General features: G+C 43.2%; 3 protein-coding genes, 2 long non-coding RNA genes, 1 other non-coding gene and 1 pseudogene across 15 annotated transcripts; 4 read left to right on the forward strand and 3 right to left on the reverse strand.

Annotated features, from left to right (window-relative positions):
- The first annotated feature begins 18,579 nt into the window (after positions 1-18,579).
- LOC147998820 (disks large homolog 5-like) lies at positions 18,580-34,485 on the forward strand. Of its 6 annotated transcripts, none has more exons than XM_087595492.1 (8): positions 18,583-18,759; positions 19,986-20,052; positions 27,564-27,623; positions 29,738-29,843; positions 30,909-31,068; positions 32,327-32,470; positions 33,102-33,264; positions 33,981-34,485. In XM_087595492.1, exons 3-8 carry the CDS (start codon positions 27,612-27,614, stop codon positions 34,008-34,010), a joined length of 615 nt encoding a protein of 204 aa, XP_087451618.1. In that variant the 5' UTR covers positions 18,583-18,759; positions 19,986-20,052; positions 27,564-27,611; the 3' UTR covers positions 34,011-34,485. The 6 variants fall into 6 exon arrangements, with proteins under 6 accessions (XP_087451623.1, XP_087451618.1, XP_087451619.1 ...); XM_087595493.1 differs by lacking the exon at positions 27,564-27,623 and adding an exon at positions 19,264-19,331 and having other exon boundaries at positions 18,589-18,759; XM_087595496.1 differs by lacking the exon at positions 27,564-27,623 and adding an exon at positions 19,264-19,331 and having other exon boundaries at positions 18,589-18,759; positions 30,912-31,068.
- Positions 34,486-43,468: 8,983 nt separating this feature from the next.
- LOC134483700 (U6 spliceosomal RNA) lies at positions 43,469-43,575 on the forward strand. The gene has a single exon (XR_015644501.1). It is a non-coding gene; the product is annotated as a U6 spliceosomal RNA (small nuclear RNA).
- Positions 43,576-53,602: 10,027 nt separating this feature from the next.
- LOC147998821 (disks large homolog 5-like) lies at positions 53,603-84,806 on the reverse strand. Of its 4 annotated transcripts, XM_087595464.1 has the most exons (7): positions 84,688-84,806; positions 81,329-81,429; positions 56,947-57,106; positions 55,620-55,763; positions 54,819-54,985; positions 53,997-54,102; positions 53,603-53,873 (listed from the first exon to the last, which is right to left on the reverse strand). In XM_087595464.1, the coding sequence occupies exons 3-6, from the start codon at positions 56,955-56,957 to the stop codon at positions 54,038-54,040; spliced, it is 387 nt and encodes a 128-aa protein (XP_087451590.1). In that variant the 5' UTR covers positions 56,958-57,106; positions 81,329-81,429; positions 84,688-84,806; the 3' UTR covers positions 53,603-53,873; positions 53,997-54,037. The 4 variants fall into 4 exon arrangements, with proteins under 4 accessions (XP_087451590.1, XP_087451591.1, XP_087451588.1 ...); XM_087595465.1 differs by lacking the exons at positions 81,329-81,429; positions 84,688-84,806 and adding an exon at positions 80,511-81,055; XM_087595462.1 differs by lacking the exons at positions 81,329-81,429; positions 84,688-84,806 and adding an exon at positions 58,140-58,317.
- On the forward strand, positions 64,440-92,667 carry LOC147998822 (uncharacterized). 2 transcript variants are annotated; one of them, XR_015643777.1, is made up of 5 exons: positions 64,440-65,068; positions 83,148-83,314; positions 86,100-86,294; positions 88,440-88,553; positions 89,726-90,757. It is a non-coding gene; the product is annotated as an uncharacterized LOC147998822 (long non-coding RNA). The 2 variants fall into 2 exon arrangements; XR_015643778.1 differs by lacking the exon at positions 89,726-90,757 and adding an exon at positions 92,037-92,667 and having other exon boundaries at positions 64,461-65,068; positions 86,127-86,294.
- Positions 80,793-82,079, forward strand: LOC147998823 (zinc finger CCCH-type antiviral protein 1 pseudogene; annotated as a pseudogene).
- LOC134483397 (uncharacterized) lies at positions 89,616-92,296 on the reverse strand. Its single transcript, XM_087595505.1, has 2 exons — positions 92,130-92,296; positions 89,616-91,098 (listed from the first exon to the last, which is right to left on the reverse strand). Exons 1-2 carry the CDS (start codon positions 92,254-92,256, stop codon positions 90,869-90,871), a joined length of 357 nt encoding a protein of 118 aa, XP_087451631.1. The 5' UTR covers positions 92,257-92,296; the 3' UTR covers positions 89,616-90,868.
- A 29,590-nt stretch (positions 92,668-122,257) lies between the features above and the next one.
- Positions 122,258-122,705, reverse strand: LOC147998824 (uncharacterized). The gene is made up of 2 exons (XR_015643772.1): positions 122,649-122,705; positions 122,258-122,528 (listed from the first exon to the last, which is right to left on the reverse strand). It is a non-coding gene; the product is annotated as an uncharacterized LOC147998824 (long non-coding RNA).
- Between the last annotated feature and the right edge of the window lie 21,474 nt (positions 122,706-144,179).

The following is a 144,179-nucleotide window of genomic DNA, read 5'->3' on the forward strand; positions in this document are numbered from 1 at the left end:
GGTGTCAGGACTCTGTCAGACCTATGACTATCAGGCAGGCTCTGAGCGCAAGTGAGAGTCACGGGACAGGCCCTGTGTACAGCCTGGTTTGGGGACATTTCCAGGTGCCCCATGGACTGCAAAATAAAGGCAAAGGACACAGGGAAGCCAGCAGTTCCCATGCACAGGACATAAATACTTGTAGACCTTTCTAGAATTTCCATAGACCATCTGTCACTAGTCCTCACTATAGAAGGCACCAGCATTCTGCCCTCTACTTCAATTGGTGAGACAGCTAGTCTAACTCCAGCAGTAAGGCCTCAGGGAAGACAGTAAGAACTCACAGGTGACCTCTTTTACTATTGAAACAGGCTCTTCCTATGGAGCCCAGAGTGACTGTAGGGTCCTAATTCTCCTGCCTCACAGTGACTGTAAATTCAAATCTACCTTCAAGAGCAATTGATTAATAGCACAGGGGGGAAGATCAGATTAAGGCTATCTAAAGGCCCCAGGGTGGTAGGATTACCAGGGTCCTAGTAAGTTTCTCCAGCCTTAATTACAACCTGAGTCAGTCCTGCTGTATGGGATATCACCTGCTGCCCAGTGATATCACAACTTGGAATTCTTTGTCAAATATAAGCTGTTATGGGAATGAAGTAGCCACACAATAAACACTGGTCTGGATACTCCTAGGTCAAGAATCCCCTGTTGGAAATGCCTTGGACCGCACCATTTTACATTCTGGATCCTTCTGGCTTTTTAGCAGATTTATAAATACAAAAAAGAAAAATGGGCATAGTAATTTAAGCCTGTGAGCCCAGTCATGGGAAACTGAGTCAGGGTGATGGAAGACTGTAAGTTCCAGGGCAACCTGTGTTTCTAGAAAAAAAAAAGGCATGGTGAAGATTCCACTCAAGTAGAAACCAAAAGGCTTTCACATGGGGCCTGCATTCCACTGGTCAGCACTCCCATCGTCACAGCCACAGGGAGACACTGGGGAATTTTTCCCACTGTCTCGCTTTGGGATGCAGTCCACCCCATGATTCTATGTGAGGAATGCCCCAAAGGTTGCATCATGTGAGGGACCTAGATAGTTCCAGGATTGGGAGAATTCAGGAGTTTATTATTAGGGATGATCTACAGCTTTGGCAAAGCTTTTCCCTCCACATGGCAGCCCCAGGTTTGGCCCCAACAGTAAAAATAAAATCCCCCCCAAAATAATGCCAACAAAATATCACGAAGCCTAAATGTCTGACCAGTCTCCTCAAAAGTGCACAGGAACCTGACTCCACATTTAGGACCCACTATGGCCTCTGTGACCTGTGAGAAGGGATCTAATATGGGAATTAGTACAGTATGACTTATCCTTATGGATATCTTTGGTGACAATCACCACCTGACCCCTGAAAACCCATCTACCTGGGAGGCTCAGCACTCATGTCACCAAAAAAGCCCAGATCCTAGGGCCAGCATGGGCAGGAGGTGAAGAAAGTTTGTCCCTCGTGAACATCAGTTGCTGCTCCTGGCCTGACTCTATCCTCAGGAGACAATGTTGCCCCAGAAAGTGTGGGTGTCAATGGCTATTCCCAGGCCAAGGCTGGGATACTGCTGGTCATCCCCGCAGTGACACCTCACCCTTGCATTGTGTGGTCATCCCCGCAGTGACACCTCACCCCTGCAGTGTGTGGTCATCCCCGCAGTGACACCTCACCCCTGCAGTGTGTGGTCATCCCTGCAGTGACACCTCACCACTGCAGTGTGTGGTCATCCCTGCAGTGACATCTCACCCCTGCAGTGTGTGGTCATCCCCACAGTGACATCTCACCCCTGCAGTGTGTGGTCATCCCTGCAGTGATACCTCACCCCTGCAGTGTGTGGTCATCCCTGCAGTGACACCTCACCCCTGCAGTGTGTGGTCATCCCCGCAGTGACACCTCACCCCTGCATTGTGTGGTCATCCCCGCAGTGACACCTCACCCCTGCAGTGTGTGGTCATCCCCGCAGTGACACCTCACCCCTGCAGTGTGTGGTCATCCCTGCAGTGACACCTCACCACTGCATTGTGTGGTCATCCCCGCAGTGACACCTCACCCCTGCAGTGTGTGGTCATCCCCGCAGTGACACCTCACCCCTGCAGTGTGTGGTCATCCCTGCAGTGACACCTCACCCCTGCAGTGTGTGGTCATCCCTGCAGTGACATCTCACCCCTGCAGTGTGTGGTCATCCCCACAGTGACATCTCACCCCTGCAGTGTGTGGTCATCCCTGCAGTGATACCTCACCCCTGCAGTGTGTGGTCATCCCTGCAGTGACACCTCACCCCTGCAGTGTGTGGTCATCCCCGCAGTGACACCTCACCCCTGCACTGTGTGGTCATCCCTGCAGTGACTCCTCACCCCTGCAGTGTGTGGTCATCCCTGCAGTGACTCCTCACCCCTGCACTGTGTGGTCATCCCTGCAGTGATGCCTCACCCCTACAGTGCAGACCTTTGGGCCTGTGGCCTTCAGGATCCGGATTATCTGTTAAACTCAGTTCGTAATCAGAATGTTTTGTGTTCAGCCTCTGCCTGGACTGTACTCCAAGAAGAGTTCAAGGTTTTCTGTGGCAACATCTAGCGATCAAGCCTGAGCAAAAGGATTCTCACATCACCCTGCAGGCAGATTCCCATAGTCATTTCTAGTCCATTTAAGCTGCTGCTGAAGATGCCTTGAAGGCATAGCCACAGCGACCCTGTGTGTTCAGAGGTGATGTTTTCCTTCAGGAACCTGATGCTGAGTCTTCTAACCCAGCAGGCGGTCCCTGCATCAGGCTGGAGTCTTGAGTTTCTGTGTTGTCCTGATACCACCTGCTGTGTTCTCCTGGGGCAGAATGGATCTCAGAAGGTCTGGGCCAGTCTCACTGGTTGAGGATTCTTGCAAGGCCTCATCTCCAATTCCTGAGGGAAGGTGTAGGGTAGGAGAATGCCTGGATTTGAAATTCAATGTTTTCAGATTTCAGGATTGGATGAGGGGTACTCAGCATGTGCATGTGTCCATGTCTCTGTATGCATGCACATGCAGGCCAGGGATGGACACCAGCAAACTTCCTCAGTCACCCTACCCCTCTCACACAAAGGAGCTCTCACACAGAAGCTGTGGCTCACAGATGAGGTTGCTCAGGGTTAGAGTCCCAGAGATTCTTCTGCTGTGCTTCAAAACTTTGAGAGAGAGAGAGAGAGAGAGAGAGAGAGAGAGAGAGAGAGAGAGAGAGAGAGATTCTACCAGCTTGTACAACCATGCATGCACATATGGATGCCAGAGGGAAATATCCGGTGTCTTCCTTTTCGAACAGGGTCCTAATCAACTATCAGGTCTCTATATCTTAATATCTAGAAGGGGTCCCAGCATGAGCATAGCCAGGGCATACACATGCTTGGCTGTCAGTCAGGCAAGAGGCAGAGATCTTGTTCTATTTTTCATGGTTAATGCTCTTAGCACCCTTGAGGGCCTGGCGGAAAGCTGCCTGGAGACTGCTGGATCTGATGCTGGCCTAGACAGCCAGGGCTATTGATGATGGATGTCCAAAGTGGCCCTCATTCTTGGCAAACTTCTCTTTTCTAGTCTAAATGTGCTTGGGTGTTTAATGCAAGGACTGGGTTGTAGTTTTCCTGTTCTATCCTGCTGCCCCCTTGTTTTCTTCAGCGGGTCACCTGCCCTAGTGAGGAAAGAGAAGTGTGTGAGCCACAGCACCACCCTCCCATGCTTCTGCTTGCTGATCTGTGGTATCTGTTGATGTAGAACCGTTCCTGTGGCAGTCCTGTTGATGTTTGTGAGTTTTGAGGATTTACGCCAGTGTAGTAATGTGCATAGTCACCCTGGAAAACCCCACAGGAAGTTGGTCCCCAGGTTTCAGCACACAGAAGCACAGGCCATAAGAGATGCCCAGGTGTTGAAGGAGGTCCAGTAGATGTGCTGTTAGTTTCCTGTGTCTGATGCATGATTGTCCCTTGCTTAATAAAATGTATACACAAAACTCTTTAAGTGTCCCACTGACCTCTGAGAAAGAACATCAGTGGGAAGATGGCTTTGAACTCTTAACTCCCTGTTCCTTTCCTCATAACAGGTTTCTGTAGCAACCAAAGGAGAGAAGCCACCTGAGGGAAGGAAGTCCAAGACAGTGCCTAGGAGCAGAAGTAGGGTCTGGCTGTAGAGGGGACAAGTGGCTGGGTATAGGGACTCTAGGATCAGAAAAGAGGTTGCCTGGCATCTCCCACAGCAACGAAGACAGTCACGCATAGTCATGCTCAAAGGCCAGTCTGATCCAGACTGTCCCTCATTTCCCAGGCGATTATAGATGGTGTCAGGTAGCAGTTGAAAACTGGCCATCAGGGCATGATTCAAGTGTTTATTAAGGTATCATGGCATCAAGGGTATATGAGGGAATAGCCATATGTACACAGAACGACTTGCAGATCCAGAGAGCAGGGAGGGAATAGTCAGGAGCTCCTGCTTGCTGCTGCCTTAGGGGTTCTACAGAAATCCCAGTGGCACTTGGGAAGTGGAGGCAATATCAATTAGGGATTGTGGCCACATGGGGAGATTGAGACCAGCCATGTGCTGTGGCATCAGAACACTGACCAGCGATGACAAAATGAAACATAAAACACTGGTTGCTCAGCTTTGATACTGCTGACTGCTGACGTGGCCAGGGGCCATCCGGTTCACCAAAGGCTCAGCCAACAGTTGTCTCTCCACTCAATAAAAGTCAAAGAGTGGCCCAGCTCCAAAACCAAATGTGTGCCCACATTGCAATGGCTCCGGTACTGTTTCACCTCAGCTGCGGAGATCTCAGGATCCATGAGTGTCCAGCACGCACACACCCAAAAGAGACAGTCTTAGGGGTCTTAGGCAGCACTGAGGGTGGTGAGCCTCGGCCTCACGGCTCAACGGCCCTGACCTTGGCATTGTTTGGGCAGAAGAGAGCAAAGTGCTGGGGACAGACAACCTGCAGTCTACCATGCTGGAAGGGCATGACTAACACTGATTGATCACATCCATGTGACTACTGAAGCTTTTCCTGCTCTCTGTAGTGGTGACCTTACAGAAACCATGCACACCCGGTTTAGACTGTATTAAAGTAGCCACCATTTCAGGGTTCCCTGCAAGGTGCCATGGGACAGTAGTAGCATGAGTCTGCATGTATCTCGACAGTTTTCACTAGGGACTACACACACACACACACACACACACACACACACACAAACACACACATACACACACACTTACTGACATGGTGCACATTCTTTGCACACAGAAGAAAGTGAGTAGTAGTGAAAACACACCAATCATGGAATTGATGGAGGGAGTTGTGGGCAGAAGCTGGGGTTTAGAGTTACTTAAAGGCCCTATGCAGGCTCTCCTTTTGTTGGATGAGAAACTTCAACTGCAATGTGGTTCTTTATTTTCTTTCTCTAAAGCACAGAGGGCTAGGGTGGATCTCAGGGCTTTGAGCATGTTCGGCAAGTGCAGTCACACTGAATTAAATCCTAGGGCTGGAACCCTATTAATCTTCTACAGAATTATAGAGCAGCCTGGATGAAGACTCTTAGCTGAAAATGTGGACAACTCAAGACAGGTACTGGACAATGGCTGTCAGACTTGACTGAAGACTGGAAATGTTTTGCTATCTCACAGGAAAAGAAGGCCCCTCCCACTACACTGTACTCTAAGGACATTTTATTCAGGATAGGATGACATGAACTATTGTCTCATGTCACAGATGTCAGCACAAAGTATCCAAGGTATTGTATGCCAATGGTAGCATCAACAGAACAAAGCACACAGTGTCATGAAGACATAAATTATGAGTTTGTGTAGCAAGACCCAGGCCTCTTCCAGGTTCTTAGATAGTAACTGAGAACTTCAAATACGGTAGTGATGTGATAGTGTGGTGTAAATCTAGTTACAACTAGTTTTGACACAGATGACACTTTTTGTGTCATGGTCAGCTTATAGTGAATGACTAGACCTAAGCATGAGAATAACCAAATACTACATTGCTTCTCTAGCTGCTGAGCTTCTAAAAGCCCTGGGGTGACAGCAAGCTTTTGTGGACATACTGGATTGGTTCTTCTGTACTTTAACTCTCTGAGTCACCTGCACTCTCAGCAAGTTAGATGAATTCCACAAATTGGAAATCAGTCACCTGGAAAAAATACATTCTCAATACGATCCCAGATTGGCCATGGAAAAAGGGTAGCTTGAACTGTCCCACCTAGGTTGGGCTTACACAGGCCTGCTCTCCAAAAGAAATCTGTGTTCACAGCTGCAGGCTACATTCACTATGGATGCTCTTGAGGTTCCTTCCTAAACTGCTTAGATTACAATAATTTTCTTGCTAACAATCAAAAAACTGATTATGCCAAGCTGGCCTACAAGAAGCTAGTTTCTATTCTGTATTTTATCAGATGTGCAGAATACATATGGTCATCATTGATAACAGGTGAATGATCTGCTCTAATATGGACACTAAGTGATGCTGGAGGACGATCCTGACCCACAATGAGCAGTGGGGACACCAGAGCCCTGTAGGGATGCCTGGCAACCTAACACGTTGAGCACGCACAGCTCAGTAAGTTCCCTGTGAACACACATCTCCTGAGATCTCTCTATTTAATCATAGGTGATCCTGTCCACCTAATACAGCACCTCATGTGGAATAACAAAAGCCACCTGCAGGAGATGTGGTGATGACTCACAGGGTAGAGCACCTGCTGCTCTCTCAGAAGAACCACATGGACCCTAACAATTGGGTAAAGTGTGTCAGTGATTACATCATAAAGTGTGTGTCCGAGGAACAGCCACATTCTCCACACAAAAGACACTGTCACACTGAGTACCCCTTGGTGACTTTGAATTCACTTATTAGCCCAGGATCCATGGAACATGCAGAGATCCATGTGTAGCTGTCAGTTCTAAGTCCACAGGAGGGGACAGAACCCTTGAGTAAGAATGATGGTCTTAAGAGTCAAGAGATAGAATTCAATTTTTATTCATAACAAATACATTTTTACAACAAAACAGGATTAAAATGAATAAAAATATTTAAAAATATTTGAAAGTAAAAATAGTAACAAGAACATATAAATATGAAACAACAAAAAGAAAACTTCAATTAAAATCATAACAAAAATATTTCTAAAAGCATATTCTTAAGGAACATTTAGAAGCACAGATGTATTGCTGTTTCTCCTCTAGCCCACATAATGAAAGGCGGTCCCCCAAGTTGTCTCTCAAGTGCTGTTTTCTGAGAAGAAAGTAAGACTTCAATCAGTCAGGCTGGCTTAGTGGTATATAAATTTAGCGTCTCTAAGAAATGACAAATTAACTCAGAGGATGAATACTCATCCAAAAAATGTTGTTACCATTCAGGATGTTGGTCATCAGGGACTCCTGAGAAAGCAACTTATTCTTCAGGAAGCTCTCTTACTGCTGTGTGTCCAATTCCAGCTCTCTTGCACTTTCTGAGACCTGGGAGAGGAAGGCAGTTTTTCAGACACTGATTTGGTGGGGAAATGCAAGCCAGCTGTCAGAATGCTGCCTTCTACCACCTCAGTTCTATTGGACAGTCGACATGGACATTTTAAGTGATATCATTGTTGCTAACTCTGTGGGCAGGGCAAAATCTCCAGAGAGCCTCACAGTAATGTGGGCTGACAATATGGGACCCAGACTTATACCAGTGCAAAACAAGAACAGGGCAATGGCAAGAGACCTCATCAGGTTGCAGGAAGAAAGGAGATGTCCATATGTCACCAAGGATAAAGCCAATGACAAGTACTAATTTGACATTTGCACTTGGTTCTTATCCCAAAGGTGCTTCCTATACAAGAGATCACATGACCACAGAGTGTCATTTGTCAAAGAACCAAGAAACTGTTCAAAACTCTACATAGGATCCAATGTATCACATGGATATGCAATAATATGATATGTTATTCATCTGTCACCATTTCTAGACTGCAGCTTCAAAACGAGCAGCAAAATATGCTTGCACAATAATTCAGTTTCTGAAAAGTGGTTAACTTCCCAGAATACTTGTGCATAGGCAGAGCAATGAACAATTCCATTACATGAGGTGGTTGGCTGGTTGTGAGTGTAAATTAGAAAGGTGGTAAGAGAAGCAAAGATGTATCAAATTGGCAAATTTTATCAGATATTGTTAAGCTAACAGGTCCCTACCTGATAATGCTGGTTCTGTCCGTTGATGGTCTTTATCGTTCTTGTTAAAGTCAACCAAATATTTCTGGTTCAGTGCACAATGAAGATGTACCTCCTTGCTCTCCTGCTTCAGTGGGACCAACTTCTTCCTACATGTGTTCTCCATCAGGAGCTGGCTGAGCAGGTTTCTGGAAATACAGTCTGCATAGTAAGATCATGCTGGCCCTTTCTCCCATTCCTACTCCCAAGTCCCACTAACTCTACCAGGTCCCAGATACCCATGAAGACTTAATAAAATGCATCTTGATACATATAAGGCTACTGCACAGAACATAAAGAGTTAATTCGGGGAAGAATAAATTGTTTGCTTGGCCTGACACCAATTAGTGTCCACACCTCTGAGAAAGAACATGGATCCACAACTATCCATGAAAGCCCAATGCATGGGGGCAACATGAATTAGTACTGGGCCAACACCCTCAAAAGAGGTCAGTAGAACCAAGAGAAGGTCATGCTAACCATGTGGTCCACGCACTGAGTGTTGTAAAACCTGGTGTGACACCATAGGTCCAGGTCAGCCTAATAAACTTCTGCTGACTTCAATCAGTGCTGTTCTCTCTAGAGCCTTTTGAAGATGCCTCGACAATCCTGGGATGAGGAACAGTCTTTTATGGAACTGAAAACTGAGTCCTAATGACCCTGGCACACTGATGGGTAAATAGCACAAGAGATAGAACCAGAGCTGAAGACCGTCCAATCCAGAACAAAGAAAGTCAGAAATGGCCATTCCACAAGTGATAGCCTTTCTGACCAGGACTTACCTAGAGAAGGTAATCTCCTTCTTCAGCTTATGGTTGTTCTCATGGACCTCAGTGTTCTCCATCTCTAAGTTGTGCAGAATTGACATGACCGCCTCCTCCATTCTCTCCAGGTCTTCATAATATGGATTTGGCCTGAAGTGTGACCTGGCCCCAAATGATAGAATACAATGAACATCGGCATTTAGAAATATATGAACTCAGGGTGGGTCCTAAATTACCCCAGGCTGCTGCCTGGATCTTCCAGCACTCAGTCACCTGCCTAGCAAGTACAGAGACTCACCATAAACTCACTGCAATTACAATCTTGCAAAGCCACCAGCTGTCAAGGGCTTTGCAAATGCACACTGGGAACTCACTCTCCCTGACTTTATCCCTGAATTCTTCATTCAGACCACAAGTTCTGCTTTAAAATAAATGGAAGCAGATGAGTCCATTTTCAATCTCACTCCTCAGGAAGGGTCAGGTTCTGAATCTCCACTATATGGGAGGTGAGGTTTAGCACAGGGTGGTTAGGGAGGCACAGCTTTCTAGAACCCAAAACCTTAATAGGATAAGAAGGTGACCTTGCAGACCCAGGAATGAAACAAGAGCATTTGGAACGATTCATACCTGTTCTTCATGGATCTCTCTGTCAGAAACCTCAGGCGATCTCTCAGGTCATTTCTCTCCTCGGTAATGAGCTGCAGCTCTTTAATCAGCCTCTCCTTTTCCTTCTTGGCCTGATTCTCGCTTAGTTCAGTGCCAGGGGATGATGTTTCTCTCCCAGCGTCTGTAGGTAGAAGAACACAAGTGAACCTGCATGGGGAGAATGTATAGAGTGTTCATAGACCTCAGTGAGGCCTAAACAGGAGAATAAGCCAGGAACCCAGTGTCACTGCTAGGCGATTGGTCTATGCTTAAGAGGCCTCCTCAGTGGATCTCAGTTCTCCCACTACTCTATAGATACCAAGAGACATAAGCAGCCAGGTGTTCCCTATGCCGGACATCACGTGCTTACATGTACCACGGAGATGGCTTCTCCGGGATTATCATCAGCTGAACAGGGTACAGCTTGGTTTCAGGACCCTCACTCCTGTGGCTTCAGAACTCAGATGATAAATTCACCATCCAGAAAACTTGAGTGATTGGAGACACTCAGATGCCCTACCCTGATACTCTAAGCCAACAACTTTGGATTTAAAACGCATTTCCGGGGAGGATATGTTCAACAGACTTATCAGTGTCCCTATGTGAAATACCAAATGCCCCAGAAGTGCGAATAGGTTACAGGCTGAATCTTGGTCTACACGATCCAAATAGTTTTGGTATTTTAGAAACATGTTTGTAACACACACTCTAATATATAAAGCTAACGATGACCCTGCCAGTTAGAAGAAATCAGAGAAGGTCTAAGAACATAAGGTTATTGCCTGGAGCACAATCTCTCCCTGTTACTACTGTCAGATACCCACTGTATTTAAAGAAGCAATGATAGTGAAATACATTGCTGCCCTGTCTAAACTCAGAAAAGGTGGACCCTCCATGACTACTGATGAGGTTATTATATCAATGTAACATAACAAATGAACTGAAAAGTAAAGACCAGAAGTCCACAGTATAATAGCATTGGCCTTACCATATCCTCCCAGTGGGGATGGGGAAACTAAAGTTCTGAAATCCTGACTTTCAGGAATTGTGATATTCATGGAAATTCAATTCCTTTTCAGATGCTCCAGTTGTTGTGGCCCATTGCTAGAAAGGTCAGCGTAAGCCTGCAGCCACCCTGGCAGGAAGCTCAAAATACACTGCCCAGAACTTACTCCACATTCCCCAGAAGTGCTGTCTTTGTCCATCATTACTTTGAGACGAAAGGCCAGACTCCTTCACTGTAGTCTCTCCAGAATCGACGTTCCCCCTCCCAAAACGCTTGCGAAGACGGGAAAACATGTCTTAGCTTGTAACTGCCAGACTCAGACTGAGAGAAACTAGGGCACTGGTCGTCACTACAACACTGGTGACATCACAGAGGATTCCAGAACTCTCTAGGAGACAATAGAATGTCCAAGAAGGGACAGCTGATGTCATGGGGAGCAGACTTTGCCTCCCTGCTAATGTTCTCCCTGTACTGAGCATAAGCAGAGGTGCCCTTTCCAGGAGACTTTCCTGGGGCAGAGCCACTGAGCATCTCCTGCTTCCAAAGCCAAATTTTCCTCAAGGCTTGATTATAAAAACCTTAGTAATTCCTATGCATCTAAATGAATGTTTCCTTTCAAATCTTTCCCAAAAAATGTCTCATCCTAACTCAAATTGTCCTCATTTACCAATGTTAGCCATTAAACTTCATGAGATTTCACACCAGCTTGAATATGCAGTCAAAAGTTCTCCTGTCTCATTATGTACGGGTGCTTTATATCACATCAAGAAATAGTCTGCATGGTAGGTTACAACATGCGTGTGTATTAGGGGAACACTCATGAAGTCATGTGCTTAGCAATCGACAATTGCTAGAAAATTCCTTAGGAGAAAGAGTTGAAGTCTTTAAGGTGCTAGGAAAAGTGTGGAGACCAGTTGGCAGAGGAAAATGCAATATTGGAGACACCAGTGAAGGGAACCTCATGCTGCTTGTGGGGTTCTGCTCTCTGCACCAATGTCGCTAAAGGAGCACTGATCACAGGCCTGAGTAAGATGTACCATGAGCTTCTATCAGAAAAATAAAATAAACAAGAGATATAGAGGGTGCACAGAAATGTCTAAAATGAGGCTATAAACATCATTAAGTGGATAGAGCAAGGTCCCAGCACCTGTACACTGGGAAATGGCCACCACACCAAACACAAAAGTAGTAACACATTTATCATAGTAAAACACATTTATAATAGTAAAAAATGAATACTTTATAGAATGCACCCACTAACACTGATTGATCACATCCGTAGTTCAAATTTTGGGGGCAAATTCATGGCCTTAACTACCTTTGTCTCAACTTATATAGCAAAAAATAAGAAAGAACGAGAAAAGACAAAGTCAAAACTAAAAGCTCAAGCTTCTCATATGAGGATTGCAGGAAGTGTTATATGGGAGTCAGTTCTGATTAGGCCATTTTAGATAGAACAGTGCATAGTGACCCTTAATGTGATGGGCCCTATATAAAGCTTTTTGCAATATTGGAATTTTAACAAACCTCATCCAGTATGTACGGAAGAGGCAAAGATGTGATCACCATGTCCTTACTCTGTATCAGGTTATTTTTCTGCATCCTTGATTGTCAGGCATAGAACAGCAACAATCTGAAATAGCTGGTAGACATGGAAAAACATGGCTAAAACTATAGTTGTGGGTTACACACCTCAACTGTGAAAGGCTAATGCTGTGTGCACAGTCCTTGGAGGCCACTCTTTTAAGCCTAATTATTTCAAACTGAAAGGAGGTTTATCTGAGCTCAAGGTGATCCTGGCCAGCCAGGTAGAGGGCAACATGTGATACTTGAGACCCTGTTTTAAACGATCACAGAAATCCACACTTCATTCAAAGCATCATCTACGAATTCTCGATTATTTACCATTCTCTCCCTACCAGTCGTTCTGTTTGGAATGGTAGAAAACAACTGGAACTGATCTTTCTATTTTAAGGACCTTGATCTCTCTTTTTTTAGGTCCACATTAAGAGTGCATACAAATGGACATCACCATCTGAACATCTTAGTATTATCTACTCTGTATATATAGCATAATACTGTGCCTATGAAAATCTTAAGCTTCCTTGAGTGTAGTTGCCCCATCAAGAAGTGTGAAGTTCTGAGTTCAAACCCCAGTGATGCTTTAAAGGTACTAGAAGAAAGCGATCAGAGATACTCCACTTCTTTGTCCTTAGATTAAATCAAGTTGACACAATGTGAACCTGGTGGGCTATTTAACCATGCATCTTTCTCCCAACCCCACTTCCACGAGTTCAGTCCATGGCAGAATTCATCCCCCACCATCCTAGATATTTCTTTGTATATTTCTACAAGAGCCAGGTTTCTTTTTTTTTAATAGAATTAGTTGTAGTCAATCAAGTGCTGCCCTATGTGAGAAATGATTAGTATCTATTGCAACTTACCACACTGTATTTGTGTATACAAGTACATTATTGGAAATCCAGCATTACTGAGGGATTGGAAACCAGTGCTGTGGCCTTGCCTTTCTGTGCCTCTTCCTGGCTCACAGGCAGCTGGGGGCAGACCTTGAGTTCCTCTTCAGGGACAGAGTGATGTTGAATGGGCACTGAGCAGGCAGAGAAACACAGCTGAGGCAGCTCCTTTCAGTTATTAAACACATCATCTCCTTCCGATCTTAAGGGCTATTGCTGAGGTCTTGCCCCCATACCTACCTTAATAGCAGTGAATTTGTTACACAGCAGCCAGCTCTTTCCTATTGCTCTGTAATACGCCTCCACATCATGGATGCCAAGAAAAACACTAACAAAGAACAAAAAACTCTGACGTTGAACTGTGTGGTGCTGGTCACATACCCTGTTATGTTCTGTATGTTATGAGGTTTGTTAATCTTAACAAGTTCCCCAAGTGTATTCTTCACATAGGACCCAATAGATTCAAGGAAAATAGGAACAATTATGTGTAAAATGGCCTGAGTCAGGGCCCACAGACCGAAGCATTTCCAACACTTGTGCACCAGCCCATGTGGATTTTGCAATGAGCGGGGCCTAGCAATGTCCAGTACACAGTTGTGAGCTGTTGCTCTGGTTGAACTGTATTGGTGTGTGCATTAATAAACTACACCTATTTAAATGAATTCAGTGTCCTGTGGTTTGAATCCAGACCCCTTGACACCAGGTCTTCCCTTCTGCAGCACTGGGGAAAAAGGCTAAGTTTAGGAAAGGTGACCTCTTGTCATAAGTTATGTGACAAGAGGGATGGTGAATGATCCCTTGTGATAAGAATCAAGGTTTCCTCTGTGGTATTTAGGTCTATACTGGCCCTGTGCAACAGCTTCAAGAACCCATTTCTGATTTTCCTTGGGATTCCCGTGATGATGCACTCAGACAGGATTGGAAACAACCAAAACGGTGGTCAGACTTGATTTATAAAATGTAGGTAACATTGCAAACTTATGTTGTAGGATATTTGATCATATTGTCATCCCCAATATTGTGTTATTTACTTAGAAAAATACCTTCTGGCTGTGTAGTTCAATACTAGCACCAATATTTAACCCTAGAGCTATTTTTGTTTGTTTGTTTGTTTTTTGTTTTTGTTTTTGGATGAACAAGTACTTTCCTATTTTGTGGCCCAGCCCTATCTCTTACTTCTTTGCACAGTCATAGAGAGACCTCAAACATATACTCAGACAAAGCCAGGGGAGTGTATAAAAGGGCCTAAGGCAATACCACATAATGACATTGAAAGTGGGCTCTCTTCTTCATGCACGCCTCCAGCTCTCCTGACATCTACATGAATTATAACTCCTAATGCAGTGTAAATGATGTCTGCGCTATTGCTGAAGGAATCATGAGAATAACAACTGTAAACATTCCACCATGGATAGAATTTGTGGAAAGAGGCAACTGGCAGCCAATGAGAGGGCTCTACAGTTAAAGGGGCTTGCTGTCAAGTCTGATGAGCTTGACTCAATCCCCAGGACCCACGTGGTAAAAAGGAGAGAACCAAGGGCCAAGCTGTCCTCTGGCTTCCACTCATGTGCTTACATGTATGTGAGTATATATGTATATGTCTGTATGTACGTGTGGATATGAATGTGTGTATGCATGTATGTGTATACGTGTATATGTATATGTGTGTATATGTCTGTCTATATGTGTGTATAGGTGTATTTGTATGTGTGTATATGTATTGTATGTGTGTGTATGTGTGTATGTATATGTGTATGTGTGTATGCATGTATGTGTGTATGTGTGTATGTGTGTGTATGTATGTGTGTATGCATGTAGGTGTGTATATATCTGTGCATGAGCATGAATGTGTATAGTCATGTATATGCATGTGTTTTCAGGTACGTGTATTCGTGTTTATGTACGAATGTATGTGTGTATATGTATGTATGGACACACAAACACACACAATGTTAAAACATAAAAAGCTCCTTGGAGTATTCACCATGCCTGGATAAGTGGTGACCATGTGGGGGAAACACATGTCCATGTAAGCACACCTGTTCACGTGCACTGAGCAATGCCCAGCCTGGTCTAGAGCTCACTACCTGCCCAACGATGAGTTTCTGCCCACCTGGTCTTCTCAGAGCCAGGCGACGATTGTTCCTGCCATTCCAGTTCTGTTCCAGTTTCTCATGCCACAAACCTTCTAGCTTGAATCGCACCTACTGACGCAGGAACCTAACAGCCTCCAACCCAGTGAAGTAAGTAAACTTCTTCCTGACATCCTCAGGCTTGGTGTCCCCCATGAGTCACAGGGAGGAAGGATGGCATGCACCAAGGAGAAGAGCCATGGGCAAGGAAGACAGGATCATAAGTCAGTCATCCCTGACACCAGCAAAGTGTGTGCTTCAGAGCTGGCTCTGCTCACTCTTGTCCCAGTGGCAGGACTTAAGAGTGGTGCATACCTGTCACCCAGCGCTCAGAGACGTCTGAGGCATGAGAACCAGGAGTTCATGGCCATCGTAACTAATGGTGAGATCAAAGCCAGCCTGGGCTGCATGAGACTCAGTCTCAAAGCAGGCAAGGAGGAACTTGCTATATTTGAGCAAGGAAGCTGGAATCCTCCTGGGTTCTAAACATTCACTGCAATACAGAAAGATGCTAGGGCTAGTGTGGCAGAAAGTAGGAGACAGAGAAGCCAGGTTAACCCTCACTAATCTTCTCATGCTGTGTGAGCTATGAGTAGATGGTGCCCTATACACTGTGGACAGGATGGTCTCTCAGACAGTTCAGAAAGCCATGGAGGACTCCAGCAATTCTCCACTTGGGTGTCACTTGAGTCTTATATGTGTGTGTTTACAAGCCAAAACATAAAATCCATAGGTGACTGTGTGAATTCAACATGGCCCAGCCATGTGCTGGAATATTATTCAGCCTTACATAGGATTCAGATTCTGATCCTTGAACAGGAATGAGAATGGTAGCCATTCTCCTAAGTCAGACCTCCAGGCAGTGCAAAGACAAACTAACACTGTATGACACCACTGAGGGCTGCAGTGTCACCAGTTATATAAAGACAGAAAGCAAGAAGGTTTACAGAGCCCCAGGGGTGACATGGAGGGGGGAGGTTGGAGGGTAGGTGTGTAAGTGGGACTGAGGCTCAGAGGAATCAGACATGGCTGCAGAATATGCATGTGGTTGCCTCCCATACCTGTGGGTGCTGCCTCCTCAGAAAGGCAAATACAGCAAAAGAAAGGACCAGAGGGGACAGGCTCTGACCTCCTGTAGACACACACAAATGACGTGACAGAATGTGCACACTGCTGCCTTGCTGCAGGAGCAGTTGAGCTTCCAGAAGGGTTGAAAGAGGCTGGAAGGGCTGAGCATGGCACTGAGTTCAAGGACATAGCTTTAGGTCCTGGGGAACCTACGGTGCCCAGGCCCCATCCTGCTGATACTGAGGGACACAGCTGACATTCAGGGTGATGGCTGGGCTGGGCTGGGGAATAGGTGTCCACTCTCACCTGCTCCAGCTTGAAGATGTGCTGGGTGAAGTAGGACTGCAACTACTTGTTGGATTCATTGATGCAAATCTGCTGGAAGCAATTCTGTTCAAAGTCCTCAAATCTGAAAATGGCCAAGACACCAATGGGCAAGCACTGGGAGACAAGGTTTTGATATAGCCGGGGCCTCCTGGGAAGACTAGCCCTCCTGAGAGGAGTTGCAGCAGAGGGGTGTGTTTTCCTGACCTGTTTGGTACCCAGTGTTTTTTTGCCAAGGGTTCCTTTATTGCTTCTTGATGGAACCAGGCCTTCACATATCCAGGAAGCATTGGGGTGTAACCTAGGCTTGGTGCCCACATGCTGGCATCGCTGAGGGTGAAGCCTAGCCTATCACACTTCCAGACACCGAGTGCAGATGCCTGGGTTCCTATAGAATGGCAGTTCTTACCCTTCCTAACACTGTGACTCTTTATTTCAGTTCCTCATGTCGTTGTCATCCCAACATAAACTTATTGGAGAGCTACTTCATAAGTGTCACTTTGTTACTGTGAGGAACTGTAATGTAAATGTCTGGTGTGCAGGAGCGCTGATGTAGAACCCACAGATTGAGAGCAGCTGCTGTAGAGGATCAGAGTCCCCTGCCAGCCCTGGTGTTTGCAGAGATCCCGTGGGTTCCTAGTCTCCATGGCTTTCCCAAGGACAGGGTTTATTCTTGGCCGTCTCAGGGCCTGGGACCTCACAGAAACAGCCTCTCCCATGTCCTTCCTGTTGAGAGTGTGGTTGGTCCTCAGCACAGTCCAGTCAAACAAGGCGCGGTATAGACACTTGGCCAGGGGTCTCCTGCAGTTATGGCCTCTGGACAGAGGGGTTTCTTACCTGGGGTGGGGCAACCGTGCCAGGTACAGGCAGTGATGCTCAGAGTCAAGACCTAGTTTTGTCTTATTTTCATAGACAAAGTTGCCCAGGCTGGCCTCAAACTTGCCGTGTAGCCAAGGATAATTAAACAACTGATCCTACTGCCTCTACCCCCCATGGCCTGGCATTGCAGATGAGTGTCACCAGAGCTGGCTTGTCACAGCTGCTATACGGCTCTAAGTCAGGGGCCTCATGTGCAGGAGTTTTATGACTGTGCCATCCCAACCCCGCAACCAGGGTTTTCACCTTTCTCCTGCTGAAGTCTGCTTAATCCTACCCTGGACCCAGGACACAGCAGCTGTGGGAGACTCAAAGTCTGGGGCTTCAGCACAGCATGGGTACACAGCATGGCATGCAGCCTACAGGGCTGTGAAAAAGCCAAGGAAGTGCTTCTCAGCTCACCCCCTGTAGGAGTGTCTAGCCCATCCTTCTCTCCATGGACGCAGACATCTGCTTCCAACTGCCTGACATGTCCCTCTGGTTTTGACTTTCCTGGATGCCATGTCAATGCCACCACACAGAGTGCTGCCTCTACTGGGGACACTCACACAACCTCTCTGGGGGACATCTGAGCCAAGCAGGGATTGGGTGCACTGCAGAGAGGTCAAGTCATGTCGTGAAGTACCTTGTCCCACAAAGGCTCACTGTTCAGGGAGTTGACTGGAAAAGTAAGCTTATGCCCCTGGGCAGGGTCCCCATAGGGAGTGTCCTACACCCTGCCATCAGGTCTATTCCTGGTGCCATGCAAATTCAATTTGCAAGACCCAATGCTCTGGAAATGTCAAGAGCTAATGGAAATGTACCAGGAAGTGCACACCATAGCAAAGGGAGAGGATGGCACAGAGACCTATGCTATGGGTTAAAGGGCACGGAAAGGCCACCTTGAGCACAGGGGTCAGACACCTCTTTCACAAACAAGGCAAAGGTCAAGGCTCTCAGCTCTGGGAGCCTAAAGGGCTCTGTGGCTCCTAAGCCCTGCAGCTGCAGCCAGAAGCAGCACTGAACAGGATGTAAATGCTGAGTATGGCGATGTCAATAAAACTTTATTTACAAAACCAAATTGGTGGTAGTGGTGGTGGTGGTGGTGGTGGTGGTGGTGGTGGTGGTGGTGGTGTCGGCGGACTGGTTCATTTCAAAGCATGCTGGAGTGGCATGGCCACTGAGCATCGGGAAACACAGAAAGGAATGCGACCGGACGCAGGGCTCCCAACACCCTAGACGTCGACCTATGGCACTGGAACAGGGTCCCTGAAGGTAAGTCTGGACAGTCAGATAAGGTAAGTACAATTTATTACAAGGAAATGGGACAAGATAAATCTTCTCTTCATCTCGCTATGCTTAAGCATCTTTAAGAGTGCAGGGAATTCATGTCTATCAGTCTGGTTTAGAAAAGTGTTTAGAGACAGCAAGAGTACACTCCATGGTTCCCTTACGAGGGTTCCAGGGATTCTGATATCTGGGTCGAAGTGAAAGTTAAGGAGAAAAAGGCTGTCGGGCAGGGCAAAAAGTTTCCAATTTCTGGTCTCTTTGGGCTGTAATTTTTACTGTGTTCAAGGCCATGAATGCAGACAGGGTAATAACGAATACAGAACAAGAAGCTAGAGCTTCATTAAGACAAAACGAAAGTAAAAGTTTTGCCCTCTGCACCACTGCCTGAAGCAGGTTTTTCTAAGTCATTTCCCGAGGATGGCATGTTGACCATTAGATTCACAAGATGATAATGACGAATTCACCTGCTTTTTCTTTTCCTATAATTAGGCCAGCATCGATTCAAGGTGTGGCCCAACCGACTTATTATAAAGGATGATACTGGTTGGTTGAAAAAGGTAGTAGCTTTCTATGAACCATATATTAAGTTTTTATGTATATTAAAATTAACATTGGAAAGAACAATGGTAGGAGAGGTAGCTGGAGGACAACTGCTGCAAATGCTTGCTTTTGAAAATGCTAATGAAGAGTACAGGAGAGCATTATTACCTATAAAGGAGGCTGGGGATATTAATGCTTATATGAAGGCATGCAAGGGTATCTTTTCTGAAAATGGAAAGATGCATATTTGGCACGTATTGATCCAGATAGAGTTATTAAATTATATGTTTAAATACTCTTGAATATCCTACAGGCACTTTCGCTCAGGATGAGTTGCCTTTAGAATGGGTTTATATTAAATAAAACTTTAACCAAACATTAACAATTAATGAGGAACAAATTTCTTTAATTATTCAGCAAGGCATACAAAGACCTGTTACTCTGTGGGGATATGATTGTGCTGCTATTGTTTTCCCATTAAGCAAAGATAAAGGGGAATATTTAATGCAGATGTCTGAGGTTTTTCAATTAGCCATGATTTCTTACACTGGAAATGTTGAATTTCATCCTCTCCATAGTAAATTGTGGGATTGCTTTAAAAAACAAAAAAAATTTGATAAATACACTAATTTCTGTTGATCCATTACCATCAGCCCTTACTGTGTTTACAGATGGCTCTAAGACCAAGATGGCTTATTGGACCAAAGATTAATTTTGGGGACAAGAATCTTCTTTTGGGTCAGTACAACAAAATGAATTATTAGCGGTAATTAATGTATTCCAGGATTTTACTCATGATGTAAAAATATTATAGCTGAGTCCGCTTATGTTGTAGGAGTAGTACAGAATATTGCGACTGCTGTTGTTTCTACATCTAAGCCTATATTAAATGTTATTCTCACATATTAAAGGACTATTGTTATTATGAAACTCTAGAATATTCATTACACATACTAGATCACATTCAAAATTTCCAGAATCTTTAACACTTGGCAATCATATGGTAGATCAATTAGTGGCATTTGCTACCCCAGAAGAACACAGTCATAATCATGCCAATACAGGATATTTACATATTAAATATAAGATTCCCTATTCTCAAGCCAAACAAATTATTGCTAATTGCCTATGTGTCAGTCTTCACGTATAAAATGTATTCCATCTCAAATTAATCCCAGAAGGATGCAACTTCATACATCGTGTCAGATCGATATAACCCATATTTCTGAGTTTGGTCGCCTTTCACATATAGATGTAAGCATAGAAAATTTTCCAAATTTGTGTGGGCTACACCATTGCCAGGAGTACGCACTGCTCATGTTATACAGCATCTATTGGAAACTTTTGCTGTTATGGGACTGCCTTCTAAAATTAAAATTGATAATGGACAAACATATATTTCTTATCAATATAAACAATTTTGTCAACGATATCATATTGTACATATTACTGGTACAGAACACAATACACAAGGACAAGCTTTTGTGGAAAGAATTCACCATACCCTGAAATGACAAATTATAAAATTAAAAAGGGGGAAAAGAGATGGCCTTATGCAACCTGAATGGAGTTTGCAGACCAGTCCCAGGGCTATATTGGCACAAGCATTATACGTTATTAATTTTCTTAATTTACCACAAGGTGAAGTTATATCAAGAGCCAATAGACACTTTGTTGAACTTCCCCCAAGAAGGCATGGAAAAGACAGTATGGATAAAAATTGCCTGGGATGCTGAATGGCAGGAAAGGACATCATTGTATATAGGGGAGAGGGTTTTGTCTCATTACAGGATGGGAGACTATTCTGGTTACCCGGGAGATGGATCCAAGCACAGAATAATAAGAACTGCTCCCTACCCTCAAAGGAATCCAGTTAAACCAGCTACATTTTCTCCTGATGGATGTTCTCAGGAGATGAGGAGGTGTCCTCCATTACTGAGGCCCTGGCTTCTCTTAGTGTCCACAAACAACAATGGATAAGGATCCGTGTAGTGACAACCCTATTACCTATGTGGGGTCAGGTGAAGCGATTAAGCACTGAAAGGAATAATTTTGTCTCCTTCAGGAAAGTCCTTTACGGCTGAGCACTTATTCTTAGCAATGTGTGTTTTACTCATGGTTTCTTCTGCTGCGGACAATGCCAGTTATCGGGCTTATATTGCTTATCATGATGAAATCCTACTACTTTTCTGTTAGTAAATATATGGATAATGACACAGAACATGATTGGAAGTTAATTCAAGCCTATTTAGAGGGTAATGAAAGTGCTTCAAAAGTAATTAATGCCTTGAAATATGATGTTCGAATGTCTTTTGGTAAACAGCTAGAAGATATGGAAAAGCGAAATTATTGGCTGATCAATTGACAGGATTAGATCCCAAGGCTTGGCTTCAAAGGATTTTCCATAGCATGGGAGGAGCTAGTTTTGCCATAATCTTATGTACATTATGTATTATGTTGCTTTATTTTTACATGACTAAACCCCTACAAGGACCTTTAGCTATGTTATGTAAAGTGTTACTTTAAAACAAAAGAAAAAAGAAGGAATTGTTAAGACATAGAGATGCAGCTCCCAGGCAGGGTCAAGAAAGGCCTGGTGCCAGATTCAAGTAGGGGCTGGAATGCCGCCCTGGAGAAGAAAATGTTTTTCTCACTTGGTCTTAAATTATGTTCTGCTGTGTCCCGTTTTGTGGAAGTGGTTCTAACGCTCTCTTGGTAATGGTGAGTATATTTTGATTATAATAAGAGAGGTTATTTGTTATATGAATATTTTTAGAAGAAGCTTTCGTTTATTCGTCTTTCTTTGTTTAATCTTCCCTCATTGTTCCTGGTATCCTGGGAATAATGATCTTATGGTATCTTGACACAATGAAAATTGTAGTAATGCATATTCTTAGCTTAATAAGGATTAATAAAGCTTACAACTGCGTGCAGTTTCTTATGCCTTTGCTCTGCACCCCCTGTGTCCTGGGGGTATGCGACCATACCCAGGGCCCCAACTCACTACACATTGACAATGGGTCACCGCACAAAACACAGAAGCATCTACCTTAGTCAAAAATGGACATTTTATTGAATGCACACACTAACACTGATTGATCACATCCATAGCTAAGATACTAGGGGCAGATCCGTGGCCCAAAATACATTCTTCTAAACCTATGAAGCGAAAGAAAGAAAGAAAGAAAGAAAGAAAGAAAGAAAGAAAGAAAGAAAGAAAGAAAGAAAGAAAGAAAGAAAAAAAGAAAGAAAGGAAGGAAGGAAGGAAGGAAGGAAGGAAGAAGAAAAAACACAAAAAACTTAAGCTTCTCATAGGAACTTCGCAGGAAGTGTTGTCTGGCGGTCAGTTCTGATTAGGCCATTTTAGATGAAACAGTGCATAGTGACCCTTAATGTGATGGGCCCTATATAAAGCTTTTTGCAATATTGGAATTTTAACAAACCTCATCCAGAACATACAGCAGAGGCAAGGATGTGATCACCATGTCCTTGCTCTCTATCAGGTTATTTTTCTGTTTCCTTGATTGTCAGGCATAGAACAGCAACAATCTGAAATAGCTGGTAGACATGGAACAAAGTGGCTAAAACTATAGTTGTGGGTTACACACCTCAACTGTCAATGGCTAATGCTGTCCTCAGAGACCTCGGAGGCCCCTCTTGTAAGACTATCTATTGGAAAGTGGAAGCAGGTTTATCTGAGTTCAAAGTGAACCGGGCCAGCCAGGAAGAGGGCAACATGGGATGCTTGAGACCCTGTCTAAAACCAGCACAAAAACCAACCCTTCATTCAAAGCATCATCTATTAATTCTTTATTATTTACCACTTTCTCCCTACCAGCCTTTCAGCCTGGAATGGTAGAAAAGGACTGGGAATGTTCCTTCTATTCTAAGGACCTTGATCTCTCTTTCCTTAGGTCCACATTAAGAACACATGCAAATGGGTATCACCATCTGAACAACTTAGTATCATCTACTCAGTATATCTAGCCTAATACTGTGCTGTGACAATCTCAAGCTTCCTTGAGTTTCGCTGAACTAGCAAGAAGTATGAAGTACTGAGGCCACACCCCAGTGATCCTTTCAAGGGGTTAGAAGAAAGCCATGAGAGATGCTCCACTTCTTTGTCCTTAGATTAAATCACATTGACACAATGTGGGTGGACTATTTAACCAGACATGTTTCTCCCAACCCCACCTTTCTGAGTTCTGACCATGGCAGAATTCATGCCCCACCACCCTAGATATTGAGTTTTGTGATATGTAATTATTATTTAAACCTATGTATTAAATTTTGTCATTTTGTTAATTTTTGTGGTTTTCCCAGTCTTCTTTGATTAACTTTCCTAGTTTTATTAATTTATCCCCTGTGTTCTCTGGTATTTTGTCCTTCCCTTCAAACTAAAGTATTCCTTTTAGGATCCTCTACAGAGCTGTCTTACTGGTTACTCATATTTTGTTAAATTTATTTTTAGTATGCATTCGTCAGCACAGTAGCTGGGCAGCTGCCTGCCCTCCATGGTATCAGATCTACTTTCCAAACAATAACGCTCAACTCTTACAGGCTGTGTAGCATCTTGACTGTTTTTGTTCCACTTGGACAGCCCTCAGGACCAGGCTCTCCTCTCCCTTAACCATGGCTGCTGTCCTCTTCCTCTCTCCTCTCCTTCACACACGTTCTTCCTTTATTCTCTGGCAGCTTCTTCTTCCTTCTTCCCTCCTCATGATCCTCTTTAGCAAAGCCCTCAAAGCTCCCCTCCCCCATCTCTCTGCTGTGCAGCTGTTGGCTGTTGGCTTCTTTATAATCACAGTTAACTGGGAACACGGTCAGTTATTTGGGGTTAACCAGTCCTGAGTTCCACAAATTAGCATTAAAATACAATCAGAATTAGGCCAATCCACTACAGGGATTTTTGTTTGTTTGTTTGGTTGGTTTGGTTTAATTTTCATTTACCTTTTTACTTGTTATTTTATTTTTGGCTATTTTTTATTAATCGGTTATTTTATTTATTTACATTTCAACTGTTGTCCTGCTTTCCAGACTCCCCTCATCAAACCTTACATTCCATTTCTGCTCAGCTTTGCCTATGTGACAGTGCTCCTGCACCCACACATATCCATCCCCACCTCACACCTCTAGGATCTGCCTTTGGTGGGGCTACAGGCCTCACCTTGAACCATAGAGCATCCTTGCATACAGTTTGGCTGGCAGTTTGGCCCCTGGGAGCTTGGGGATTAGGGAAAGAAGATCTGTTCAGATATTAAAGCCAATGATTGCTGCATTCTCTTCTTTTTCTGGTTATAGGTGAAATTATGTTTGTGTGCTTCTCTTTTTTTAAATTATTGAGAGAAGATTAATTTCTTGGTTTTTCTTGGGTATAGTTTAGTTCATTGTCTTGGAGTTTTCCTCCTATTAGCCTCTGTTGTGCTTTCTTACAGAAAAGAATTCTTTAAATTTGGTTTTGTCATGAAATATCCTGGTTCCTCCTTTTATGGTGATTGATGATTATGCTGGATATAGGAGCCTGTGTCTGTATTACATCTGCCCAAGATTTTCTGACTTTTAGAATCTCTGTTGAGAAGTCTGGTGTAATTCAGATACGTCTCAATCTATTTGTTACTAGATATTTATACCTTACCCCTTTTAATGTTCTTTCTTGATCTGTGCATTTAGTGTTTTAATTATTATGTGAATGGAGGAATTTTTCTGGTACAAGTAGTTTGATGTTCTGTAGGCTTGTTGTACCTTTATTGCCTTTTCTTTCTTTACCTTATGAAAGTTTGCTGCTATGATTTGTTGAAGGTGTTTACTGGATCTATGAACTAGAAATCTTAATTCTCTTCTCTATCTATTATCCTTAGGTTTCAACATTTAATTGTGTCCTGAAATTCATGGATGTTTTGGATTCAATAAACCATACATGTTTATCTGAGATGGGTGTTTTGTGCTTTGTGGGATGACCTCCTTGACCCCAGGCTGCATGAAGAATCTCAGCTGACAATGGGGACATAAATCATGAGTTTGTGTAGCAAGACCCAGGCCTCTTCCAGGTTCTTAGATATTAACTGAGAACCTCAAATACAGTAGTAATGTGATAGTGTGGTGTGAATCTAGTTACTCTTCTCTATTTTGATATAGATGACTCTTTTTGTGTCATGGTCAGCTTATAATGACTAGAAGACCTAAGCTTGAGAATAACCAAAGACTACATTGCTTCTCTAGCAGCTGAGCTTTTAAAAGCCCTGGTGTGACAGCAACTTTTGGTGGACATTCTGGAATATTCCTTCTGTACTTTAACTCTCTGTGTCACTTCCACCATCAGTAAGTTAGTTCAATTCCATAAATTGAAAATCCATCACCTGGAAGAAATACTCTTTTTTTTTAAAGATTTATTTATTTATTTATCATATACAAGTACACCGTGACTGTCTTCAGACACACAAGAAGAGGGCATCAGATCTCATTACAGATGGTTGTGAGCCACCATGTGGTTGCTGGGATTTGAACTCAGGACCTCTGGAAGAGCTGTCAGTGCTCTTAACCACTAAGCCATCTCTTTAGTCCAAGAAATACTTTCTGAATATGATCTGATATTGGCCATGGAAAAGGGTAGCTTGAACTGTCCCACATAGGTTCTGGGCCTGCACAGGCCTGCTCTCCAAAAGAAACCTGTGTTCACAGCTGTTGGCTGGCTAAGAAAGATTTCACGAGACGTGATACACAGCCCTCGGACTTCTGCTTCAGTCATCTGCACAATTTTTCCCGGACGATATCCTCATACCTCCAGCAGGCGGGTGATGAAGCTGTCCACTCTCAGCTCCCCTTCAGCCATCTTGTGGGCACCAGACTCTCCTCCCTGCAGCAGGAACAAGGGCTTCTCCATGGTGGCTGCAGCAGCAGTGGTGGTTTGGCATTCTCACCTAGGAGGCCCTATGCCTTTCTACCCCAGTTCCAACTCACCTCAGGTCCGGGCCTTCCCCCCATCCACTTCCCACGGAGCAGGGAGAGCAGCACCCACTAGAAATAAAAGGGAAGCCCTTGGTCCTGCCAAGACTGAACCCCCAGTGAAGGGGCTTGTTGGGGGGAGGGTGGTAATGGTGGGAGGATGGGGAGGGGAACACCCATAGAGAAGGGGAGGGGGAGGGGTTAGGGGGATGTTTGCCTGGAAACCCAGAAAGGTAATAACAATTGAAATGTAAATAAGATATACCCAATTTAATAAAGATGGAGAAAAAAATAGAAAGAAAAGGCACACATTTAAAACAGAAGAATATGGACCCTAATTTTAAACCACAGCTCTGTCAATTAACTATACCTTAAGGAAGCTCAGAAAAGCAGGCCAAACAATTAATATTTTCTCGGTTTAAGTAAATAATAATGTCCGTTTCTTGCTATTGTGGAGGGAATTAAATAGATAATATGTAATCATGGAAGTTTTGAAGTACCATCCATTTTTCTGTTCATTAAATTAATCTTACTCATTTCATTGATCAAATATGTATGTTTTCCGTTTCACAGTTATATGTATAATAAAACCAGTATAAAAACCTTCAGAATATTCAGTTATTATAGATATTTGTCATTTCTTACAGAGGGCAACTATGATTGACTACACCCAATTCTATAAAAAACAAAACTCAGGAAACCTGGCCCTTGGCAGCATGAATCAAAAATATCTCGGATGGTGGGGCATGAATTCTGCCAAGCAATGAACTCAGATAGGTGGGGTTGTGAGGAAGATGTATGGTTGAATAGCACACTAGATTCACGTTGTATCATCTTGATTTAATCTAAGGACAAAGAAGTGCAGTATCTCTGATGGCTTTCTTCTAACCCCTTGAAAGGTTCACTGGGGATTGACCTCAGTTCTTCATTCTGCTTGCTGGGGCAGCAACACTCAGGGAAGCTTGAGATTGCCATAGGCACAGTATTAGGCTAGAAATGCTGAGTAGGTAATATTAAGTTATTCAGATGGTGATACCCATTTCATTTGTTCTTAACGTGGACCTAAGGAAAGACAGATCGAGGTCCTTAGAATACAAAGATCATTTCCAGTTCTTTTCTACCTTTCCTGAATGAAAGACTGGTTGGCAGAGAATGGTAAAAATTCAAGAATTGGTAGATGATGCTTTGAATGGAGGGTGGGTTTCAGTGCTGGTTTTAGACAGGGTCTCAATTACCCCATCTTGTTCTCTACGTTGCTCGTCAGGTTCACTTTGAGCTCAAATAAAGCTGCTTCTACTTTCCAACAGGTAGTCTTACAAAGGGGCCTCCAAGGACTGTGAGGACAGCATTAGCCAATGAGAATTGAGGTGTGTAACCCACAACTATAGCTTTATCTGAAAGACCCTCAGACAGAGGAGACTCTCGCTCCAGTCCTGAGGACAATCACCACCCCATGAACACACAGGACTCAGTCTTGATGTAAAAACAAGAGGTTTACTTTGGGATACCAATGCACTGGGGCTCGACACGGTCCTCACGCAGGAGGGATGTGAGGAGCCTCAAACAACAGAAATATACAGCTTAAATAGTCAGTTAAGATTACACAGTTTCCTTAGCTCAGCTATTTCGTGCCAAGGATAACTAGGTAGATGTTTCTTGTCCTGGAATTCCTGGGATAAGGCCGTAACCACATCAATGCAGCTATTTCAGTACGAAGGACATCTGACTTGATATATGTTTTCTTATCCTGGGGTTCCCAGGACAAGGACCAAGGATATCTGTCTTGTCAGGTGTTTCTCTTCTGGAGTTCCCAGGACAAGGCTATAGCGATGTCAGCCTATAGCACAGCTGCATTCAGTACCAAGGACATCTCACTTCTATAGTGGTCAGTCAGCTTCCCAGAGATGTTTCCTGTCTTCTAATTGCCCTGCAGTAAATATGTTCTGTACCCTCTGTTCTTATGGTCCAGCAGCTTCCTAGAGAGTGGGTGGGAATGTGCTTTCTGTACTTTCTGTTCTATTGTCTAATGTGTAGGGGCTAAGCGAGGGCCACCTTAAAAGATTCTCATTCGTAAGAAATGGCTGTACTGATATCAAACGGGCATCTTTCATATCTACTTTCTTCCAAGTCTACCAGCCATCTCAGATTGTTGCTGTAATATGCCTGACAATCAAGGACATAGAAAAATAACTTGATACACGGCAAGGACATTGTGATCATATCCTGTGTTGTTATGTATGTTCTGGATGAGGTTGGTTAAAATGACAATATTGCACAAAGCTTTATATAGGACCCATCAAATTAAGGGTCACTATACACTGTCATAGCTAAAATGGCCTGGTCAGAAGTGACCACTGGATCACTCTTCTGTAACTTCACATGAAAGGCTTGTGCTTTTTGTGTTTTTTTATTTTTCTGTTTTTTCTTATTTATTTATTTATTTATTTATTTATTTATTTATTTATTTATTGTTTTATATGTTGTCAGGAAGATAGTTCAAGTCATGGATCTGCCACCAAAATATGAGCTTTGCTACCAATACTGTAAACAGTATTAGTGTATGCATTCAATAAAATAACTTGGTTTTTTTTTTTTAAGTAGGATAGATGCTTTTGTGTTTTGTGGGGTGATCCATGAAACAGGAGTGAAGATGCTTGTTTCTTACTCTGTCCACTGAGTTATGTCTCTAGGCTTGTCCTACTCCTTTGGCTGTATCCCACCCAACATCTGCTGACTATTTTATTTTTCAGATGAAATCACACGTTATAGCTTAGAGAGGCCTGTAAGCAATCCTACTTTGGTAACTTAAGTGCAAAGAGGAGAGCCCCACACTCAGCCTGAGGGTGCATTCACTGGTGGATCCAATATTTCAGTTTCCTCTGCTAACAGATCACCACATTGTTGCCAGGACCATAATGAATGCAATTCTTTCTCCTAAGGAATCTGGTGGCAACTGTCAAATGTTAAGCACAAAGCTTCAGGTTGTACCTATAACACACACCCACATCGCAACCTACCCTACAGGCTATTTCTGGGTGTGATTTCATGCACCTGCACATGATGAGACAGGAGACCTCTTTGGCTACTTATAGGAACTGGTGTGATTCCTCAGTAATCTTTAATGGGTAATATTGCTGACTGAGGAGAATTTGAGGTAGGATGAAACATTTCTGTGCAGGGATTGGGGAGGAAGCACTCATTTAGAAACATAGCAATGACTTAGGTTTTTCCAATCAAGCCTAGAGCCAAATTTGGCTTTGGAAGCATGTGGTGCTCAGTGGCTATGCCACAGGGAAGTCCCCTGAAAAGGGTCCATCAGCTTTTGCTCAGTACAGGGAGAACATTAGCAAGGAGGCAAAGTCTGTTATCCATGACATCAGCCGTCCCTTCGTGGACATTCTATTGTCTCCTAGAGAGACCTTGGAATCCCTGTGATGTCACCAGTATCGTTGTGACAACCAATCCCTACTTTTTCTCTTAGTGTCCAAAGGATATATCCACAGGCATGTTTGCCCGTCTTCTCAGGCGCTTTGGGAGAGTTGATGTTGATAGAGAAGAGTCTAGAGTGAAGCAAACGAAACCTAAAGGTAATGATGGACACAGGACATGGGGAATGTGGAGTAAGTTCTGGGCAGTGTATGTTGAGCTTCCTCTCAGGGGTGAATGTGGGGGACTTCAGCTGGCCTTTATAGCAATGGGCCACAACTACTGGAACATCTCCACAGATATTGAATTCCATGATTATCACAATTCCTGAAAGTCAGGGTTTTCACATTATTAGTTTCTCCATAACCACATGGAGGATATGGCAATGCCTATGCTATTATTGGGTGAACTTCTAGTCTTTACTTTTACAGTGCATTCGGTATGTTAAATTGATATAATAACACCATAAGTAGTCATGGAGGGTATAACTTTTCTGAATTAAACAGGGCATCAATGTACTTCACTTTCATTGCTTCTTTTAATTCAGTGACTATCTGACAGTAGTAAGAGGGAGAGAACTGTGCTCCTGGCATGACCTTATATTCTTAGAACTCCTTTGACTACCTCTGGCTGACGGGGCCAATCTTACCTTCATATATTAGAGGTTCTGTGTGGCAGATATTTTTCTACAGTAGCCAAACTATATGGAGCAGGTAGAGAAAGAGCCTGTAACCTATTGGCACTTCTGGGGCATTTGTCATTTCAGTAGGGGGAATTAATAAATCTGTTGACCATGTCCTCCCCCTACATGACTTTTTAATGCAAAGTTATTGGATTAGAGTAACAGTGTAGGATATCTGAGTATCCCTGATCAATCAAGTCATTGTGGATGCTGAATTGATGATCTGACTTCTGAAACCAGAGGGGTAGGGTCCTGAAACCAGGTTGTAGCCTGCGTACCTGATAATAATCCTGGAGAAGGCATCTCTCTGGTACTTGTAAGCCTGTGTGGGCGGGCATAGGGAACACCTGGCTGCTTACATCTCTTGGTCTCTATATAGTAGTGGGGGAACTGTGATCCACTTAGGATGCCTCTTTCACATAGACCAAACTCCTTGCAGTGACACTGGCTTCCAAGCATGTTCTCCTGTTTGGACCTCACTGTGGTCTGTGTATGCTCTATGCATTCGCCCCATGAGGGTTCACTTGTGTTCTTCTACCTACAGCAGCCTGCAGACAGACGTCATCCCCTGAAAATGTCCTAAACAAGGTGCAGGCCAACGAGGAAGAGGAGAGGCTGAATAGAGAACTGGAGCTAACTACGAAGGAGAGAAATGAGCTGACAGATCGCCTCCTTTATGTGACAGGTGGATCCATGAGCAAGAGGTATGCATTGCTCCAAACAAACGACCTTGTTCTAAACCTCATCTCCCATAGAGAGGAGATGCAGAACCTGACCCTTACTGAGGAGTGAGATTGAAAATGGACTCTCTGATTCTGCCTGTTGAAAATCTGAACTTGCAATCTGAGTGAAGATTTCAGGGATAAAGTCACTGGAGCATGAGTTCCCAGTGTACAATTGGAAAGCCCTTGACAGGTGGTAGTTTTGCAAGGTTCTAGGTGCTGTGAGTTTGTGGAGAGTGTTTGTACTTGCTAGGAAGGTGACTGAACGCTATCATCTCCTGGCAGCAGCCTTAGGTGACAGGACCCACAGTGTTCATATCAATGCTTAAGTAGAAGGCCTGAGGCTCTGGCCTGCTCCTTCTTGTCTCTGTGCCTTACACTCTGAGACAGTAATGGTGCATGCATTTCTACTGATTCTCATTGTGCTCTTTCCATATTTGTCTCTCTTTCTCATTCTCTGAGTCTGTTTACTTTTCTTTTCTTTTTCTTTTTTTTTTTTTTTTGGTTCTTTTTTTCGGAGCTGGAGAACTTACTTTTTTTTTCTTGTGGGTGTGCCCCAGTTTGTGTGTCTGTGTGTGCACAGGTCTGCATGCATATGCACAACCTTTATATGTTTCTCTATCCCTCCACCTTTGGAATTTAGGGGTCTGTTTTTTGACCTCAGGATTTACCTTTATAATAGTTTCATGGAGGTGTAAGTGCTTTATTTTGGAAGCCCCACTTTCAACAGCACAGTTCTTTGCCTGTGTAGTCACATTTGTCTATACATTTGTATGCCTTGGGCAGATTATAAGTTTGTGGCAATATCTGGTCTCATCTCCAGAATTATGTGTACTGTCTGCCTCTAGAATATTAGTTATTCGGCTTGTAGCATTCCACTTGTCAAAACAGGAAAAATGAAATCAGAGGTTTCTGGATGTGTGTGTGTGTGTGTGTGTGTGTGTGTGTGTGTGTGTGTGTGTGTTTGGGTAAGCTCTGTGGCCTAGGCTCTTGACAGCATAACAGGTTTGAATGCAGATCCAGCCCTCCTGATTGAAAAATGTGAGCCAGGGGACCCTTTATCTGGGTGCTTAGCTTCTGTTGTCCTGGGCACACAATTCCAAGTTTCTGAAGCTGAAGAAGATCCAAATATGTAGAATTCAGAAAGTGTCCTTCCAGGGCTGGGGTAGTACAGGACACAGCCTGAGTTCCTCTAATCCTAAACCTCGATGTTCATTGGGTTCTATCTTCCTGGGGCCAGCCCCTACTTCAGGCCAAATCCATTTTATGAAAACTTGAAGATAAAGGAGAAAGAGGTCATGTCATTACTGCACAACTTAGACACAAAGAACATTGAACATCGTGAGAAATTTCAGGAGCTCAAGAAGGAGATTAACTTCTATCGGTAAGTACTTGTCAGAAGGGCCCATCACTTGTGGAATATCCATTCCCGCCTCTCTTTGTTCTGGACTGGAGAGCCTGTAGCTCTGGGTCCATGTCGTCTGTTGTTTGAATATCACTGTGCCGTGGGTCTTTTGGACTCAGATTCAGTTCCATAAGGGACTGTCAGTTATCACCACAGTGTCTATGCATCTTTAGAAGGCTCTGGATAGAACTACACTGATTCAGGCATCAGAGTGTTATTAGGCCAACCTGCGGCTCTGGGGTCATACCAGGTTTAACAAAGCTCAATGTGTGGACCACATGGTTTACATGACCTCCCTTGGTTCTACTGTTCTCTTGTGGTTATTTGCCGCCTACTAATTGATGTTGCCCCGATGCATTGGGCTCTCATGGGTAGTTGTAGATCCCTTGTTCTTTTGGAGAGACATGGACTCTTATTGGTGCTTGGGTCACAGGAACAATTTATTCTTCCCTGGATTGGCCGTTTGCTGTTTGTGCAGCAGCCTTACATGTATGGAGATGTATTCTTGAAGTCTTTATGGGTATCTGGGTCCTGGTGGACTTTGTGGGATTTGGCAGTTGGAATGGGAGGAAGAAGCTTCAGGATCTTACTATGCAGAGTGTGTTTCCAGCAACCTGCACAGCCGGCTCCTGATGGACCAGGCATGTATGAAGAAGAAGTTGGTCACATTGAAGCAGGAGAGCAAGGAGTTACAGCGATATTTGTTTGAGTTGAACCCGAATGCTGAAGACGAACAGGAGAAGACCAGCAACCTCCAGACCCAGCAAAATGTGGTAGGAAAAAGCAGCTGAGTCAGATTAACAATGTCTGATACCATTTGCCTATTGGATACATCTTTGCTTCCCCTATCATCTTTCTAATCTCCCCACACCCAATCAGTCACCCACCTCATGTGATAGAGTTATTCATGGCTCTGTCTATGCACAAGTATTCTGGGATGTTAACCACTCTCCAGAAACTGAATTATTGGCAATTATACTTCTCTGCCCTTTTTGAAACTGCAGTCCAGAAATGGTGACAGAGGAATAACATATCACATGACTGCATCTCCCTGTCATAGATTGGATGCTATGAAGAGTTTTGAACGAGTTCTTGGTCGTGTGACAAAGGTCATACAGGGGTCATGTGATGGTTGGAAGCACCTTGTAGGGATAAGAACCAAGTGCAAATGGCAAATGAGTCCTGGTCATTGGCTTTGATCTCAGTATCATGTGGCCTTCTCCTTTCTTCCTGCAACCCAGTTAGGTCTCTTCTCCTTTCCCCGTTCTTGGTTTTCACTGGTAGAAGTTTGAGGAGCAGCTTGTTCTCCCACAGTACTGTGAGGGTTGTTGGTGACTTTCCCCAGGCTGCAGAGATATCAGCAATGATTTCAGTGAAAAGATCAGTGCTGTCTCTGCAATGCAGCTGAAGGGACAGAAGGCAGCAACTTGACAGCTGGTATGCGTGTCCCCACCAAATCAGTGTCTTAATAGCTGCCTTCTCCTCCCAGGTCTCAGAAACTGCAGGAGACATGGAATAGGACAGATCCCAGGAAGACAGCCCCCTGAAGAGTGAGTTTCTCTGTCAGGAGTTCCCTGCTGACGACAATCCTCAACAGTCAAAGACTTTTTTGGGGAGAATATTCTTCTTCTCAGTTAATTTCCTCATTGTATAGAGACCCTAAATTTATGTATCCGTATGCCAGCCTGTCTCATTGAGGTCTTTCTCCTCTCTCATACCGACAACACCATTTGAGAGACATCTGAGGGGACTGCCTTGAAATCTCGTGTCCTAGAGGAGAAACAGCACTACAACTGTGTTTCTAAATGTTCATTAAGAAAATGCTGTTAAGAAATATTTTTGGTTATGATTTTCATTGAAGTTTTCTTTTTGTTATATCATAGTTATATATTCTTGTTACTGTTTTTCATTTTTTATACCATTTTAGTTGTTCATTTTATGCCTGTTTTTTGTAAATTGTATTCCTTATGAATAAAAATTGATTTGTAACTCTTGACTCTTATGACCATCTTATTCAAGGGTCCTTTCCCCTCCTGTAGACTTAGAACTGACAGCTAGATATGGATCTTTGCATGGTCCAGTGAATTCAAAGCCACCAAGGGGTACACAGGGTGATGGTGTCTTTTGTGTATGACTTTTTTTATGGAAACACACTTTATGATGTAATCACTGACATACTGTATCCATGCTCTCATGTCTTCTGCTCATCCTAGTCTATATCAGTCTACAACACACATTCCTTATTGACTGTGTGCACCAGATATTGAGTAACACACACTCATGCCTGTAGAGCTGCAGAAAAAATGACAACTTTCACAAAGGAATATAGAATAATCCTAATCGAGAACCATGTGCCTCAGTTTTTCTTACAATACAGCATTATTATTAAACCACAAAGATAATGACCATCAACGTCATTTTGGGAAATAGGTTTTTATAGGTGCTGTTTCACTTGATCATTCATATGCTGTGTTTTTTATTGTTGCTGATTATATTTATTTTTATCATTTAACTCAATGGATCTTTTTTTTTTTCAAATGTATCTGGGCCACTCCTGAGTGCATTTCCCTCATGATCAAAAGAGGGAATAGCATTCCCCAGTGTAGATGATTGTTAGGGACCATGTGGTTCTTCTGAGAGAGAAGCAGATGCTCTAACCTGTGAGTCATCACCACAGCTCCTGTAGGTAGCTTTTGTCCTTCCAGGGCATGTGCTATACTAGATGGATATGATCACCTTCAATTAAGGAGAGAGATCTCAGGAGATGTGTATGTACAGGTGGTTGAGCGGTGCCTGCTCAATGTGGTAGCCTGCTAGGCATCCACACCGGGCTCTGGTGCCTCCACTGCTCATTGTGCATTCAGGATCATCCTCCAGCACCACTCAGTTTCAATTCCAAACAGATCTTTCACTTACTATCGATGATTATATACATTAAGCACATCTGATAAAATACAGAAGAGACTAGCCTCCTTCTACAGGCCAACTTGGCATAATGAATTCTTTTGATAGAAAGCAAGATAATTATCTCAATCTATGCAGCTTAGGGAGGACCTCAAGAGCATCCATATTGAATCCAGACTGCAGCTGTGACCACATGTTTCTTTTCCAGAGCAGGTCTGTGCAAGCCCAGAAGTTAGGTGGGATAGTTCATGTTTCACCTTTTACCTTGAAATCTGTGATTTTATTGAGAAAGTATATTTTCCACGTGACTCATTTCCAATTTATGGAATTAAACTGACTTACTGAGAGTGGAGGTGACTGGGAGAGATTAAGTGAAGAAGAATAATCCAGTATGCCTGCAAACAGATGCTGTCTCATTAGGGCTTTTCAATGCTCAGCAGCTGGAGAAGCAAGGGAGAGGCATTGGTGACTCTCAGGCTTAGGTCCTCTAGTCATTATAAGCTGAGCATGACACACAAAGGGTCATAGGCATCACACTAGAATCTAGTAACTAGATTTAACCAACCTATCACATTAATGCTGTGTTTGGTGGTATTTTTTGCTCTCCTAGAACCTGGAAGAGGCTTGGGGTTTTCTAATCCTACTCATAATTTATTAATCTTCCCAACACTATGTGCTTTGTTCTGTAAATGCTAACAGCGCCATCCAATACCTAGGATATTTTCTACTGACATGTGTGACATGAGACAAAACAGTCCCTGTCATCCCTCACCTCAATAAACTTCCTTAGAGTTCAGTGTAGTTGGAGGGTCCTTCTTTCCTCTCCAAGATCGAGAAACATTTCCAGTCTTCAGACAAGTGTGTCAGCCATTGTCCAGTGACTGTCCTGAGATGTCCACATTGTCAGCTGAGTGAGGGCAGGGCAGGGCAGGGCAGGGCAGGCCAGGGGATTGGGGCAGGGCAGGGCAGGGCAGGGCATTGGGGCAGGGCAGGGCAGGGCATTGGGGCAGGGCAGGGGTTTGGGGCAGGGCACAGCAGGGCAGGGCAGGGCATTGGGGTGGGGCAGGGCGGGGCAGGGCAGGGCAGGGCAGGGGATTGGGGCAGAGTCCATGAGATGTCAGTAGGCAACAGGCCAGCTGGGGCTAGTGTGGGTACAGGGCTTCTAGTGTGGGTGAGAGAGGAGGAAATTAGGAATGGTCAGATTCTGATGCAGCACATAGGCCGGAAGCAGCTTAGATCATCTCAGTGCCATATAGGGACATTGTAGAAACTGATGGGCAGTGTGGGGATGGTAGGATCCCATATAGTGCTCTCTGCAGGTGTCAGGAGAGCATACAGTGGCTCTGTCAGACTTATGACAATCAGGCAGGCACTGGGTGCAAGTGAGAATCATGGGACAAGTCCTGTGTGCAGCCTGGTTTGGGGACATTCCCAGGTGCCCCATGGACTGCAAATTAAAGGCAAAGGACACAGGGAAGCCAGCAATTCCCATGCACAGGACATAAATACCTGTAGAACTTTCTAGAATTTCCATAGACTATCTGTTACTAGTCCTCATTATAGAAGGCACCAACATTCTGCCCTCTACTTCAACTTGGTGAGACAGCTATTCTAACTCCAGCAGGAAGGCCTCAGGGAAGACAGTAAGAACTCGCAGGTGACCCCTTTTACCATTGAAACAGGGTCTTCCTATGGAGCCCAGAGTGGCTGTAGGATACTAATGCTCCTGCCTCACAGTGACTAGAATTCCAATCCACCCTCAAGAGCAGTTGATTCATCACTAGATCAGACTAAGGACATGTGAGGCCCCAGGGTGCTAGGATTACAAGGGTCCTAGTAAGTTTCTCCAGCCTAAATTACAACCTGAGTCAGTGCTGCTATTTGGGACACTGCCTGATGCCCAGTGACATCACACCTTGGAACTCTTTTTCAAAAATAAGCTGTTATAGGAATGAAGTAGCCACACAATAAACATTGGTCTGGACACTCCTAGGTCAAGAATCCCCTGTTGGAAATGCCTTGGATCGCAAAATTTTAAATTCTAGATCCTTCTGGGTTTTAGAAGATTTATAAATACAAAAAAAGAAAGATGGGCATAGTAATTTAAGCCTGTGATCCCAGTCATGGGAAACTGAGTCAGAGTGATGGAAGACTGTAAGTTCCAGGCCCACCTGTGTTTCAAGAAAAAAAAAAGGCATGGTGAAGATTCCACTCAAGTGGAAACCAAAAGGGTTTCACATGGGCCCTGCCATCCACTGGTCACTACATCCACTCTCATCACCACAGCCACAGGCAGACACTGGGGAACATTTCCCACTGTCTCTCTTTGGGATGCAATCCACCCCATGATTCTATGTGAGGAATCCCCCAAAGGTTGCATCATGTGAGGGACCTAGAAAGTTCCAGGATTGGGAGAATTTAGGAGTTTATAATTAAGGATGATCTACAGCTGTGGCAAAGCCTTTTCCCACCACATGGCAGCCCTAGGTTTGCCCCCAACAGTAAAAATAAAATCCCCCAAAATAATTCAAACAAAATGTCCTGAAGCCTGCGCCCTGACCAGTCTCTTCAAAAGTGCCAGGAACCTGGGTCCACATTTAGGACCCAGCACGACCTCTGTGACCCATGAGAAGGGATCTAATATGGGAATTAGTACAGTATGACTTATCCTTGTGGATACCTTTGGTGACAATAACCACCTGACCCCTGAAAACCCATCTACCTGGGAGGCTCAGCACTCATGTCACCTAAAAAGCCCAGATCCTAGGGCCAGCATGGGCAGGTGGTGAAGAAAGTTTGTCTCTCGTGAACATCAGTTGCCACTCCTGACTTGACTCTATCCTCAGGAGACAATGTCACCCCAGAAAGTGTGGGTGTCAACGGCTCTTCCCAGGCCAAGGCTGGAATACTGCTTAAGTTCCACAATGCACAGCAGTGCTCACTCTAGAGCTAAATGTTCTACAGCTGAAAGGGGTGGGTGCTCTGCTGGCCATGCCCCTTCCCTGCAGTATTTAGTGCACTCAGAGTGGTGCTTCAGATGTGAGGGACTTCTTGAGGCTACTCCCATGGAGAATGGCAGATTCATCAGAACGGGGCACAGGGTGAGTTCAGAGCACAGCTGGGAGGAATTTAGGGATGCCAAGCCATGACTAAGACCAGATCCTGGGCTGACAGGCAGTTGAGCTGGAGAACTGGCATCCAAAGTGTGACTGCCTGAATTCCTCTTAGACCAAAAGCCCTGGATCTGAGCTACTTTGGTGCGTGCTCCTAAGTGGGGTCCCAGACACAGCTCAGAATTGGGGCTGTGCATGGACTTTGGTGCTGGCAGCAGGTGGCTTAGCCATAAAGTGCCGAGCTTTCCCATCTGTGCCCACTCAAACTCCTCTGTTTCATTTTAGGTGTGTTTGGTATAATTTTGAGACAGGGCATCTTGTAGCAGCCCAACTCGCTTTGAGCAACAATGTAACATAAAAATAACCTTGAATTCAAGATCCTCCACCCCCTCTGTCCCAAGTCCTGGAATTAAGACCTCCAGCTGTGACCATTTTACTGTAGCATAGGATCCATCTGTATTAGAGTGAGCTTTGGAAATACTGGAGCTCCGACTGTTCCTTAGAATTCAGGTTTCCTTAATTCTTAGCAGGAGTTTTGTGATGATGCTGATGAGAGAGTCAGGAGTTACACTGGGAGAGGTAACAGTCCTGGCAGCCCTGAGTTCTCAGTGAAAGTCAAGACAGAAGCCTGCTGATTAGCACCTGAGTGAAAGTGGGAGGATTCAGAGTTCAAGAACAGACTCAGTTACATACCTACGACCATATTGCAACATTTTTGTTTCATTTTTGGCTTGTTTTCTTTGAGACAAGGTGTTAATTTATAGCCCTGGCTGTCCTGGAACTCACAATGCCTCTACCTCCCAACGGATGGAATTAAAGGCATGCGCCAACATGCACTGCCACTAATTAATTTTTAATTAAACATGCTGGCACAATCCAGTAATCCCAGTGCTTAAGAGGCCGAGGCAGGCAGATATCTGGTTTCCTGACAAGTCTGATCTACAGAGAGCCTGTCAGAATAGCCAGGGCCAAACAGAGAAACCCTGTCTCAAAAAATAAACAACAAAATGAATTTGTTTTAAAGAAGAGAGGAACTATTTAACAGAATTAGAGGCAGAGAACCAAAAGGTAATGGACAGTGCAGAGTCTAGCTTCTGAGATGAAAGTGGACACCAGGGGTTAGGGTGGGGATTCTCATCTTGTACTGGGACACAGAGGGTGGCTTCAGGGATGGAAGGCTCAGTCAGTCATTAGTCAGGATTCTCAATCAAGAGGGTGTTGTAAGATCCAAAATGTGTGAGCAGTGTTCTGCATGAGACTAGAAGAACCTGCCTACCTATACAAAACAGCCAATGAAGAGTAATCACAAGCATACATCTGGAGGTCCACAAGAGGTTAACGTCCACCTTAGTGTGGATTATACAGAGCACAGGTGGAGAGGAGTAGAAGAGCTGATGGTGGCTGAGGCAGGAGAGGAGTTCAGGTGTGAATTTGAGCCAGTAAAGGAGCTTGTAGGTCGGGCAGAGCAATGAGAGGTCTAACAGCATAGCTGTTGAGATCCTTCAGATTAATTTGTCTTAAGAGCCTCATGCCATAGCCAAGGACAGGAGTAGATCTGACTATTGGGTGGCTGGGCTCACATAGCCCAACAGGTTTGGCCTTGCATCTGTGAGATTCCAAGTCTCTCCCTTTAGACACAGCCATGGAGAAGGTGTAGCAGTGAAGGTGCAGATGGCTTTGCAATGCTTGGCTTATGGTGTTGAGTACTTCATGCTCCATAGAGCTAGGAAATGTCCTAGAAGCCAGGGAGGCTGAGCATGAGGAAGACAGGTCTCTGGGAGAGAGAAATGATAACCAAAGTCACTAAGAACTTCCTGAATCACAGTGTCTGTTAACCATATATTTTATTTACTTATTTTTATGGGCCTGAGTGTTTCACCTAATAAATGCTTGTGCACCATGTGGTATGTGTGGTGCCCGTGAAGTACAGACTGATTCCCTAGAATTGCAATTACAGGTTAATAGGAGCCACCATGTGGACACTGGGAACTGAACCTTGGTCTTATGCTCTTAGCCACTAAACCAACCATCTCTTCAGCACCACCCCCCAATTGTATAGTCATTAAGATTTAACCATTTGGCCTTCAGTATTTGAATTAATACAGATGTGACAAGAGTTATAGTTAACATGGTGGTTCAGGTATAGACAGGCAGGCATCTCATTGTATACAAAACATGAATCCTTCCTTCCTTTCTTTCTTTCACTTCTTTCTTTCTTTCTTTCTTTCTTTCCTTCTTTCTTTCTTTCTCTCTTTCTCTTTTTGTTTTACTCTTGGAGACAGTGTTGTTTTTTGTGTAGCTGACCTGGAATTAGCTCAGTAGAGGAAGCTGCCTTGAATTCAGAAATCTGTCTGCCTCTGCCTCCCAAGTGTTAGGATCAAAGGCCTGTGCCACCACCACCACACATCCTTCTGTTTAAAGGAAAAATGTAGTCTTACAGGGCAGCATGAATTTAGCCCCGGTATAGACATTTTCCTAGGCCTCAGGAGCTGTAGAGTTCATGAAGGATTTGCTGCCTTACCCTTTAGCCTGGCTAACTATGAGAGCTGCACACCCATGGGTGTTTGCTTCACAAGAGTCTGGAGGATGAGGGTCACAGGCTGAGGTAACTGTGTAGAGCAAAGGATGCTTGGTGAAGGTCAAGTGGGTAAAATGCTGAAATGCTGAGAGAAGAGGCCTATGGTAGGCGCCTCCTACACCTGAGACTTCCAACCCCGAAAAGCAGGGGGTAGAGAGTGAGGATGCAGAGTCCACACAGGTCAGGAAAAGGCCATGTTCCTGAAGCCTCCATGTGTGGTGGACAGGCTCTAGGGCACCATGAGGGAAATCAGGAGCTTCTGGACTTTGTAGAATTACAGGGTTCCATGTTACCTCACATGCCCATGATTTGCCCCCTACTGCATGGAGAAGCCAACACCAGAAGCCTCCAGCTCCCAGCCCTGCTTTTGCCATGTAGGTTTATCCAGAAGAGCTTGGAAGTCCCTGGACCTGGAGTCTCAGGTGGTTGTGAGCCACCTGACCCGGGTGCTGGAGACTGAACTCAAGTCTTCTGCAAGAGCAGCAAAGACCCGTGCGCTGCCTGGCCCAGCCAGGGCTGTGAAATGGTGTTTATTTTCATCTGAACAAGCCCAACAACAGTTTAGGTCCCTAGAAGCCACATAAACCTGGATGCAGTAGAGTCTGTCATCCAGCCCTTCCCACAGGGAGATAGGAGCCTAAAGTGGACAGTCTCTAGGATTAGAGGGAAGGGCTAGCCTAGCATACACAGCCATGGACGAGAGGTAGAAGGTGAGGATCTGTGCTCAGGTTGTCCCTGACCTTTACACAAGCACATGAGTACCTGTACTCACAGAACGCCATACAGACATACGTGAGTAAAGATATAAAACAAACAACATTGAAAATACAATATACTGGGGCTGGAGGGATGGCTCAGTGGTTAAGACCACTGACTGCTCTTCCAGAGGATCTGAGTTCAATTCCCAGCAACCACACTGTGTCATATAACCATTTCTAATCTCATCTTCTACCCTCTACTGTTGTGTCTGAAAACAGGGACAGTGTACTCACTCATATGGACAAAATAAATAGTTTTTGTTTTAATCCTTTTCTAAAAAAAGAAACCCATCTGTGACACATGATCATTGTGTGATTCCAAATGTGCCTAAGTCAGTACAGTCCTATTGCTACATGGTGCACCAGTTGTGTCAGCCTTGGTAGTAGAATGGCACAGTTGAAAAGATGCTGGTCACAGTGACCAGGCAGCCTAGAAAGTTCACCATGAGCAGAGAAGGCTGTGCTGTGTCCTAGTCCTCTACCCCACACTGCCACCTCATCCCTACGAATAGAGCAAAAAAGAACAGATGAGGAATCTTCCAGGTTTCTTTCCTCTTTGATTTCTTTATTAACCTAGCCCCTGTGCTACATGTAAACTTGTCACATCCACTGTCCCATCCCTAAGCCCTCATACCTGTCAGATAAGACCGGAATCTTGCTTTGGGGGGAAGCTCTGGTCCCTCTCTGTCCTAAGAGGCTCTGAGCCATCGCTGAAAGAGAGTCCTCTGAGGATTGAGGGAAGTCCATAGCCCGTACTCTGACTTCCAGGAAGGTTTGAGGAAGGTGGTCCTCTTCTTGTGGTTCCTCTAGTAGGAGCAGCCCACACTTGGGCCCAGCTCCCACTATCAGGAAAAGACAGGTGGCTCTGGTCTTTGCACAGCTCCAGCGGAATGAAGAGTGCATCTCTCCTCTCTCTCTTTCAGGAAGTCTCAGCCTCTGGTGCAGGTGATGTTCCCAAGGCAAAGGAAAGGGAAGTGCAGAGTGAGGACTCCCAGGATCCTTTAAAACATTGTCTGCATTGTCTTCATTAATTTTTCTGTTTAATTTTTATTCCATGTGTATTGATCTCATTGTAGGGGTGTGCATTCCAAAGCATGAGTGTTGAAGGTAGAGGAAAAAGCATGGGAGTCACTTTATCCTACCGTGTGGGGTCCCAGGCTCTGAACCGGGTTGTTGAGCTTGGCTACAACGATCTTTCATACTGAATTTCCTGCTGGCTCTGATTTCAGGGAGAGCGTCTCATAGAGCCCAGATTGGCCAGTAAACTACTGATCATCCTGCCTCAAGTATTGCCATCTAGTTCATGAAAGGGTTGAGTTATTGACACGAGGAACTGGGGATGGGTAGAGGTGCATGACTGAGGCTATCTCTGCTCAGTGGCATGCCTTTGGGGACTGATAGTTTTCATCACTGATATGTCATTTGACTGCAGTGCTCCTCTGGAGAGAAGGAGTCTCTTTTGCCAGGGCATCAGGCTCTCCAGACAGGCCTGGAAGGTGGAGGTCTAGAGGCCAGGCCTGCATTCCTCTTCAGAAGCTGCATTTACCACTCTGGACAGTGCTGTAGAACAGGGTCACATATCCAGTTCTACCCTGAGACCTGCTGATAAAGAATGTCTATCCTGGTGCTCGCTTCGGCAGCACATATAATAAAATTGGAACGATACAGAGAAGATTAGCATGGCCCCTGCGCAAGGATGACACGCAAATTCGTGAAGCGTTCCATATTTTTAGAAATAATTGACTCAACTGTCAAAGATAATGTAAAGCGGAAAAAGCTACTGGTCCAAAACATACAGGAAATCCAGGACTCAATGAGAAGATCAAACCTAAGGATAATAGGTATAGAAGAGAGTGAAGACTCCCAGCTCAAAGGACCAGTAAATATCTTCAACAAAATCATAGAAGAAAACTTCCCTAACCTAAAAAAAGAGACACCCATAGGGATACAAGAAGCCTACAGAACTCCAAATAGATTGGACCAGAAAAGAAACACCTCCCGTCACATAATAGTCAAAACACCAAATGCACAAAATAAAGAAAGAATATTAAAAGCAGTAAGGGAAAAAGGTCAAGTAACATATAAAGGCAGACCTATGAGAATCACACCAGACTTCTCGCCAGAAACTATGAAGGCCAGAAGATCCTGGACTGATGTCATACAGACCCTAAGAGAACACAAATGCCAGCCCAGGTTACTGTATCCTGCAAAACTCTCAATTAACATAGATGTAGAAACCAAGATATTCCATGACAAAACCGAATTTACACAATATCTTTCTACAAATCCAGCACTACAAAGGATAATAAATGGTAAAGCCCAACATAAGGAGGCAAGCTATACCCTAGAATAAGCAAGAAACTAATTGTCTTGGCAACAAACAAAGAGAATGAAAGCACACAAACATAACCTCACATCCAAATATGAATATAACGGGAAGCAATAATCACTATTCCTTAATATCTCTCAACATCAATGGCCTCAACTCCCCAATAAAAAGACATAGATTAACAAACTGGATACGCAACGAGGACCCTGCATTCTGCTGCCTACAGGAAACACACCTCAGAGACAAAGACAGACATTACCTCAGAGTGAAAGGCTGGAAAACAATTTTCCAAGCAAATGGTCAGAAGAAGCAAGCTGGAGTAGCCATTCTAATATCAAATAAAATCAATTTTCAATTAAAAGTCATCAAAAAATATAAGGAAGGACACTTCATATTCATCAAAGGAAAAATCCACCAAGATGAACTCTCAATCCTAAATATCTATGCCCCAAATACAAGGGCACCTACATATGTAAAACAAACCTTACTAAAGCTCAAAACACACATTGCACCTCACACAATAATAGTGGGAGATTTCAACACCCCACTCTCATCAATGGACAGATCATGGAAACAGAAATTAAACAGAGATGTAGACAGACTAAGAGAAGTCATGAGCCAAATGGACTTAACGGATATTTATAGAACATTCTATCCTAAAGCAAAAGGATATACCTTCTTCTCAGCTCCTCATGGTACTTTCTCCAAAATTGACCATATAATTGGTCAAAAAACGGGCCTCAACAGGTACAGAAAGATAGAAATAATCCCATGCGTGCTATCGGACCACCACGGCCTAAAACTGTTCTTCAATAACAATCAAGGAAGAATGCCCACATATACGTGGAAATTGAACAATGCTCTACTCAATGATAACCTGGTCAAGGAAGAAATAAAGAAAGAAATTAAAAACTTTTTTAAAATTTAGTGTAAATGAAGGTACAACATACCCAAACTTATGGGAAATATGAAAGCTGTGCTAAGAGGAAAACTCATAGCGCTGGGTGCCTGCAGAAAGAAACAGGAAAGAGCATATGTCAGCAGCTTGACAGCACACCTAAAAGCTCTAGAACAAAAAGAAGCAAATACACCCAGGAGGAGTAGAAGGCAGGAAATAATCAAACTCAGAGCAGAAATCAGCCAAGTAGAAAAAAAAAGGACCATAGAAAGAATCAACAGAACCAAAAGTTGGTTCTTTGAGAAAATCAAAAAGATAGATAAACCCTTAGCCAGACTAATGAGAGGACACAGAGAATGCATCCAAATTAACAAAATCAGAAATGAAAAGGGAGACATAACAACAGATTCAGAGGAAATTCAAAAAATCATCAGATCTTACTATAAAAACCTATATTCAACAAAACTTGAAAATCTACAGGAAATGGACAATTTCCTAGACAGATACCAGGTACCGAAGTTAAATCAGGAACAGATAAACCAGTTAAACAACCCCATAACTCCTAAGGAAATAGAAGCAGTCATTAAAGTTCTCCCAACCAAAAAGATCCCAGGTCCAGACGGGTTTAGTGCAGAATTCTATCAAACCTTCATAGAAGACCTCATACCAATATTATCCAAACTATTCCACAAAATTGAAACAGATGGATCACTTCCGAATACCTTCTACGAAGCCACAATTACTCTTATACCTAAACCACACAAAGACACAACAAAGAAAGAGAACTTCAGACCAATTTCCCTTATGAATATCGACGCAAAAATACTCAATAAAATTCTGGCAAACTGAATCCAAGAGCACATCAAAACAATCATCCACCATGATCAAGTAGGCTTCATCCCAGGCATGCAGGGATGGTTTAATATACGGAAAACCATCAACATGATCCATTATATAAAAAAACTGAAAGAACAAAACCACATGATCATTTCATTAGATGCTGAGAAAGCATTTGACAAAATTCAACACCCCTTCATGATAAAAGTCCTGGAAAGAATAGGAATTCAAGGCCCATACCTAAACATAGTAAAAGCCATATACAGCAAACCAGTTGTTAACATTAAACTAAATGGAGAGAAACTTGAAGCAATCCCACTAAAATCAGGGACTAGACAAGGCTGCCCACTCTCTCCCTACTTATTCAATATAGTTCTTGAAGTTTTAGCCAGAGCAATCAGACAACAAAAGGAGGTCAAGGGGATACGGATCGGAAAAGAAGAAGTCAAAATATCACTATTTGCAGATGATATGATAGTATATTTATGTAATCCCAAAAGTTCCACCAGAGAACTACTAAAGCTGATAAACAACTTCAGCAAAGTGGCTGGGTATAAAATTAACTCAAATAAATCAGTAGCCTTCCTCTACACAAAAGAGAAACAAGCCGAGAAAGAAATTAGGGAAACGACACCCTTCATAATAGACCAAAATAATATAAAGTACCTCGGTGTGACTTTAACCAAGCAAGTAAAAGATTTGTACAATAAGAACTTCAAGACTCTGAAGAAAGAAATTGAAGAAATCCTCAGAAGATGGAAAGATCTCCCATGCACATGGATTGGCAGGATTAATATAGGAAAAATGGCCATTTTACCAAAAGCGATCTACAGATTCAATGCAATCCCCATCAAAATACCAATCCAATTCTTCAAAGAGTTAGACAGAACAATTTGCAAATTCATGTGGAATAACAAAAAACCCAGGATAGCTAAAGCTATCCTCAACAATAAAAGGACTTCAGGGGGAATCACTATCCCTGAACTCAAGCAGTATTACAGAGCAATAGTGATAAAAACTGCATGGTATTGGTACAGAGACAGACAGATAGAACAATGGAACAGAATTGAAGACCCAGAAATGAACCACACACTTATGGGCACTTTGATTTTTGACAAAGGAGCCAAAACCATCAAATGGAAAAAAGATAGCATTTTTAGCAAATGGTGGTGGTTCAACTGGAGGTCAACATGTAGAAGAATGCAGATCGATCCATGCTTATCACCCTGTACAAAGCTTAAGTCCAAGTGGATCAAGGACCTCCACATCAAACCAGATACACTGAAACTAATAGAAGAAAAACTAGGGAAGCACCTGGAACACATGGGCACTGGAAAAAATTTCCTGAACAAAACACCAATGGCTTATGCTCTAAGATCAATAATCAATAAATGGGATCTCATAAAACTGCAAAGCTTCTGTAAGACAAAGGACACTGTGGTTAGGACAAAACGGCAACCAACAGATTGGGAAAAGATCTTTACCAATCCTACAACAGATAGAGGCCTTATATCCAAAATATACAAAGAACTCAAGAAGTTAGACCGCAGGGAGACAAATAACCCTATTAAAAAATGGGGTTCAGAGGTAAACAAAGAATTCACAGCTGAGGAATACTGAATGGCTGAGAAAAACCTAAAGAAATGTTCAACATCTTTAGTCATAAGGGAAATGCAAATCAAAACAACCCTGAGATTTCACCTCACACCAGTGAGAATGGGTAAGATCAAAAACTCAGGTGACAGCAGATGCTGGCGAGGATGCAGAGAAAGAGGAACACTCCTCCATTGTTGGTGGGAGGCAGACTGGTACAACCATTCTGGAAATCAGTTGGAGGTTTCTCAGAAAATTGGACATTGAACTACCTGAGGATCCAGCTATACCTCTCTTGGGCATACACCCAAAAGACGCCCCAACATATAAAAAAGACACGTGCTCCACTATGTTCATCGCAGCCTTATTTATAATAGCCAGAAGCTGGAAAGAACCCAGATGCCCTTCAACAGAGGAATGGATACAGAAAATGTGGTACATCTACACAATGGAATATTACTCAGCTATCAAAAACAACGGCTTTATGAAATTCGTAGGCAAATGGTTGGAACTGGAAAATATCATCCTGAGTAAGCTAACCCAATCACAGAAAGACATACATGGTATGCACTCATTGATAAGTGGCTATTAGCCCAAATGCTTGAATTACCCTAGATGCCTAGAACAAATGAAACTCAAGACGGATGATCAAAATGTGAATGCTTCACTCCTTCTTTAAATGAGGAAAAAGAATACCCTTGGCAGGGAATAGAGAGGCAAAGATTAAAACAGAGACAGAAGGAACACCCATTCAGAGCCTGCCCCACATGTGGCCCATACATATACAGCCATCCAATTAGACAAGATGGATGAAGCAAAGAAGTGCAGGCCGACAGGAGCGGGATGTAGATCTTTCCCGAGAGACACAGCCAGAATACAGCAAACACAGAGGCGGATGCCAGCAGCAACCACTGAATTGAGAATAGGACCCCCGTTGAAGGAATCAGAGAAAGAACTGGAAGAGCTTGAAGGGGCTCGAGACCCCTTATGAACAAGAATGCCAAGCAACCAGAGCTTCCAGGGACTAAGCCACTACCTAAAGAGTATACATGGACTGACCCTGGACTCTGACTTCATAGGTAGCAATGAATATCCTAGTAAGAGCACCAGTGGAAGGGGTAGCCCTGGGTCCTGCTAAGACTGAACCCCCAGTGAACTAGATTGTTGGGGGGAGGGCGGCAAGGGGAGGAAGATGGGGAGGGGAACACCCATAAAGAAGGGGAGGAGGGAGGAGGATGTTTGCCCGGAAACCGGGAAAGGGAATAACACTCGAAATGTATATAAGAAATACTCAAGTTAATAAAAAAAAAAAAAAAAAAAAAAAAAAAAAAAAGAGAGAATTCTGGTGTAATTCAGATAGGTCTGAATTCATTTGTTACTGCATATTTATACCTTACCCCTTTTAATATTCTTTCTTGATCTGAGCATTTAGGGTTTTAATTGTTATGTGAATGGAGGAATATTTTCTGGTCTGCTCCCATCTGTCAGATTCTATGGCCGTGCTTCTCAACACTCCTAGTGCTGCACACCTGTAATACAGTGCTTCATGCTGTGATGACTCCCACCATAAAATTATTTCAGTACTACTTCATAACTAATATTGCTACTCTTATAAGTCATAATGTGCAAGGTATCTGATATACATTCTTTGTGAGTGGTCGTAGCCCAGAGTTTGAGAAACATTGCATTATATACATTTTTTTTTAAAGAGAAGCCTTCATCTAAGACGGTCCTGATGCAGGTGTAAGAGCAGAGACACCCTGACATAGTGACAAGTTAGCAGGCCCAAGGCCGCTTGCCTTAATGGCAACAGAGATTCCTGGGTAAAGGCACAATCTGAAATCACTGTCCCCAGGACATTTCTTACCTCAGTTTTTCCCCATTACACGGTGTGTCTGCTTGGCCATGTCTGTCCAGGAAGCCAGTCCCTGTAGTCTCTGATACAGACAGAATCCTAAAGGTGAGAATGTTTTCCCTCTGTTGGCTCCCAGTCACTTCTACAGAAGTAAGTTCAAATCACCCGTGGGTATATGTGTCTCTCTCCCATAATGTGTGAGACTTGAAATGTCATCCATTTGAGTTGACAAAAACCAACTCTCACTTCAGATTTACAGCTGACCAACACTTAGTTTCAGGAGAATGAAGAAGCTGGCCAGGCCTGCAGAGTCAGATCCCCTCCCTGCCTGGGACAATCCCACCCACAGTAGACTTCAGCTTCACCTAGCAGCTGTTATCAGAAAATCTGACCTTAAGGTTCTGAAGTCCACACATGCACAAACCCTAAGGTTGTTAGATGGTGGATATGGGGTTTTTCTCCAATTTAAAATCATTCAGGCCTCTTTTCTCCCCTGGGATGCACTTTGTTCTCTCAGGTCTGTTCTTCTCAGAAGTCAACTCTCAGAAGGGGCACTTTGCTCTAACTCCTCCATGGGACCCACCCAGCATTGTGACTGGAGGATCCTATGGAGTTGTAGCTCTGAGCTGGGAGGGGCTGCTCTCACCCTGACTTGAAGAAGCCTGTTTTCACAGCTGAGCTAGATCTGAGGAACAGGTGCTTTTAAAGAAGCATGTGAAAGTATCTCCTGCAGGAGAGCTCACTATGCAGGGAAAGTCACACAGGACAGGGAAAAGTGGCTTCCCAACTTCCCGAGGGCGCTCAAATCAGGGAAGGTACCTGATTTCAGAGAGTTTGAGAAAGGCCTCCATCTCCCTGAAAGACTTCCCTCAATCATAAGTCCCACCACTATCCCAGGCTCAGCAAAGCCCTGCACCTGCCAGTTTCCTGCAAAGAAACCCAGTGTGGAGAATTGAGGATAACACTTCTAGGAAAAGGAAGACACAAGTCTCTGGGGGTCCTGGCCTGGAGTCTGTCCCTTAGGCTCTCCTCACTTCCCCTAGGTGCCTAGGGCAGAGGCAGGGTCAGGAGTAGGGGGAGGGGCAAGTTCATGGTCAGGGGCAGGGTCAGGGGCAAGCAGTGACCTCCAGCCACAAGATAGGCTTTGGGTGCATGGAACAGGCAGCAGCAGAGCTCGCCCTGCCCTCCTTCTCTCTGGAGTGGGAAAGCATGGAGACCTGAGTGGTAGGGAAGAGTTGGGGAACTCACAGCTGCTTTTCCTCTGGCTGCAACTGCAAGTGGAGGGCGAAAGAAGCCAGAGAGTCTCAGGGGATCCCCCCATTTCCTGATTTCATTGTCCTTGTGGATGTCCAGGATGAAGGCTGTGCTTGGCTGGGCCAGAAGCCCCGCAGACAGGTAGAAGATGCACAACTGGCCTGTGACCTCCCTGGGCACCCACTGGGACCCAGCTCAAGTGGCCACAGACACTCACCAGGCACCCTGCCCCAGCCCTAAGCCTGTACACACCAAGGCCACAGCACCTCTCCTAGTCTCTCCCACCATGAGCACTCACCCTGGCACCCTGGCTGGCTTACACTCTCTGTAGGGAGCTCCTTGTCTGGTTTAGACACCAGGTTGATTATGGCCTCAGAGAAGGAGTTTGACATTGTTCCTTCTCTTTCAATATAGTGGAATAATTGAAGCACTACTGTTCTTAGGTCTTCATTAAAAGTCTGATAGGATTCTGCATTAAAGCCATATGGCCTGAGATTTCGCTTTTTAATTTTTGGAGGGGCAAACTATACTGACTGTATCTATTTTCTTCTGAGAATTATCCATGTACCTTCCCAGATCTGTGTTTATGTTGGTAATTGTTATCTGTCTAGAAAATACCAATATCAAATAGATTTTCAGTTTTCTGGAGTAAAGGCCTCTGAGGTAAGACCTAATGGTTGTTGAATTTGTTCATTGTCTATTGTTAGATCCCCCTTTCATTTCTAATTGTGTCAATTTAGGTATTGTCTCTGGTGTGCAGTTTGTTTGAGGAAGGGGTTGCCTCTCTGGTTGATCTTCTCAACAAAAATACAAAAAAAGAAACAAAAAAAAAAATAAAACAAACAAAAAACCCAACACACAGTACTTGATTCTCTTGACTCTTTGTATTTTTCACTTTATTTGTAATTGACTGATTTGATTTGAGCCCTGAATTAATTTCCTGCCATCAAATCGTACCTGACATTCTATGGGATGAGGTTTGGCCTCATCTTGTTAACAGCAACATGTAACTTCTGAGCTGTTTCTGCTCTCTGTAGTGGTAATGATGTCAAATCTTACTGAAAACCATGCATAGCCTGGTTTAGGCTGTATTAAAGTAGCCCACCAATTCAGTGTTCCCTGCAAGGTGCCATGGGACAGCAGTAGCATGAGTCTGCATGCACCTCGACAGTTTTCATTAGGGACTACACACACACACACACACACACACACACACACACACACACACACACTTTACTGACATGGTGCACATTCTTTGCACATACAGAAGAAAGTGAGAAGTAATGAAAACACACCAATAATGGAATTGATGGAGGGAGCTGTGGGAAAGCTGGGGCTTAGAGTTATTTAAAGGCCCTGTGCAGGCTCTCCTTTTGTTGGAGGAGAAACTTCAAGTGCAATGTGGTTCTTTATTTTCTTTCTCTAAAGCACAGAGGGCTAGGGAGGAACACAGGGCTTTGAGCATGTTCGGCAAGTGCAGTCACACTGAATTAAATCCTAGGGCTGGAACCCTATTAATCTTCTACAGAATTACAGAGCAGCCTGGATGAAGACTCTCAGCTGAAAAGGTGGACATCTCAAGACAAGCACTGGACAATGGCTGACAGACTTGACTGAAGAGTGGTAATGTTTTGCTATCTCACAGGAAAAGAAGGCCCCTCCCACTACACTGTACTCTAAGGACAGTTTATTCAGGTTAGGATGACATGAACTATTGTCTCATGTCACAGATGTCAGCACAAAGTATCCAAGGTATTGTATGCCAATGGTAGCATTAACAGAACAAAGCACACAGTGTCATGAAGACATAAATCATGAGTTTGTGTAGCAAGACCCAGGCCTCTTCCAGGGTCTTAGATAGTAATGGAGAACCTCAAATACGGTAGTAATGTGATAGTGTGGTGTGAATCTAGTTACAACTAGCTTCTATTGTGACACAGATGACTCTTTTTGTGTCATGGTCAGCTTATAATGAATGACTAGACCCAAGCATGAGAATAACCAAATACTACATTTCTTCTCTAGCTGCTGAGCTTTTAAAAGCCCTGGGGTGACAGCAAGCTTTTGTGGACATTCTGGATTGGTCCTTGTGTACTTTAACTCTCTGAGTCACCTCCACTCTCAGTAAGTTAGTTCAATTCCATATTGGAAATCAATCACCTGGAAAAAATACATTCCCAATACGATCCCAGATTGGCCATGGAAAAAGGGTAGCTTGAACTGTCCCACCTAGGTTCTGGGCTTGCACAGGCCTCCTCTCCAAAAGAAACCTGTGTTCATAGCTGCAGGCTACATTCACTATGGATGCTCTGGAGGATCCTCCCTAAATGGCTCAGATTAAAATAATTTTCTTGTTAACAATCAAAAAACTGATTATGCCAAGCTGGCCTACATGAAGCTAGTTTCAGTTCTGTATTTTATCAGATGTGCAGAATACATGTGGTCATCATAGATAACAGGTGAAAGATCTGCTCTAATAAGGAAACTAAGTGATGCTGGAGGATGATCCTGACCCACACTGAGCAGTGGGGACACCAGAGCCCTGTAGGGATGCCTGACAACCTAACACGTTGAGCATGCACAGCTCAGTAAGTTCCCTGTGAACACACATCTCCTGAGATCTCTCTATTTAATTGGAGGTGATCCTGTCCACCTAATACAGCACCTCATGTGGAATAACAAAAGCCACCTGCAGGAGCTGTGGTGATGACTCACAGGGTAAAGAAACTGCTGCTCTCTCAGAGGAACCACATGGACCCTAACAATTGGGTAAAGTGTGTCATTGATTACATCACAATGTGTGTGTCCAAGACACAGCCACATTCTCCACACAAAAGACACTATCACACTGGGTATCCCTTGGTGACTTTGAATTCTCTTATTAGCTCAGGCTCCATGGAACATGCAGAGATCCATCTGTAGCTGTCAGTTCTAGGTCCACAGGAAGGGACAGAACCCTTGAGTAAGAATGATGGTCTTAAGAGTCAAGAGATAGAATTCAATTTTTATTCATAACAAATACATTTTTACAACAAAACAGGATTAAAATGAATAAAAATATTTAAAAATGTTTGAAAGTAAAAATAGTAACAAGAACATATAAATATGAAACAACAAAAAGAAAACTTCAATTAAAATCATAACAAAAATATTTCTAAAAGCATATTCTTAACGAACATTTAGAAGCACAGATGTATTGCTGTTTCTCCTCTAGCACACATAATGAAAGGTGGTCCCCCAAGTTGTTTCTCAAGTGCTGTTTTCTGAAGAAGAAAGTGAGTAAGACCTCAATCAGTAAGGCTGGCTTAGTGTTATATAAATTTAGTGTCTCTAAGAAATGACAAATTAACTCTGAGGAAGAATACTCATCCAAAAAATGTTGTTACCGTTCACGATGTTTGTCATCAGGGACTCCTGAGAAAGCAACTTATTCCTCAGGAAGCTCTCTTACTGGCGTGTGTCCAATTCCATCTCTCTTGCACTTTCTGAGACCTGGGAGAGGAAGGCAGTTTTTCAGACACTGATTTGGTGGTGAAACGCAAGCCAGCTGTCAGAATGCTGCCTTCTACCACCTCAGTTCTATTGGACAATTAACATGGACCTTTTAACTGATATCATTGTTGCTAACTCTGTGGGCAGGGCAAAATCTCCAGCAAGCCTCACAGTAATGTGGGCTGACAATATGGGACCCAGACTTATACCAGTGCAAACCAAGAACAGGGCAATGGAAGGGACCGCATTGGGTTGCAGGAAGAAAGGAGATGTCCATATGTCACCAAGGTTAAAGCCAATGACAAGTACTAATTTGACATTTGCACTTAGTTCTTATCCCAGAAAGGTGCTTCCTACACAAGAAGTCACATGACCACTTGTCATTTGTCAAGAACCAAGAACATGTTCAAAACTCTACATAGCATCCAATCTATCACGTGCATGTGCAATAATGTGATATGTTATTGATCTGTCACCATTTCTATAATGCAGCTTCAAAAAGAGCAGCAAAATATACTTGCAAAATAATTCAGTTTCTGAAAAGTGGTTGGCTTCCCAGAATACTTGTGCATAGGCAGAGCAATGAACAATTCCATACATGAGGTGGTTGGCTGGTTGTGAGTGTAAATTAGTATGGTGGTAGGAAAAAGCACAGATGTATCAAATTGGCAAATTTTATCAGATATTGTTAAGCTAACACAGCTACTCGTCCCTACCAGATGATGCTGGGTCTGGACGTTGCTGGTCTTTATCTTTCTTGCTGAAGTCAACCAAATATTTCTGGTTCAGTGCACACTCAAGATGTCTCTCCTTGCTCTCCTGCTTCAGTGGGACCAACTTCTTCCTACATGTGTTTTCCATCAGGAGCTGGCTGAGCAGGTTTCTGGAAATACAGTCTGCATAGTAAGATCATGCTGCCCCTTTCTCCCATTCCTATTCCCAAGTCCCACTAAGTCTACCAGGTCCCAGGTACCCATGAAGACTTAATAAAATACATCTTGATACATATAATGCTCCTGCACAAAACACAAAGAGTTAATTCGGGGAAGAATAAATTGTTTGTTTGGCCGGAGCACCAATTAGAGTCCACATCTCTCAAAAAGAACATGGATCTTCATCTATCCATGAAAGCCCAATGCATGAGGGCAACATCAATTAGTAGTTGGCAAACACCCGCAAAAGAGGTCAGTAGAACCAAGGGAAGGTCATGCTAACCATGTGGTCCATGCACTGAGTTTTGTAAAACCTGGCATGACACGAGAGGTCCAGGTCAGCCTAATAATCTTCTGCTGACTTCAATCAGTGCTGTTCTATCTAGAGCCTTCTGCAGATGCCTAGACAATCCTGGGATGAGGAACAGTCTTTTATGGAACTGAAAGCTGAGTCCTAATGACCCTGGCACACTGATGTGTAAACAGCACAAGAGATAGAATCATAGCTGAAGACCGTCCAGTCCAGAACAAAGAAAGTCAGAAATGGCCATTTCACAGGTGATAGCCTTTCTGACCAGGACTTACCTAGAGAAGGTAATCTCCTTCTTCAGCTTATGGCTGTTCTCATGGATCACAGTGTTCTCCATCTCTAAGTTGTGCAGAATTGACATGACCGCCTCCTCCATTCTCTCCAGGTCTTCATAATATGGATTTGGCCTGAAGTGTGGCCTGGACCCAAATGATAGAATCCAATGAACATCAGCATTTAGGAATATATGAGCTCAGGGTGGGTCCTGTACTACCCCAGTCCTGGAAGGACACCTTCTGAATTGTACATATTGGATCTTCTTCAGCTTCAGAAACGTGTTTTTCTGTGTCCAGGACACCAGAATCTCAGCATCCAGATGGAGGCTTCCCTGGCTCCCTTTGTTCAATCAAGAGGAAATCTGCAGTCAAGCCAGTTGAGCTATCAAGAGCCTAGGCCACACCTCTCCATGCTCCCCCACCCAACACAGCCAGAAACCGGTGATTTCTTTTCTCCTGTCCCGATAACAGACCATATATCAACACAAAATTATAATCTGCACAAGGAATACAAATAAACAGACAATTGTGGCCACGTAGGCAAAGAACTGTGCTGTTGACAGTGGGGCTCCCAGAACAAAGCATTCACTTCACCATGAATGTGTTACAGGTAAATACTCAGGCTAAGAAATAGACTCCTATATTCCAAGTGTGGAGTGAAATATAAACATATAACAGTTGTGCATATGCATTTGGATGTATGCACACACAGACTCACAGACTGAGACACACCCACAAAAAAAGAGAAATGTAAACAGAGTTAGAGAAAGAGAAAAGCAAATATGGAAACAGAGAGCACTGTGAGAACCAGGAGAAATGCATGCACCATTGCTGTGTCCGAGGGGCTCCCACAGACACACAGACAATAACAAACAGGCCTGAGCCTGACAACTTCTATTCAAGCATTGAGATGAACAGTTTGGGACCAGGCCCCTCAGGCTGCTGCCTGTATCTTCCAGCACTCAGTCCCCTGCCTAGCACGTACAGAGACTCACCATAAACTCACTGCAATTACAATCTTGCAAAGCCACCTGATGTCAAGGGCTTTGCAAATGCACACTGGGAACTCATTCTCCCTGACTTTATCCCTGAATTCTTCATTCAGACCACAAATTCTGCTTTTCAATAAATGGAAGCAGACGAGTCCACTGTCCATCTCTCTCCTCAGGAAGGGTCAGGTTCTGAATCTCCTCTATATGGGAGGTGAGGTTTAGCACAGGGTGGTTAGGGAGGCACAGCTTTCTAGAACCCAAAACCTTAATAGGATAAGATGAAGGTGACCTTGCAGACCCAGGAATGAAACAAGAGCATTTGGAGCGATTCATACATGTTCTTCATGGATCTCTCTGTCAGAAACCTCAGGCGATCTCTCAGGTCATTTCTCTCCTCGGTAATGAGCTGCAGCTCTTTAATCAGCCTCTCCTTTTCCTTCTTGGCCTGCTTCTCGCTTAGGGCAGTGCCAGGGGATGATGTTTCTCTCCCAGCGTCTGTAGGTAGAAGAACACAAGTGAACCTGCATGGGGAGAATTCATAGAGTGTACATAGACCTCAGTGAGGCCTAAACAGGAGAACAAGCCTGGAACCCAGTGTCACTGCTAGGCGATTGGTCTATGCTTAAGAGGCCTCCTCAGTGGATCTCAGTTCTCCCACTACTCTATAGAGACCAAGAGATGTAAGCAGCCAGGTGTGCCCTATGCCGGACATCACGTGCTTACATGTACCATGGAGATGGCTTCTCCAGGATTAACATCAACTGACCAGGGTACAGCTTGGTTTCAGGACCCTCACCCCTGTGGTTTCAGAACTCAGATGATAAATTCACCATTCACAAAACTTGAGTGATTGGAGACACTCAGATGTCCTACCCTGATACTCTAGGCTAACAACTTTGGATTTAAAACACATTTCCAGGGAGGTCATGTTCAACAGACTTATCAATTCCCCTATATGAAATAACAAATGCCCCAGAAGTTCCAATAGGTTACAGGCTGAATCTTGGTCCACATGTTCCAAACAGTTTTGGTATTTTAGAAACATGTGTGTAACACACAACCTCTAATATATAAAGCTAATGATGACCCTGCCAGTTAGAAGAAATCAGAGAAGGTCTAAGAACATAAGGTTATTGCCTGGAGCACAATCTCTCCCTGTTCTTACTGTCAGGTGTCCACTGTATTTAAAGAAGCAATGATAGTGAAATACATTGCTGCCCTGTCTAAACTCAGAAAAGGTGGACCCTCCATGACTCCTGATCGTGTTATTATATCAATGTAACCTAACAAATGCACTGTAAAAGTAAAGGCCAGAAATTCACAGTATAATAGCATTGGCCTTACCATATACTCCCTGTGGGGTTGGGGAAACTAAAGTTCTGAAATCCTGACTTTCAGGAATTGTGATGTTCATGGAAATTCAATTCCTTTTCAGATGCTCCAGTTGCTGTGGCCCATTGCTAGAAAGGTCAGCCTAAGTCTGCAGCCCCCCTGACAGGGAGCTCCAAATATACTGCCCAGAACTTACTAAACATTCCCCAGAAGTGCTGTCTCTGTCCATCATTACTTTGAGACGAAAGGCCAGATTCCTTCACTCTAGTCTGTCCACAATCGACGTTCCCCCTCCCAAAACGCTTGCGAAGACGGGAAAACATGTCTTAGGGTGTAACCGCCAGATTCAGACTGAGAGAAACTAGGGCACTGGTTGTCACTACAACACTGGTGACATCACAGAGGATGCCAGAACTCTCTAGGAGACAATAGAATGTCCAAGAAGGGACAGCTGATGTCATGGGGAGCAGACTTTCCCTCCCTGCTAATGTTCTCCCTGTACTGAGCATAAGCTGAGGTGCCCTTTCCAGGAGAATTTCCTGGGGCAGAGCCACTGAGCATCTCCTGCTTCCAAAGCCAAATTTTCCTCAAGGCTTGATTATAAAAAAACCTTAGTAATTCCTATGCATCTAAATGACTGTTTCCTTCCATATCTTGCCCCAAAATGTCTCACTAACTCAAATTGTCCTCATTCACCAATGTTAGCCATTAAAACTTCCTGAGATTTCACACCAGCTTGAATATGCAGTCAAAAGTTCTCCTGTCTCATTCTGTACAGGTGCTTTATATCACATCAAGAAATAGTCTGCATGGTAGGTTACAACATGCGTGTGTATTAGGGGAACACTCATGAAGTCATGTGCTTAGCAATCGACAATTGCCAGAAAATTCCTTAGGAGAAAGAGTTGAATTCTTTATGGTGCTAGGAAAAGTGTGGAGACCAGTTGGCAGAGGAAAATGCAATATTGGAGCCAGCAGTGAAGGGAACCTCATGCTGGTGGTGGGGTTCTCCTCTCTGCACCAATGTCGCCAAAGGAGCACTGCTCACAGGCCTGAGTAAGATATACCATGAGCTTCTATCAGAAAAATAAAATAGTCAAGAGATATAGGGGGTGCACAGAAAGGTCTAAAATGAGGCTATAAACATCATTAAGTGGATAGAGCAAGGTCCCAGCACCTGTACACTGGGAAATGGCCACCACACCAAACACAAAAGCATCTATCATAGTGAAAAATGAATACTTTACAGAATGCACCCACTAACACTGATTGATCACATCCATAGTTCAAATTTTGGGGGCAAATTCATGGCCCTAACTATCTTTCTCTCAACTTATATACCAAAAAATAAGAGAGACAGAGAAAAGAAAAAGTCAAAACAAAATCCCAAGTTTCTCATATGAGGACTGCAGGAAGTGTTATATGGTAATCAGTTCTGATTAGACATTTTAGATAGAACAGTACATAGTGACCCTTGATGTGATGGGCCCTATATAAAGCTTTTTGCAATATTGGAATTTTAACAAACCTCATCCAGAACGTACAGAAGAGGTAAGGATGTGATCACCATGTCCTTGCTCTCTATCAGGTTATTTTTCTGTGTCCCCGATTGTCAGGCATAGAACAGCAACACTCTGAAATAGCTGGTAGACATGGGAAAACGTGGCTAAAACTATAGTTGTGGGTTGCACACCTCAACTGTCAAAGGCTAATGCTGTCCTCACAGTCCTTGGAAGCCACTCTTGTAAGCCTATCTATTGGAAAGTGGAAGGAGGTTTATCTGAGCTCAAAGTGAACCTGGCCAGCCAGGGAGAGGGCAACATGGGATACTTGAGACCATGTCTAAAACTAGCACAGAAACCCACCGGCATTCAAAGCATCATCCACCAATTCTCGATTATCTACCATTCTCTCCCTACCAGTCGTTCAGTTTGGAATGGTAGAAAAAAAAAACTGGGACTGATCTTTCCATTCTAAGGACCTTGATCTCTCTTTCCTTAGGTTCACCTTAAGAGTGCATACAAATGGATATCATCATCTGAACATCGTAGTATTATCTACTCTGTATATGTAGCATAATACTGTGCCTATGACAATCTCAAGCTTCCTTGAGTGTTGTTGCCCCATCAAGAAGTGTGATGTACTGAGGCCAATCCCTAGGGATCCTTTCAAGGGATTAGAAGGAAGCCATCAGAGATACTCCACTTCTTTGTCATTAGATTAAATCAAGTTGACACAATGTGAACCTGGTGGGCTATTTGACCATGCATCTTTCTCACAACCCCTCTTTTCTGAGTTCAGTCCATGGCAGAATTCATTGCCCAACATCGTAGATATTTCTTTGTATATTTCCACAAGAGCCAGGTTTCTTTTCTTTTTTTAAAATAGAATTAGTTGTAGTCAATCAACTGTTGCCCTATGTAAGAAATGATTAGTATATATTGTAACTTACCACACTGTATTTGTGTATACAAGTACATTATTGGAAATCCAGCATTACTGAGGAATTGGAAACCAGTGCTGTGGCCTTGCCTTTCTGTGCCTAGTCCTGGCTCACAGGCAGCAGGGGGCAGACCTTGAGGTCCTCTTCAGGGACAGAGTGATGGTGAATGGGCACTGAGCAGGCAGAAAAACACAGCTGAGGCAGCTCCTTTCAGATATCAAACACATCATCTCCTTCCCATCTTAAGGGCTGTTACTGAGGTCTTGCCCCCATACCTACCTTAATAGCAGCAAATTTGTTACACAGCAGCCAGCTCTTTCCTATTGTTCTGTAATACGCCTCTACATCATGGATGCCAACAAACAAACTAACAAAAAACAAAAAAACCTGACATTGAACTGTGTGGTGCAGGTCACATACCCTGTTATATTCTGTATGTTACGAGGTTTGTTAATCTTAACAAGTTCCCCAACTATGAGCTTCACATAGGACCCATTAGATTCAAGGAAAATAGGAACAATTATGTGTAAAATGACCCGAGTCAGGGCCCATAGACAGCAGCATTTCCAGCACTTGTGCTTTAGCCCATGTGGATTTTGCAATGAGCTGGGCCTAGCAATGTCCAGTACACAGTTGTGAGCTGTTGCTCTGGTTGAACTGTATTGGTGTGTGCATTCAATAAACTACACCTATTTAAATGAATTCAGTGTTCCTGTGGTCTGAGTCCAGACCTCTTGACACCAAATCTTCCCTTCAGCAGCACTTAGGAAAAGAAGCTAAGGTTAGGAAAGGTGACATCTTGTCATAAATTATGTGACAAGAGGGATGGAGAAATGATCCCTTGTGTTAAGAATCAAGGTGTCCTCTGTAATATTCAGGTCTATACTGGCCCTGTGCATCAGCTTCAAGGACCCATTTCTGATTTTCTTTGGGGTTCCCGTGATGATGCACTCAGACATGATTGGAAAGAACCAAAACGGTGGTCAGACTTGATTTATAAAATGCAGGCAACATTGCAAACTTATGTTGCAGGATATTTGATTCATATTATCAGCCCCAAGATAGTGTTATTTGCTTTAAAAAAAATTACCTCTGGCAGTTCAATTCAGCACTAGCACCGATATTTTACCCTAGAGCTTTTTTTGGTTGTTTGTTTGTTTTTTGTTTTTGTTTTTGGATGAACAAGTACTTTCTTATTTTGTGGCCCAGCCCTAGCTCTTACTTCTTTGCACAGTCACAGAGAGACCTCAAACATATACTCAGCCAAAGGCAGGGGAATGTAGAAAAGAGCCTAAGGCAATACCACATAATGACATTGAAAGTGGGTGGCCAAAAGGTGTTATAAAATTCACCTCACTTCAGTGAGTGATGACATACCAACCTGGTGGCCTACGATTCTGGAATATTAATCAGAATCCTTTCGTCATATTAGATCTTAATAGAAACAAGGAAGCAGTCCTTTCCTGAAGTATATATTCATCATACGTAAAGAAGATATTACATCCATATACAACTCAGAATAGAATTATCCCCCAACACCGGAAAGATCTGGCAACATTAATATTAGAAGCTTCTCCTGTGTTACAGTGGTAAGCACAGAAGAAAGAGGAAGATAGGGCTGAAAATAAAAGCATCAGGCCAGAGCACTGTTCCTCAGGATGAGTTGCTAGGTGAAGGTAAATAAACCTTACTAAGTTTAATACAGTATTACATACCCTGTTGTAAGTAACTGGAGCCGAGGCTATCCCCAAAGGTTTGCCTGTCTGTGAAATCTGATACCCTAACTCAGGTGTCTTCCCTGGCCTCAGTGGGAGAAGGTGCACCAGCCCTACAAAAACTTGATGTGTCTTGGTGGAGGCACACTCTGAGGGATATTCCTCTACTCTCTCAGAGGAGATGGTGTGAGGACATTGGGGAGGAACTGTGGGAGAGAAGTAAATAGAGAAAGGACAAAAATTGGGATGCAAAGTGAATTTAAGCCTGTCAGTCACTGCTCTATTGCTGTGAAGAGACACCTTAACTAAGGTAACTAATAAAAGAATCAGGGTGTGCCCATGGCTCCAGGTAGATATGTAGCAGAGGACTAGCTTATCTGGGATCACTGGGACGGGAGAACCTTGTTTCTGAGGAAGCGTCATGGACCATGATATTGGAACTTAGGCCTCTGAGGCAGGAGTGAATTGGTGGGTGGAGGAGAAATCTCATAGGGAGAGGGCGTGGGGGACAGAAGAGAGACTCATGTAGAGGAACATGGAGTGGGAGATAAATTGGAAATGTAGATAAAATAATGAAAGAAAACTAAAAAAATGAGACTATGAGTATCATTCTAATTCAAGCCTCAAATAATAAAAACATAAATGCGAGAGTCGCCTGGTCCTGTTCATGTCATCCTGAATCTTAAAATCTTTTTTCCTCCAAATTCCGTGCCACATGAGGTGCACTGACCTGTCAGCTGCCTGCTTGGATGACAACTGCAGCAGCTTCCCTATGCACTTGCTTTGTAGGAGCACGAAATCTATTGAGCTCCCTTTTCCAAGTTGGAACTTTAATTGGTAAGAGTCTTGCCTTGAGGACACCTTCCACATCTCTACAGTACAGAGGCAGGAGGCTTATTGTTAATAACATTCATCTCCTTAACTATGTCACCCTCCTCTTCAGCACATGACTTTGCTGTGACATTAAACTTCTTAGTGATCTTTTCCACTCTAAGCTGCACATGGTTTTCATGTGTTTGCCCTGTGTGTTGTTCCTTCTCCTGCAGTCTTGAGGAACAGTGACCAAAAGTAACCAAACCACAGACTCAAAGCCATGTTAATACTGTATTGTGTACTATTTTCACAGAGTTGCCTGAGGTGTGAATGGGACATGGAGAATTCGAACATAGTTTGAATCTTAGGCCTTTCACTGGGCAGTCCCTCATCTTCTCTAAAATTTAACCCCATTCTTCTACCATTGAGACCCACCTGCTGCTTAGCTCTTTACCCCTCTGCCGTGGTCTGTTCCATATCTCTTCCTGCCCATGTCTATTCTGAATCTCCTGCTTCAGCTTGCCTCTGCCTATGTCCCTCTCTATGCCCGGAAGTTCTGCCCACATACTTCCTGACGCAGCTCTTGGCCATCAGATCTTTATTACATCCAGTCAGCAGTGAGACAACACCTGATACATCTCTTAGCTTGTGTTGAGCTGGTGAGAAGGACAAACATCCACAAAATAGCAAAGCTGATGATGGGACATAGAAATGACAAGAGAAATCCTGCCAGCACTTAGCTCACTGCCAGTACAGAACTAACAATTGAAAGTTGACACACCTTAGTACAAAGGGAGGTCACCTCAGCATTTCCGCTTTTACTCCAAGAAATACCTTTAATTTAACATTAATAAGCTAGATAAAATAAGAAAACTTATGAGATGCATCAGGTAAGAATTACTGTCACAATATTCTGTCCATTCGTATTTTGCAAAATTGGAGAAGGTACTTTGTTATCTAAATTATATTAGTCTAAATTTTTGTACCTAAATCATTTTCTATCACTTTTTAAGCTTTGTATCCCTTATCTATCATAACTTGCATTTATTAACCATAATAAGTCTTCTGAGACCAAATGTACTTTCATTAATTCCAAACAATTTAAGCGTTTATGTCTTTCATCCTTAAAATTTGACACATTTTTTGCGTACAAATTTTCTTTTTCTTTTTCTTTATTCAGCTTCCACACGAAGATTATTTTTGCTCTGATTTAGAGCAGGATGCAAAGGTGGAGTGCAGACCTGAGGGGAGGGCAGATGAATGGAGTTGAGCTGCAGGATGTGAGGTTCACAGAGAATAAATAAGAAGTTAAAAAAATAAGAAATAAGCACAGTGGGGATGAAGCTGTGAATGCTTGGCATGGGGAGGTTTGGCAGTGGACTGGGCATTTTAGGGGTGGGGTGGGATTGGCGTGGGTTCTGGAGTAGTAAGGATGGTGTCTGTTCTTGTCTTTTGGGGAAACTCCTCGGTCTTCTCCCATCCCTCCTCCACCTCTACCCCCACCTCCAACCGCCATAACTGCCTCCTACCACAGCAGAGGCTTCTGGGCATCGGCCTCTTTCTGCTCAAGCTCTTCTATGTGCTCGGGGGTGGTACAAGCTTTTAAAAGTCCCAGGCAGTGGGCAGACCACGCACACTCTCCTGGCATCCCCATCCTCTCTCAGGACTTATGGTGCCAGAGCGGTTATCACAGGAGTTTGGATACTGCTGTGGACTGTCCATAGAGCCCTGCTTTCTGAGCCTCCCATGTCCACCCTGTTCCTGTCCAGGTTCCTGGCTGTCACATTTCTGCACGATGGTGAACAAGTTTGTTTTTCTGATTCTCATAACAAGAAAAGGTTAAGACTAAACTATCTAATCTTCAACCCCATCCAAGATCTGAGGAGGAGAAATGTTGCCTGAATAAAAGGAAATTCAGAGCAAACAGCTTCCAAACCTAAGAAATAACAGAAATGGTTGGCTACCCTGGGAGTCAGTCAGCAAATATTCACTGTGGCATCCACCTTCAACTCACTGGGCCAGGAGCTCTGACAACAATCCTTTGAAGCAGGTCACTTGAAGGACTATCCTATTTTTTTTTTCCAAAAACTGGGACACAGAGTTCCCCATGATCAACTTCTGCACAGTCTGGACAGCTTTCTGGCAGCAGTAGAGGTAAGTAGGTAGTATTTCACCCAATGGTTCTTTAGAGCCCATCATCTTTTTCAGAATAGATTGGGGACACTACCAGGAGTTGAGGTCTCTCCCACTGTGAAAAGCCTTTAACTATTAGGACATCTGAAATGGCAGATTCTTCAGATCTCTAAAGGATTTGAGAACCACCTTTGTATGTAATGTCTATCTCAGTGGACAAATGTGGCTTTTTTCCCAAGGGATTTACTTCCTACTTAACTTTAAAAACATACACAGGAAGTTAAATAAAGCTTATTTCTGTACCTAACTAAAGCAGTACCTAACATGACTGGAAGACTGATTATTTATAGTTGGAAAGTACTAGCTTGAATTCCTTAATTATCCACGGCAGTGTGCAGTAGTAATTTTATAAAATTAGAATTTTACACCACATTGTGAATAAGTTGCATATACTTATATCTTAAAAATGAATTGAATCATTTATGCAAGTACAATTTTAAATTCTATCATCATTCAAGAATCCATGCAATCCTAAAATATTTGAGACTTGGTATTGCTTTCTAGTATAAATAGAGATACAGTGATCTATGATTTTGTCATTTTAGTCCCTTCTCCTGATTTCCCACAACATTAGACAGAGAATTGAGGACAGAAAGAGAAAGGAAGAAAGACATTCCTGATTCGAATCTGCTTTACTGTTTCCTCCCTGACCATGGCCAGTAAGAACTTGCAACCAACCCCCTAACTGACAATAATCATCCATAACCAACGGCAGACAAATAACCACCCACCCACCCTTCCTCTTGAGAATGAGGGGGTCATGTTCCTTTAAGTTGCTTCCCAATGTGTGTGGGGTGACAACATGTTTTGGGGACCTTACAACAATTGGGACATTTTCCAAATCCTGGGAGATCTTGCAGTTTCCTATGCGTCCAGACCCTGAATGTGGCGGGATTAACTGAAGTCCTGGCTACATTAACAATGAAAAATACAAACACACATTCCTACCATATGAGGAAGGTCACCGGATATCTACCCCTTGAAGTTTGCTCAAAACAATTAGTCAATTAGCTTTTTATTCATCTTCAGGTCACTTCTTAGTAAACAGGCAGAAAAGAGACAGATTGTTTGCCAAAATTATATCAATTGCTTCTAAGCCAGTCACCAATAGAGTTCCTGCCATCCTTTGAAGTTTCATCAGAGAGGCTCTATTTTGCACAGACTCACAATACTTATGTCTCCCATGTGGCAAACTAAAAGAACTGTTAAGATCTCCTTAAATAATTCAACAGTTTTCCCAATCCAAAGTCTCCCACCCTCCTCCAAAAAATCAAGAGATTCCTCACAAACATCTCCACTCACTTCGGTACCAGTTTATATATCAGTCACATTTCTGTTACTGCAGAAAAATACTATGACCAAGAACAACTCAAGGAATACAGTTCTTCACATTGTGGTAACCAACCCCAACTACCAAATTATTTCATTGCTAAGTCATAAATGTAAGGTGGCTACTGTTTTGAATTGTAATGTAAATAGCATGTATAAAGTATGTCTCATATGTGGTTGTTCCCTGAAGGGCTTGCAACCCACAGGTTGAAAACTGCACTTGTGTGTGGTGGTGGGAGGGGGGGTTATGAGTTTTTTGTTTTGTTTGTTTGTTTCCCTTTTTCTCAAAACCCAAATGCTGATAAGAACATAGGCCAATATCAGGCTCTTCAATTTTATTCCATTAGGCACTGTGTCTGCTCTCATGATATTAACATGCTGGTTTTTCTTTTTTACTATTCCCCAAAATGAAGGTGAAATCATTAAAGGTGATGCCTCCCGCAGTGCTTTACTGTCTTATTAGTTAGCAGTGTCTGACTGCCCTGCTCAGTTGTGCTTTCATGTGAGTTCTGAGATTTTTTTTTTTTTCATTCCCATGAAGCTCTGTATTGGGATTATAATGGGATGGATTTAAACCAGTAGATGACTCTGGTAGAATTCTATATAATAATATAAATCATACTGATACATGAAAATGAGAGGTCTCTTCATTTTCTGGTTTCTTCAGTTTTTTTATTTTTCCTAATGATTTCATTTTAACAAGTCTTTACTTCCTTAGATACTGCAAGATTTTTATTCTGAATGGGTTTGTTTTCTTGGCTTCTTTCGTCATATTTATTGTTGGTATACAGGAGTTCTATTGATTTTACTGTGATTTTAGTGAATGTGTCCATGAGCCATAGGAGTTTGCCAGTGGTTTCGTAGTGGTCTTTATATATGGATCATATCGCCTGCAAATGAGAATGCTCTGACTGCTTTCTTTCATATTGACATGCCTTTCCATCTCTCTCTTGTCATATTGTTTGGATAAGACTTCACATACTAGTTGAATTAGATGAAAAGAATGAACATCTGTGACTTATTCCTGATTTTAGTGGAAATCCATTATGATTTCCTCCAGTTAGGATGCTGTTTGCCTTGCATATAGCCTTTATAATGTTAAGGTGTGTCTTCTCCATATCCCAGATTTCCAGGAATTTTGCATTAATCACTGTGGGATTTTGCCAAAGAGATTGTCTGCCTCTACTGCAGTGATCATGTGTTTCCTGTTCTTGGTTTTCTGTGGTGAATTGTTTATTCATTTGTATTTGTTGAAACATTCTTGCACCTCTGCAGTCAAGCCAGCTTGATCACGGTACCTGACACTTTTGGTAAATGTCTGAATTTTATTTTCCAGGATATTACTGAGAAATTTTTCACTTAACTGTTCCTTCCAATCTTAGTTTCTTTTCTATGCTGTGAAGAGACACCATGAGCAAGGGAACTTGTAGAAGAAAGAGTTTATTTCAGCTTACAGTTTCAAGGATCATGAGTCTATGAATATTATGCTGGGGTACACGGCAGCAGGTAGGACACCATGTTTCTAGAGAACTGGCTGAGAGCTTACATCTTATGTGCAAGTCGGAGACAGAGAAAGTGTTAACTATAGATGGTGTTGAATTTGGAAACCTCAAAGCCCAATCCCATACACTCCTCCAACAAATCCGTATCTTATAATTCTTCCCGAATATTTCCACTAACCTGCAAGAAACATTCATATATGTGAGTTTATGGGGGCCATTATCATTCAAATCACCATATTCCACTCCCAATTCCCCATAGGTTCTTAAACATATCATAATAAAAATACATTAGCTCAGCTTCCAAAACCCCTGTAGTCTTTCGGTCTCTACACAGTTTATCCACAGTGCTTTTCGACCCTCCAGGAAGTCCCTTAATTATTCCCCTATGAAATCAAAAGGCAAATTGCATATATCCAATGTGTAATGCCAAAAATATGTTATCATTGCAAAGGGAAGTTGGGAATGTGGTGAGCCAGTTCAAGGCATTAACCCAACAGGGCACAGTCCACATTCTCTACTTCTGATGCATGACAAAGGGATTAGATGGGTCCACTGCTCTGGCTTTGCTGACTGCAACATAATTCCTAAAACTATGTTGTATCGCATAGATCTGTGGTGGTTGTGTTTTCATTGTCACTCATTTCTAGGATTTTAATTTTTCCTTATGTGTTCTCCCTTGGCCCTTTCAGTAGTGTGTTGTTTGTGTTGCTGACCTTCCACGAGAGTGTGTCCTGACTGCACTTTCTATTGTGTGATACCAGTTTGATTCCTGTGTGCCTAGATAGAATGCGTGACACTACTTCAGCTTTCTTATCTTTCCTGAGGGCTGTTCTGTGTCCTAATCCGTGGTCAATTTTGGAGACAGATCCACAGGCTGATAGAAAATATATGTATAGTTCAGTGTAGTTTGTTAGGTCCATTTGACTGATGATGTCACTGAATTCTGCTCCTCCTCTTTTGTTTATTTGCATGTGATCTGCCAAGTGGTCAGAATAGACTATTAAAAACAATCACAACCACTATTATAGCTAATGGGTAATTTCAGATCTATCTGATAATTATGTATTTAAATTTGTGACTGCTGTGTTTAATATGTATATATTTAGAATTGTAGTATCTTTTGGTAATTGCAAAGTATGAAATGAATGTCCTTACATCTTCTGGACAGGATTGGTTTGAAATCTATTCTGTCAGCTAGATAGAGAAACTGCATAGAATTGCTATAGGGACCTGTGTCTTAGGTCTGTTTCCCTAGTATATCCTCTACATCTCTCATGATGGTGATCCTGTTTCTGGCTAAATAATGTCTGTTCACTGGGGAATTGAGTTTAGTGACATGCAAATATTATTTAAACCTATGTATTTAATTTTGTTAATTTTTGTGGGTTTTATTGGCTTCTTTTGATTGACTGTTCTAGTTTTGTTAAATTATTTCCTGTTTCCTCTGGTATTTTATCCTTCTCTTCAAACTTAAGTATGCCTTTTAGGATCCTCTATAGAGCTCCTTACTGGTTATACATATTTTGTAAATTTATTCATCATATGCCTTAATCAGCACAGTAGCTGGGCAGCTGCCTGCCCGCCATGGTATCAGATCTACTTTCCAAATAATAACGCTCAACTCTTACTGGCTGTGTAGCATCTTGGCTGCTCTTTGCTGCACTTGGACAGCCCTCAGGACCAGGCTCTCCTCTCCCTTAACCATGGCTGCTGTCCTCTTCCTCTCTCCTCTCCATCACACATGTTCTTCCTTTATTCTCTGGCAGCGTCTTCCTCCTTCTTCCCTCCTCATGATCCTCTCTAGCAAAGCCCTCAAAGCTCACCTCCCCCATCTCTCTGCTGTGCAGCTGTTGGCTGTTGGCTTCTTTATAATCACAGTTACCTGGGAGGAGGGTCAGTTTTTGGAGGTTAAACAGTCTTGAGTTCTACATATTAGCATTAAAATACAAGCAGAATTAGGCCAATCCACTACAAGGATTTCTTTTGTTTTGTTTTGGTGTAAGTTTTCTTTTACCTTTTCACTTTTTATTTTATTTTTGGCTATTTTTTTATTAATTGGTTATTTTATTTATTTACATTTCAACTGTTGTCCTGCTTTCCACACTCCCCTCATCATATCTTACATCCCATTTCTGCTCAGCTTTGCCTATATGACAGTGTTCCCCCACCTACACATATCCATTCCCACCTCACAACTCCAGCATCTACTTTTGGTGGGCAACAGGCCTCAGCGTAGTCAATGGCCTCCCGCCACATGGGTGCCACTTGAATCAGTCCTCTTCTACACAGTTACCTAGAACCATGGACCCTGTATATACTTTGGCTGGCAGTTTATTCCCTAGGAGCTGGGGGATTGGTGACAGAGGGTCTGGTTAGATATTAAAGACCAATAGTTGCTGCTTTCTCTTCTTTTTCTGGTTATGGGTGAAATGGTGATTGTGTGCTTCATTTTTTGAAATTATTGAGAGATGATTTATTTCTTGGTTTTTCTTGGGTATAGTTTAGCTCATTGTCTTGGAGTTTCCCTACTACAATCCTCTGTTGTGCTTTCTTAGAGAAAAATATTGTTTAAATTTGGTTTTGTCATGAAATATTTTGGTTTCTCCATTTATGGTGATTGAGAATTATGCTGGTTATAGGATCCTTGGTCCGCATTACATCTGCCCAAGATTTTCTGGCTTTTGGAGTCTCTGTTGAGAAGTCTGGTGTAATTCAGATAGGTCTGAACTTATTTGTTACTGGTTATTTATACCTTACCCCTTCTAATGATCTTTCTTTGATCTGTGCATTCAGTGTTTTAATTATTATGTTAATGGAGGAATTGTTTCTGGTATGAATAAATTGGCATTCTGTAGGCTTGTTGTACCCTCATGGCCTTTTCTTCCTTTACCTTAAGGATGTTTTCTGCTATGATTTACTGAATATGCTTACTGGACCTGTGAACTGGAAATCTAAATTCTCTTCTATTCTATTATCCTTAGGTTTGGACTTTTAATTCTGTCCTGAAATTCATGGATGTTTTGTATTCAATAAACCATACATGGTTATCTGAGATGGGTATTTTGTGATTTGTGGGGTGATCTCCTTGACCCCAACTCTTACATTTAGTACCACGTTTTATAGTGAAACAAGGTCAAGAATGGTGACCTCTTGCCATAAACTATATGAAAAAGGCAGGTGAATTAATGTGTGTCAAGTATCAGTAGATTCCTGGGTGGTTTTTGCTCCGGGTTGGCCATATGCAACAGTTTCAAAAGCCCAAGTTTGATGTTCCTTGGGATTCCCAAGATGACGCACTCAGACCTGACAGACAACACCCAGAATCCTCGTCAAAGAAATTGATTTATAAAATCGAGGGAACGTTACTAAGTCATGTTACAAAATATTTGATCACACTGTGATCTCCAAGAATGTATTATTTACTGAAAAACTAGTGTGTGGTATAGCAGGGCCATGGCACAGACATTTAAAGCAAGAGTTGTTTATTCATGTAAACATGGACTTAATTACGGTATGGCTCACCTACCACACACATTTATGGCAAAGGTAAAAAGTGCACTTAGGTCCAGCAGATCAAGACACAACGTGAAAGGAAATCTAGATAACTAAACCAATGGAAAGTTTTTGAGTTAAAGGATTTTTAAGAAAGTGTTCAGAGGGAACAGGACTGCTCTTCTTCTGGGAGGTCAGTGAATCAGGAAAGACAGTTGGGAGCTTTACTTGACTTCAGCATCTGACTCCTGAAACTTCATTGGTAAAATTAATGTCTGGAATTTTGGATTGTAAAACAACAGGTTGGCCCTGCAACTTTGGGCAAGGCCCATGGACAAAGAGATCGCACCTGATGGGAACAATCTTAAAAGCCATCTGATTCTGGTAAATCACCTGAGAAGTCCTCAAGGAGAGAGGAATGAATGGGTAGCACCATAATAGAAGGCTTTAGGATCTCGGATAGTGCTACTCTAGGTGCCTTGGAAATAGAAGCAGAAAATGTAAAGCTAAATGACTTCACAGGAATTAGCTCATTTCTGATTATGATTTTTTCATTTTGGTATTTTATATTTATTCTTTTTTTTTAAATTTAAATCAAGAGCCTTAGGTTGTAAGGTGAGGCGGTCTTAGAATCAGAAAATGCTTAGAACACTTGTATGGCGCCCCGCAACTAACACTATCTGGCTAGAAATTCTACTTTTAATCTCGTCATCATCGACAGCTTCCATTTAACCAGCAGGGTCCATGCCAGGCAGACACTGAGCAGGTTGTATGTTCTGTTAATCTCCACAACAACCCAATTCAGCAGAAACACGTCCATTTTACAGGTGAAGAAACCACAGCTCAAAGCAAATGAGTATCAGGGTCCCCTCAGTCTCACTGTCACTTAGACCCACATCCTTCTCTGTAAAGCGAAGCCATGGGCCTGATGTGGGCTGTGCAAGCTGACTCTGCTGAGATGACCAATGCTATTCTTGACCCTGGGAGAATTTAAGACAAGGTGACCCACAGACTCCTGGGATAGATTCTATCTCTGGGTTCTAGGGTGTGACACAGTATCCCTTGTCGTGGGTCTCTACTCAGCTGAGGAGTCTGCTCCCATGTGTCAGCTTCTATGGCAGTGGTTCTCAACAGTCCTACTGCTGCAACCCTTTAATACAGCTCTTCATACTGTGATGATCCCCTCCATAAAATTATTTCATTGCTACTTCATAAATAATATTGCTACTCTTATGAGTCATAATGTACAAGGTATCTGATATGCAATCTCTGTGAAGCAGTTGCCACCCACAGGTGGAGAAATATTGCTCTATAAACTTTTTTTTTAATGAAAGGCTTTCACCTCAGAAGTACCTGGAGCAGTTGTAAGAGCCCTGAAATACTGACAAGTTTTGGCAAGCCCAAGACTGCTTGCCTTAATGACAACAGAGATTCCTGGCTAAAGGCACAATCTGAAATCACTGTCCCCAGGTCATTTCTTGCCTAAGTTTTCCCTCATTACAATGTCTGTCTGCTTGGACATGTCTGTCCAGGAAGCCAGTCCATGTAGTCTCTGATACAGACAGAATGCTAAAGGCAAGAATGCTTTCCCTCTGTTGGCCCACAGTCATTTCTATAGAAGTAAGTTCATATCCCCTGTGGATAAATGTGTGTCTCTCACATGGTGTGTGAGACTTGAAATGTCAACCGTTTGAGTTGACAAAAAACAAATTTCACTTCAGATTTACAGCTGACTAAAAATTATTTTTGGGAGAATGCAGAGGGTGGCCAGGCCTGCAGAGTCAGATCCCCTCCCTGCCTGGGATGATCCCACCCTCAGTAGACTTCAGCTTCACCTATAAGGTGTAATCAGAAAAATCTGACCGTAAGATTCTGAAGTCCACAATATGCAAACCCCTAAAGTTGGTAAACGGCCTATATGGGGGTTTTCTCTAGTTTAAACTATTCTGGCTTCTTTTCTCTCTTGTGCTGCAATCTGTTCTCTCAGGTCTGTTGGTCCTGGAAGGACCTGGGTTCAAGTCAAGGCCTCGTGGGTGGGGAGGAAGATGTTCTGTTGTGTGAATGAGTATGGATTAAGAATGTAGCCCCACCAACAGATTGGGAAAAGATCTTTACCAATTCTACAACAGATAGAGGGCTTATATCCAAAATATACAAAGAACTCAAGAAGTTAGACCGCAGGGAGTCAAATAACCCTATTAAAAAATGGAGTTCAGAGGTAAACAAAGAATTCACAGCTGAGGAATGCCGAATGGCTGAGAAACACCGAAAGAAATGTTCAACATCTTTAGTCATAAGGGAAATGCAAATCAAAACAACCCTGAGATTTCACCGCACACCAGTGAGAATGGCTAAGATCAAGAACTCAGGTGACAGCAAATGCTGGCCAGGATGTGGAGAAAGAGGAACACTCCTCCAATGTTGGTGGGAGGCAGACTGGTACAACCATTCTGGAAATCAGTTGGAGGTTTCTCAGAAAATTGGATATTGAACTACCTGAGGACTGAGCTATACCTCTCTTGGGCATATACCCAAAAGATGCCCCAACATATAAAAAAGACACGTGCTCCACTATGTTCATAGCAGCCTTACTTATAATAGCCAGAAGCTGGAAAGAACCCAACAGAGGAATGGATACAGAAAATGTGGTACATCTACACAATGGAATATTACTCGGCTATCAAAAACAATGATTTTATGAAATTCATAGGCAAATGGATGGAACTGGAAAATATCATCCAGAGTGAGGTAACCCAATCACAGAAAAACACACATGGTATGCATTCATTGATAAGTGGCTATTAGCCCAAATGCTTGAATTACCCTAGATGCACAGAACACATGAAAATCAAGAAGGATGACCAAAAAGCAAATGCTTCACTCCTTCTTTAAAAGAGGAACAAGAATACCCTTGGCAGGGAATAGAGAGGCAAAGATTAAAACAGAGGCAGAAGGAACACCCATTCAGAGCCTGCTCCACATGTGGCCCATACATATACAGCCACCCAATTAGATAAGATGGATGAAGCAAAGAAGTGCAGGCTGACAGGAGCCGGATGTAGATCGCTCCTGAGAGACACAGCCAGAATACAGCAAATACAGAGGCGAATGCCAGCAGCAAACCACTGAACTGAGAATAGGACCCCCGTTGAAGGAATCTTAGAAAGGACTGAAAGAGCTCAAGGGGGTTAAGACCGCATATGAAAAACAATTCCAACCAACCAGAGCTTCCAGGGACTAAGCCACTACCCAAAGACTGACCCTGGGCTCCAACTGCATACGTAGCAATGAATAGCCTAGTCAGAGCACCAGTGGAAGGGGAAGCCCTTGGTCCTGCCAAGACTGAACCCCCAGTGAACGTGATTGTTGGGGGGAGGGTGGTAATGGTGGGAGGATGGGGAGGGGGACAGCCATATAGAAGAGGGGGGGTTAGGAGGATGTTGGCCAGGGAAACCGGGAAAGAGAATACAATCGAAATGTAAATAAGAAATACTCAAGTTAATAAAGAAAAAAAAAAAAAGAATGTAGCCCCACTTTGACTGGCCAACTAAGCTCCAGAAAATCTTCCCCAATCACAAAACTGGGCCATGTGGGAGCCTAAACTGTTTAAAGGGGAGAGCTGAGTGCTTTCTCCTGGAAGAAATACTTGGGGGTTGACTGTCACTTGTGAACCTTCTGTGTTAAGTCACTTCTCAGAAGGGAAGCTTTCCTCTAACTCTTCCATGGGACCCACCCAGCACTGGGGCCTGAGGATCCTATGGTGTTGCAGCTCTGAGCTGGGAGGGGTAGCTCTCACCCTGGCATGGAGAAGCCTGTTTTCACAGCTGATCTAAATCTGAGGAACAGGGGCTTTTAAAGAAGCATGTGAGAGTATCTCCTGCAGGAGAGCCCAGTCTGCAGGGAAAGTCACACAGGACAGCGAAAAGTGACTTCGCAACAAACACAGGGAATGGGAACCAGGGAGGGCACTGGATGGATGGTCGGAGAGTTTGAGAAAGCCTGCATCTCCCTGAAAGACTTCCCACAACCATAAGTCCCACCACTGTCCCCTTCTCACAGGGGAGGCTCAGCGAAGCCTGCCACCTGCTGGGATCCCTGCAAACTAAAACCGGAGTGGAGAACTGAGGAAAGCACTTTGGTGGAGGGGGAGACACAAGTCTCCAGGGCCAGGTCAGCCTTCTGTCCCTTTGGTTCTCCTCACTTCACAGAGGTGCCTATTGAAAGGTAAAGCTCAAAACACACATTGCACCTCACACAATAATAGTGGGAGATTTCAACACCCCACTCTCATCAATGGACAGATCATGGAAACAGAAATTAAACAGTGATGTCGACAGACTAAGAGAAGTCATGAGCCAAATGGACTTAACGGATATTTATAGAACATTCTATCCTAAAGCAAAAGGATATACCTTCTTCTCAGCTCCTCATGGTACTTTCTCCAAAATTGACCATATAATTGGTCAAAAAACGGGCCTCAACAGGTACAGAAAGATAGAAATAATCCCATGCGTGCTATCGGACCACCACGGCCTAAAACTGGTCTTCAATAACAATAAGGGAAGAATGCCCACATATACGTGGAAATTGAACAATGCTCTACTCAATGATAACCTGGTCAAGGAAGAAATAAAGAAAGAAATTAAAAACTTTTTAGAATTTAATGAAAATGAAGATACAACATACTCAAACTTATGGGACACAATGAAAGCTGTGCTAAGAGGAAAACTCATAGCGCTGAGTGCCTGCAGAAAGAAACAGGAAAGAGCATATGTCAGCAGCTTGACAGCACACCTAAAAGCTCTAGAACAAAAAGAAGCAAATACACCCAGGAGGAGTAGAAGGCAGGAAATAATCAAACTCAGAGCTGAAATCAACCAAGTAGAAACAAAAAGGACCATAGAAAGAATCAACAGAACCAAAAGTTGGTTCTTTGAGAAAATCAACAAGATAGATAAACCCTTAGCCAGACTAATGAGAGGACACAAAGAGTGTGTCCAAATTAACAAAATCAGAAATGAAAAGGGAGACATAACTACAGATTCGGAGGAAATTCAAAAAATCATCAGATCTTACTATAAAAACCTATATTCAACAAAATTTGAAAATCTTCAGGAAATGGACAATTTCCTAGACAGATACCAGGTATCGAGGTTAAATCAGGAACAGATAAACCAGTTAAAGAACCCCATAACTCCTAAGGAAATAGAAGCAGTCATTAAAGGTGTCCCAACCAAAAAGAGCCCAGGTCCAGACGGGTTTAGTGCAGAATTCTATCAAACCTTCATAGAAGACCTCATACCAATATTATCCAAACTATTCCACAAAATTGAAACAGATGGAGCCCTACCGAATTCCTTCTACGAAGCCACAATTACTCTTATACCTAAACCACACAAAGACACAACAAAGAAAGAGAACTTCAGACCAATTTCCCTTATGAATATCGACGCAAAAATACTCAATAAAATTCTGGCAAACCGAATTCAAGAGCACATCAAAACAATCATCCACCATGATCAAGTAGGCTTCATCCCAGGCATGCAGGGATGGTTTAATATACGGAAAACCATCAACGTGATCCATCATATAAACAAACTGAAAGAACAGAACCACATGATCATTTCATTAGATGCTGAGAAAGCATTTGACAAAATTCAACACCCCTTCATGATAAAAGTCCTGGAAAGAATAGGAATTCAAGGCCCATACCGAAACATAGTAAAAGCCATATACAGCAAACCAGTTGCTAACATTAAACTAAATGGAGAGAAACTTGAAGCAATCCCACTAAAATCAGGGACTAGACAAGGCTGCCCACTCTCTCCCTACTTATTCAATATAGTTCTTGAAGTTCTAGCCAGAGCAATCAGACAACAAAAGGAGATCAAAGGGATACAGATCGGAAAAGAAGAGGTCAAAATATCACTATTTGCAGATGACATGATAGTATATTTACGTGATCCCAAAAGTTCCACCAGAGAACTACTAAAGCTGATAAACAACTTCAGCAAAGTGGCTGGGTATAAAATTAACTCAAATAAATCAGTTGCCTTCCTCTATACAAAAGAGAAACAAGCCGAGAAAGAAATTAGGGAAACGACACCCTTCATAATAGACCCAAATAATATAAAGTACCTCGGTGTGACTTTAACCAAGCAAGTAAAAGATCTGTACAATAAGAACTTCAAGACACTGAGGAAAGAAATTGAAGAAGACCTCAGAAGATGGAAAGATCTCCCATGCTCATGGATTGGCAGGATTAATATAGTAAAAATGGCCATTTTACCAAAAGCGATCTACAGATTCAATGCAATCCCCATCAAAATACCAATCCAATTCTTCAAAGAGTTAGACAGAACAATTTGCAAATTCATCTGGAATAACAAAAAACCCAGGATAGCTAAAGCTATCCTCAACAATAAAAGAACTTCAGGGGGAATCACTATCCCTGAACTCAAGCAGTATTACAGAGCAATAGTGATAAAAACTGCATGGTATTGGTACAGAGACAGACAGATAGACCAACGGAATAGAATTGAAGACCCAGAAATGAACCCACACACCTACGGTCACTTGATTTTTGACAAAGAAGCCAAAACCATCCAATGGAAAAAAGAGCATTTTCAGCAAATGGTGCTGGTTCAACTGGAGGGCAACATGTAGAAGAATGCAGATCGATCCATGCTTATCACCCTGTACAAAGCTTAAGTCCAAGTGGATCAAGGACCTCCACATCAAACCAGACACACTCAAACTAATAGAAGAAAAACTAGGGAAGCATCTGGAACACATGGGCACTGGAAAAAATTTCCTGAACAAAACACCAATGGCTCATGCTCTAAGATCAAGAATCGACAAATGGGATCTCATAAAACTGCAAAGCTTCTGTAAGGCAAAGGACACTGTGGTTAGGACAAAATGGCAACCAACAGATTGGGAAAAGATCTTTACCAATCCTACAACAGATAGAGGCCTTATATCCAAAATATACAAAGAACTCAAGAAGTTAGACCGCAGGGAAACAAATAACCCTATTAAAAAATAGGGTTCAGAGCTAAACAAAGAATTCACAGCTGAGGAATGCCGAATGGCTGAGAAACACCTAAAGAAATGTTCAACATCTTTAGTCATAAGGGAAATGCCAATCAAAACAACCCTGAGATTTCACCTCACACCAGTGCGATTGGCTAAGATCAAAAACTCAGGTGACAGCAGATGCTGGCGAGGATGTGGAGAAAGAGGAACACTCCTCCATTGTTGGTGGGATTGCAGACTGGTAAAACCATTCTGGAAATCAGTCTGGAGGTTCCTCAGAAAATTGGACATTGAACTGCCTGAGGATCCAGCTATACCTCTCTTGGGCATATACCCAAAAGATGCCTCAACATATAAAAGAGACACGTGCTACACTATGTTCATCGCAGCCTTATTTATAATAGCCAGAAAATGGAAAGAACCCAGATGCCCTTCAACAGAGGAATGGATACAGAAAATGTGGTACATCTACACAATGGAATATTACTCAGCTATCAAAAACAACGAGTTTATGAAATTCGTAGGCAAATGGTTGGAACTGGAAAATATCATCCTGAGTGAGCTAACCCAATCACAGAAAGACATACATGGTATGCACTCATTGATAAGTGGCTATTAGCCCAAATGCTTGAATTACCCTAGATCCCTAGAACAAACGAAACTCAAGACGGATGATCAAAATGTGAATGCTTCACTCCTTCTTTAAATGAGGAAAAAGAATACCCTTGGCAGGGAAGGGAGAGGCAAAGATTAAAACAGAGACTGAAGGAACACCCATTCAGAGCCTGCCCCACATGTGGCCCATACATATACAGCCACCCAATTAGACAAGATGGATGAAGCAAAGAAGTGCAGACCGACAGGAGCCGGATGTAGATCGCTCCTGAGAGACACAGCCAGAATACAGCAAATATAGAGGCGAATGCCAGCAGCAAACCACTGAACTGAGAATAGGTCCCCTATTGAAGGAATCAGAGAAAGGACTGGAAGAGCTTGAAGGGGCTCGAGACCCCAAAAGTACAACAATGCCAAGCAACCAGAGCTTCCAGGGACTAAGCCACTACCTAAAGACTATACATGGACTGACCCTGGACTCTGACCCCATAGGTAGCAATGAATATCCTAGTAAGAGCACCAGTGGAAGGGGAAGCCCTGGGTCCTGCTAAGACTGAACCCCCAGTGAACTAGTCTATGGGGGGAGGGCGGCAATGGGGGGAGGGTTGGGAGGGGAACACCCATAAGGAAGGGGAGGGGGGAGGGGGATGTTTGCCCGGAAACCGGGAAAGGGAATAACACTCGAAATGTATATAAGAAATACTCAAGTTAATAAAAAAAAAAAAAAAAAAAAAAAAAAAAAGAAAGGTGAGGCAAGCCGGGATCTCAACAGTCTTTGGCCAAAGAAGTGAGAGCCCACAGGGCAGAGCAAGGCAAAGCAGAGCCAGGCAGAGCAAAGTGAAGCCCTGCCAGTCAGCAAATAGGCCTTGCGCATGTGGGACTGGTGGCAGCAGTGCTTGCCCTTGCTCTCCTGGTGGTGCAGAACACCTGCCTGGATGTGGGGAAACTCACAGTGGCTTGTCCTCCAGCTGCAACTGCCAGTGCTTGGGGAGGGGGAAGTTGAAGATGCTCCCATGATCCTCCGATTTCTGGCCCACTTTGTCCACGGTTGTCCATGTTCAAGGCTGTGGTCAGCCCCGCCAGAAGCCCCGAGGACAGGTAGAGCAAGCACAACTGGCCAGCAACCACCATGGGCATCTGCGGTGGGACCCAGGCCAAGTAGCCACAGAGGCGCACCAGGCAGCCAGGCACCAGCCCCAAGCCTGTGCATACTGAGGCCAATGACACTCCACTAGTCCCTCCCACCATGCACATCCCACCCCTGGTAGGCAAGATCTCTCTGTCCAGGGCTTCCCCCAGACCTCCAACTACCACCAGCTCAATGAGCCTTTACTTAATTCTTGTTAACCATAATGGCTTGTCATAAAAGGTCATTGGGAAAGTCAATGATGAGATGAAAGCCTTAAAAGAAAACTAGAGAGACTTACAGAAATGAAGAAGAAAGCTCTCTTCCCAGTAGGAGCCTGGCAGTCCCAAGCTCAGGGCACCTCATGTCCAGTCTTGAACCCAGCATGCATTGTTGTGGAGAACCTGCCTGCTTAAGGACCTGGCTTCCCACTCATTCTCCTGAGATGATGACTTTAATTCTTTTAATTTTTACTGGTTATTTTCTTCATTTCCATTTCATGTGTTATCCCCTTTTCCAGTTTCCTTTCTCCACAAAGCAGAGTCCAGCTCACAAGCCTGAGCAGCTGCAGCCATAGTGCACCATGGGGGATCCTGGGGCAGACTGTTTCATCACCAAGATCCTGTGGACCCACAGGGGATGCATGACCTTAAAGGAACTGCAGAGTAGGATCAGGCTCCAGAGGCAGAGCTCTATGAGCTGCTGGGCAAGACTGCTTATTCCTATTGGAGACTGGAGATCAGGCAGGGATCATGCTGTAGGTGGCGGCTACTACTGAAGCCTGTGGCTTCAATCTCAAGTGCATCCAGGGACCATGCTACAGATTGCCCAAGCCTCTGCAAGCTCAAACTTCTGGGACAGAGTCATTATGCAAAATCCCAGAGAAACCTCTGCAAATATCCACACCAAGTTTTTAGGAACAGAGCTTCCAGGTCCTGAAGAATCATGAGCTTTCTGGGCTTAACCAAGAGGAGCCGGCCTTCTTCCTGGTACAGGGGGATTCTTTTCTCCTGCAAAAGTTACTACAAAGGAGACAGCCACAAACAGATCTGCTTGAAGCCACAGCCATGCAAGAGAGTCCAAGTCTGTGAGCACTTCACCCAGGCCAACTGCCGTTACCTCAATTGTCTCAGGTCTCATGACCTGTTGGACAGGAAGGTGCTGACCTCCGTGACTGAGCACGGGCTGAGTTCTGATGGGGTCCAGAACATCCAGGACATCTGCAACAACAAACACATTAGGAGGAGACCCACTGGCATGAGAGCTCCCCATGAACATCATAGCAGCAGGGCACACAGAGACAAAAGCAAAAGCAGAGACTGATTCCTTCCAAACAGTCTAGGATTTCTCTCCCATGTCTCATTTTGGCATCTGGTTCACCTTGTCCAGATGTCACCAGCTGTAAGGATTCCCTGGAGGATGTGTCTATAGCTGTCACTCAGGAGGTCAAGAACCTGGGGACCCAGGACTCTGCACAGCTTTCCTTGGTCTCATCTAAGGCTGCTGGTGTCTGAGGACCCAGTCACATGAGAGCAAGCCAGGGGTTTTCTGAGAATGGACATCTGGATGGCTTCTTTTCTAGAAATCCTACTGATTCTTTGTAAGCTCCTGCCTCCTCTGCTGGCTTTCTTCTTGCTGCAGCAAAAAGAGATGAGTCCATGTCCATGAGAACAGGCATGCCTTCTGGACACCGCATGGAGGTCAAGGGAAAGAATGAGGCTCCAGACATCGATTACATCCCATTTTAAATGGTTCTATTGATGGGGTGACAATGGAAGAAGCAACAGACTCAGGAATTCTAGGTAAAAGGAGAAACTCAGGGAAGGAGTTTGGCAATGTTCCTTCTCTTTCAATTCAGTGGAATAATTGAAGCACTATTGTTATTGGGTCTTCATTAAAAGTCTGGTAGAAAGGATGCATTAAAGCCATGTGGCCCTGATTATTATTATTTTTAATTTTTGGAGTGGCAGCCTTTAATGACTGTATCTATTTTCTTATGGGAATTATTCATTACCTTCCCAGATCTGTATTTAACTTGGTATTTGTTATCTGTTAGAAAAATCACCAGTATCAAATAGATTTTTCACTTTTCTGTAGTAAAGGCCTCTGAAGTAAGCCCTAATGATTGTTGAATTCACTCAGTGTCCTTTGTTATATCCCCCTTTTCATTTCTGATTTGGTACTTTAGATATAGGCTCTGTGGTTTGTCTGTCTTGTGGATCTTCTCAAAAAAAAAAAAAAAAAGCCAGCTCTTGCTTTGCTTGGCTCTTTGTATCATTCTCTTTGTTTGTAATTGATTGATTTTAGTTCTGAGTTTATTTCCTGCCATCAAATCCTACCAGACTCTCTATGGGATGAGGCTTTGCCTCACCTTGGTAACAGCAGCATGTGATACATGAAGCTTTTGCTGCTCTCTGTAGTGGGGACGACGACACAATTTCACTGAAAACCATGCACAGCCTCGTTTTAGACTGTATTAAAGTAGCCCACGATTTCAGTGCTCCCTGCAAGGTGCCATGAGACAGTAGTAACATGAGTCTGCCTGCACCTCGACAGTTTTCACTAGGGACTTCTGAGTGATTTTATGAAAATTTATAGTGAGTTCATGGATGAACATGCACAAACACAAACGCACACACACACTTTACTGACATGGTGCACATTCTTTCCACACAAAGAAGAAAGTGAGTATTAATGAAAACACACCAATAAAGGAATTGATGGACGAGGTTGTGGGGAAGCTGGGGCTTAGAGTTATTTAAAGGCCCTGTGCAGGCTCTCCTTCTGTTGGAGGCTAAACTTCAAGTGCAATGGGGTTCTTTATTTTCTTTCTGTATAGCACACAGAGCTAGGGTGGAAACTAGTTTTTGAGCATATTTGGCAAGTACTAGAACACTGAATTAATTCCTAGGGCTGGAACCCTATTAATGTTCTACAGAATTACAGGGCAGGCTGGATGAAGACTCTCAGCTGACAATGTGGACATCTCAAGACAGGCACTGGACAATGGCTGACAGACTTGTATGAAGGCTGGAAATGTTTGGCTATCTCAGAGGAAAAGAAGGCCCCTCCGACTACACTGTACTCTAAGGACAGTTTATTCAGGTAAGGGATGACATGAACTATTGTCTCATGTCACAGATGTCAGCACAAAATATCCTAGGTATTGTATGCCAATGGTAGCATTAACAGAACAAATCACACAGTGCTGTGAAGATATAGAATATGACTATATGTAGCAAGAACCAGGCCTCTTCTAGTTTCTAAGATCATACCTGAGAACCTCAAATATAGTAATAATGTGATAATGTGGTATAAGTCTAGTTACAACTAGTTTCTATTGTGACACAGATGACTCTTTTTGTGTCATGGTCAGCTTATAATGAATGACTAGACCTAAGCATGAGAATAACCAAATACTACATTGCTTCTCTAGCTGCTGAGCTTTTAAAAGCCCTGGTGTGACAGCAAGCTTTTGTGGACATCTGGATTATTCCTTCTGTACTTTAACTCTCTAAGTCAACCCCACTCTGAGTAAGTCAGTTCCATTCCATAAGTTGGAAATCAGTCAACTGGAAAAAAAATACTTTCTCAATACAAACACAGATTGGCCATGGAAAAAGGGCAGCTTGAACTGTCCCACCTAGGTCCTGGGCTTGCACAGGCCTGCTCTCCAAAAGAAAAGTGTGTTCACAGCTGCAGGCTGCATTCACTATGGATGCTCTTGAGGTTCCTCCCTAAACTGCTTAGATTAAGATAATTTTGTTGCCATCTATCAAAAGAATTCATTATGCCAAACTGGCCTTTCTTCTGAATCTTCTGTTCTGTGGGCAGGGCAAAATCTCCAGCAACCCTCACAGCAATGTAGGCTGCCAATCTGGGACTCAGAATTATACCAGTGCAAACCAAGAACAGGGCAACTGGAAGAGACCTCATTGGGTTGTAGGAACCTTCTGTTCTGAGTCACTTCTCAGAAGGGGCACTTTGCTCTAACTCCTCCATGAGACCCAACCAGTACTGGGGCTGGAGGCTCCTTAGGTGTGGCAGCTCTGAGCTGGGAGGGGGAGCTGGCACACTGACAGGGAGAAGCCTGTTTTCACAACTGATCTGGATCTGAGGAGCAGGTGCTTTTAAAGAAGCATGTGAGAGTATCTCCTGCAGGAGAGCTCACTCTGCAGGGAAAGTCACACAGGACAGGGAAAAGTGGCTTCCCAACTTCCACAGGTCCTGTGACCCCAGGGAGGGCACCAGATGGTCCAAGAGTTTGAGAAAAGCCTGCATTTGCCTGAAAGACTTCCCTCAACCATAAGTCCCACCACTGTCCCAGACTCACACCTGAGGATCAGCAAAGCCTGCCACCTGCTGGGGTCCCCACAAACTGAACCCAGAATGGAGAACTGCGGGAAAGCACTTCCAGGGAGGGGGAGACACAAGTCTCTGGGGCCAGGCCTGGGGTCTGTCCCTTAGGCTCTCCTCACCTCTGTTAGCCTCCTAGTGCAGAGCGCTGCAAGCCGGGATCTCAAAAGTCTTGGGCTGAAGAAGTGGGAGAAGGTAGCAGCAGTGGCGGTGGGGTCGACAGGGGAGTTGAAGACGGAATGGTAGCAACGCAAGCAGCGGCGGCGAGGGCGGAGGCCGGGGGGGGGGGCGAAGGAGAGGACGGGTGTGGGGGGGGCGGGGCGGGGGCAGGGTAGGGGCGAGGGCAGGCTGGGGGCGGGGGTTGGGACGGGTCTGAGTCGAGGGCGGTGGTGGGACTGGGAGGGGGGGATGGGTCGGAGGCGTTGTCGAGTGCGGGTGTGAGGCGGGGGCTTGGGCAGGGGCAAGAGCAGGGGCGGGGGCAGGAGCAGGGGCAAGCAGAGCAAAACCCAGCCCTGTCAGCTGGCAGAAAGACTCTGGGGCTGGACAGACTCGCCCTGCAGCTCTATTGATGGGGTGACAATGGAAGAAGCAACAGACTCAGGAATTCTAGGTAAAAAGAGAAACTCAGAGAAGGGGTTTGGCAATGTTCCTTCTCTTTCAAATCAGAGGAATAATTGAAGCACTATTGTTATTAGGTCGTCATTAAACGTCTGGTAGAAAGGCTGCATTAAAGCCTAGTGGCCCTCATATATATTTTTTAATTTTTGTAGTGGCATCGTTTAAATACTATCTATTTTCTTATGAGAATAATCTTATGACTCTTTGTATTATCCTCTTTGTTTGTAATTGAATGATTTTAGTCCTAAGTTTATTTCCTGCCATCAAATCATACCAGACTCTCTGTAGGATAAGGCTTTGCCTCATCTTGGTAACAGCAGCATGTGATAAATGAAGCTTTTGCTGCTCTCTCTAGTGGTGATGACGTCACAATCTCTGTGTAAACCATCCACAGCCTGTTTTTAGGCTGTATTATAGTAGACCACCATTTCAGTGTTACCTGCCAGGTGCCGTGGGACACTAGTAACACACGTCTGCATGCACCTCGACAGTTTTCATTACAGTCTTCTAAGTCATTTTATGAAAATTGATAGTGAGTTCATGGATGAACATACACAAACACCTGCACAGAAACACAAACACAAACTCTCTCTCTCTCTCTCTCTCTCTCTCTCTCTCTCTCTCTCTCTCACACACACACACACACACTTTACTGACATGGTACACATTCTTTGCACACCAAAAATAAAGTGAGCAGTAATGAAAATACACCAATAATGGAGTCGATGAAGGGAGTTATGCAGAAGCTGGGACTTAGAGTTACTTAAAGGCCCTATGCAGGCTCTCCTTTTGTTGGAGGAGAAATTTCAAGTGCAATGTGGTTCTTTATTTTCTATCTCTAAAGCACACAGGCTATGGTGGAATGTAGGGCTTTGAGCATGTTTGGAAAGTACAATCACACTGAATTAAATCCTAGGGCTGGAACCCTATTAATCTTCTACAGAATTACAGAGCAGCCTGGATGAAGACACTCAGCTGAAAAGGTGGACATCTCAAGACAGGCACTGGACAATGGCTGAAGACTTGTCTGAAGACTGGAAATATTTTGAAAATTCAGAGAGAAAAAAAAGGCCCCTCTGACTACACCGTACTCTAAGGACAGTTTATGCAGGTTAGGCATGGCATGAACTATTGTCTCATGTGACAGATGTCAGCACAAAGTATCCAAGGTATTGTATGCCAATGGTAGCATCAACAGAACAAAGCACACAGTGTCATGAAGACATAAATTATGAGTTTGTGTAGCAAGACCCAGGCCTCTTCCAGGTTCTTAGATAGTAACTGAGAACCTCAAATACGGTAGTGATGTGATAGTGTGGGGGTGAATCTAGTTACAACTAGCTTCTATTGTGACACAGATGACTCTTTTTGTGTCATGGTCAGCTTATAATGAATGACTAGACCTAAGCATGAGAATAACCAAATACTACATTGCTTCTCTAGCTGCTGAGCTTTTAAAAGCCCTGGGGTGACAGCAAGCTTTTGTGGACATACTGGATTGGTCCTTGTGTACTTTAACTCTCTGAGTCACCTCCACTCTCAGTAAGTTAGTTCAATTCCATAAATTGGAAATCAGTCACCTGGAAAAAATACATTCTCAATATGATCCAGATTGGCCATGGAAAAAGGGTAGCATGAACTGTCCCACCTAGGTTCTGGGCCTGCACAGGCCTGCTCTCCAACAGAAACCTATGTTCACAGCTGCAGGCTGCATTCACTATGGGTGTCCTTGAGGTTCTTCCCTAAACTGCCTAGATTAAAATAATTTTCATGCTAACAATCAAAAAACTCATTATGCCAATCTGGCCAACAGGAAGCTAATTTCTATTCTGTATTTTGTCAGATGTGCAGAATACATATGGTCATCATTGATAATAGGTGAAAGATCTGCTCTAATATGGACACTAAGTGGTGCTGGAGGATGATCCTGACCCACAATGAGGAGTGGTAACACCAGAGCCCTGTAGGGATGGCTGGCAAGCTAACACATTGAGCATGCACAGCTCAGTAAATTTCCTGTGAATACACATCTCCTGAGATCTCTCTATTTGATTGGAGGTGATCCTGTCCACCTAATACAGTACATGATGTGGAAGGACAAAAGCACCTGCAGGAGCTGTGGTGATGACTCACAGGATAGAGCATCTGCTACTCTCTCAGAAGAACCACATGGACCCTAACAATTGGGTAAAGCATGTCAGTGATTACTTCATAAAGTGTGTGTCCGAGAAACAGCCACATTTTCCACACAAAAGACACTGTCACACTGGGTACCCCTTGGTGACTTTGAATTCACTTATTAGCCCAGGATCCATGGAACATGCAGAGATCCATCTCCACCTGTCAGTTCTAAGTCCACAGGAGGGGACAGAACCCTTGAATAAGAATGATGGTCTTAAGAGTCAAGAGATAGAATTCAATTTTTATTCATAAGGAATTCATTTTTACAACAAAACAGGATTAAAACAAATAAATTAAAATATTTAAAAATATTTGAAAACATAAAAACAGTAACAAGAACATATAAATATGAAACAACAAAAAGAAAATTTCAATTAAAATCATAACAAAAATATTTCTAAACAGCATATTCTTAACGAACATTTAGAAGCACAGATGTATTGCTGTTTCTCCTCTTGCACACAAAATGAAAGGAGGTCCCCCAAGTTGTCTCTCAAGTGCTGTTTTCTGAGAAGAAAGTAAGACCTCAATCAGTCAGGCTGGCTTAGTGTTATATAAATTTAGGGTCTCTAAGCAATGACAAATTAACTCTGAGGAAGAATACTCATCCAAAAAATTTGTTACCGTTCAGGATGTTTGTCATCAGGGACTCCTGAGAAAGCAACTTATTCTTCAGGAAGCTCTCTTACTGGTGTGTGTCCAATTCCAGCTCTCTTGCACTTTCTGAGACCTGGGAGAGGAAGGCAGTTTTTCAGACACTGATTTGGTGGTGAAATGCAAGGCAGCTGTCGGAAGGCTGCCTTCTACCATCTCAGTTCTATTGGACAGTCAACATGGACCTTTTAACTGATATCATTGTTGCTACTCTTTGGGAAGGGCAAAATCTCCAGAGAGCCTCAAAGTAATATGGGCTGCCAATATGGGACCCAGACTTATACCAGTGCAAACCAAGAACAGGGCAATGGAAGGAACCTCATTGGGTTGCAGGAAGAAAGTAGATGTCCATATATCACCAAGGTTAAAACCAATGACAAGTTCTAATTTGACATTTGCATTTTGTTCTTATCCCGCAAAGGTGCTTCCCACACAAGAAGTCACATGACCACAGAGTGTCATTTGTCAAAGAACCAAGAACTTGTTCAAAACTCTACAGAGCATCCAATCTATCACGTGGATATGCAATAATGAGGTATGTTATTAATCTGTCACCATTTCTATACTGTAGCTTCAAAAAGAGCAGACAAATATACTTGCAAAATAATTCAGTTTCTGAAAAGTGGATGACTTCCCAGAATACTTGTGCATAGGCAGAGCAATGAACAATTCCATTACATGAGGTGGTTGGCTGGTTGTGAGTGTAAATTAGAAAGGTGGTAGGAGAGAGCAAAGATGTATCAAATTGGCAAACTTTATCAGATATTTTTAAGCTAACACAGCTGCTCAACCCTACCAGATGATGCTGGGTCTGGACGTTGCTGGTCTTTATCTTTCTTGTTGAAGTCAACCAAATATTTCTGGTTCAGTGCACAATCAAGATGTACCTCCTTGCTCTCCTGCTTCAGTGGGACCAACTTCTTCCTACATGTGTTCTCCATCAGGAGCTGGCTGAGCAGGTTTCTGGAAATACAGTCTGCATAGTAAGATCATGCTGCCCCTTTCTCCCATTCCCACTCCCGAGTGCCACTAACTCCACCAGGACCCAGATACCCATGAAGACTTAATAGAATTCATTTCGATACATATAAGGCTGCTGCACAAACCACAAAGAGTAAATTCCGGGAAGAATAAATTGTTTGTTTGGCCCGAGCACCTATTAGTGTCCACATCTCTCAAAAAGAACATGGATCTACAACTATCCATGAAAGCCCAATGCATGGGGGCAACATCAATTAGTAGTGGGCAAACAGCCTCAAAGGAGGTCAGTAGAACCAAGAGAAGGTCATGCTAACCATGTGGTCCACACACTGAGTTTTGTAAAACCTGGTATGACACCATAGGTCCAGGTCAGCCTAATAACCTTCTGCTGACTTCAATCAGTGCTGTTCTATCTAGAGCCTTCTGAAGATGCCTAGACAATCCTGGGATGAGGAACAGTCTTTTATGGAACTGAAAACTGAGTCTTAATGACCCTGGCACACTGATGTGTAAACAGCACAAGAGATAGAACCAGAGCTGAAGACCGTCCAATCCAGAACAAAGAAAGTCAGAAATGGCCATTCCACAGGTGATAGCATTTCTGACCAGGACTTACCTAGAGAAGGTAATCTCCTTCTGCAGCTTATGGTTGTTCTCATGGATTTCAGTGTTCTCCATCTCTAAGTTGTGCAGAATTCACATGACTGCCTCCTCCATTCTCTCCAGGTCTTCATAATATGGATTTGGCCTGAAGTGTGGCCTGGCACCAAATGATAGAATCCAATGAACATCAGCATTTAGGAATATATGAACTCAGGGTGGGTCCTGTACTACACCAGTCCTGGAAGGACACCTTCTGAATTCTACATATTGGATCTTCTTCAGCTTCAGAAACGTGTTTTTCTGCGTCCAGGACACCAGAATCTCGGCATCCAGATGGAGGCTTCCCTGGCTCCCGTTGTTCAACCAAGAGGAAATCTGCAGTCAAGCCAGTTGAGCTATCAAGAGCCTAGGCCACACCTCTCCATGCTCCCCCACCCAACACACCCAGAAACCTGTGATTTCTTTTCTCCTGTTTTGACAAGAGACCACATATCAACACAAAATTATAATCTGCACAAGGAATACAAATAAACAGACAATCGTGATCACATAGGCAAAGCACTGTGCTGTTGACAGTGGGGCTCCCAGAACAAAGCATTCACATCACCATGAATGTGTTACAGGTAAATACTCAGGCTAAGACATAGACCCCTAGATTCCAGGTGTGGAGGGAAATATAAACATTTAAAAGTTGTGCATATGCATTTGGATGTATGCACATACAGACTCACAGACTGAGACACACCCACAAAAAAAAGAGAAAAGTTAACAGAATCAGAGAAAGAGAAAAACAAATATGGAAACAGAGAGCACTGTGAGAACCAGGATAAATGCATGCACCATTGCTGTCTCAGAGTGCAAGACACACAGACAATAACAAACAGGCCTGAGTCTGAGACCTTCTAGTCAAGCATTGAGATGAACAGTTTGGGAACAGGCCCCTCGGGCTGCTGCCTGGATCTTCCAGCACTGAGTCCCCTGCCTAGCAAGTACAGAGACTCACCATAAACTCACTGCAATTACAATCTTGCAAAGCCACCAGCTGTCAAGGGCTTTGCAAATGCACACTAGACACTCACTCTCCCTGACTTTATCCCCGAATTCTTCATTCAGACCACAAGATCTGCTTTTCAATAAATTGAAGCAGATGAGTCCATTTTCCATCTTGCTCCTCAGGAAGGGTCAAGGTTCTGAATCTCCTCTATATGGGAGGTGAGGTTTAGCACAGGGTGGTTAGGGAGGCACAGCTTTCTAGAACCCAAAACCTTAATAGGATAAGAAGAAGGTGACCTTGCAGACCCAGGAATGAAACAAGAGCATTTGGAGCAATTCATACCTGTTCTTCATGGATCTCTCTGTCAGAAACCTCAGGCGATCTCTCAGGTCATTTCTCTCCTCGGTAATGAGCTGCAGCTCTTTAATCAGCTTCTCCTTTTCCTTCTTGGCCTGATTCTCGCTTAGTTCAGTGCCAGGGGATGATGTTTCTCTCCCAGCGTCTGTAGGTAGAAGAACACAAGTGAACCTGCATGGGGAGAATGCATAGAGTGTACATAGACCACAGTTAGGCCTAAACAGGAGAACAAGCCTGGAACCCAGTGTCACTGCTAGGCGATTGGTCTATGCTTAAGAGGCCTCATCAGTGGATCTCAGTTCTCCCACTACTCTATCGACACCAAGAGATGTAAGCAGCCAGGTGTTCCCTATTCCGGACATCAGATGCTTACATGGACCACGGAGATGGCTTCTCCAGGATTATCATCAGCTGAACAGGGTACAGCTTGGTTTCAGGACCCTCACCCCTGTGGGTTCGAACTCAGATGATAAATTCACCACCCACAAGACTTGAGTGATTGGAGACACTCAGATGTCCTACCCTGATACTCTAGGCCAACAACTTTGGATTAAAAACACATTTCCATGGAGGACATGGTCAACAGACTTATCAGTTCCCCTATTTGAAATACCAAATGCCCGAGAAGTTCCAATAGGTTACAGGATGAATCTTGGTCCACATGTTCCAAATACTTTTGGTATTTTAGAATCATGTTTGTAACACACAACCTCTAATATATAAAGCTAACGATGACCCTGCCAGTTAGAAGAAATCAGAGGAGGTCTAAGAACATAAGGTTATTGCCTGGAGCACAATTCTCCCCCTGTTCCTACTGTCAGATATCCACTGTATTTAAAGAAGCAATGATAGTGAAGTACATTGCTGCCCTGTCTAACACAGAAAAGGAGGACCCTCCATGACTCCTGATGGTGTTATTATACAATGTAACATAACAAATGCACTGTAAAAGTAAAGACCAGAAGTTCACAGAATAGTAGCATTGGCCTTACCATATCCTCCCAGTGGGGATGGGGAAACTAAAGTTCTGAAATCCTGACTTTCAGGAATTGTGATATTCATGGAAATTCAATTCCTTTTCAGATGCTCCAGTTGTTGTGGCCCATTGCTAGAAAGGTCAGCTTAAGCCTGCAGCCCCCCTGGCAGGAAGCTCAAAATACACTGCCCAGAACTTACTCAACATTCCCCAGAAGTGCTGTCTTTGTCCATCATTACTTTGAGACGAAAGGCTAGACTCCTTCACTTTAGTCTCTCCAGAATCGACATTCCCCCTCCGAAAATGCTTGCGAAGACGGGAAAACATGTCTTAGCTTGTAACCGCCAGACTCAGACTGAGAGAAACTAGGGCACTGGTCGTCACTACAACACTGGTGACATCACAGAGGATGCCAGAACTCTCTAGGAGACAATAGAATGTCCAAGAAGGGACAGCTGATGTCATGGGGAGCAGACTTTGCCTCCCTGGTAATGTTCTCCCTGTACTGAGCATAAGCTGAGGTGCCCTTTCCAGGAGACTTTCCTGGGGCAGAGCCACTGAGCATCTCCTGCTTCCAAAGCCAAATTTTCCTCAAGGCTTGATTATAAAAACCTTAGTAATTCTTATGCATCTAAATGAATGTTTCCTTCCATATCTTGCCCCAAAATGTCTCATCCTAACTCAAATTTTCCTCATTCACCAATGTTAGCCATTAAAACTTCCGGAGATTTCACACCAGATTGAATATGCAGTCAAAAGTTCTCCTGTCTCATTATGTACAGGTGCTTTATATCACATCAAGAAGTAGTCTGCATGGTAGGTTACAACATGCGTGTGTGTTAGGGGAACACTCATGAAGTCATGTGCTTAGCAATTGACAATTGCCAGAAAATTCCTTAGTTGAAAGAGTTGAAGTCTTTATGGTGCTAGGAACAGTGTGGAGACCAGTTGGCAGAGGAAAGTGCAATATTGGAGCCACCAATGAAGGGAACCTCATGCTGCTTGTGGGGTTCTCATCTCTGCGCTAATGTCGCCAAAGGAGCACTGCTGACAGGCCTTCTATCAGAAGCTGAGCTTCTATCAAAAAAATAAAATAGTCAAGAGATATAGGGGGTGCAGATAAAGGTGTAGGACGAGGCTATACACATCACTACGTGGATAGAGCAAGGACCCAGCACTTGTGCTCTGGGTCATGGGCTTCCCCACAAACACAAAAGTATCTGTCACAGTAAAAAAATGGATACTGTATTGAGTGCACACACCAACACTGATTGATCAGATCCATACCCCAGATTTTGGGGGCAGATCCATGGCCCCAAATATCTTCCTCTCAACTTATACAGCAAAAAATAAGAAAGAAAGAAAAAAGTCAAAACAAAAAGCTCAAGCTTCTCATATGAGTATTGCAGGAAGTGTGATCTGGTGGTCAGTTCTGATTAGGCCATTTTAGATAGAACAGTGCACAGTGATGCTTAATGTGATGGGTCCTATATAAAGCTTTCTGCAATATTGGAATTTTAACAAGCCTCATCCAGAACATACAGAACAGGAAAGGATGTGATCACCATGTCCTTGCTCTCTATCAGGTTATTTTTCTGTGTCCGTGATTGTCAGGCATAGACAGCAACAATCTGAAATAGCTGGTAGACATGGAACAAAGTGGCTATAACAAAACTATAGTTGTGGGTTACACACCTCAACTGTCAAAGGCTAATGCTGTCCTCACAGTCCCTGGAGGCCACTCTTGTAAGACTGTCTACTGGAAAGTAGAAGCAGGTTTATCTGAGCTCAAAGTGAACCTGGCCAGCTAGGAAGAGGGCAACATGGGATACTTGAGACCCTGTCTAAACCAGCACAGAAACCCACCCTGCATTCAAAGCATCATCCACCAATTCTCGATTATCTACCATTCTCTCCCTACCAGTCTTTCAGACTGGAACTGTAGAAAAGAACTGGAAATGATCTTCCTATTCTGAAGACCTTGATCTCTCTTACCTTAGGTGTACATTAAGAACTCATGCAAATGGGTATGACCATCTGAACATCTTAGTATCACCTACTCAGTATATCTAGCATAATACTGTGCCTATGGCAATCTCAAGTTTCCTTGAGTTTCGCTGACCCAGCAAGAAGTATGAAGTACTGAGGTCAAACCCCAGTGATCCTTTCAAGGGTTTAGAAGCAAGCCATCAGAGAAACTCCACTTCTTTGTCCTTAGATTAAATCAAGCTGATACAATGTGAACCTGGTGGGCTATTTAACCATGCATCTTTCTGCCATCCCCACCTTTCTGAATTCAGTCCATGTGAACCTGCATGGGGAGAATGCATAGAGTGTATGTACATAGACCACAATGAGGCCTAAACAGGACAACAAGCCTGGAATCCAGTGTCACTGCAAGGAATTTGGTCTATGCTTAAGAGACCTCCTCAGTGGGTCTCAGTTCTCCCACTACTCTATAGAGACCAAGAGATGTAAGCAACCAAGTGTTCCCTATGCTTGCTGACACACGCAATAAATGCAGTAAATTTTAATTTTTGTTCAGTTGTTCAGTAACTTACATATTGCTGTGGAAGTGATGGGGTTTAATGATCAGCATTGCATTTAACAATGCATAACCAATCATCCCTCCTAGAATGACTGTATATAGAGAAAGAAAATTTATTAGAATGGTGTATAGGCTGTGGTACAGCTAATTCAACAAGGAATGGAAGGTCCAAATTGCAGTAGTTGCCCCTGTTGAAGCCAATCCCCCTAGCATAGCTGTAGCCATTTTGTTCCATGCCTGCCAGATAGTTCATATTCTTGCTGTACTATGTCTGTCTGTCATGATTGTCTGAAAATAATTTAACTCAGAGCAGGGTCAGGAATGATCACATAACTTGTGTATGTTTTTTTTTATTGGTTATTTTGTTTATTTGCATTTCATATGTTAACCCCCTCTCCAGTTTCCCCTACAATAACCCTGCATTCCACCCCCTTCCCCAGCCTCTTCGAGGGTGCTCCCCCACCCACCCATTCCGGAACCACTGGAAGGAAGTTCTTTATGTTGTGAGGTTTCTTAATCTTAAATTTCATAATTATAAGCTTCATGTAGGACCAATAAAATTAAAGGTCAATATGAGGGCTGCAGTGATGGCTCCATGGTTAAGAGCACTGACTGCTCTTCCGGAGGTCCTGAGTTCAAATCCCAGCAACCACGTGGTGGCTCACAACCATCTGTAATGAGACCTGATGCCCCCTTCTGGTGTGTCTGCAGACAGCTACAGTGTACTTATATATAAATAAATAAATCTTTAAACAGATAAAAAGTCAGTATGAACCTTTGTTGTCTAAAATGGCTTGAGTCAGGGCTGACAACCAGACAGCCCTTCCAGCACCTGCCTATGACCTCACAGTTTTAGTCTTTATAAACTGACATAGAAAAATGTCCAGGGTCGTAGCCTGACAAATTCTCAGCTATGTCTCTGATGATCAGTCTTAGGGTGGGCATTCAATAAACCATCCCTGTCTAAGTGAGGTCAGAGTTTGTGTGGTTTATGGGGCAACCCCTGGACTCCAACGGTTTTGTCCATAAGGCTGGATATTTAAGCTGGTCTTCAGTACATGCAGTAATCCTGAAGAAGTAGGCGAATTAATAAAGCAAACTTCCTTCTTCCATGTCCTTGATATGAGCCAGCAGAAGGTGTGGTCTAAACAACAACCAATGGATTGGGTAAAGATCTTTACCAATCCTACAACAGATAGAGGGCTTATATCCAAAATATACAAAGAACTCAAGAAGTTAGACCTCACGGAGACAAATAACACTATTTAAAAAATGGGGCTCAGAGCTAAACAAAGAATTCACAGCTGAGGAATGCCGAATGGCTGAGAAACACCGAAAGAAATGTTCAACATCTTTAGTCACAAGGGAAATGCAAATCAAAACAACCCTGAGATTTCACCTCACACCAGTCAGAATGGCTAAGATCAAAAACTAAGGTGACAGCAAATGCTGGCAAGGATGTGGAGAAAGAGGAACACTCCTCCATTGTTGGTGGGATTGCAGACTGGTACAACCATTCTGGAAATCAGTCTGGAGATTCCTCAGAAAATTGGACATTGAACTACCTGAGGATCCAGCTATACCTCTCTTGGGCATATAACCAAAAGATGCCCCAACATATAACAAAGACACATGCTCCACTATGTTCATAGCAGCCTTATTTATAATAGCTAGAAGCTGGAAAGAACCCAGATGCCCTTCAACAGAGGAATGGATACAGAAAATGTGGTACATCTACACAATGGAATATTACTCAGCTATCAAAAACAATGACTTTATGAAATTCATAGGCAAATGGATGGAACTGGAAAATATCATCCTGAGTGAGGTAACCCAATCACAGAAAAGCACACATGGTATGCACTCATTGATAAGTGGATATTAGCACAAATGCTTGAATTACCCCAGATGCACAGAACACATGAAAATCAAGAAGGATGACCAAAATGGAATGCTTTACTCCTTCTTTAAAAGGGGAACAAGAATACCCTTGGCAGGGAATAGGGAGGCAAAGTTTAGAACAGAGGCAGAAGGAACACCCATTCAGAGCCTGCCCCACATGTGGCCCATACCTATACAGATATTAGATAAGATGGATGAAGCAAAGAAGTGCAAGCCGACAGGAACTGGATGTAGATCTCTCCTGAGAGACACAGCCAGAATACGGCAAATATGTAGCTGAATGCCATCATTAAACCACTGATCTGTGAACCGGGCCCCCGTTGAAGTAATCAGAGAAAGGACTGGAAGAGCTTGAAGGGGGTTAAGACCCCATATGAACAACAATTCCAACCAACCAGAGCTTCCAGGGACTAAGCCACTACCCAAAGACTATACATGGACTGACCCTGGACTCCAAGTTCATACGTACCAATGAATAGCCTAGTAAGAGCACCAGTGGAAGGGGAAACCCTTGGTCCTGCCAAGACTGAACCCCCAGTGAACATGATTGTTGGGGGGAGGGCGCTAATGGGGGAAGGATGGGGAGGGGAACACACAAATAGAAGGGGAGGGGAAAGGGTTGAGGGATGTTGGCCTGGAAATCGGGAAGGGGAATAACAATCGAAATGTAAATAAGAAATACTCAAGTTAATAAAGATGAAAAAAATAAAAAGAAAAAAGAAGGTGTGGTCCACATTAGAGGTGGGCCTTTCCATCTCAAAAGATCTGAATTAAAGATTTATCTTCTGATCTCCAAGATTTGGATTACAAGTAGGTCTTCTTGCTTCAGAAAATTTAATTAAGAAAAAAAATACAATGGTGCTTATGCCTTTAGCCTTAGCATCCAGGAGGTAGAGGCAGGTGGATCTCTGAGTTCAAGGCCAGCCTGGTCTACAAAATGAATTCCAGGACAGCCAGAGCTACACAGGGAAACCCTGTCTCAAAAAAAAAACAAAGAAGAGGAGGAGGACCAAGAGGAGGGGGTTGAAGAGAGGAAAACAGAAAGAAGGAAGGAGAGAGAGTAAGAGAGAGAGAGACAGAGAGAGAGAGAGAGAGAGAGAGAGAGAGAGAGAGAGAGAGATCTCCCCCTCACAGGGCATCAAGCCATTTGGCATTAGTTAATTCCAGGTACACTCAAGTTGACAGCCAAGAACAGCAATCACATTACCCGTGGTTGTGATCTCACCCTGGTAGGCTCCTGAGTAGGAGGCTGAAGCAGGAGAATTGCCATAAGTCTGATGCCAGCATGAACTACACACATGTTCCAAGCCAAGCCAATCTTGGCTACAATTTGAGATTCTGTCTGAAAAATATGAAAGAGAAAGAAAACATAAATTCCTAGAGCAGTGTTTCTCAACCTTCCTATGGCCTCAACCCTTTAAAACAGTTCCTCATGCTGTGGTGACCCCAACTACAAAATTATTTTGTCGCTACTTCACAACTGTAAATTTGCTACTGTAATGAATCTTTATTGTAGTGTAAACTATCTGATAGGAGACCCTGTGTGGGTCACGACCCCCAGGCTGAGGGCCTTTGCCCTAGAGGTGGTCTTGACCTAGTTCATATAGTTCATATTATAATGGGCTCTCTCAGTGTTTGAAGGTCAAGTATATTCACTTGTAACATCAAAACTTAAAAATTCAGTTGACCTGCTGGCTGGTATGGTCTGACATCCCCCAGAATGCCTTTGCCATTTTGTTCCATGTCTGCCAGCCATTTCATATTGTTGCTGTAACACGCCTGCCATCACTGACGAGGAGAAGGGACTTGGCTCAAGGACATGCTGACCACACACCTTGCTTTGTTCTGAATGTTCTGTATGCGGTTTGCTAATCTTGAGAAATTCTACACCTGAAGGAGTGGTTCCCTGAAGTGGACACAGGTGAAAGGCTAAGGCAGATGTGTGAAGGAACGTTTCACTGAAGGAGACACAGGTAAAAGGATGTTCTGCTAAAGGACGCATGTGAAGGGACACGTGATGAAGGGTTCTGCACTAAGGACACACATGCATTGGTCTGCCTTGCATTCTGTAATTGAGCTGCATTTGTTGGGACTTCATAGAACCACAGCAAAAACCCTTCTGGTGGGCTGCGTAGTTTCTCACTGTTTCCTTGGACTCGGGCTGATGGGCAGAGTGATGTCAGCTGAGACAGACACATGTGCTGACACAGGACACACGCTAAGGCCAGGCCCATGGAGGACACGGATATTGAGAGGGAGTTTGGATGGAGTTATGCTTGCGTAGCTTATTGGTCTGGGGTCTCTGCTGATCTCTGCTCGCCTGAGAGCTGCTCTTACTACTGTGTAGCATCTTGGCTGCTCTTTGTTCCCCTTGGACAGCCCTCAGGACCAGGCACTCCTCTCCCTTAACCATGGCTGCTGTCCTCTTCCTCTCTCCTCTCCATCACACATGTTCTTCCTTTATTCTCTGGCAGCTTCTTCTTCCTTCTTCCCTCCTCATGATCCTCTCTAGCAAAGCCCTCAAAGCTCACCTCCCCCATCTCTCTGCTGTGCTGCTGTTGGCTGTTGGCTTCTTTATAATCACAGTTAACTGGGAGCAGGGTCAGTTATTTGGGGTTAACCAGTCTTGAGTTCTACAAATTAGCATTAAAATACAAGCAGCATTAGGCCAATACACTACAGGGATTTTTGTTTGTTTGTTTGGTTGGTTTGGTTTAATTTTTATTTACCTTTTTACTTGTTATTTTGTTTTTGGCTATTTATTATTAATCGGTTATTTTATTTATTTACATTTCAAATATTTTCCTACTTTCCACACTCCCCTCATCATACCTTACATTCCATTTCTGCTCAGCTTTGCCTATGTGACAGTGCTCCTGCACCCACACATATCCATCCCCACCTCACTCCTCTAGGATCTGTGTTTGGTGGGGCAATAGGCCTCACCTTTAACCATAGAGCATCCTTGCATACACTTTGGCTGGCAGTTTGGCCCCTAGGAGCTTGGGGATTAGGGAAAGACGATCTGATCAGATATTAAAGCCAATGATTGCTGCATTTTCTTCTTTTTCTGGTTGTAGGTGAAATTATGTTTGTGTGCTTCTCTTTTTTGAAATTATTGAGAGATGATTAATTTCTTGGTTTTTCTTGGTTATAGTTTAGCTCATTGTCTTGGAGTTTTCCTCCTATTATCCTCTGTTGTGCTTTCTTAGAGAAAAGTATTGTTTATATTTGGTTTTGTAGGGTTGGGTATTTAGCTGAGTGGTAGAACGCTTGCCTGGCAAGCTCAAGGCCCTTGGCTCGGTCCTCCGCTCCGGAAAAAAAATTATTCATTAAATTTGGTTTTGACAAGAAATATCTTGGTTTCTCCATTTATGGTGGTTGAGGATTATGCTGGATATAGGAGCCTGCGTCTGCATTACATCTGCCCAAGATTTTCTGACCTTTAGAGTCTCTGTTGTGAAGTCTGGTGTAATTCAGATACGTCTGAATTTTTTTGTTACTGGATATTTATACTGAAAGAACCCCAAATTTGGAGAGACTCTCGCTCCAGTCTCGGGATGGTGTGCCCCAGGAAACACGCATAGCGGATCTTGATGTAACAACAAGAGGTAGCTTTATTAAAGAGATCTCGGGCCGACATGTATCTCATGGAGCCGTCCTTGAGCCTCTAAAGGCAGGGGTTTATATAGGGAAAGCCAGGGGATTTCGCGTGGTTACACATGATTGGCTGATTCAAATGGTGCACAGTTACTTTTGTCGCGGAGTTACATCAGCAGAGAATACGTGTAATCTAGCATCTCAGCAATGTGTGTAGGGTGACTCATCTCACTCAGCAGGGGGATGACTAATCCTCAGGGAGTGAAGGAAGGGGAAAGGGTGGCTTCAGATGGCCAGTGTCCTTGGGGGCTGATAGCCGGGTCAGTGAACCCTATCTCAAAATCTCTTAGGCATGTCAGGACTTTGTTTGTGACTGACTTTTTGAAATTTAACTCTTCAATACCTTACACCTATTAATGTTCTTTCTTTGATCTGTGCATTTAGTGTTTTAATTATTGTGTGAATGCAGGAATTCTTTCTGGTATAATTAATTTGATGTTCTGTAAGCTTGTTGTACCTTTATGGTCTTTTCTTTCTTTACCTTATGGAAGTTTTCTGCTATGATTTGTTGAAGGTGTTTACTGGACCTATGAACTAGACATCTTAATTCTCTTCTCTATCTATTATCCTTAGGTTTCGACATTTAATTGTGTCCTGAAATTCATTGATGTTTGGATTCAATGAACCATACATGTTTATCTGAGATGGGTGTGTTGTGCTTTGTGGGTGACCTCCTTTACCCCAACTGTTCTATTTAGTAGCACGTTGGATAATGAGACATGGTCAGCAATGGTGACCTCTTCCCATAAACTATATGAAAATAGGGAGGGGAATTGATGTGTGTCAAGTATCAGTAGTCTCCTGGGTGGTTTTGGTTCCCGGTTGGCCACATGCAACAGTTTCAAAAGCCCAGGTTTGATGTTCCTTGGGATTCCCATGATGATGTACTCAGACAGGACAGAAAAAAGACCAGAATACACATGAGAGAACTTGATTTCTATAATAGAGAGAACATTACTAAGTTATGTTACAAAATATTAGATCACACGGTGATCTCTATGAATGTATTATTTAGTGAAAAACTAGTGTGTGGTATAGCATTGCCATGGCACAGACATTTAAAGAAAAAGTTGTTTGTTTACTGCAAACATGGACTTTATTACCATATGACTCACCTACTACACACCTTCATTGCAAAGGTAAAACGTGCACTTAGGTCCAGAGGAGATCAAGGCATATCTTGAAAGGAAATGAAGATGACTAATGCAATGGAAAGTCTTTGAATTGAAGGATTTTTAAGAAAGTGTGCAGAGGGAACAGGAATGCTCTTCTTCTGAGAGGTCAGTGAATTAGGAAGGACAGTTGGGAGCTTTACTTGACTTCAGCATCTGATTCCTGAGACTTCATTGGTAAACTTAATGTCTGGAATTTTGTGTTGTAAAACAACACATTGGCTCTGCAGCTTTTGGGAAGGCCCATGGACAGAGAGATCACACCCGCTGGGAACCATTTGTGTGGCCATCACATTTTGGAAAGACAATTGAGAAGTCCTCAAGGAGAAAATAATGAAAAACTAAATGTCTTCACAGGAATTACCTCAATTCTGATTATGATTTTTTCATATTAGTAATTTATACTTGATTCTTTTTTTTTTAATTTTAAACAAGAGCCTTCAGGTTTAATCTGAGGTGGTCGTAGAGTCACAAAATGCTTACAATACCTGTATGGCACCGGTGTCGTCTCCGTCTCCGTCCTGCAGATAGGAGAGACACCACGAAGTTCTTCTCAAAGTAGTTTATTCAGGAACCTTTCTTTCTGCATGCAAGCAGCAATCTTCTACCCCCAAGGACACTCCCTACTAAAAAACCAGTAACCACGCCCCATCAGTCCAGTCTACATAGTCTCAGTTCATAGGTCCACGCCAAATGGCCTGATCTTGTGTCATGGTGCGCCTGCGCAGCTCTCACGATGGGCGTGGCTTACTTTTGGATGTATGAGGAAGTCAGGTGCTAGTCATAAGACTTGGCAGCTGTCCCGGGCGCCATCTTGGGATTGCCGCCACACTTTCTCCCCACAACCCGGGATCTAACACTATGGGGCTAGAGATTCTTCTTTTAAATGCATCACCATGGACAACTTCCATTTAACCAGCAGGTGTCCATGCCAGGCAGACACTGAGCAGGTTGTATGTTCTGTTAATCTCCACAACAACCCAATTCAGCAGAAACACCTCCAGTTTACAGGTGAAGAAACCACAGCTCAAAGCAAATGAGTGTCAGGGTCCCCTCAGTCTCACTGTCTGTCACTTAGACCCACATCCTTCTCTGTAAAGGGAAGCCATGGGCCTGATGTGGCTGTGCAAGCTGACTCTGCTGAGATGATCAATGCTATTCTTGACCCTGGAAGAATTTAAGACAAGGTGACCCACAGACTCCTGGGGTAGATTCTGCCACTGGGTTCTAGGGTGTGACACGGTATCCCTTGCCATGGGTCTCTACTCATCTGAGGAGTCTGTTCCCATCTGTCAGCTTCTATGGCAGTGGTTCAAATCCCTCCTAATGATGTAACCCTTTAATACAGATCTTCATGCTGTGGTGACCCCCACCACAAAATTATTTCATTACGACTTTGTAACTAATATTGCTGTTCTTGTAAGTCATAATATGCAACATATCTGATAGGGAAAGTATCAGAAAAAAAGGGGCTGGGAAGGGGTCGTGACCCACAGGTTGAGAAACATTGCTCTGTGAAATACTTTTAAAGTAAGGCCTTCTTCTCAGGAGAACCCGGAACAGTTGTCAGAGCAGAGATGCCCTGAACTAGTTACATGATTTAGCAGGCCTTAATGACAACAGAGATTCCCGGCTAAAGGCACAATCTGAAATCACTGTCCCCAGGACATTTCTTGCCTCAGGTTTTCCCCATAACAATGTGAGTCTGCTTGAACATGTCTGTCCAGGAAGCCAGTCCCTGTAGACTGTTATACAGACAGAATGCTAAAGTCAAGAATGGTTTCCCTCTGACGGCCCATAGTTACTTCTCTAGAAGTAAGTTCAAGTCCCCTGTGTGTAAAGTCACATAGTGTGTGAGACTTGAAATATCATCCGTTTGAGTTGACAAAAAACAATTCTCACTGGAACTGGAAAATATCATCCTGAGTGAGGTAACCCAATCACAGAAAGACATACATGGTATGCACTCACTGATAAGTGGCTATTAGCCCAAATGCTTGAATTACCCTAGATGCCTAGAACAAATGAAACTCAAGACGGATGATCAAAATGTGAATGCTTCACTCCTTCTCTAAAAGGGGAACAAGAATACCCTTGGCAGGGAAGAGAGAGGCAAAGATTAAAACAGAGACTGAAGGAACACCCATTCAGAGCCTGCCCCACATGTAGCCCATACATATACAGCCACCCAATTAGACAAGATGGATGAAGCAAAGAAGTGCAGACTGACAGGAGCCGGATGTAGATCGCTCCTGAGAGACACAGCCAGAATACAACAAATACAGAGGCGAATGCCAGCAGCAAACCACTGAACTGAGAATAGGACCCCCGTTGAAGGAATCAGAGAAAGAACTGGAAGAGCTTGAAGGGGCTCGAGACCCCATATGTACAACAATGCCAAGCAACCAGAGCTTCCAGGGACTAAGCCACTACCTAAAGACTATACATGGACTGACCCTGGACTCTGACCTCATAGGTAGCAATGAATATCCTAGTAAGAGCACCAGTGGAAGGGGAAGCCCTGGGTCCTGCTAAGACTGAACCCCCAGTGAACTAGACTGTTGGGGGGAGGGTGGCAATGGGGGGAGGGTTGGGAGGGGAACACCCATAAGGAAGGGGAGGGGGGAGGGGATGTTTGCCCGGAAACCAAAGAATTATTATTAAGTATTAAATAAATTTAAAAAAAATTCTCACTTCAGATTGACAGCTGACCAACAATTATTTTCAGGAGAACACAGAGGGTGGCCAGGCCTGCAGAGTCAGATCCCCTACCTGCCTGGGACAATCCCACCCACAGTAGACTTCTGCTTCTCCTAACAGTGTTATCAGAAAATGTGACGTTAAGGTTCTGAAGTACACAATATGCACAAACCCTAAAGTTGTTAGATGGCCGATATGGGGCTTTTCTCTGCTTTAAGATCATTCTGGCCTCTCCTCTCCCCTGGACTGCATTCTGTTCTCTCTGGTCCGTTGATCTTTAAGTACCTGGGTTCACCTCAAGGCCTGGGTGGGGAGGAGGACCTTTTCTTGTAGGAATGAGCATGGATCAAGAATGTATCCCCACTGTGACTGGGCAACAAAGTACCAGGAAATCTTCTCCAATCACAGAACTGGGTCATGTGGGAGCCACCACTGTTTCAAAGGGACAGCTGGTTGCTTTCTCCTGGAAGAAGCACTTGGGGGTTGACTGTCACTTCTGAACCTTCTGTTCTAAGTCACTTCTCAGAAGGGGCACTTTGCTCTAAGTCCTTTGGGGGACTCACCCAGCACTGGGGCTGGAGGATCCTATGGTGTTGCAGCTCTGAGCTGGGAGGGGGAGCTCGCACACTGACTTGAAGAAGCCTGTTTTCACAGCTGATCTATGTCTGAGGAACAGGTGCTTTTAAAGAAGCATGTGAAAGCATCTCCTGCAGGAGAGCCCAGTCTGCAGGGAAAGTCACACAGGACATCGAAAAGTGGATTCCCACCTTCCACAGGGTGGGTGAACCAGGGAGGGCACTGGATGGTCAGAGAGTTTGAGAAAAGCCTGAATTTTCTGAAAGACTTCCAGCACTTTACATCCCACCACTATCCCAGGCTCACATGTGAGGCTCAGCAAAGAGCGCCACCTGCTGGGGTCCCTGAAAACTAAACTTGGAGTGGAGAACTGTGGAATACACCTCTGGGTAGGGGGAGATGCAGGACTCCAGGGCCAGGCCTGGGGTCTGTCCCTTTGTGTCTCCTTGCTTCCCAGAGGCTCTGAATGCAGGGCCAGGGAGCCCAAATCTCAAATTCTTTGGCCTAAGTAGTGAGAGTCAACAGGGCAGGGCAAGGCAGGGCAGGGATGGGCAAAGGAAGGCCAGGCACAGGAAAGCCAAGCCCAGCCAGCCAGTGGATAGGCTCTGGGCATGAGGGACTGGGGACAGCAGGACCGACCCTCACTCTCCAGGCTGGGCATGGCACCCCAGCAGGGATGTGGAGAGTCCTGGAACCGACAGCCCCTTGTCCTCTGGCTGCATCTGACAGTGCATGGAGGGCTAGAAGTCAGAGAGGCTCCTGGGATCCCCTGATTTCCTAATCACATTGTGCTCACTAGAACACTATTAATCTTCTACAAAATTACAGAGCAGGCTGTATGAAGACTCTCAGCTGACAATGTGGACATAAATTATGGGTATGTGTAGCAAGACCCAGGCCACCTCCAGGTTCTTAGATAGTAACTGAGAACCTCAAACACGGTAGTGATGTGATAGTGTGGTGTTAATCTAGTGACAACTAGTTTCTATTGTGACACAGATGACTCTTTTTGTGTCATGGTCAGCTTATAATGAGTAGAAGACCTAAGCTTGAGAATAACCAAAGACTACATTAGTTCTCTAGGTGCTGAGCTTTTAAAAGCCCTGGGGTGACAGCAAGCTTTTGTGGACATTCTGGATTATTCCTTCTGTACATTAACTCTCTGAGTCACCTCCACTCTCAGTAAGTTAGTTCAATTCCATAAATTGGAAATCCATCACCTGGAAGAAATACTGTCTTAATGTGATCCGAGATTGGTCGTGGAAAAAGGGTAGCTTGAACTGTCCCACCTCGGTTCTGGGCTTGCACAGGCCTGCTCTCCAAAAGAAACCTGTGTTCACAGCTGTAGGCTGCATTCACTATGGATGCCCTTGAGGTTCCTCCCTAAACTGCTTAGATAAAGATAAGTTTCTTGCTAACAATCAAAAGAATTCATTATGCCAAGCTGGCCTACAGCAAGTTAGTTTCTATTCTGTATTTTATCAGATGTGAATAATATACATGGTCCTCATTGATAATAGGTGAAAGATCTGCTCTAATATGGACACTAAGTGATGCTGGAGGATGATCCTGACCCACAATGAGCAGTGGGAACACCAGAGCCCTGTAGGGATGCCTGGCAACCTAGCACATTGAGCAGGCACAGCTCAGTAAGTTTCCTGTGAATACACATCTCCTGAGATCTCTCTATTTAATTGGAGGTGATCCTGTCCACCTAATACAGCACATGCCCTGGAAAGACAAAAGCCACCTGAAGAAGCTGGGGTGAGGACTCACAGATTAGAGCATCGGCTGTTCTCTCAGAGGAACCACGTGGTCCCTAACAATAATATACAACGGGGAATGGGATTCCTTCCTTTGGACTATGAGGGAAATTCACCCAGGACAGGCCACAGACAGACTGTAGAAAAAAAGACCCATTGACATAAATGATAAAACTAAGTCTAATCTACATCAATAAAAACACAGCATACTTCTGGTCAAGGACAAGAGCATCTGTCAAAACCTGTTTCCCAGCATGACATTGAAGGTCATAATCTCTGGGGTAAATATCGATGCTGTATTGCAAGAAAAGCTGAAGCACATGGTTCTCCATTAGGATGACTTCTGTATTCCTTTGAGAATGTTGTCAATTTTTCTGTAGCTGTACAGCAATGAGTGTATATTACTCAATATGTGGGGCACAGGGTCAACAATGAATGTGAGCTGCAGACTGTTATATGTTAAGGTGAGCAGAACACATGACAGTATGGGTAAAGTATGGCAGTGATTACATAGTAAAGTGTGCATCTGAGAGACAGCCACATTATCCACACAGAAGACACTTCACACTGGGTACCCCTTGCTGGCTTTGAATTCACTATTTAGCCAAGGCTCCCTGGAACATGCAGAGATCCATCTCCAGCTGTCAGTTCTAAGTCCACAGGAGCAGAAAGAACCCTTGAATAAGTATGATGGTCTTAAGAGTCAAGAGATTAAAATCAATTTTTATTGATAAGAAATACAATTTACAACAAAACAGGATTAAAATGAATTAATATAAATATTTAAAAGTATTTTAAAAATGAAAAATAATAACAAGAGCATATAACTATGAAACAACAAATAGAAAACTTCAATGAAAATCATAACAAAATATTTCTAAACATCATATTCTTAACAAACATTTAGAAGCACAGATGTATTGCTCTTTCTCCTCTAGCATACATAATGAAAGGCGGTCCCCCAAGTTGTCTCTCAAGTGGTGATTTCTAAAGAGGAAAGTGAGTAAGACCTCAATCAGTCAGGCTGGCTTAGTGATATATAAATTTAGGGTCTCTAAGCAATGACAAATTAACTATGAGGAAGAATATTCATCCAAAACATGTTGTTAATAGTCAGGATGTTTGTCAGCAGGGGACTCCTGAGAAAGCAACTTATTCTTCAGGAGTCCTCTTCCTGGTCCGTGTCCAATTCCAGCAGTCTTGCACTTTCTGAGACCTGGGAGAGGAAGGCAGTTTTTCAGACACTGATTTGGTGGGGAAATGCTAGCCAGCTGTCAGAATGCTGCCTTCTACCACCGCAGTTCTATTGGACAGTCGACCTGGACCTTTTAACTAATATCATTGTTGTTAACTCTGCGGGCAGGGAAAATCTCCAGCAAGCCTCACAGTGATGTGGGCTGCCAATCTGGGACCCAGACTTATACCAGTGCAAACCAAGCACAGGGCAATGGGAAGAGACCTCATTGGGTTGCAGGAAGAAAGGAGATGTCCATATGTCACCAAGATAAAAGTCAATGACAAGGATGAATTCAACATTTGCAATTGGTTCTTATCCCACAAAGGTGCTTCCTACCTAGGAGGTCACATGACCACAAAATGTCATTTGTCACAGGACCAAGACCTTGTTCAAAACTCTACATAGCATATCACACAGTCATGCCATAATATGATATGTTATTCATCTGTCACCATTTGTGGACTGCAGCTTCAAAAAGAGAAGCAAAATATACTTGCCAATAGTTCAGTTTCTGAAAAGTGGTTAACTTCCCAGAATACTTGTACATAGACAGAGCAATGAACAATTCCATTACAGGCCATGGTTGGCTCGTTGGGAGTGTAAATTAGAAAGATTGTAGGGGAAAGCAAAGATGTATGAAATTGGAAAATGGTATCAGATATTGTTAAGCTCACACAGCTGCTTATTCCTACCAGATATTGCTGGGGTCTGGCGGTTTCTGGTCATCTCCTATTCATATTTATCATTCTTGTTCAATTCAATCAAATATTTCTGTATCAGTGCACAATCAATCTGTACCACCTTGCTCTCCTGCATAGATGTGACGAAGTTCTTCATACATGTGTTCTCCATCAGGAGCGGCTGAGCAGGTTACTGGAAATACATTCTGCATAGTAAGATCTTGCTGCCCCTTTCTCCCATTCCTACTTCCAAGTTCCACTAACAACCCTAGAACCCATATACCCATGAAGACATAGAATACATCTTGATACATATAAGGCTGCTGCAGAAACAGTAAACAGCCAATTCAGGGAAGAAGAAATTTTTTTGATGGCCCAAGCATCAATAGGGTCCAAATCTCTCAAAAAGAACATGGATCTACAACTATCCATGAAAGCCCAATGCACGGGGGCAACATCAATTAGGAGTGGGCAAACACCCTCAAAGGAGGTCAGTAGAACCAAGAGAAGGTCATTCTAACCATGTGGTCCACACACTGAGTTTTGTAAAACCTGGTATGACACCAGAGGCCCCGTTCAGCCTAATAACCTTCTGCTGACTTCAATCAGTGCTGTTCTATCTAGAGACTTATGAAGATGCCTAGACAATCCTGGGATGAGGCACATTCTTTTGTGGAACTGAAAGCTGAGTCCTAATGACCCTGGCACACTGATGTGTAAACAGCACAAGAGATAGACTCATAGCTGAAGACCGTCCAATCCAGAACAAAGAAATCAGAAATGGCCATTCCACAGGTGATAGCCTTTCTGACCAGGACTTACGTAGAGAAGGTAATCTCCTTCTTCAGCTTATGGCTGTTCCCATGGATCTCAGTGTTCTCCATATCTAAGTTGTGCAGAATTGACATGACCGCCTCCTCCATTCTCTCCAGGTCTTCATAATATGGATTTGGCCTGAAGTGTGGCCTGGCCCCAAATGATAGAATCCAATGAACATCAGCATTTAGGAATATATGAACTCAGGGTGGGTCCTGTACTACCCCAGCCCTGGAAGGACACCTTCTGAATTCTATATATTGGGATCTTCTTCAGCTTCAGAAACGTTATTCTGGGGCCAGGACACCGGAAGCTCAGCATCCAGATGGAGGGTTTCCTGGCTCCCATTGTTCAATACAGAAGACTGGACCTGGAGCCAAGACAGTTATGTTATCAAAAGCCTCAGCCACAGCTCTTCCGGGCACTCCCCTACACACCCAGAAAATGTGATTTGATTTTTCCTGCTTTGACAACAAGAATTATTCATTCTGAATAACTAATAGTGTAGAGACAGGCATTACACATAATTATGGAGTAGAGATCACATCTGGCCACAAAATAATAATCTGCCCAATGGATACAACTTTACAGACAAATGTGACCACACAGTCAAATAATTGTGCTGTTGACAGTGGGGCTCCCAGAACAAAGCACTCACATCTCCATGAAAGTGTAGCATGGGTAAATACTCAGGCCAAGACATAGACCCGTAGACTCAAATTTGGAGGGAAATATAAACATATAAATGTTGTACATATGCATTTGGATGTGTGCACATGAACATACACAGACTGAGACACAGCCACAAATAAGAGAAATGTAAACAGAGTCAGAGAAAGAGAAAGAGAAATATGGAAACAGACAGCACTGTGACAACCAGGAGAAATTGCATGCACCATTGCTGTCTCAGAGGGCAAGACACACAGACAATAACAAACAGGCCTGAGCCTGAGACCTTCTAGTCAAGCATTGAGATGAACAGTTTGGGACCAGGCCCCTCAGGCTGCTGCCTGGATCTTCCAGCACTCAGTCCCCTGCCTAGCACGTACAGAGACTCACCATAAACTCACTGCAATTACAATCTTGCAAAGCCACCATCTGTCAAGGGCTTTGCAAATGCACACTAGACACTCACTCTCCCTGACTTTATCCCCGAATTCTTCATTCAGACCACAAGTTCTGCTTTTCAATAAATGGAAGCAGATGAGTCCATTTTCCATCTCGCTCCTCAGGAAGGGTCAGGTTCTGAATCTCCTCTATATGGGAGGTGAGGTTTAAAAAGGGGTCGTTACAGAGACACAGCTTTCTAGAACCCAAAACCTTAAAAGGATAAGATGAAGGTGACATTGAACACCCAGGAATGGAACAAGAGCGTTTGGAGCGATTCATACCTGTTCTTCATGGATCTCTCTGTCACAAACATCAGGCGATCTCTCAGGTTGTTTCGCTCCTCTGTAATGAGCTGCAGCTCTTAAATCCACCTCTTATTTTACTTCTTGGCCTGCTTCTTGCTTAGCTCAGTTCCAGGGGATGATGTTTCTCTCCCAGCGTCTGTAGGTAGAAGAACACAAGTGAACCTGCATGGGGAGAATGCATAGAGTGTACATAGACCACAGTGAGGCCTAAACAGGAGAACAAGCCTGGAACCCAGTGTCACTACTAGGTGATTGGTCTATGCTTAAGAGACCTCCTCAGTGGATCTCAGTTCTCCCACTACTCTATAGAGACCAAGAGTTGTAAGCAGCCAGGTGTTCCCTATGCCGGACATCACGTGCTTACATGTACCACAAAGATGGCTTCTCCTGGATATTATCAGCTGAACAGGGTACAGCTGGTTCAGGACCCTCACCCCTGTGGTTTCAGAACTCAGATGATAAATTCACCATCCACAAGACTTGAGTGATTGGAGACACTCAGATGTCCTACCCTGATATTCTAGGCCAATATCTTTGGATTTAAAACGCATTTCCAGGGAGGACATGGTCAACACACTTATCAATTCCCCTATTTGAAATACCAAACCCCCGAAGTGCCAATGGGTTACAGGCTGAATCTTGGTCTACACGTTCCAAATAGTTTTGGTATTTTAGAAAAATGTTTGTAACACACAACCTCTAATATATAAAGCTAAGGATGACCCTGCAATTAGAAGAAATCAGAGAAGGTCTAAGAACATAAGGTTATTGCCTGGAGCACAATCTCTCCCTGTTCCTACTGTCAGATATCCACTGTATTTAAAGAAGCAATGATAGTGAAATACATTACTGCCCTGTCTAAACTCAGAAAAGGTGGACCCTCCATGACTCCTGATGGTGTTTTTATATCAATGTAACATAACAAATGAACTGAAAAATAAAGGCCAGGAGTTCACAGTATAATAGCATTAGCCTTACCATATCCTCCCAGTGGGGATGGGAAACTAAAATTCTGAAATCCTTGATTTTAAGAAATTGTAATATTCATGGAAATTCAATTCCTTTTCAGATGCTCCAGTTGTTGTGGCCCATGGCTAGAAAGGTCACCTTAAGCCTGCAGCCACCCTGACAGGAAGCTCAAAATATACTGCCCAGAACTTACTAAACAATCCCCAGAAGTGCTGTCTTTGTCCATCATTACTTTGAGACAAAGGCCAGACTCCTTCACTCTAGTCTCTCCAGAATCGACATTCCCCCTCCCAAAACGCTTGCGAAGACCGGAAAACATGTCTTAGCTTATAACCGCCAGACTCAGACTGAGAGAAACTAGGGCACTGGTTGTCACTACAACACTGGTGACATCACAGAGGATGCCAGAACTCTCTAGGAGACAATAGAATGTCCAAGAAGGGACAGCTGATGTCATGGGGAGCAGACTTTGCCTCCCTGCTAATGTTCTCCCTGTACTGAGCATAAGCAGAGGTGCCCTTTCCAGGAGACTTTCCTGGGGCAGAGCCACTGAGCATCTCCTGCTTCCAAAGCCAAATTTTCCTCAAGGCTTGATTATAAAAACCTTAGTAATTCTTATGCATCTAAATGAATGTTTCCTGTCAAATCTTGCCCAAAAATGTCTCACTAACTCAAATTGTCCTCATTCACCAATGTTAGCCATTAAAACTTCCGGAGATTTCATACCAGCTTGAATATGCAGTCAAAAGTTCTCTTTGTCTCATTTTGTACAGGTGCTTTAAATCACATCAAGAAATAGTCCGCATGGTAGTTTACAACATGGGTGTGTATTAGGGGAACACTCATGAAGTCATGTGCTTAGCAATCGACAATTGCCAGAATATTCCTTAGGAGAAAGAGTTGAAGTCTTTATGGTGCTAGGAAAAGTGTGGAGACCAGTTGGCAGAGGAAAGTGCAATATTGGGACCACGATTGAAGGGAACCTCATGCTGCTTGTGGGGTTCTCTTCTCTTTACCAATGTTGCCAAAGGAGCACTGCTCACAGGCCTGAGTAAGATACATCATGTGCTTTTATCAGAAAAATAAAATAGTCAAGAGATATAGGGGATGCACATAAACGGCTAAATGGTGCTTATCCATTAAGTGGATAGAGCAAGGTCCCAGCACCTGTACACTGGGAAATGGCCACCCCACCAAACACAAAACCACCTATCATAGTAAAAAATGAATACTTTATAGAATGCACACATTAACACTGATAGATCACTTCCGTAGTTCAAATTTTGGGGGCAAATTCATATAGCAACTTATATAGCAAAAAATAAGAAAGAAAGAGGAGAGAAAAAGTCAAAACAAAAAGCTCAAGCTTCTCTCTCATATGAAGATTGCAGGAAGTGTTATCTGGTAGTCAGTTCTGATTAGGCCATTTTAGATAGAACAGTGCACAGTGACCCTTAATGTGATGGGCCATATATAAAAATTTTTGCAATATTGGAATTTTAACAAACCTCATCCAGAACATACAGAAGAGGCAAGGATGTGATCACCATGTCCTTGCTCTCTATCACGGTATTTTTCTGCGTCCTTGATTGTCAGGCATCTAACAGCAACAATCTGAAATAGCTGGTAGATATGGGAAAACGTGGCTAAAACTATAGTTGTGGGTTACACACCTCAACTGTCAAAGGCTAATGCTGTCCTCACAGTCCTTGGAGGCCACTCTTGTAAGCCTATGTATTGGAAAGTGGAAGGAGGTTCATCTGAGCTCAGAGTGAACCTGGCCAACCAGGGAGAGGGCAACATGTGATACTTGAGATCCTGTCTAAAACCAGCACAGAAACCCACACTTCATTCAAAGCATCATCTACTAATTCTCGATTATCTACCATTCTCTCCCTACCAGCCGTTCAGTTTGGAATGGTAGAAAAAAAAACTGGAACTGATCTTTCTATTCTAAGGACCTTGATCTCTCTCTTTCCTTAGGTCCACATTAAGAGTGCATACAAATGGATACCACCATCTGAACATCTTAGTATTTTCTACTCTGTATATGTAGCATAATACTGTGCCTATGACAGTCTCAAGCTTCCTTGAGTGTTGTTGCCTCATCAAGAAGTGTGAAGTTCTGAGTTCAAACCCCAGTGATGCTTTAAAGGGATTAGAAGAAAGCGATCAGAGAAACTCCACTTCTTTGTCCTTAGATTAAATCAAGTTGACACAATGTGAACCTGGTGGGCTATTTAACCATGCATCCTTCTCCCAACCCCTCTTTTCTGAGTTCAGTCCATGGCAGAATTCATTCCCCACCACCATAGATATTTCTTTGTATATTTCCACAAGAGCCAGGTTTCTTTCTCTTTTCTTAAATAGAATTAGTTGTAGTCAATCAACTGCTGCCCTATATGAGAAATGATTAGTATCTATTGTAACTTACCGCACTGTATTTGTGTATACAAGTACATTATTGGAAATCCAGCATTACTGAGGGATTGGAAACCAGCACCATGGCCTTGCCTTTCTGTGCCTAGTCCTGGCTCACAGGCAGCAGGGGGCAGACCTTGAGTTCCTCTTCAGGGACAGAGTGATGTTGAATGGGCACTGAGCAGGCAGAGAAACACAGCTGAGGCAGTTCCTTTCAGTTATCAAACACATCATCTCCTTCCCATCTTAAGGGCTACTGCTGAGATCTTGCCCCCGTACCTACCTTAATAGCAGCAAATTTGTTACACAGCAGCCAGCTCTTTCCTATTGTTCTGTAATATGCCTCCACATCATGGATGCCAAGAAACAAATAAGAAAAACAAAAAAATCTGACATTGAACTGTGTGGTGCTGGTCACATACCCTGTTATGTTCTGTATGTTATGAGATTTGTTAATCTTAACAAGTTCCCCAACTATGAGTTTCACATAGGACCCATTAGAATCCAGGAAAATAAGAACAATTATGTGTAAAATGGCCTGAGTCAGGGCCATAGACAGCAGCATTTCCAGCACTTGTGCATGAGCCCATGTGGGTCTTGCAATGAGCTGGGCCATAGCAATGTCCAGTACACAGTTGTGAGCTGTTGCTCTGGTTGAACTGTATTGGTGTGTGCATTCAATGAACTACACCTATTTACATGAATTCAGTGTTGGTGTGGTTTGAATCCAGACCCCTTGACACCAAATCTTCCCTTCAGCATCATTTAGGAGAAGAAGCTAAGGTCAGGAGAGGTGACATCTTGCCATAAATTATGTGACAAGAGGGATGGTGAATGGTACCTTGTGATAAGAGTCAAGGTTTCCTCTGTGGTATTTAGGTCTATACTGGCCCTGTGCAACAGCTTCAAGAACCCATTTCTGATTTCCCTTGGGATTCCCTTGATGATGCACTCAGACAGGATTGGAAACAAACAAAATGGCAGTCAGACTTGATTTAAAAAGTGTAGGGAACACTGCAAACTCATGTTTCAGGATATTTGATTACATTGTAAGCCCCATTATTTTGTTATTTACTTGAAAGAAAATATATGTCTGGTGGTGTAGGTCAGCACTAACACAGACATTTACCTCTAGAACTTGCTGGTTTTTATTGATAGAGAAACTGCATAGAATTGCTATAGGGACCTGTGTCTTAGTCTGTTTCCCTAGTATATCCTCTACATCTCTCATGATGGTGATCCTGTTTCTGGCTAAATGTATGTCTGTTTACTGGGGAATTGAGTTTAGTGACATGCAAATATTATTTTTTTTTTGGTTCTTTTTTTCGGAGCTGGGGACCGAACCCAGGGCCTTGTGCTTCCTAAGTAAGCACTCTACCACTGAGCTAAATCCCCAGCCCCCGATTATTTAAAACTATGTATTAAATTTTGTCATTTTGTTAATTTTTGTGGTTTTTATTGGCTTCTTTTGATTGACTGTCATAGTTTTATTAAATTATTTCTTGTTTCCTCTGGCATTTTATCCTTCCCTTCAAACTAAAGTAATCCTTTTAGGATCCTCTACAGCGCTGTCTTACTGGTTATACACATTGTGTTAAATTTATGTATACTATGCCCTAATCAGCACAGTAGCTGGGCAGCTGCCTGCCCTCCATGGTATCAGATCTACTTTCCAAACAATAACGCTCAACTCTTACTGACTGTGTAGCATCTTGGCTGCTCTTTGTTCCCCTTGGACAGCCCTCAGGACCATGCTCTCCTCTCCCTTAACCATGGCTGCTGTCCTCTTCCTCTCTCTTCTCCATCACACACGTTCTTCCTTTATTCTTTGGCAGCTTCTTCTTCCTTCTTCCCTCCTCATGATCCTCTCTAGCAAAGCCCTCAAAGCTCACCTCCCCCATCTCTCTGCTGTGCAGCTGTTGGCTGTTGGCTTCTTCATAATCACAGTTGACTGGGAGCAGGGTCAGCTTCTTTGGGGTTAACCAGTCTTGAGTTCCACAAATTAGCATTAAATAAAAGCAGAATTAGAGCAATACACTACAGGGATTTCTTTAGTTTTGTTTTGGTGTAAGTTTTCTTTTACCTTTTCACTTTCTATTTTATTTTCAGCTATTTTTTTATTAATTGGTTATTTTATTTATTTATATTTCAAATGTTTTCCCGCTTTCCAGACTCCCCTCATCAAATCTTACATCCCATTTCTGCTCAGCTTTGCCTATATGACAGTGTTCCCCCACCCACACATACCCATTCCCACCTCACACCTCTAGGATCTCCTTTTGGTGGGGCAACAGGCCTCAGGGTAGTCAATGGCCTCCCACCACATGGATTCCACTTAAGTCACTCCTCTTCTACACAGTTACCTAGAACCATAGACCCATCCTTGTATACACTTTGGCTGGCAGTTTTGTCCCTAAGAGCTGGGGGGTTGGTAACAGAGGGTCTGGTTAGATATTAAAGACCAATAGTTGCTGCTTTCTCCTCTTTTTCTGGTTTTGGGGAAATTATGTTTGTGTGCTTCTCTCTCTCTCTTTTTTTTAAATTATTGTGAGGTGATTAATTTCTTGGTTTTGTTCTTGGGTATAGTTTAGCTCATTTTCTTGGAGTTTTCCTCCTATTGTCCTCGGTTATGCTTTCTTAGAGAAAAAATATTGTTTAAATTTGGATTTGTCATAAAATGTCTTGGTTTCTCCATTCGTGGTGATTGCGAATTATGCTGGGTATAAGAACCTGGGTCTGCATTACATCTGTCCAGGATTTTTGGCTTTTTGAGTCTCCGTTGAGCAGTTTGGTGTAAATCAGATAGGTCTGAATTCATTTGTTACTGGATATTTATACCTTACCCCGTATAATATTCTTTCTTTTATGTGTGCATTTAGTGTTTTAATTATTATGTGAATGGAGGAAATTTTTCTGGTTAAATTAATTTGCGTTCTGTAGGCTTGCTGTACCTTTATGGCCTTTTATTTCTTTACCTTATGGAAGTTTTCTGCTATGATTTGCTGAAGATGTTTACTGGACCTATGAACTGGAAATCTCAATTCTCTTCTATGTCTCTTATCCTTATGTTTGGACTTTTAATTGTGTCCTGACATCCATGGATGTTTGAATTCAAAAAAGCATACATATTTATCTGAGATGGGTGTTTTGTGCTTTGTTAATGACCTCCTTGACCCCAACTCTTCCATTTAGGAGCACGTTGGATAATGAGACCTGGTCAGCAATGGTGAGTTCTTGCCATAAAGTATATGAAAATAGGGAGGTGACTTTATGTGCGTCAAGTATCAGTAGTCTCCTGGGTAGTTTTGGTCCCCAATTGGCTGTATGCAACAGTTTCAAAAGCCCAGGATTGATGTTCCTTGGGATTCCCATGGTGATGAACACAGACATGAGAGAAAAAGACCAGAATACACAGGATAGTACTTGACTTATGTAATAGAGAGAACATTACTAAGTTATGTTACAAAATATTTGATCACACTGTGATCTCCCTTAATGTATTATTTAATGAAACACTATTGTGTGATATAGCATCGACAGGGCACAGACATTTAATGCAAGAGCTCTTTGTTTACTGTGAACATGGACTTTATTACTGTTCAGCTCACCTACCTCACACCTTTACTGCAAAGCTAAAGGGCACTTAGGTCTAGAGCAGATCAAGGCACAACTTGATAGGAAATGAAGATAACTAGGGCAATGGAAAGTCTTTGGGTTGAAGGATTTTTAAGAAAGCGTGCAGAGGGAGCTACAATGCTCTTCTTCTGGGGGAACAGTGAATTAGGAAGGACAGTTGGGAGCTTTACTTGAATTCGGCATCTGATTCCTGAGACTTCATTGGTGAAATTGATGTCTGGAAATTTTGTGTTGTGAAACAACACATTGGCTCTGCAGCTTTTGGCAATGCCCATGGACAGAGAGATCACAGCAGCTGGGGACAATCTGAAAGGAAATCAGGTTTTCTTAAGTCACCTGAGAAGTCCTCAAGGAGACAGGAAAGAATGGGTAGCACCATAAGAGAAGGCTTTAGGATCTCGTACAGTGCTACTCTAGATGCCTTGAAAATAGAAGCAGAGAATGTAAAACTAAATGACTTCCAGGAATTAGCTCATTAGTGTTTATGATTATTTCATATTGGCACTTTATACTTGATTATTTTTTTTTAATTTAAAACAAGATGCTTTGGTTTTAATTCAAGGCTCTCTTGGAATCACAAAACCCTTACAACCCCTGTATGTCGCCTGACATCTAACACTATGGGGCTCGAGATTCTACTTTTAAATGCATCACCATCGAGAGCTTCCATTTAACCAGCAGGGTCCATGCCAGGCAGACACTGAGCAGGTTGTATGTTCTGTTAATCTCCACAACAACCCAATTCAGCAGAAACACGTCCATTTTACAGGTGAAGAAACCACAGCTCAAAGCAAATGAGTATCAGGGTCCCCTCAGTCTCACTGACTGTCACTTAGACCCACATCTTTCTCTGTAAAGGGAAGCCATGGGCCTGATGTGGGCTGTGCAAGCTGATTCTGCTGAGATGATCAATGCTATTCTTGACCCTGGGAGAATTTAAGACAAGGTGACCCACAGACTCCTGGGGTAGATTCTGCCTCTGGGTCCTAAGGTAGGACACAGTATCCCTTGCCATGGGTCTCTACTCACATGAGGAGTCTGCTCCCATGTGTCAGCTTCTATGGCAGTGGTTCAAATCCCTCCTAATGATGCAACCCTTTAATACAGCTCTTCATGCTGTGGTGACCCCCAGCACAAAATTATTCCATTACTACTTCATAACGAATATTGCTACTCTTATATGTTATAATATCTGATATAAATTTGTGAGTGGTTGCACCCCACAGCTTGAGAAACATTGCTATATATATATATATATATATATATATATATATATATATATATATATATATATATTTTTTTTTTTTTGAGAAGCCTTCATCTGAGGAGGACCTGATGCAGGTGTGAGAGCAGAGACACCCTGACGTAGTGAAAGGTTTAGGAGGCCCAAGGCTGCTTGACTTAATGGCAACAGAGATTTCTGGCTGAAGGCACAATCTGAAATCACTGTCCCCAGGACATTTCTTACCTCAGTTTTCCCCCATTACACGGTGTGTCTGCTTGGACATGTCTGTCCAGGAAGCCAGTCCCCGTCGTCTCTGATACAGACAGAATGCTAAAGGTGAGAATGCTTTCCCTCTGTTCGCCCCAGTCACTTCTATAGAAGTGAGTTCAAATCCCCTGTGGGTAAATGTGTGTCTCACATAGTGTGTGAGACTTGAAATTCATCCATTTGAGTTGACAAAAACCAACTCTCACTTCAGATTTACAGCTGACCAACACTTAGTTTCAGGAGAATGAAGAAGCTGGCCAGGCCTGCAGAGTCAGATCCCCTCCCTGCCTGGGACAATTCCACCCACAGCAGACTTCATCTTCACCAGCAGCTGTTATCAGAAAATCTGACCTTAAGGTTCTGAAGTCCACATATGCACAAACCCTAACGTTGTTAGATGGCGGATATGGGGTTTTTCTCCCATTTAAAATCATTCGGGCCTCTTCTCTCCCATGAGATGCACTCTGTTCTCTCAGGTCTGTTGGTCCTGGAAGGACCTCGGTTCAACTGAAGGCCTGGGAGGGAGGGGGAGGACCTTTTTTTGTAGAATGATCATGGATCAAGAATGTAGCCCCATTGTGACTGGGCAACTAAGCTCCAGAAAATCTTTCCCAGTCACAGACCTGGGTCATGTGGGAGCCTACACTGTTTCATAAGAAGAGCTGGTTGCTTTCTCCTGGAAGAAGCACTTGGGGGTTGACTGTCACTTCTGAACCTTCTGTTCTAAGTCACTTCTCAGAAGGGGCACTTTGCTCTGACTTCTCCATGGGACCCGTACAGCACTGGGAGTGGAGGATCCTATGGAGTTGCAGCTCTGAGCTGGGAGGGGTAGCTCTCACACTATCTTGAAGAAGCCTGTTTTCACAGCTGAGCTAGATCTGAGGAACAGGTGCTTTTAAAGAAGGATGTGAAAGCATCTCCTGCAGGAGAGCTCACTATGCAGGGAAAGTCACACAGGATAGGGAAAAGTGGCTTCCCAACTTCCCCGGGGCACTCAAACCAGGGAGGATTGTTGAATTTGTTGGTTGTCTATTGTTATATCCCCCATTTATTTCTAATTTTGTCAGTTTAGGTATTGTCTCTCTGGTGTATAGTTTGTTTGAGGAAGAGGTTGTCTCTCTGGTGGACCTTCTCAACAAAAAAAAAAAAAAAAAGGAAGCAAGCAAACAAACAAACAAAAAACCAACACACAGCTCGTGGTTCCCTTGACTCTTTGTATTTTTCTCTTTGTTTGTAATTGATTGATTTGATTTGAGCCTTGAATTAATTTCCTGCTGTCAAATCCTACAAGACACTCTATAAGATGAGGCTTTGCCTCACCTTGGTAAAAGTAGCATGTAATAAATGAAGCTTTTGCTGCTCTCTCCAGTGGGGATGACATCACAATCTCACTGCAAACCATGCACAGCCCGGTTTAGGATTTATTAAAGTAGCCCACCATTTCAGTGCTCCCTGCAAGGTGCCATGGGGCAGTAGTAACATGAGTCTGCATGCACCTCAACAGTTTCTACTATGGACCCTTCCCCATACAAACACACACACACACACACACACACACACACACACACACACACACACACACACTTTACTGACATGGTGCATATTCTTTGCACACCAAAAATAAAGTGAGCAATAATGAAAACAGATAAATAATTGAATCAATGGAGGGAGCTGTGGGGAACCTGGGGCTTAGAGTTACTTAAAGGACCTATGCAGGCTCTCCTTTTGTTGGGGGAGAAATTTCAAGTGCAATGTCGTTCTTTATTTTTTTTTCTCTAAAGCACAGAGGGCTAGGGTAGATCAGAGGGCTTTGAGAATGTTCGGCAAGTACAGTCACAATGAATTAAATCCTAGGGCTGGGACCTATTTAATCTTCTACAAAGTTACAGAGCAGCCTGGATGAAGACTCTCAGCTGAAAATGTGGACATCTCAAGACAGGCACTGGACAATGGCTGACAGACTTGACTGAAGACTGGAAATGTTTTGCTATCTCATAGGAAAAGAAGGCCCCTAATACCACATTGTACTCTAAGGACAGTTTATTCAGGTTAGGCATGACATGAACTATTGTCTCAGGTCACAGATGTCAGCACAAAGTATCCAAGGTATTGTATGCCAATGGTAGCATTAACAGAACAAAGCACACAGTGTCATGAAGACATAAATTATGAGTATGTGTAGCAAGACCCAGCCTCTTCCAGGTTCTTAGATAGTAACTGAGAACCTCAAATACGGTAGTGATGTCATAGTGTGGGGTGAATCTAGTTACAACTAGCTTCTATATTGACACAGATGATTCTTTTTGTGTCATGTTCAGCTTATAATGAATGACTAGACCTAAGCATGAGAATAACCAAATACTACATTGCTTCTCTAGCTGCTGAGCTTTTAAAGCCCTGGGGTGACAGCAAGTTTTTGTGGACATTCTGGATTCCTCCTTCTGTACTTTAACTCTGTGAGTCACCTCCACTCTCAGTAAGTTAGTTCAATTCCATAAATTGGAAATCAGTCACCTGGAAAAAATACATTCTCAATATGATCCCAGTTTGGCCATGGAAAAAGGGTAGCTTGAACTGCCCAACCTAGGTTCTGGGCCTGCACAGGCCTGCTCTCCAAAAGAAACCTGTGTTCACAGCTATAGGAAGCATTCACTATGTATGCTCTTGAGGTTTCCCCTAAACTGCTTAGATTAAGATACATTTCTTGCTATTAATAGAACACATTATGCCAAGCTGGCTTACAGGATCTAGTTTCTATTCTGTATTTTATCAGATGTGCATAATACATATGGTCATCATTGATAACAGGTGAAAGATCTGCTCTAATATGAAAACTAAGTGGTGCTGGAGGATGATCCTGACCCACAATGAGGAGTGGGAACACCAGAGCTCTGTAGGGATGCCTGGCAAGCTAACACATTGAGCATGTACGGCTCAGTAAGTTCCCTGTGAATACACATCTCCTGAGATCTCTCTATTTAATCATAGGTGATCTTGTCCACCTAATACAGCACCTCCTGTGGAATAACAAAAGCCACCTGCAGGAGCTGTGGTGATGACTCACAGGGTAGAGCATCTGCTGCTCTCTCAGAAGAACCACAAGGACCCTAACATTTGGGTAAAGCATGTCAGTGATTACATCATAAAGTGTGTGTCTGAGAAACAGCCACATTATCCACACAAAAGACACTGTCACACTGGGTACACCTTGGTGACTTTGAATTCACTTATTAGCCCAGGCTCCATGGAACATGCAGAGATCCATCTGTAGCTGTCAGTTCTAGGTCCACAGGAAGGGACAGAACCCTTGAGTAAGAAAGATGGTCTTAAGAGTCAAGAGATAGAATTCAATTTTTATTCATAACAAATACATTTTTACAACAAAACAGGATTAAAATGAATAAAAATATTTAAAAATATTTTAAAGTAAAAATAGTAACAAGAACATATAAATATGAAACAACAAAAAGAAAACTTCAATTAAAATCATAACAAAAATATTTCTAAAAGCATATTCTTAACGAACATTTAGAAGCACAGACGTATTGCTGTTTCTCCTCTAGCACACATAATGAAAGGCGGTCCCCCAAGTTGTCTCTCAAGTGCTGTTTTCTGAAGAAGAAAGTGAGTAAGACCTCAATCAGTCAGGCTGGCTCAGTGTTATATAAATTTAGGGTCTCTAAGAAATGACAAATTAACGAAGAGGATGAATACTCATCCAAAAAATGTTACCATTCAGGATGTTGGTCATCAGGGACTCCTGAGAAAGCAACTTATTCTTCAGGAAGCTCTCTTAGTGGGGTGTGTCCAATTCCAGCTCTCTTGCACTTTCTGAGACCTGGGAGAGGAAGGCAGTTTTTCAGACACTGATTTGGTGGGGAAATGCAAGCCAGCTGTCAGAATGCTGCCTTCTACCACCTCAGTTCTATTGGACAGTCGACATGGACCTTTTAACTGATATCATTGTTGCTAACTCTGCAGGCAGGGCAAAATCTCCAGCAAGCCTCACAGTAATGTGGGCTGCCAATCTGGGACCCAGACTTATACCAGTGCAAACCAAGAACAGGGCAATGGGAAGAGACCTCATCGGGTTGCAGGAAGAAAGGAGATGTCCATTTGTCACCAAGGTTAAAGCCAATGACAAGTACTAATTTGACACTTGCACTTGGTTCTTATCCCAAAGGTGCTTCCTACACAAGAGGTCACATGACCACAGAGTGTCAATTGTTCAAGAACCAAGAAATTGTTCAAAACTCTACATAGGATCCAATCTATCACATGGATATGCAATAATGAGATATGTTATTCATCTGTCACCATACTAGACTGCAGCTTCAAAAAGAGCAGCAAAATATGCTTGCACAATAATTCAGTTTCTGAAAAGTGGTTAACTTCCTAGAATACTTGTGCATAGGCAGAGCAATGAACAATTCCATTACATGAGGTGGTTGGCTGGTTGTGAGTGTAAATTAGAAAGGTGGTAAGAGAAGCAAAGATGTATCAAATTGGCAAATTTTATCAGATATTGTTAAGCTAACACATCTGCTCGTCCCTACCTGATAATGCTGGTTCTGGCCGTTGATGGTCTTTATCTTTCTTGTTGACGTCAACCAAATATTTCTGGTTCAGTGCACACTCAAGATGTCCCTCCTTGTTCTCCTGCTTCAGTGGGACCAACTTCTTCCTACATGTGTTCTCCATCAGGAGCTGGCTGAGCAGGTTTCTGGAAATACAGTCTGCATAGTAAGATCATGCTGGCCCTTTCTCCCATTCCTACTCCCAAGTCCCACTAACTCTACCAGGTCCCAGATACCCATGAAGACTTAATAAAATGCATCTTGATACATATAAGGCTGCTGCACAAACCATAAAGAGTTAATTCGGGGAAGAATAAATTGTTTGCTTGGCCTGACACCATTTAGTGTCCACACCTCTGAGAAAGAACATGGATCTACAACTATCCATGAAAGCCCAATGCATGGGGCTAACATCAATTAGTAGTGGGCCAACACCTTCAAAGGAGGTCAGTAGAACCAAGAGAAGGTCATGCTAACCATGTGGTCCACCCACTGAGTTTTGTAAAACCTGGTGTGACACCATAGGTCCAGGTCAGCCTAATAACCTTCTGCTGACTTCAATCAGTACTGTTCTCTCTAGAGCCTTCTGAAGATGCCTAGACAATCCTGGGATGAGGAACAGTCTTTTATGGAACTGAAAACTGAGTCCTAATGACCCTGGAAGACTGATGGGTAAATAGCACAAGAGATAGAACCAGAGCTGAAGACCGTCCAATCCAGAACAAAGAAAGTCAGAAATGGCCATTCCACAAGTGATAGCCTATCTGACCAGGACTTACCTAGAGAAGGTAATCTCCTTCTTCAGCTTATGGTTGTTCTCATGGACCTCAGTGTTCTCCATCTCTAAGTTGTGCAGAATTGACATGACCGCCTCCTCCATTCTCTCCAGGTCTTCATAATATGGATTTGGCCTGAAGTTTGGCCTGGCCCCAAATGATAGAATACAATGAACATCGGCATTTAGGAATATATGAACTCGGGGTGGGTCCTATATTACTCCAGGCTGCTGCCTGGATCTTCCAGCACTCAGTCCCCTGCCTAGCAAGTACAGAGACTCACCATAAACTCACTGCAATTACAATCTTGCAAAGCCACCAGCTGTCAAGGGCTTTGCAAATGCACACTGGGAACTCACTCTCCCTGAATTTATCCCTGAATTCTTCATTCAGACCACAAGTTCTGCTTTTAAATAAATGGAAGCAGATGAGTCCATTTTCAATCTCACTCCTCAGGAAGGGTCAGGTTCTGAATCTCCACTATATGGGAGGTGAGGTTTAGCACAGGGTGGTTAGGGAGGCACAGCTTTCTAGAACCCAAAACCTTAACAGGATAAGAAAAAGGTGACCTTGCAGACCCAGGAATGAAACAAGAGCATTTGGAGCGATTCATACCTGTTCTTCATGGATCTCTCTGTCAGAAACCTCAGGCGATCTCTCAGGTCATTTCTCTCCTCGGTAATGAGCTGCAGCTCTTTAATCAGCCTCTCCTTTTCCTTCATGGCCTGATTCTTGCTTAGGTCAGTGCCAGGGGATGATGTTTCTCTCCCAGCGTCTGTAGGTAGAAGAACACAAGTGAACCTGCATGGGGAGAATGCATAGAGTGTTCATAGACCTCAGTGAGGCCTAAACAGGAGAACAAGCCAGGAACCCAGTGTCACTGCTAGGTGATTGGTCTATGCTTAAGAGGCCTCCTCAGTGGATCTCAGTTCTCCCACTACTCTATAGAGACCAAGAGATGTAAGCAGCCAGGTGTTCCCTATTCCGGACATAACGTGCTTACATGTACCATGGAGATGGCTTCTCCAGGATTATTGTCAGCTGAACAGGGTACAGCTTGGTTTCAGGACCCTCACCCCTGTGGCTTCAGAACTCAGATGATAAATTCACCATCCACTAAACTTGAGTGATTGGAGACACTCAGATGTCCTACCCTGATACTCTAAGGCAACAACTTTGGATTTAAAATGCATTTCCAAGGGAGGATATGTTCAATAGACTTATCAGTGTCCCTATGTGAAATACCAAATGCCCCAGAAGTGCGAATAGGTTGCAGGCTGAATCTTGGTCTACACGTTCCAAATAGTTTTGGTATTGTAGAAAAAAGTTTGTAACATACAACCTCTAATGTATAAAGCAAACGATGACCCTGCCAGTTAGAAGAAATCAGAGAAGGTCTAAGAACATAAGGTTATTGCCTGGAGCACAATCTCTCCCTGTTACTACTGTCAGATACCCACTGTATTTAAAGAAGCAATGATAGTGAAATACATTGCTGCCCTGTCTAAACTCAGAAAAGGTGGACCCTCCATGACCACTGATGGTGTTATTATATCAATGTAACAGAACAAATGAACTGAAAAGTAAGGACCAGAAGTTCACAGTATAATAGCCTTACCATATCCTCCCAGTGGGGATGAGGAAACTAAAGTTCTGAAATCCTGACTTTCAGGAATTGTGATATTCGTGGAAATTCAATTCCTTTTCAGATGCTCCAGTTGCTGTGGCCCATTGCTAGAAAGGTCAGCTTAAACCTGCAGCCACCCTGGCAGGAAGCTCAAAATACACTGCCCAGAACTTACTCCACATTCCCCAGAAGTGCTGTCTCTGTCCATCATTACTTAGAGACGAAAGGCCAGACTCCTTCACTCTAGTCTCTCCAGAATCGACGTTCCCCCTCCCAAAACGCTTGCGAAGACGGGAAAACATGTCTTAGCTTATAACCGCCAGACTCAGACTGAGAGAAACTAGGGCACTGGTTGTCACTACAACACTGGTGACATCACAGAGGATGCCAGAACTCTCTAGGAGACAATAGAATGTCCAAGAAGGGACAGCTGATGTCATGGGGAGCAGACTTTGCCTCCCTGCTAATGTTCTCCCTGTACTGAGCATAAGCTGAGGTGCCCTTTCCAGGAGACTTTCCTGGGGCAGAGCCACTGAGCACCTCCTGCTTCCAAAGCCAAATTTTCCTCAAGGCTTGATTATAAAAACCTTAGTAATTCCTATGCATCTAAATGAATGTTTCCTTTCAAATCTTCCCAAAAAATGTCTCATCCTCATTCACCAATGTCAGCCATTAAAACTTCCTGAGATTTCATACCAGCTTGAATATGCAGTCAAAAGTTCTCCTGTCTCATTCTGTACGGGTGCTTTATATCACATCAAGAAATAGTCTGCATGGTAGGTTACAACATGGGTGTGTATTAGGGGAACACTCATGAAGTCATGTGCTTAGAAATCGACAATTGCCAGAAAGTTCCTTAGGAGAAAGAGTTGAAGTCTTTAAGGTGCTAGGAAAAGTGTGGAGACCAGTTGGCAGAGGAAAGTGCAATATTGGAGCCACCAGTGAAGGGAACCTCATGCTGGTGGTGGGGTTCTCCTCTCTGCACCAATGTCGACAAAGGAGCACTGCTCACAGGACTGAGTAAGATATACCACGAGCTTCTATCAGAAAAATAAAATAGTCAAGAGATATAGGGGGTGCACAGAAACGTCTAAAATGAGGCTATAAACATCATTAAGTGGATAGAGCAAGGTCCCTGCACCTGTACACTGGGAAATGGCCACCACACCAAACCCAAAAGCATCTATCATAGTAAAAAATGAATACTTTATAGAATGCACACACTAACATTGATTGATCACATACATAGTTCAAATTTTGGGGGCAAATTCATGGCCTTAACTATCTTTGTCTCAACTTATATAGCAAAAAATAAGAAAGAACGAAAAAAGAAAAAGTCAAAACCAAAAGCTCAAGCTTCTCATATGAGGATTGCAGGAAGTGTTATATGGTAGTCAGTTCTGATTAGACCATTTTAGATAGAACAGTGCATAGTGACCCTTATTGTGATGGGCCCTATATAAAGCTTTCTGCAATATTGGAATTTTAACAAACCTCATCCAGAACGTACGGAAGAGGCACCATGAGATCACCATGTGATCACCATGTCCTTACTCTGCATCAGGTTATTTTTCTGCATCCTTGATTGTCAGGCATATAACAGCAACAATCTGAAATAGCTGGTAGACATGGAAAAACATGGCTAAAACTATAGTTGTGGGCTACACACCTCAACTGTGAAAGGCTAATGCTGTCTGCACTGTCCTTGGAGGCCACTCTTATAAGCCTATTTATTGCAAAGTGAAAGGAGGTTTATCTGAGCTCAAAGTGATCCTGGCCAGCCAGGTAGAGGGCAACATGTGATACTTGAGACCCTGTTTTAAACCAGCACAGAAATCCACACTTCATTCAAAGCATCATCTACGAATTCTCGATTATTTACCATTCTCTCCCTACCAGTCGTTATGTTTGGAATGGTAGAAAACAACGGGAACTGATCTTTCTATTCTACGGACCTTGATCTCTCTTTTTTTAGGTCCACATTAAGAGTGCATACAAATGGACATCACCATCTGAACGTCTTAGTATTATCTACTCTGTATATATAGCATAATACTGTGCCTATGACAGTCTTAAGCTTCCTTGAGTGTAGTTGCCCCATCAAGAAGTGTGAAGTTCTGAGTTCAAACCCCAGTGATGCTTTAAAGGGACTAGAAGAAAGCAATCAGAGATACTCCACTTCTTTGTCCTTAGATTAAATCAAGTTGACACAATGTGAACCTGGTGGGCTATTTAACCATGCATCTTTCTCCCAACCCCACTTCCACGAGTTCAGTCCATGGCAGAATTCATCCCCCACCATCCTAGGTATTTCTTTGTATATTTCTACAAGAGCCAGGTTTCTTTTTTTTAGTAGAATTAGTTGTAGTCAATCAACTGCTGCCCTATGTGAGAAATGATTAGTATCTATTGCAACTTACCACAGTGTATTTGTGTATACAAGTACATTATTGGAAATCCAGCATTACTGAGGGATTGGAAACCAGTGCTGTGGCCTTGCCTTTCTGTGCCTCTTCCTGGCTCACAGGCAGCAGGGGGCAGACCTTGAGTTCCTCTTCAGGGACAGAGTGATGTTGAATGGGCACTGAGCAGGCAGAGAAACACAGCTGAGGCAGCTCCTTTCAGTTATCAAACACATCATCTCCTTCCCATCTTAAGGGCTACTGCTGAGGTCTTGCCCCCATACCTACCTTAATAGCAGCAAATTTGTTACACAGCAGCCAGCTCTTTCCTATTGTTCTGTAATATGCCTCCACATCATGGATGCCAAGAAAAACACTAACAAAGAACAAAAAACTCTGACGTTGAACTGTGTGGTGCTGGTCACATACCCTGTTATGTTCTGTATGTTATGAGGTTTGTTAATCTTAACAAGTTCCCCAAGTGTATTCTTCACATAGGACCCAATAGATTCAAGGAAAATTGGAACAATTATGTGTAAAATGGCCTGAGTCAGGGCCCATAGACCGAAGCATTTCCAGCACTTGTGCATGAGCCCATGTGGATTTTGCAATGAGCGGGGCCTAGCAATGTCCAGTACACAGTTGTGAGCTGTTGCTCTGGTTGAACTGTATTGGTGTGTGCATTAATAAACTACACCTATTTAAATGAATTCAGTGTTGGTGTGGTTTGAATCCAGATCCCTTGACACCAAATCTTCCCTTCAGCAGCGTTTAGGAGAAGAAGCTAAGGTCAGGAGAGGTGACATCTTGCCATACGTTATGTGACAAGAGGGATGGTGAAATGATCCCTTGTGATAAGAATCAAGGTTTCCTCTGTGGTATTTAGGTCTATACTGGCCCTGTGCAACAGCTTCAAGAACCCATTTCTGATTTTCCTTGGGATTCCCGTGATGATGCACTCAGACATGATTGGAAACAACCAAAACGGTGGTCAGACTTGATTTATAAAATGTAGGTAACATTGCAAACTTATGTTGTAGGATATTTGATCATATTGTCATCCCTAATATTGTCTTATTTACTTAGAAAAATACCTTCTGGCTGTGTAGTTCAGTACTAGCACCAATATTTAACCCTAGAGCTATTTTTGTTTGTTTGTTTGTTTGTTTTTTGTTTTTGTTTTTGGATGAACAAGTACTTTCCTATTGTGTGGCCCAGCCCTATCGCTTACTTGTTTGCACAGTCATAGAGAGACCTCAAACATATACTCAGACAAAGCCAGGGGAGTGTATAAAAGGGCCTAAGGCAATACCACATAATGACATTGAAAGTGGGCTCTCTTCTTGATCCACGCCTCCAGCTCTCCTGACATCTACATGAATTATAACTCCTAATGCAGTGTAAAGGATGTCTGTGCTATTGCTGAAGGAATCATGAGAATAACAACTGTAAACATCCCACCATGGATAGAATTTGTGGAAAGAGGCAACTGGCAGCCAATGAGAGGGCTCTACAGTTAAAAGGGCTTGCTGTCAAGTCTGATGAGCTTGACTCAATCCCCAGGACCCACGTGGTAAAAAGGAGAGAACCAAGGGCCAAGCTGTCCTCTGGCTTCCACTCATGTGCTTACATGTATGTGAGTATATATGTATATGTCTGTATGTACGTGTGGATATGAATGTGTGTATGCATGTATGTGTATACGTGTATATGTATATGTGTGTATATGTCTGTCTATATGTGTGTATAGGTGTATTTGTATGTGTGTATATGTATTGTATGTGTGTGTATGTGTGTATGTATATGTGTATGTGTGTATGCATGTATGTGTGTATGTGTGTATGTGTGTATGTATATGTGTATGTGTGTATGCATGTATGTGTGTATGTGTGTGTATGTGTGTGTGTATGCATGTAGTTGTGTATATATGTGTGTGTGAGCATGAATGTGTATAGTCATGTATATGCATGTGTTTTCATGTACGTGTATTCGTGTATATGTACGAATGTATGTGTGTATATGTATGTATGGACACACAAACACACACAATGTTAAAACATAAAAAGCTCCTTGAAGTATTCACCGTACCTGGATAAGTGGTGACCATGTGGGGGAAACACATGTCCATGTACACATACCTGTTCACATGTGCTGAGCAATGCCCAGGCTGGTCTTGAGCTCACTACCTGCCCAACGATGAGTTTCTGCCCACCTGGTCTTCTCAGAGCCAGGCGACGATTGTTCCTGCCATTCCAGTTCTGTTCCCGTTTCTCATGCCACAAACCTTCTAGCTTGAATCTCACCTACTGACGCAGGAACCTAACAGCCTCCAACCCAGTGAAGTAAGTAAACTTCTTCCTGACATCCTCAGGCTTGGTGTCCCCCATGAGTCACAGGGAGGAAGGATGGCATGCACCAAGGAGAAGGGCCATGTGCAAGGAAGACAGGATCATAAGTCAGTCATCACTGACACCAGCAAAGTGTGTGCTTCAGAGCTGGCTCTGCTCACTCTTGTCCCAGTGGCAGGACTTAAGAGTGGTGCATACCTGTCACCCAGCACTCAGAGACGTCTGAGGCATGAGAACCAGGAGTTCATGGCCATCTTAACTAATGGTGAGATCAAAGCCAGCCTGGGCTGCATGAGACTCAGTCTCAAAGCAGGCAAGGAGGAACTTGCTATATTTGAGCAAGGAAGCTGGAATCCTCCTGGGTTCTAAACATTCACTGCAATACAGAAAGATGCTAGGGCTAGTCTGGCAGAAAGTAGGAGACAGAGAAGCCAGGTTAACCCTCCCTAATCTTCTCATGCTGTGTGAGCTATGAGTAGATGGTGCCCTATACACTGTGGACAAGATGGTCTCTCAGACGGTTCAGAAAGCAATGGCAGCCTCCAGCAATTCTCCACTTGGGTGTCACTTGAGTCTTATATGTGTGTGTTTACAAGCCAAAAAATAAGATCCATAGGTGACTGTGTAAATTCAACATGGCCCAGCCATGTGCTGGAATATTATTCAGCCTTACATAGGAATGGGATTCTGACCCTTGAACAGGAATAGAATGGTAGCCATTCTCCTAAGTCAGACCTCCAGGCAGTGCAAAGACAAACTAACACTGTATGACACCAGTGAGGGCTGCAGTGTCACCAATTATATAAAGACAGAAAGCAGGAAGGTTTACAGAGCCCTAGGGGTGACATGGAGTGGGGAGGTTGAAGGGTAGGTGTGTAAGTGGGACTGAGGCTCAGAAGAATCAGACATGGCTGCAGAATATGCATGTGGCTGCCTCCCATACGTGTGGGTCCTACCTCCTCAGAAAGGCAAATACAGCAAAAGAAAGGAACAGAGGGGACAGGCTCTGACCTCCTGTAGACACACACAAATGACGTGACAGAATGTGCACACTGCTGCCTTGCTGCAGGAGCAGCTGAGCATCCAGAAGGGTTGAAAGAGGCTGGAAGGGCTGAGCATGGCACTGAGTTCAAGGACATAGCTTTAGGTCCTGGGGAACCTATGGTGCCCAGGCCCCATCCTGCTGATACTGAGGGACACAGCTGACATTCAGGGTGATGGCTGGGCTGGGCTGGGGAATAGGTGTCCACTCTCACCTGCCTCAGCTTGAAGATGCGCTGGGTGATGTAGGACTGCAACTACTTGTTGGATTCATTGATGCAAATCTGCTCAAAGCTTTTCTGTTCAAAGTCCTCAAATCTGAATATGGCCAAGACACCAATGGGCAAACACTGAGAGACAAGCTATGGTTATAGCTGGGGACTCCTGGGAAGACCAATCCTCCTGAGAGGAGTTGCAGCAGAGGGGGTGTGTTTTCCTGACCTGTTTGGTACCCAGTGTTCTTTGCCAAGGGTTCCTTTATTACTTCTTGATGGAACCAGGCCTGCACATATCCAGGAAGCATTGGGGTGGAACCTAGGCTTGGTGCCCACATGCTGGCATCGCTGAGGGTGAAGCCTAGCCTACCACACTTCCAGACACCGAGTGCAGATGCCTGGGTTCCTATAGAATGGTGGTTCTTACCCTTCCTAATGCTGTGTCTCTTTATTTCAGTTCCTCATGTCGTTGTCATCCCAACATAAAATTATTGGAGAGCAACTCCATGAGTGTAACTTTGTTACTGTGAGGAACTGTAGTGTAAATGTCTGGTGTGCAGGAGCTCTGATGTAGAACCCACAGATTGAGAGCAGCTGCTGTAGAGGATCAGAGTCCCCTGCCAGCCCTGGTGTTTGCAGAGATCCCCTGGGTTCCTAGTCTCCATGGCTTTTCCCAAGGACAGGGTTTATTCTTGGCTGTCTCAGGGCCCGGGCCCTCACAGAAACAGCCTCTCCCATGTCCTTCCTGTTGAGGAGAGCGTGGTTGGTACTCAGCACAGTCCAGTCAAACAGGGCGCTGTATAGACACTTGGCCAGGGGTATCCTGCAGTTATGGCCTCTGGACAGAGGGGTTTCTTACCTGGGTGGGGCAACTGTGCCAGGTACAGACTGTGATGCTCAGAGTCAAGACCTAGTTTTGTCTTATTTTCATAGACAAAGTTGCCCAGGCTGGCCTCGAACTTGCCTTGTAGCCAAGGATAATTAAACAACTGATCCTACTGCCTCTACCCCCCCATGGCCTGGCATTGCAGATGAGTGTCACCAGAGCTGGATTGTCATAGCTGCTATACGGCTCTAAGTCAGGGGCCTCATGTGCATGAGTTTTATGACTGTGCCATCCCCACCCCCCAACCAGGGTTTTCACCTTTCTCCTGCTGAAGTCTGCTTAATCCTACCCTGGCCCCTGGACACAGCAGCTGTGGGAGAATCAAAGCCTGGGGCTTCAGCACAACATGGGTACACAGCATGGCATGCAGCCTACACGGCTGTGAAAAAGCCAAGGAAGTGCTTCTCAGCTCACCCCCTGTAGGAGTGTCTAGTCCATCCTTCTCTCCATGGACACAGACATCTGCTTCCAACTTCCCGACATGTCCCTCTGGTTTTGACTTTCCTGGATGCCATGTCAATGCCACCACACAGAGTGCTGCCTCTACTGGGGACACTCACACAACCTCTCTGGGGGACATCTGAGCCAAGCAGGGATTGGGTGCACTGCAGAGAGGTCAAGTCATGTCGTGAAGTACCTTGTCCCACAAAGGCTCACTGTTCAGGGAGTTGACTGGAAAAGTAAGCTTATGCCCCTGGGCAGGGTCCCCATAGGGCGTGTCCCATACCCTGCTATCAGGTCTATTCCTGGTGCCATGCAAATTCAATTTGCAAGACCCAATGCTCTGGAAATGTCAAGAGCTAACGGAAATGTACCAGGAAGTGCACACCACAGCAAAGGGAGAGGATGGCACAGAGACCTATGCTATGGGTTAAGGGGCACGGAAATGCCACCTCGAGCACAGGGATCAGTCACCTCTTTCACAAACAAGGCAAAAGGTCAATGCTCTCAGCTCTGGGAGCCTAAAGCGCTCTGTGGCTCCTAAACCCTGCAGCTGCAGCCAGAAGCAGCACTGAACAGGATGTAAATGCTGAGGATGGAGATGTCAATAAAACTTTATTTACAAAACCAAATTAGTGGTGGTGCTGCTGCTGCTGCTGGTGGTGGTGGTGGTGGTGGTGGTGGTGGTGGTGGTGGTGGTGGCGGTTGCGGACTGGTTCATTTCAAAGCATGCTGGAGTGGCATGGCCACTGAGCATCGGGAAACACAGAAAGGAATGCGACTTGATGCAGGGCTCCCAACACCCCAGACGTCAACCTATGGCACTGGAACAGGGTCCCTGAAGGTAAGTCTGGACAGTCAGATAAGGTAAGTACATTTTATTACAAGGAAATGGGACAAGATAAATCTTCTCTTCATCTCGCTATGCTTAAGCATCTTTAAGAGTGCAGGGAATTCATGTCTATCAGTCTGGTTTAGAAAAGTGTTTAGAGACAGCAAGAGTAAACTCCATGTTTCCCTGATGATGGTTCCAGGGATTCTGATATCTGGGTCAAAGTGAAAGTTAAGGTGAAAAAGGCTGTCAGGCAGGGCAAAAAGATTCCAATTTCTGGTCTCTTTGGGCTGTAATTTTTACTGTGTTCAAGGCCATGAATGCAGACAGGGTAATAACGATTACAGAACAAGAAGCTAGAGCTTCATTAAGACAAAACGAAAGTAAAAGTTTTGCCCTCTGCACCACTGCCTGAAGCAGGTTTTTCTAAGTCGTTTCCCGAGGATGGCATGTTGACCATTAGATTCACACGATGATGATGACGAATTCACCTGCTTTTTCTTTTCCTATAATTAGGCCAGCATCGATTCAAGGTGTGGCCCAACCGACTTATTATAAAGGATGATACTGGTTGGTTGAAAAAGGTAGTAGCTTTCTATGAACCATATATTAAGTTTTTATGTATATTAAAATTAACATTGGAAAGAACAATGGTAGGAGCGGAAGCTGGAGGACAACTGCTGCAAATGCTTGCTTTTGAAAATGCTAATGAAGAGTACAGGAGAACATTATTACCTATAAAGGGGGCTGGGGATATTAATGCTTATATGAAGGCATGCCAGGGTATCTTTTCTGAAAATGGAAAGATGCATATTTGGCATGTATTGATCCAGATAGAGTTATTAAATTATATGTTTAAATACTCTTGAATATCCTACAGGCACTTTCGCTCAGGATGAGTTGCCTTTAGAATGGGTTTATATTAAATAAAACTTTAACCAAACATTAACAAATAATGAGGAACAAATTTCTTTAATCATTCAGCAAGGCATACAAAGACCTGTTACTCTGTGGGGATATGATTGTGCTGCTTTTGTTTTCCCATTAAGCAAAGATAAAGTGGAATATTTAATGCAGATGTCTGAGGTTTTTCAATTAGCCATGATTTCTTACATTGGAAATATTGAATTTCATCCTCCCCATAGTAAATTGTGGGATTGCTTTAAAAAACAAAAAAAAATTTGATAAATACACTAATTTCTGTTGATCCATTACCATCAGCCTTTACTGTGATTACAGATGGCTCTAACACCAAGATGGCTTATTGGACCAAAGATTAATTTTGGGGACAAGAATCTTCTTTTGGGTCAGTACAACAAAATGAATTATTAGCGGTAATTAATGTATTCCAGGATTTTACTCATGATGTAAAAATATTATAGCTGAGTCCGCTTATGTTGTAGGAGTAGTACAGAATATTGCGACTGCTGTTGTTTCTACATCTAAGCCAATATTAAATGTTATTCTCACATATTAAAGGACTATTGTTATTATGAAACTCTAGAATATTCATTACACATACTAGATCACATTCAAAATTTCCAGAATCTTTAACACTTGGCAATCCTATGGTAGATCAATTAGTGGCATTTGCTACCCCAGAAGAACACAGTCATAATCATGCCAATACAGGATATTTACATATTAAATATAAGCTTCCCTATTCTCAAGCCAAACAAATTATTGCTAATTGTCCTATGTGTCAGTCTTCACGTATAAAATGTATTCCATCTCAAATTAATCCCAGTTGATGCAACTTAATACATCGTGTCAGATCGATATAACCCATATTTCTTAGTTTGGTTGCGTTTCACATATAGATGTAAGCATAGATAATTTTTCAAAATTTGTGTGGGCTACACCATTGCCAGGAGTACGCATTGCTCATGTTATACAGCATCTATTGGAAACTTTTGCTGTTATGGGACTGCCTTCTAAAATTAAAATTGATAATGGACCAACATATATTTCTTATCAATATAAACAATTTTGTCAACGATATCATATTGTACATATTACTGGTACAGAACACAATACACAAGGACAAGCTTTTGTTGAAAGAATTCACCATACCCTGAAATGACAAATTATAAAATTAAAAAGGGGGAAAAGAAATGGCCTTATGCAACCTGAATGGAGTTTGCAGACCAGTCCCAGAGCTATATTGGCACAAGCATTATACATTATTAATTTTCTTAATTTACCACAAGGTGAAGTTATATCAAGAGCCAATAGACACTTTGTTGAACTTCCCCCCAGAAGGCATGGAACAGACAGTATGGATAAAAATTGCCCGGGATGCTGAATGGCAGGAAGGGACATCATTGTATATAGGGGAGAGGGTTTTGTCTCATTACAGGATGGGAGACTATTCTGGTTACCCGGGAGATGGATCCAAGCACAGAATAATAAGAACTGCTCCCTACCCTCAAAGGAATCCAGTTAAACCAGCTACATTTTCTCCTGATGGATGTTCTCAGGAGATGAGGAGGTGTCCTCCATTACTGAGGCCCTGGCTTCTCTTAGTGTCCACAAACAACAATGGATAAGGATCCGTGCAGTGACAACCCTATTACCTATGTGGGGTCAGGTGAAGCGATTGAGCACTGAAAGGAATAATTTTGTCTCCTTCAGGAAAGTCCTTTACGGCTGAGCACTTATTCTTAGCAATGTGTGTTTTACTCATGGTTTCTTCTGCTGCGGCCAATGCCAGTTATCGGGCTTATATTGCTTATCATGGTGAAATCCTACTACTTTTGTGTTAGTAAATATATGGATAATGACACAGAACATGATTGGAAGTTAATTCAAGCCTATTTAGAGGGTAATGAAAGTGCTTCAAAAGTAATTAATGCCTTGAAATATGATGTTCGAATGTCTTTTGGTAAACAGCTAGAAGATACTACCCCTAGAGAAATAGCGAAATTATTGGCTGATCAATTGACAGGATTAGATCCCAAGGCTTGACTTCAAAGGATTTTCTATAGCATGGGAGGAGCTAGTTTTGCCATAATCTTATGTACATTATGTATTATGTTGCTTTATTTTTACATGACTAAACCCCTACAAGGACCTTTAGCTATGTTATGTAAAGTGTTACTTTAAAACAAAAGAAAAAAGAAGTAATTGTTAAGACATAGAGATGCAGCTCTCAGGCAGGGTCAAGAAAGGCCTGGTGACAGATACAAGTAGGGGCTGGAATGCCGCCCTGGAGAATAAAATGTTTTTCTCACTTGGCCTTAAGTTATGTTCTGCTGTGTCCGTTTCTGTGGAAGTGGTTCTAACGCTCTCTTGGTAATGGTGAGTATATTTTGATTATAATAAGAGAGGTGATTTGTTATATGAATATTTTTAGAAGAAGCTTTTGTTTATTCATCTTTCTTTGTTTAATCTTCCCTCATTGTTCCTGTTATCCTGGGAATAATGATCTTATGGTATCTTTGCACAATGAAAATTGTAGTAATGCATATTCTTAGCTCAATAAGGATTAATAAAGCTTGCAACTGCGTGCAGTTTCTTCTGCCTTTGCTCTGCACCCCCTGTGTCCTGGGGGTATGCGACCATACCCAGGGCCCCAACTCACTAGACATTGACAATGGGTCACCCCACAAAACACAGAAGCATCTACCTTAGTCAAAAATGGATATTTTATTGAATGCATACACTAACACTGATTGATCACATCCATAGCAGAGATACTAGGGGCAGATCCGTGGCCCAAAATACATTCCTCTAAACCTATAAAGCGAAAGAAAGAAAGAAAGAAAGAAAGAAAGAAAGAAAGAAAGAAAGAAAGAAAGAAAGAAAGGAAGGAAGGAAGGAAGGAAGGAAGAAGAAAAAACACAAAAAACTTAAGCTTCTCATAGGAACTTCGCAGGAAGTGTTGTCTGGCGGTCAGTTCTGATTAGGCCATTTTAGATGAAACAGTGCATAGTGACCCTTAATGTGATGGGCCCTATATAAAGCTTTTTGCAATATTGGAATTTTAACAAACCTCATCCAGAACATACAGCAGAGGCAAGGATGTGATCACCATGTCCTTGCTCTCTATCAGGCTATTTTTCTGTGTCCTTGATTGTCAGGCATAGAACAGCAACAATCTGAAATAGCTGGTAGACATGGAACAAAGTGGCTAAAACTATAGTTGTGGGTTGCACACCTCAACTGTCAATGGCTAATGCTGTCCTCAGAGACCTCGGAGGCCCCTCTTGTAAGACTGTCTATTGGAAATGGAAGCACTGACTTCAAAGTGAACCGGGCCAGCCAGGGAGAGGGCAACATGGATACGTGAGACCCTGTCTAAAACCAGCACAAAAACCAATCCTTCATTCAAAGCATCATCTATTAATTCTTTCTTATTTACCACTTTCTCCCTACCAGCCTTTCAGTCTGGAATGGTAGAAAAGGACTGGGAATGTTCCTTCTATTCTAAGGACCTTGATCTCTCTTTCCTTAGGTCCACATTAAGAACACATGCAAATGGATATCACCATCTGAACAACTTAGTATCATCTACTCAGTATATCTAGCCTAATACTGTGCTATGACAATCTCAAGCTTCCTTGAGTTTCGCTGACCCAGCAAGAAGTATGAAGTACTGAGGCCACACCCCAGTGATCCTTTCAAGGGGTTAGAAGAAAGCCTTGAGAGATGCTCCACTTCTTTGTCCTTAGATTAAATCACATTGACACAATGTGGGTGGACTATTTAACCAGACATGTTTCTCCCAACCCCACCTTTATGAGTTCAGATCATGGCAGAATTCATGCCCCACCACCCTAGATATTGAGTTTAGTGATATGTAATTATTATTTTAACCTATGTATTAAATTTTGTCATTTTGTTAATTTTTGTGGTTTTCACAGTCTTCTTTGATTAACTTTCCTAGTTTTATTAATTTATCCCCTGTGTTCTCTGGTATTTTGTCCTTCCCTTCAAACTAAAGTATTCCTTTTAGGATCCTCTACAGAGCTGTCTTACTGGTTATACATATTTTGTTAAATTTATTTTAGTGTGCATTAGTAAGCACAGTAGCTGTGCAGCTGCCTGCCCTCCATGGTACGAGATCTACTTTCCAAACAATAACGCTCAACTCTTACTGACTGTGTAGCATCTTGGCTGCTCTTTGTTGCACTTGGACAGCCCTCAGGACCAGGCTCTCCTCTCCCTTAACCATGGCTGCTGTCCTCTTCCTCTCTCCTCTCCATCACACATGTTCTTCCTTTATTCTTTGGCAGCTTCTTCTTCCTTCTTCCCTCCTCATGATCCTCTCTAGCAAAGCCCTCAGAAACTCCCCTCCCCCATCTCTCTGCTGTGCAGCTGTTGGCTGTTTGCTTCTTTATAATCACAGTTAACTGGGAACAGGGTCAGTTATTTGGGGTTAACCAGTCCTGAGTTCCACAAATTAGCATTAAAATACAAGCAGAATTAGGCCAATCCACTTCAGGGATTTTTGTTTGTTTGGTTGGTTGGTTTGGTTTAATTTTCATTTACCTTTTTACTTGTTATTTTATTTTTGGCTATTTTTTATTAATCGGTTATTTTATTTATTTACATTTCAACTATTGTCCTGCTTTCCACACTCCCCTCATCATATTTACATCCCATTTCTGCTCAGCTTTGCCTATGTGACAGTGCTCCCCCACCCAAACATATCCATTCCCACCTCACACCTCTAGGATCTCCCTTTGGTGGGCAACAGGCCTCACCTTGAACCATAGAGCATCCTTGCATACAGTTTGGCTGGCAGTTTGGCCCCTGGGAGCTTGGGGATTAGGGAAAGAAGATCTGTTCAGATATTAAAGCCAATGTTTGCTGCATTCTCTTCTTTTTCTGGTTATAGGTGAAATTATGTTTGTGTGCTTCTCTTTTTTTAAATTATTGAGAGAAGATTAATTTCTTGGTTTTTCTTGGGTATACTTCAGTTTATTGTCTTGGAGTTTTCGTCCTGTTAGCCTCTGTTGTGCTTTCTTACAGAAAAGAATTGTTTAAATTTGGTTTTGTCATGAAATATCCTGGTTCCTCCTTTTATGGTGATTGAGGATTATGCTGGATATAGGAGCCTGTGTCTGCAGTACATCTGCCCAAGATTTTCTGACTTTTAGAATCTCTGTTGAGAAGTCTGGTGTAATTCAGATACGTCTGAATTTATTTGTTACTAGATATTTATACCTTACCCCTTTTAATGTTCTTTCTTGATCTGTGCATTTAGCGTTTTAATTATTATGTGAATGGAGGAATTTTTCTGGTACAATTAGTTTGATGTTCTGTAGGCTTGTTGTACCTTTATGGCCTTTTCTTTCTTTACCTTATGGAAGTTTGCTGCTATGATTTGTTGAAGGTGTTTACTGGATCTATGAACTAGAAATCTTAATTCTTTTCTCTATCTATTATCCTTAGGTTTCAACATTTAATTGTGTCCTGAAATTCATGGATGTTTTGGATTCAATAAACCATACATGTTTATCTGAGATGGGTGTTTTGTGCTTTGTGGGATGACCTCCTTGACCCCAGGCTGCATGAAGAATCTCAGTTGACAATGGGGACATAAATTATGAGTATGTGTAGCAAGACCCAGGCCTCTTCCAGGTTCTTAGATATTAACTGAGAACCTCAAATACAGTAGTGATGTGATAGTGTGGTGTGAATCTAGTTACTATTCTCTATTTTGATATAGATGACTCTTTTTGTGTCATGGTCAGCTTATAATGACTAGAAGACCTAAGCTTGAGAATAACCAAAGACTACATTGCTTCTCTAGCAGCTGAGCTTTTAAAAGTCCTGGTGTGACAGCAACTGTTGGTGGACATTCTGGATTATTCCTTCTGTACTTTAACTCTCTGTGTCACTTCCACCATCAGTAAGTTAGTTCAATTCCATAAATTGGAAATCCATCACCTGGAAGAAATACTCTTTTTTTTTAAGATTTATTTATTTATTTATTTATTTATTTATTTATTTATTTATTATATACAAGTACACCGTGACTGTCTTTAGACACACCAGAAGAGGGCATCATATCTCATTACAGATGGTTGTGAGCCATCATGTGGTTGCTGGGATTTGAACTCAGGACCTCTGGAAGAGCAGTCAGTGCTCTTAACCACTAAGCCATCTCTTTAGCCCAAGAAATACTTTCTGAATATGATCTGAGATTGGCCATGGAAAAAGGGTAGCTTGAACTGTCCCACCTAGGTTCTGGGCCTGCACAGGCCTGCTCTCCAAAAGAAACCTGTGTTCACAGCTGTTGGCTGGCTAAGAAAGATTTCACGAGTCGTGATACACAGCCCTCGGACTTCTGCTTCAGTCATCTGCACAATTTTTCCCGGACGATATCCTCATACCTCCAGCAGGCCGGTGATGAAGCTGTCTGCTCTCAGCTCCCCTTCAGCCATTTTGTGGGCACCAGACTCTCCTCCCTGCAGCAGGAACAAGGGCTTCTCCATGGTGGCTGCAGCAGCAGTGGTGGTTTGGCATTCTCACCTAGGAGGCCCTATGCCTTTCTACCCCAGTTCCAACTCAGCTCAGGCCCGGGCCTTCCCCCATCCACTTCCCACGGAGCAGGGAGAGCAGCACCCACTAGAAATAAAAGGGAAGCCCTTGGTCCTGCCAAGACTGAACCCCCAGTGAAAGGGATTGTTGGGGGGAGGGTGGTAATGGGAGGAGGATGTGGAGGGGACACCAATAGAGAAGGGGAGGGGGAGGGGTAAGGGGGATGTTTGCCTGGAAACCCAGAAAGGTAATAACAATTGAAATATAAATAAGAAATACCCAATTTAATAAAGATGGAGAAAAAAAGATAAAAGTGTCACACATTTAAAACAGAAGAATATGGACCCTAATTTTAAAGGACAGTTCTGTCAATTAACTAAACCTTTAAGGAAGCTCAGAAAATCAGGCCAAACAATATTTTCTCGGTTTATGTATCTGTAATGTCGCATAAATAATAATGTCCGTTTCTTGCTGTTGTGGAGGGAATTAAATAGATAATATGTAATCATGGAAATTTTGAAGTACCATCCATTTTTCTGTTCATTAAATCACTCTTCCTCATTTCATTGATCAAGTATGTATGTTTTCTTTTCATAGTTACATGTATAATAAAACCAGCATAAAAACCTTCAGAATTGTATAAGCTTTCACTTTTAACAAATTAAATTAGTTGTTCTTTGTATTTCTGCTGAACATTTAAATGTTCTTTATATGTCCCAATGCAAGTTTATTAGGTACCTATAAACTTTAAACTCTGTTCCTGAGAGCATGAGTACTATTTAATCATATAGTAACTACACTCAGGCTGTCTTTGTATTAGAACCAATTATATCAGACTCTAAGAAAAATTACTATTGCGTAAAAGTTTGTGTGTGTATGAGTGTGAGTGTGTGTGTGTGTGTGTGTGAGTGTGTGTGTGTGTGTGTGTGTGTGTGTGTGTGTGCAGTACATGACCAAACAACTTTCAGGAGCCATTTCTCTCCTTCTGTCATGTGGGTCCCAGGATGTAACCCAGATGTTTGACTTTGGCAATAAATAATATTACCCACTAAATAAATAAATAAACAAACAAAAAACAAGCCACAAATCAACTTTAAAAGTGAAGGCCAGAAGTTCACAGAATAGTAGCATTGGCCTTACCATATCCTTTCTTTGGGGATAGGAAAATTAATGTTCTGAAATCCATGACTTTCAGGAATTGTGATATTCATTGAAATTCAATTCCTTTGCAGATGCTCCAGTTGTTGTGGCCAATTGCTAGAAAGGTCAGCTTAAGCTTGCAGGACGCCCACCATCCCTCCCCCCACCCCACCTCCACAGAAAGCTCAAAAGACACTGCCCAGATCTTACTCCACATTCCCCAGAACCACTTTCTTTGTCCATCATTTCCTTGAGACGAAAGGTCAGATCCTTCACCCTAGTCTCTCCACAATTGACATTTGCCCTCCCAAAACACTTCTAAGACTGGAAAACATGTCTTAGGATGTATCTGCCAGACTCGGACTGAGAGAAACTAGGGCACTGGTTGTCACTACAACATTGGGGACAGAGGACGCCAAGAACTCTCTAGGAGACAATAGAATGTCCAAGAAGGGACAGCTGATGTCAAGGGGAGCAGACTTTGCCTCCCTGCTAATGTTCTCCCTGTACTGAGCATAATCTGAGGTGCCCTTTCCAGGAGACTTTCCTGGGGTAGAGCCACTGAGCATCTCCTGCTTCCAAAGCCAAATTTTCCTCTAGGCTTGATTATAAAAACCTTAGTAATTCCTATGCATCTAAATGAATGTTTCCTTCCAAATCCTGCCCAAAAATGTCTCATCCTAACTCAAATTATCCTTCTTCACCAATATTAGCCATTAAAAATTCCTGAGAAATAATACCAGTTTGAATATGCACTCAAAATGTTCTCCTGTCTTATTATGTACAGGTGCTTGAAATCACATCAAGAAATAGCCTGCATGGAAGGTTGCAACATGGGTGTGTGTTAGGGGAACACTCATGAAGCCTTGTGCTTAGCATTCAACTGTTGCCACAAAATTCCTTAGGAGGAAGACTTGAAATCATTATGGTGCTAGAAACAGTGTGGAGGCCAGTTGGAAGAGGAAAGTGAAACATTAGAGCCACCAGTGAAGGCTCCTGTTGGGCCCTACCTTGGTGTTTCCCTCCCCCCTCGCTGAGCCTTTCAGCCTGCTATAGCAAGAAATTGTTTACACCTTTGACAGCTGCTCTTAGCCCCTGATTTGGGGCTGGGATTTTCCATGGCACCCTTCCTCCCCACTGAGCTTTCCTGCTTCTTGTTTTTAAGGTGCTGTTTATGCCCCTGATTGGGCTGGAACTTTCACCACACAGACTTGTCCTATTTTCCTGTTTGGGGATTTTCACCTGCCTTGTTGATTTTCCACGGCTTTTGCCTCTGGTATATAAGGAGATCTCAGTAAAGCCTTGGTGGCACTCGCTAAAAAGGGGTTACCCCTGTACGTGTTTTCTTTCAACCCCACAAACCTACACCTGATATTCACACACTGTCGGCACAGGCACTGACAATAGTTATCACAATAGAAAGTAGTAACTAGATTTAACCAAACTATCACATTAATGCTGTATTTCGTGGTATTTTTTTTTTTTTT

The sequence above is a fragment of the Rattus norvegicus genome, chromosome 19 (genome assembly GCF_021556685.1).
Source record: "Rattus norvegicus strain SHRSP/BbbUtx chromosome 19, alternate assembly SHRSP_T2T, whole genome shotgun sequence".
Lineage (NCBI taxonomy): Eukaryota > Metazoa > Chordata > Mammalia > Rodentia > Muridae > Rattus > Rattus norvegicus.

Coding starts and splice junctions, on each gene's coding strand:
- LOC147998820 (XM_087595492.1), top strand. Junction 29,844..30,908: donor GAAGCAAACGAAACCTAAAG/GTAATGATGGAC, acceptor TTCTACCTACAG/CAGCCTGCAGACAGACGTCA. Junction 32,471..33,101: donor AAGGAGATTAACTTCTATCG/GTAAGTACTTGT, acceptor GTGTGTTTCCAG/CAACCTGCACAGCCGGCTCC.
- LOC147998821 (XM_087595462.1), bottom strand. CDS start 58,266: ATGTTTTCCCGTCTTCGCAAGCGTTTTGGGAGGGGGAACGTCGATTGT. Junction 54,986..55,619: donor AAGGAGATTACCTTCTCTAG/GTAAGTCCTGGT, acceptor CTGTATTTCCAG/AAACCTGCTCAGCCAGCTCC. Junction 54,103..54,818: donor TCCAGACCCAGCATCATCTG/GTAGGGACGAGT, acceptor TTCCTCTCCCAG/GTCTCAGAAAGTGCAAGAGA.
- LOC134483397 (XM_087595505.1), bottom strand. CDS start 92,256: ATGTTTTCCCGTCTTCGCAAGCATTTTCGGAGGGGGAATGTCGATTCT. Junction 91,099..92,129: donor GCACTTCTGGGGAATGTTGA/GTAAGTTCTGGG, acceptor TTCTACCTACAG/ACGCTGGGAGAGAAACATCA.